The sequence below is a fragment of the Tamandua tetradactyla genome, chromosome 2 (assembly GCF_023851605.1).
Source record: "Tamandua tetradactyla isolate mTamTet1 chromosome 2, mTamTet1.pri, whole genome shotgun sequence".
NCBI lineage: Eukaryota > Metazoa > Chordata > Mammalia > Pilosa > Myrmecophagidae > Tamandua > Tamandua tetradactyla.
Window position 1 is genome coordinate 120180766 of NC_135328.1, and position 144179 is coordinate 120324944.

Here is a 144179-nt window from a genome sequence, read left to right on the forward strand (position 1 = left end):
CATTAATGGTACTTCTGGGCATTCTCCATGAGACTTGTGAGACTGCCAAATGCCCCAAATTCTCAAAGGCTCTCCAGAGAGCATGAGACATTACAGGTGTCAACATCTGTAAAAATCTTCTCTGCCCAGGAGCCGGTGGCAATATGCAACCCCATAACCAACAGCCTTTGGCCCTAAACTCCCAACGAACTGTTCCAACATCCAACTGTTCCAACATCCAGTAGGTTTGAAGGGGGAAAGAGGGAGGCCCTGGGGCTCCCATGTATAATTGCTTAAATTAAAATGAACCACCGATCAGTGTTCACTTTCTTCAAGGAAGAAAGCATAAAGACTTGTGTCCTCTCTTCCCAAGAGTGAACTGTGTTGATTTATTCCAGGCAGATGCTTCTGACAGGTCCCTGTAAAATCAAGTCATGAGTTTATTGTAGCAGTTAATTATCGGGCCTTTTCTAGCACCAACGGGCCTTTTACTTCTTCCTGGGGAGAAACTGGGCTTTTTACTTGTGACAAAGACTTAACTTTTTAGACCAAGTGTTAAAATACCAGGCAATGGAGATGATTTAAATATTTTTTTTATGGCCAAGCACAGAAGGATTGCTAACTTATCGTTTTTGTAAAGAAAGCTGATTTCATTTACAAGACCCTTGGAATACCCTTTGTTCTCTTCCCAAAGAAACAACGCTTTCAGCTTTGTTTTAACAATATGTTTACTCAACCATTCAGGTGAAGAGGCCCCACACACCAGCCTCGGAGGTACTGGCTTGATACTACAATTATCTTAGGCTCTCTAACTCTATGCATATATGAATCTTGGTTTTAGGTCCACTGAGAAGTCCTCAAAGCCTTCCCTAAAAGTTAGGCAAAGAGTAAGCTAAAAGCAAAAGAAACCTGGAAAGTAGGGTCTGAGAGCGGGTGGAGGAAGTTGGAAGGGGGTGGGGGGCAGAGCTTTGTTAATTACTTTAGGCAGCAGAGAAATCTGGTTATGTTTTCTCAGAACATGTTAGTATCAAATAAAGAGACACGAGATCTTGCTAATCTGTCGACCCCTCAGACAAAGTTTATTTGTGGTGACTTTTAAACTCCTGACTTGCCTTCCAATCACCGCGTTTAAAATGAAAAGCTTTAAATAAACACCAGGAATAGAAGATAAATAAACTTTTTTCCCCCTTGCAAGTGCCTAGCTTGGCGAGGTTCAGGCTCCAATCCCCAGAGGACAGAGCGCTCTCTTTTGTGTTAATGTTTAAAAGATTTTCCAATGCCGGAGTTTATTCCTACTGCAAACATTTCTATTTACAAGGTCAAGTGCATCAGCACTCGACACAGCTTAAGAGTGTAATTATTTATCTAAGGGCGTTTGAGTGTAGATCAGTAGCTCTGGCAGGAACCCAGCCTTCAGGCCACTGCTAAACAACTAACTCCTCACAACAATATTACAAGTTCTGGTAATTGTCCCTCTCCCCAGTATGTTTACTTGTGTCCCGCCTGAATGTTTTCTAACAAAATTTTGTACTTTTTCACCACAAGTGTGAAAATGACTTTGAAGTATTGTCTTGCAGGTTTCCTAAGACCCATTGGTAACAGATGTTATTGGCAAGTTTGTACGACCATGCTTAGGAGGAGCTGGAGAGGACAATCCTGGTGGGGGGGTCTGGAGGGAGGGTAGGGATGAGGGGTTACCAGAGTAAGGGGGGGGGGCTTACTGGGAAATGCCATGTCTGGGTTAGCCAAATTATGTAGAGGAGAGCCCCTTGTGTGAATTCTCTCAACAAAGTGAAAAAGCAGTGGAGGCCAGTCAATTATGTCTTTTTAACTGCCTCATTTACAGATGTCGAATTGTTTATTAAGTTAAAGGCAGTTATAATAGTCCTTATTTCTTGTCTTGTACTGTATTTCCATTTCAGCTGATGGTTGATAGATTCTCTGTGCCCCCTCCCCCCAACCCATTATTGGGTTAACCACAATGGAACGCAGCAAAGGAACTGCACCGTATTCATTATTTAAAACTCTTTACTGATGTACACATTTTAATAAAACAAAATACACAAAGCCATAGTTATTTAAAACATAACTTTTTTTTTAAAACGATGTCTATAAAAATACAATGTTTAAGGCAGTTTGGAAATGCATTTATACATTTCTACAATGTCCATAAATTCTTTTGAAAATAAGAATGTTAACTTCAAATCTATAAAATACACTGTACATTTAGACTAAATAGGGCACTTTTCACAATGGACTGTAGTCTCAATCCTTGGTGACAAACGGATTCTGTACATTCCAGAGGGGAAAGGTATAACATGGATGTGGATTTAAAACTTTTTAATTTCTTTTTAAAAATAAATTATTTCCGAAGCATACAATTTATAAAAATTCTATATACAAAATACAGCAACTGGTAACAAATCCCAGTTTTAAATACAATTTATATACGATTTACCAGAGTTGAGCACCCTGATAAGAGCTGAGGCAATACAGTTCCTCTTAATTGTACATACAATTTCTAGACGTAAAAAAAAACAAAATGACAACAAAACAAACATCATAAAGGGGCTTTCATAGATGACAGTACAGAACTCTTTTAAATAAAAAGTGGCATTGTCCCACACCAGGAGCAACTCTTCAGATAAGCATTAATTGACCCTTAATCCTAAGAAATGTGCTAAGTGATCAGAGTGGTAGGAATGAAACTAAGGTCAAGGGCTTAAAGTTATCCAAAACGAATTCAGGAATATTAACCTCTTCCCATTTCCAAGACACCCCCACCTCCCACTCCCGGTGCTACTGAGAATTTTGGACGCTGACACCAAGAGTAAATGAATGGATCGGTGAGACTTTAATCTGTTTACTTACGATTGCAATGTCCTCACTGGTCACCTCTTGGTCAATCAATAAAAAACCCATACCGGCACTTTTTTCACCCTCCAAGGAAAAATGCTAATCAACAGATGGCCCTATGGCAATCTAAATCCTCCTTTGAATCCCCTGCCCGGTCCCTTGAGAACTGAAACTGATAAGGCCCCACTGGTCAGCATCCTTCTCTTCAGAGTCCAGAGCCACGGTTCTGCCCCCCACGCCCATTTCATTCTGGGCGTCCAGAAATCTACAGCTAGGCCAGAAATCTACTCGCCTGCAGGGCAGGCGAGTTGGAAGATTTCGTAGCCTAGAATGGGGGTGCGGGAGGATGTCTAAGAAAGAGATGGGAGAAGAAGTGCTAGGAGTCGTGGCGGGGAGACCAACTAGGCAGAGTCATCTGCGAAAAAGTTTTGGAAGTATCCCCAACCAGCCCCTCTATGGGTCCCCAAGCCTTGCAGTAAGCTCGGAACACAGGTGCCCAGGGCGCGGGAGCGAGCCAGAGAGCGCGCGCGAGAGCCGGGCCCGCGCCCTCCCGAGGCCGGAGGCCAACGGCGGGGGGCGCGAGGACTAAAAGAGCGGGCCGAGCAGCAGCAGCAGCAAGATGGAGGCGAGCGGGGTCCAGATGCCTCCGGGCGCGGAGCGGCCACCGCCGCAACTGCGCCCGGCCCCGTAGGGCATGTCCCCGCGACCGCCCGCCGCAGCAGCGCCGCCGCCCGGGCGCGGTGGGTGCGGGACGCCGTCGTCGTCGTCCAGCGGCTGCTCGCCTCCCGCTCCCCCGGCGCGCTGCTCGTCGTCGTAGTCCTCGTCGTAGTAGTCGTCCAGGCCCCCGTCCGAGCCGCTGCTGCCCGGGCCGTTACCCAGCTCGGCGCCGAAGCACAGGCGGGCCATGTTCTCCTTGACCGACTCGCAGATGGGCCGCTCCAGGCCGTCGCACACGCAGTCGTTGAGCAGCGCCGCCTTGGGCACGGCCAGCATGTCCTTGATGACCGTGCGACACTCGTCCGTGCAGCGCAGCCCGTTGAAGAGCTTGCCGCAGTAGGTAAGATAACGGCTAAGCGCCAGATTGCAGCGGCTGTCGCGGTCGCAGCGCCGCCGGGCTTCGGTGCAGCCCATGACCCCGCCCGCGCCCGGACCGCCAGCGCCGCCGCTGCTCGTCCGGGGCAGGCACGGCTCAATGGCGCGCTTGGTGGACTTGCAGTTCTCGTCCTGCGCGCAGTCACAGTCCTCCAGGGCGGGCCCGCGGCGCGTGTGGTTGAGCTGAATCAGCGCAGAGATGCAGTGGCTCGGGCAGCGCCAGCGCGATGAGAAGGAGGCAGCCGAGGCCGGGAAGGCGGCAGCGGCAGCCGCGGCCCCGGGCGGGTCGCCCCCGCCGTGCTGCGCCAGTACCGGCGCGCACGCCTCTGCGTACTGGCTGTAGGCGTAGCTGCACTCTGGTTCTCCCTGGCACTGCAGCAGCGCCTGCCAGCAGATGAGGCGGCGGCCGTGAGCCAGCCCCGAGCCCCGCGGCGCCGAGCCCAGCAGCTGCAGCAGCGCCATCAGGCACAGCCAGGCGCCCGGCACAGTCCCCCCGCGGGCCCCGCCGCCGCCGCCCAGCAGCCCTGCCACCATCGCGGGCAGCAGCGGCCGCCGGGCGAGGAGTTCGGTAAAGGAGACGAGGCGCGGGCAGCAGCGGAGACAGAGCGGGTGAAAAAGTTTACCCAAGTCCTGCCAACTTCTTGCATGAGGGTTTTCATAAATCCATGCGCGCCGCTGGCTGCTGCCCGGCTGATGGCAGAAGGTCTGCTCTCGGCTTGGACGGCGGCTCCTTGTTCGCCAGGCACAGTCACCAGTAGCCTCCGTCCCCTCCCACCCGAGAGCCCTCCGGATCGGCCCCTAGCAGTGGCGGGAGGTGCTCACAGGCGCCCCGGGGAGCTGCGGAGCGCGGGGCCGCTGCGTTGCTGCAGGACCGCGCGGCGCCGCGGATGCATTTTGCTCGGCGCCTGCAGATCCGTTGTGTGGCCGGTGGCGCCCGGGCCGGTGCTCGTGCTGCGCCCGGCGGCAGCTCCTGGGTCCCGGGGCTCAGCGCTGCGCCGCCACCGCTAGGTCTCGCATCGCGCCGCTTCCTGGCTCGGCGTCGGAGCGCTGCTTGCCCGCCGGCGGCCGAGCCGCTCAGTTCCCCTCCCCCTCCTCCGCTCGCGGCGACCCGGGCCTCGGCCGAGCTCGGTCGGGGGAGCCCTTTCCCGGAGGCGCGTGGGAGAACAAGAGGCGCGGCGCGGCCGGAGAGTAGCTCCCGGGCTTCCCTCGGCGGCGGCCGGCGCAGCTTCTCGGGTGCCTAGGAGCTCGGGGAGCGGATCCGCTGAGCCCGGCGGCGGACTGGCTCGCGGCGAGGCTTTAAATACAAAAGTGGGCCGGGAGCCCCCGCGTGGTGCCGCGGTGCCCCCTCATTATGCATGCATGGAAAAGCAAACAAACAAAAACATTAGCAACGCTCCCCCGGCTCGCCGAGCCCCGGCCCCGCGCTCTCCAAGCCTGCCCGCTTTCTCCTTTCTCTACTCTTTGGGCGCCCTTGGCTCGGCCCCTTTTCCCGGCTTTTCGAGCTGCTATTGGCTCTGCCTGTTGTTGTTGAAACTTTTTTTTCTTTCTTTTTTTTTTTTTTACGAGCCGCTGGAGTGGGGCTGCGGAGTGGGGGGAGGGTGGGGAGGGCGGGGAGGGCGGGGAGGGCGGTGGGCAGCTCACATTCAGGCATTCAGGGCTTGAAAGAAACGGCTTAGGGAAGCTGACGGAGGCCCGGGGCTCCTCCCATTTTTAAGGAGGCTCGGGCGCGGAGCCCAGCTCGCGCCCAGAACCGGCGGGCAAGGCGCGCGAGCAGCTGTTTGCATCCGGCTGACTGGCGTTTTTTGTTTTGTCCCCCCCCCCATATTTTTTTCCTTCTTTTCTCCCTCCCCCCTTCCCCCTTTCTCTTTTGGCGATTTTATTAGTTCTCCTTGGCCTGCATCTGTGCATTCGACTGGGTTCAGAATTCGGTGTGTTTTACAAGTTTCCCATCACTTGGTTCTGATCATTACGGGGAGGGTGGGGGCAGAAATTTAACGTGGGACTTTTGGGACTTAAAAAAAAAAAGCAGCAGGTAAACAAGACACACACCGTATTAGAGAGATCTGATGAGATATTTACAAACTCTTCAATCCCCGCTAGCAGATCTGGCAGCTCCGGCTGTTGCGTGCCGGGCATCGTTTTCAACTGCAAGACAAATCCAATCAACTGAATTCATTTCTTGGGAATATAAATTGGTAACCTACGGACGGTAATGAAAAATAATAATAGCATTACATATCTTCAGGGATGTTGAGTGCTACCATCTGGCCGCAGTCACAACGTGGAGGGAGGAGATAAATGGCAATGCACAAAGTTTTATATTAAACTGTGTGTTTCAAGAACCCCAGAGGCTGTGGCTGCTTACTTTTCCTGGACAGGCAGCCTCTGCAAACCCGATGCGGGAATTTGCGAACTACCTTAACTGGGGCGCAACCCAGCCTTCGACCAGCAGAGGCGTCGGGTGTCTGCTGCCTGTCAAAAACCGGCGCTTTTTTTTCTTCCCTCCCCTATTCGTGGAGGGACTATCAACTCCATCTGTCACAAAAATTAAGGCTAAATCTCCTTTCCAGAAGCAGAGGGAGCTGGGGCTCCAGAGCGCGCAGAGTTGAGCAGTCTGCCTTTCCTCGGAGGCAAGGTAGATTTGAAATGGCGAAAGCCGCAGCAGGGACACAGCACCGGTGGTCTTCTCCGGCTGCAAAAAAGCCTCCGATTATTCTGAGCTTGCAGCTCTCTTCACACCACTGGGTCTGCCTTAAGAACGGCACCCCTGCAATCCTCAAAACAAATGCAAACAAACACATCAAAAACAAAAACAAAAAGCAAACCTTAAGAGAACCGCCATGCTCTGACTTGGGAAGGGGAAAACATACAAACAGCAATATATAACGCTATATTTAAAACAAACGAGCAAAAAGAAACAGTAGAAGAGCTGCATCTTTATGGCACATCAAAGCGACGATTTTCCACCTGTTTTTTCAACTGTGAGCATTTGAGATGTAGTGCTTGAGTTATTGGCACTGTAATCCCAGTCTTGCCGGGAGAGCTTGGAAGGACCATTTGCTTTGGTGGTCATGGGTCCCTCTCCTGCTAAGGTAGACGGCCAGATGAGATATTTGAAAAAGCCCCTTTTATCTTTAACGCTCTGTGACCAAGGTCAGCATTCATTTCCATCTTTCAGCAAAGGTCGACTGAGTTCCTTTGGAACAGTAGAGCTCAAAACACAGCGTGCTTGAGAATCTCCTAGAAGGCTTGTTGAAACCAGATAGCTGGGCCCACCTTTGGAGTTTTTTGGACTGGTGGTATCTGAGAATCTGCATTTCTAACTAGCTCTTGGGATTTGCTGCTGTTGCTTGCTGTGGACCATACTCTGAGAACCACTGCTGTAGTGCACCACAGATTTTAGATATAGAGTAAAACTTGCCCACCCTGGCCTTGATTCAGCCCTCAGTGGGATTTTAGGGAGGTCCAAGAATTCTACATGTTCCAGGGACTCCTCCAAAGTCACATCATGGACATTGCAGGCCTGTGGGGCCATGGCTGCCCTACAGACCGTGTCTGAGAAGGAGGCCGTAATGAGATGTGAGAACTAAGCACCGCACTTCCCCCTATAAACTAAGACCATGAGAACCAATCCATTCCCATCATGTCTCACATCCAGGTTTTCGTTAAGAACTTCTAGACCTCCAAGCCATCCCTCATCATCGATACACCAATCCCCATATACATTTCCTAAACTGCCTTAGTTACCATCAGCCAGCTTCTTCCCCAGATAACATTCTTCCACTATGCCCTCTGGAGCTTCCAGTCTGTTTCAGCAAAATCTCCTATCTCCTCAACCTCCTTTCTGAACTCCTCATGGCTACCACCTTAATCCAAGCTACCATCTAATCTCTCCTAACTGCGCTTGATCATATCCTGGTGACAACTCTCCAGGGACTTTACACCATCTCAGAATAAAATCCACTCTTCTGACCGTGACCTGCAAGATCTTCCTGACCTCCCCTATTACTCTTCTTCCCTCATCTCTAGCCTCACTGCTCTCTTTGCTTTTATTCAAACATGATGAGCTAACTCCAACCATACGGCGTTCATACTTGGTGTTTCCTGTCTTCAGGCTTTTCCTCCAGATCTTCCCACTGCTGCTTCCCCCATTTCATCCAGCCTTCTTCTCTGAAGACACCTCTGCAGAGAGGCCTTTCCTGACGGCCCTACTTAAAATGATACCCCCCGTAACCCTCTATCATCTTGTCCTGCTTCAGCTTCAGGACTCTGACCACTGGTTGAACTTTCAAACACATTTGTGCATATACACGCATGCAGGTGTTTATATGTGCCTTGCTTGTTATCTCTTTCTCTTTCTTGAATGGATGGTACCTGGGGGCAGGAACTTGGTTTTCTTCACCGCAGTATCCTCAGTGGCCATACAATTGACGACCTATGGTAGCCACTCAATGAAATGTTTGATCAATTGAATGAATGAATAGAATCAGATCTTATGTCTTGTCTCCTAAATCCATCACCTCTGAACTAGTCCAAATGACTCTTTTTTAGGGTGGTCGTGGTACAGGGGCTGGGAATTGAACCTGGGTCTCCTCCATGGCAGGCGAGCAAGCATTCTACCCCTGAACCACCCGTGCACCCCCAAATCACGCTTGCTATTGAAAAGAACATAAAGGCCCTGGCAGATGAAAAGAATATAACTTCTTTCAAATATAGATTTTGGAAGAGTTGTTTAAGTTTTAAATATGGAATAACGTTCCAAGAAGGGTTCAGCGGCTAAGTGAAAGACCGAAAGGTTCAATCGGTGAACACCAAGTACTTCTTGGTGGTTAGGAGTATGGCAGATGTGTAGTGTACTGGGTTGATTTCTGCCCTTTGGAGATTTAGTAGTGTGTGAGCTGTCCAATTGGGGATGCCCAGGACTCTTACCTCATAGCAGAGGGCTTAGTCTTAGGCAACCACACACTAGTTTTGCTTATTCGGTTTTTGTTTTTATAATGAGAAAATATTAATACTTTCATTTGCAATACTCAACAGAAGCCAAGTAGTATCTACCCAGCAATTCTAGATTGTATCTCATGTCCTGAATGCTTACCTCATTCTTCCCCAAAGTCTCTTCTTTGCCTCTCTCTTGCTTTCTTAGGAGGAATTAATTCTTGGGCACAAAGTAAAAGGACAAGAATCTCATGTGGAAGGAAAGAAGGAAACTCCATTCATGCCCAACAAACTTGGGTGACTCCAACAGCTGATGAACTAAGGCCTTCTCTTGAACTCAGTCTTTCCTTATTTCACCTTCAAAGGCCATCTCCGTACCCTCAAGTCCTGTTAAGTTCATCTAAGTATGTCTTTCACATCCACCCTTCTTGTCTTCTCACAGCATCTGGTATCTTCGAAGTTTTTATCATTTCTGACATTAGGTGTTTTCCAATTCTTCCTCCAAACCAGAAGTTCTTAACTAGTGATGCATCTCACAATCACTTGGAAAACTTTTTCAAAATACATATTCCTGTACCAACTCTATTACACTTGAATTATTTCCCAGGGATGTGTATTTTGGGGATGAGGGGATTCCAAGGCATCTCTGCTTAAATAATCCTGATTTAAGCCAGTGGTTCCCAGACTTTGGGGTTTCATAGATCAGTTCATTAAAAAAAAATTCGGGATATATGAAAAAATGCTGTTTTTTTTTTATTTTGTCAAGTTTTAGTTTTAAAAGAAACCTTACTATTACCTGTTAACACCGGTGTTGTATTAAATAAAAGAGATTTGAAATCCCAAAGGCTATAAGGAAATAAGATGAGAATGAAGTTTTTAAAATAGAATAAATTTAGATTTATTAAAAACTTGTTATATTCTTATTTTATCATCCTATTTTTTTCTCAATCCAACATTATTTTCACAGGGGAAAATTCTTCAGGGACATTTTGCATCCTCAGTCTGCATTTTGCAATCACTACTCTAAAGCAACCCTCCACCTGCTGCTAAACATGAGTGACCAAATCACTACTCTCCTGAAAAGTTTTCATTGACTCTTCAGGGAAATGCCCAAGGTCATTGCCATCATTACAAGATGTAACAGTTTGGAACATCAGCTTCAAACACTTATCCCCATCTTTTCCTGCTTGTGTCCCCAAACACACATGCACACACAGACATGCGCTCACACACATGTACACACCTGTACACATGCACATTGCACTTGCATGTACACATATGCACAATGCACATGCATATTCATGCACTCACACCCTCACAAACACACACACAGGCATACCTCCTCCCCTTACCCACACGCTCATAAAGCAACTGGCATTTCTCTTCTGAGCTTCCATCATGAAGCATCCCTCCTGCCCTTTATCTGGCCTTTTGCATTTAGCCCACTGTCTCAGTTTGCCAGAGCTTCTACAACAAACAATTCACAATTATTGTCTTAAACAACAGGAATTTATTGACTCACAGTTTTGGAGGCTAGAAGTTCAAAATCGAGGTCTCGATAGACCATGCTTTCCCCAGGAGTCAGTAGCTTTCTGCTGCTAACTTGCTACAACCCTTGGGGTTCCTTGGCTTGTAGCTCTGCCCATGTCACATGACCATCAGCTGGCTTCTTTCTCCTGGATTCTGTGCCCAGTTTATTTCGTTTTAAGGACTTCAACTTGTTGAATTAATGCTGGCCCTTGCTCAGTTTGGCCACACTTTAACAAACAATAACAACTTCAAAGGTCCTGTTTATAAATGGGTCTACATACACAAGACGTGGGGTTAAGACTTGAATATGTCTCTTTTGGGGACTAGATTCAATCCCCAACAGCCTCTTTATCCAAGAAATGTCTCTGGTCCTTGGCTTTAAAGGATTCTGGGTGCTGGGCTCCCTTAGACCCATGCTCCTTTGAAGATAGCTGTGAACTAAACACCTTCCACCCTGTGTGTACCCTTTGTAAGGTCAGCCAGCAGCTGAATTCTCAGCTCTCTGCTTTTCTTGCGACTGGGTCTCATGGTCAGATGAGATGATGGCTGAGTAGTTGGGTCCACTTGGGGTACTGCCACGCCAGTTTGCAGAGCTGTATAATCCTGAGATAAGTCAATGTTTCAAAATAATAATACTCTAAGACCAAGAGAGGGTTATTCCAGAGATCCAAATACAAGAACTGTAGCCATGTAAGTTTATACACTAACTAAAGGAGAAAAATATGTGATCAGATCAAACAATGCTGAAAAGACATTTGATAACAATTAGCAGCCATTCCTAATAAATGCCATCCCTGTCTGGAACAGCTAATGATGCGATTGCATGCCTGAAAACCCAAGGGATACTTAATAAAAGAATGACTAGTTCTAATGAGAAAATTTGGTAAAGTGTCTGTATACTAGGTGAATATAAAAATACCTTTATGTACTTTAGACCTAACCACCAAGAAAAGAAATCTAGAAACATGGTTTCTGTGTAATTGTGAAAAAAGCTTAAAATACTTAGAAATAATTTTACAAGGAAGACTTTGTACCCATATGAATAAAATTATAAAATATTATTATAAGAACTAAAACAAGATCTGAATACATAGAAAGGGATAAACACTATGAAATGTAAATTCTATCAATAGTATGTAAATGTAATGGAATTCCAGTTTGAATCCAAACAGGAATTTTTCTTGGGAATTGAATGAAATTATAGTAAACTTCATATGGAAAAGTTAATGACTAAAAATACCTAAGAAAACTCTGAAACATAAATGTCAGTTACCAGAACAGACTGTGCAGACTTGGTAATCAAATCAATATGGTACTGATTAAATGGTTTAATCAGTGGGGAAAGTATGGTCTCTTAAGTAAATGACCCAGGAAAACCTGGCCATTCATTTAAAAGGAAATGAAAATACAAACCCTAGATAAAAACTTAAGTGCAAAAAATAGAATAATAAAAATTAAATAAGAAAATCTAGGTTATTATGACATTTATAACCTAGAATTTGGGAAAACCCTTATAACCAAGACTAGAAAATCATGAGTTATGGAAGAAAAATATACATATTTAACTATATTAAAGGTAAGAAATTGCATATGCAAAAGATACTAGAAATAAAGTTGATAGGCAAGCCACAGATCTGGAAAAACATAATTGTAAAGTAAACGACAAAAGATTGATTTTTCTAATAAGCAAAGAGTTTGATAAACTTACACACAAAAAGGTAGTCTCAGAGAAAATGGGGGAAAATGTAAATAGTTCACAGAAGAGCAAATCCAAATAGTCAACAAACAAGTGAAAAGATGTTAAATTCACGAATAGTCAGATGAAAGCAAATTAGAGCACGATGAGATATCACATTAACCCCCACTAGACCGGCAAAAATTTGAAAGCACTGTAACAGCTAGTTCTTGTAAGGGTGCAAATGTGAAAGCGTAAGTCCTTTTTGAAAGGTGATTTAGCAATATCTTAAGAGTGTAAAATATATGTATATCCTTTGGCCCAGACCACTTCTGGAAATCTTTCTAATAATAATAACAACAATCAGATGATAAAAGGTACAATGAATATTCTAGCAAGCCCCATACAAATAGTCACTCCTTACCAACGTTTCTAACAGAAGTCCTAGAACTTCATTGGATTGATGTAGGGTGCTTGCTCAACCCTGAACCAATCACTGTAGCCTGGAGGTCGCTGTTCTTATTTACAAGCAGTGCGCCCCCAAATATCTCAGTGAGGGAGGGAGGGGACCCTCTCTAAAGCAAAGCAAAAGCTGGTATCAGAGGAATAGCTGTTCACTGCCCTGGTACGCCCCAGGGCAGGTGGTCTGGCTGGTCCATGAACTGCTTTAGTGAGATGAGTCCAGAATTTGAGAATAAGCATTTAGAAGATTTATAGCAATTTGAAAGAGTAATTTTATGTCTGTTGGACCTAATAATTAAAGATTTGGGTTGCTATTTTGTACGTCTTATTTAATTTTTCTAGTACTTTATTTTGATGTTTGTTTGCTTCTTTTCTTTTTACATAATTATCTGTCAATGATAGACGGCAAAAAAAAAAAATCTGGTCTTTCACAACATATAATCTGAAAAGTACCGTACTATATATACCCTTAAAATCATGAAAAGAATTGAGGTTATTTTCTTTGGTATTAGAAATAAATTGTTAGAGGTCGGAGCTTAAGGATCCCTCACTGCGTGAAGGTTAAGAAAGATGTTAAAAACAAGCTGCTCATTCTGCAAAGAATGTCATTAATAGCTCCAGGATGCGATTGCTCTTGCACGCTTTCACGGATGTGCAGATTGGCGCAGGCAGAGCAGCTGTTGAATGCCGTCAACCCGCGGCTCCCTAAGGAATGTGGACGCACCCCCCCCCCCCCATGCCATTGTTCTGGGACAACTTGATCTCTGGGAGATCAAGATCCTGGCTAGGTTTCAACATCTAATAACAAGAGGAAATCCCCACAAAATCAGTAGATGCCCCAATGCTCAGGAAACTTGACTTTCATACTTTCTGAGAAATGCATACACACACACACACATACGTATGTATATATATACACATACATGCACATATGTATATTTGAAGAAATGGAGATTTGAAGCCTAAAAGGGAGTTTCAATACATAACATTTGAGTCACAACACGCTTCCACCACAGTGGCTTGCAGTGAGCAGTATAATTTTCTATAAATTATTCTAAGGTGGAACCTGTTGCACGTTTGGACATTACATCTTAAGTTACTCAAGAATCAGGGCCAGTGCTACAATGACATTGCAGAATGCTTCAGATATCACATATCCAATAGACTTGCCAGACATTGTTTTAACATCTGATTTTGCACCACTGAAATCAAGGCTATTATCAAAAGAATTTTTTTCCCCATTTCATAGATCTTGTTAAACTGTTTTCTACTATTAAGAAAACTTGATTTGTAAAAGATGTTATAAATTGTCTTAAAATGTGCTTCCTCTCTTGTAGAGATGTATCTTAAGAGAATAGGATTAAAAATAACTATCAGGTGGGCCACGGTGGCTCAGCAGGTAAGAGTGCTTGCCTGCCATGCCTAAGGACCCGGGTTCGTTTCCCAGTGCCTGCCCATATAAAAAAAAAAAAAACTATCAACAACAACAAAAATCTGTCATTGAGCTAGTATAAAATTTGGCATGTCTGGTTAATGCTTCTCAAAAATTTGTGGGTGTCTGGTTAATGCTTCTCAAACACAGAATTGTTTACATTTGCATTGCTGAAAACCTTTGTCACAAAGTATTTTAGAATAAAAAATCTGTGCTCTTATTGACTGATAAAGATTACAAGCCAGGCAATTCTTATAAAGGAAATGAGTATCCCTAGACTGTATAACCATTTTATCAAACACATCACAGATGACACCACGTTCCTCATACACTTTAAATCTGCTTTCAGGCATATCTGTTCATTTTTCATTTAATTTGATTCAATTGAAACTAAGAGATATTTGCTGAGTTCCTGCTCTGTGTGCCAGGAAGCTGAAGCATTCTTTTTTAACCTAGAAGTGGTTTTAAGTCTGCTATTTTCCTTTACAGCTTGTTTCATCATTTAACTTCCGCATTTAGTATTTTTTTTTAATTTTGTGGTAGCATATATACAACACAAAATTTCCCATTTTAACCACTTTCGTATGTACAATTTAGTGATATTAATTACATTCACAATATTGTGCTATCAGCACCAACATCCATTACCAAAACCATTTCATCGCCCACAGCAGAAGCTGTGTACCCATTAAGTGACAAGTCCCCACACCAACCCCCAGCCCCTGGTGTCCTGTAATCTACTTTGTGTCTCTGTGTATTTGCTTATTATAGGTATTTTGTATACATGAGCTCATACAATATTTGTCATATCGTGTCTGGTTTGTTTCAATCAACCTGATGTTTTCAAGGTTCATCCAAGTTGTAGATTGTGTGGTTTGAAGTTTTATGTTTCCCAGAAAAACATGATCATAAATCTGATTCATTCCTGTGGGGGTGAACCCATTCATTGTAAGCAGGACCTGTTGATGAGGCTACCTCAGTTAAGGAATGACCCACATCACTCAGGATGGGTCTTATTCCTATTACTGGAATACTTTATAAATGAAATGGAGAGAGAGAGAGGAGGAGGGAGAAGAGGGAGAGATGAGCAGACACCCCCATGTACCTTGCTACATGGCAGAGGAGCCAAAGATCGCTGGCAGCCAGTCTCTGGGAATAAAACATCACCTTGATTGGGACATTTTCTCAGCTTCAAAACTCTAGTCTAATAAATTCCCATTGTTAAGCTAACCCATGTCATGGTATCTGCTTCAAGCATCCTTGGAAACATGTATTAGAATTTCATTCCTTTTTACAGATGAATAATATTTCCTCGTATGGATATACCACTTTTGTTTATCCATTCATCTTGGGTGGCTTCTGCATTTCAGCTATTGTGAATAATGCTGCTCTGAACATTGGTGTACAGATATCTATTTAGGTTTCTATTTTCAGTTTTCTTGAGTACATACCAAGAAGTGGAATTGCTTAGTCATATGTAATTTTATGTTTAAATTTCTGAGGAAATGCCAAACTGTTCTCATAGTAGCTGCACTGTTTTACATCTCCACCAAAAAATGCAGGAAGGTTCCTATTTCTTTATATCCTTGCCAATACTTGTTTTTTTCTGTCCCCCCCCCCCCCCTTTTAAATAATGGCCATCCAAGTAGATGGGAAGTGGTATCTCATTGTGATTTCGATTTTCATTTCCCTAGTGGCTAATAATATTGGACTTCTTTTCATGTGCTTTTTGTCCATTTATTTATCTTCTTTGGAGAAATGTCTATTCTAGTCCTTTGCCCTTTTTTAAAAATATATTTTTATTGAAGAATCTTCACATACATATATTTCATACATGATGTACAATCAATAGCTCACAGTCTCATCACATAGTTGTGTATTCATCACCACGATCATTTTTCAAACATTTGCATCACTCCAGAAAAAGAAATATGAAGAAAAAAAAAAAAAAGTCATACATATCATACCCCTTACCCCTCCTTCTCATTGACCTGTAGTATTTCCATTCACCCAATTTATTTTACCCTCTGTCCCCCTTATTATTTATTTATTTTTTATCCTTTTTTTTTTTTTTAGTCATCTGTCAATACCCTGGTTAAAAGGAACATGAGACACAGGGTTTTCACAGTCACATTGTAAATGTTATATCTATATGCAATCATCTTCAAGAATCTAGGCTACTGGAACACAGCTCAACAGTTTCAGGTACTTCCCCCACCATTCCAGTACACCATAAACTAAAAAGGGTTATCTATATAATGCATAAGAATAACCTCCAGGATAACCTCTCAACCCTGTCTGAAATCTCTCAGCCACTGAAACTATTTTGTCTTATTTCTCTTTTCCCCCTTTTGTCAAGAAGGTTTTCTTAATCCCTTGATGCCAGGCCCCAGTGAATCCTGGAAACTGTGTTCCGCAGTGCCAGGTAGATTTACACCCCTGGGAGTCACGTCCCATGTAAAAAGGAAGGCATTGAGCCGAGTTGGCTTAGAGAGTAGCTATATCTGAGCAACAAAAGAGGTTCTCTGCCTTTGCTCATTTTTAATTGGGTGTTTGTCTTTTTGTTGTTGAGTTGTAAGAGTTCTTTACATATTATGGACATTAAACCCTTATCAGATAAATGATTTCCAAATACTTTATCCCATTCTGTAGTTTATCTTTTCACTTTCTTGATAATATCTTTTAATTCACAAAAATGTGCATCATCTGAATTTTGGTGAAGTTCAGTTTATCAATTTTTTTATTTTATTGCTTATATAGTATCTTTTTCCATTAAAAAATTGTGAGGCCATATGTGTCATCTGAGTATGAAAGTTGGTCTCTTCATTATACATTTTTCCCCAAATGATTATTTATGTTGATATAATCATTCATATAATCCAGTATTTATTCCAGAAATATTTATTGAGTTGTCCATCCTGTGGCAAAAACTCTCTTCCATTAAGGAAGTTTGCTATATGATTTTATGCTATATACTTTTGCCTCATGCATGAATATACATTTAGTTACCACAGTTCATTTCACATTCTTCTTTGCTTTCCAGTTTTATTTTTAAAATTATTTCATTTATTTATTCTTGAATGTATGCACATAGCTTAAGATGAAAAAGGTACAAAAAAGTGTTTGGTATCCTGAAAGTCCCCACTCACGTCTACCATCCAGACACTCACTTCCTCTCAATAAAGACAACCACTGCTATCAGTTTTGTATACATGTTTCCAGAGATATCCCATGAATATACAAATATAAATATATTTTAAAAATAGTGATGCTTGTTTTGTTTTTTTCACTTAATGATATATCCTGGACATTGCTCCATATCATTTCACAAACAGCTGACTTACTACTTACCTTTCCTTTTTTATGAGTGAATAGTATTCCATTTTGGATGTTCCATAAATTATTTAACCAGTCTCTTACTGATGGACATTTAAGTTTCCATCTTTCATTATTACAGTGCAACAGTGGATATCCTTGCCTGTTTTTCATTGCATAAGTATTTTAATATAACTGGAAGATAAATTTTTAAAAGTGAAAAGATTGAGTCAGAGTGGGTACTTTTTTTTGTCTAATTTGGTATATGTTTGAAACTCTTCTTTTTTAAAATTTATTTGTTATTAAAAAATTAAGAACAAACAAAAACATTAATATATAATTCGGTTCTACATATATATTCAGTAATTCTCAATATCATCACATAGTTGCATATTCATCATTTCTTAGAACATTTGCATCAATTCAGAAAAAGAAATAAAAAGACAACAGAAAAAGAAATAAAACAATAACAGAAAAAAAGAGATTATACATACCATACCCCTTACCCCTCACTTTCATTTATCACTAGCATTTCAAACTAAATTTATTTTAACATTTTTCCCCCTATTATTTATTTTTATTCCATATGTTCTACTCGTTTCTTGAAAAGGTAGGTAAAAGGAGCATCAGACACAAGGTTTTCACAATCACACAGTCACATTGTGACCTCTATATAATTATTCAATCATCCTCGAGAAACATGGCTACAGGAACACAGCTCGACATTTTCAGGCAGTTTCCTCCCGCCTCTCCACTACATCTTGAATAACAAGGTGATATCTACTTAATGTGTAAGAATAACCTCCAGGACAACCTCTCAACTCTGTTTAGAATCTCTCAGCCATTGACACTTTGTCTCATTTTACTCTTCCCCCTTTTGGTCAAGAAGGTTTTCTCAATCCCTTGATGCTGAGTCTCAGCTCATTCTAGGGTTTTTCTCAATCCCTTGATGCTGAGTCTCAGCTCATTCTAGGATTTCTGTCCCACGTTGCCAGAAAGGTCCACACCCCTGGGAGTCATGTCCCACGTAGACAGGGGGAGGGTGGTGAGATTGCTTGTGTTGGCTGGAGAGAGAGGGCACATCTGAGCAACAAAAGAGGCTCTCTTGGGGGTGACTCTTAGGCCTAAATTTTAAGTAGACTTGACCTATCCTTTGTGGGGTTAAGTTTCATATGAACAAACCCCAAGACTGGGGGCTCAGCCTATAGCTTTGGTTGTCCACACTGCTTGTGAGAATATCAAGAATTCAACTTGGGGAAGTTGCATTTCTCCCCGTTCTCACCATTCCCTGAAGGGGGCTTTACGAATACTTTTAGAGTGGGTATGTTTTAAATTTTGAAAGATCGATTGTTTCATCTAGATATGTTAAGCTAGTTGGTCTCCATAGAGGGTTTAGCAATATATGAAAGTGCTTGTTTTCTCACATTATCACCAGCACAACGTGTTCTTAAACTTTTGGATCTTTGCCAATCTAATAGGTGAAAATTGTATCTCATTATAGCTTTAATTTTAATTTCTCTTATTATCTATGACATACATTATTATTTAATTCTTTAGAAAATTAATAAGGCAGAGATGAAGACATTTAAGTTCAGGGAGGTTAAGTGATCCAACACCACACAATGAACAAGGGAGAGCACCAGGCAAGGGAGCTTTCCAGTCCCTTGTTTTTTGCTGTCACCCATGTTGCTTTTGACAGCCCTGAGCACAATGCAGATATAATTAGTTAAATGTTTGCCTGTCCCTACAATTTTCTTCCACCTGATCAGCAACTGCCGCTAAGTTTTAATGAATTTATTTTGTTAATAAATGTGTGTGTGTTTTAACTTCAGAATTTCTAAAATTTATAAGCATTTTACCCATCAAAGTGGTATCTGCCCTTGCCCCCTCCCTCAGGCCCTGCTAATCTCCGAGCTACTTTCTGTCTCTGCAGATTTGCTGCTATTTTCGATATTTCTGGTAAGTGAAGCCTACAGTATTGTCCTTCTTTGCCTTGCTTATTTCACTCGGCATAACACTTCCAAGGTTTGTCCACCTTGTAGCGTGTATCAGAGCTGCATTCCTCTGTACAGATGGATGATATCCCACATAGGGTTATGCCACTTTTGTTTATCCATAGATTTCTCTCTCTCTTTTCCCTCATAGGTCTCGCTTGGGGGTTTTACACCAACTGACTATTGTGAATGGTGCTGCTGTGGACACTGAATGACAGTATCTGCTTGAGTCCCTACTTTGAATCCTTTGGATATCCACCTAACAGTGGAATGGCTGGGTCATACGGTGATTTTATATTTAACTTTTCTGAGGACCCGCCACACTGCTTTCCATAGGCTGTGTCATTTTACATTCCCACTGGCACCGCAAGAGGGTTCCGATTTCTCTGCATCCTCTCCAAAACAAATTTTCTGTTTTTAAAATTCAGTTTAAACAAATGATAATTTAAAGGAGACCTTTTAAGAAAGGAAACGAAACTCCTTACTAATGTGGCATGATCAATGAATTCTGAAGAGTCTTCTCAGTTGTTCTTAAAATCTTAGGGAAAACCTCCCACAGAGATACACCAGAAAAACATCTAAAAAGTTTATATCTGTGTAACTTCTAAATGATTCTAAATAATGAGTGCTCTGGATTTCGGTTAGAGATGAAATTATCCTGTTATTGCTGGGACATATTTGAGAAACAAAGGTTTGCTGTTTCCTTACCAATTCCCTTTTCAAACGCCAACCTCCTCCCTCTCTCACTTTGCATTGAGGTTTTGGGTTTCCAGGATCCTGTGGAACACTTAAAACCTGGTGATTCCCGGGCAATAGTTGAAGACTTTGCCTTCATCTATTATCTGCAAACATGTGCAATTTGTAGTTCTTGTGCTTGTCAGATGGAGGTTGTCCCAGGAACTCTCAGCTATGCTGCAGCTAGAGGGTTAATTACCCTGACGATCCTTTGTGGTGGATTTAGGGATATGGGAAGGGACAGAGCAATGGAGGAGAGGGTTTCTGTGGTTCCAGGGCAAACAGTGTGTGGCCATTTGGCAATTATTAAATGAATCAATAAGAATGATTCATTAATAAAAATGACCAACTGAAGCTACTTTCTGGAATAGAAGTTATGTCAATCCTAAATTATGAAGTTTGTTGTTATTGCCCTCTATTCACTCAACAAATATTGCGTATCTACTATGTGTCAGGCTCTGGAGGTCCAGTAATGAATAAAATGGGGAAATTACTGCACAGGGGGGTATTTTATCCAGTGGTCATCATAATTTTCCTTCCCCATTCTTGTGGCAACCTCATGAATCCATCGTTATTAGAAAAATGGATCCTATTTCTAGAAAACAACAGATGCCCTTTGGGTTAAGCCTTATCTCCACTCTACAAGCAAAAGAAGTGAACTGGATTCCTTCCTAACCAAGAAGCCTTCAGTTTAGGTCCCCAGGAAAGACAAAAAAAGGCCCTGAGATTCTCAAATTGTTGAAAAGCAGCTGGTGGAAGCTTTATGCCTTTTATTGGCAACAGGGAGAAAGCATCCCTTTCACAACTGGTCAGCTACTTTTCCTGCCAAGCGCTTGTCAAAATTATTCAAGAGGGAGAGAAAAAGGAGAGAAACAAGTGCACATATACATTTTTAAAGTAGCTAGCCACCAAGACAACACCAATTATTTAACCACAGTAAAGGAACCAGCAGCCAAACCACACTGATTATTTAACCGCTTATGCAAGTGCTGAAGCCCTGGCCGGCCATGTTAATTTAATGTAAATATCTCAAGAAACCACCCTCTAAGGAGGCACAAGCAGCAGCGAAGGACAGCTCCTCACCTTTCCTTGTCTAGGCTCCAGATGTGTGGAGCTAGAAAGCTGGCTGCAATCCAACTAATATTTTCTTTTTTTCCACATTTATGCTTCTCTGAAACCCAACTTGTTCTTTTTCTACTGAGCTACTGGTCTCATGTGATCCAGTCTACTCAAGGAGACATTGCATTTGGTGGATGCTGCTCTATTCCTTCTGATTTCCTCTTTCTCTTTTCCTTCCTTTTCATTTCAGGCCTCCTCTGCCTTTCTCCCATGCTGCCTCAGTTTCATTCCAGTGCACATGATTCCCACTTCTTTAATTTTCACTTTATGTAAAGTTTTTTCTCAAAGAGTGTTTATCAGGATAATATGAACTTTCTCCTTTACTATCTGCAGTGACACAATAGGTTGAACTATACCATCACATAGCCCCTTTTTACTGGGAAATGCCCCAGCTCATGGATCTTATTAGACTAGATGCTCATGTTTGGAAAACCTGGACTCAATCTCCCTGGCCACAGCAGACTGGTCTAGGTTTGGGCATTACTTCAAGGTCAGACAATCCACTGGTGTCTACAAACCATTCAGATTTCTCTCTTTGGGATTTAAGTTAGACACAAAGATTGGAACTGAAACATAATGTAGATTGGGGACTGGCTGGCAGAGTGGGCCACGTGCAAATGGAGAAGGCTTAGCTGGAGACAGGAGCAGAGCTGAGGACGACCATGCGGTCCATGGAAGATGGGACGTGAAGGATTAGGGAACCACACACACCCCTGATGGAAAGAGAAAGGGTCTCACTTCCTGTGAGTGGCCTGATTTTACTTCCTCTGAGGTCAGTGTCTATTCCAGTTGCTGAGTCCATGAGGCTGACACTATCTCTTCATCTTACATGTGTGTCTCTGGATTATAGAGCAAGTGAACTGTGGGTTCACTTAGCTGATCCTTTTTCATCCCCTACTCTCCTCAATGCCCACCTTGTCTCTGGACATGGAGAAAGCCAAGCAATTAGTTTCAAGACGACGCATCTGAATAAAATGTCCCTCTTACCTCTCCTACAGCAAAGGCTCCTGGACATAAGGTAACAAGATCAACTGAGAACTTGTGCTTGTGGAAGCGAGGCATGGAGGTACTCCTTAAAAATGCTCAGAGTTCCATTTATGTCTAATCAGCCTGTACCATATCTCATCAATGGCAGGGCATGATATTGGTGGATTTAAACTTCTTCCCTCTGCTGTCGCATTATAGAGTACTGGATGCTGTGTTCTGCATTATAGAGTACTGGATGCTGTGTTCTGCATTATAGAGTACTGGATGCTATGTTCTGCATTATAGAGTACTGGATGCTGTGTTCCGCATTATAGAGTACTGGATGCTGTGTTCCGCATTGTAAAGTACTGGATACTGTGTTCCGCATTATAGAGTACTGGATGCTGTGTTCCGCATTATAGAGTACTGGATGCTGTGTTCCGCATTATAGAGTACTAGATGCTGTGTTCTCCCTTCTTTTCCAAATCAAACCTGCCTGTGCTCTTGACCGCGTCTGAACTTCCAAGGAAGGCAGTACATACAGGGGTTTTGAACAGGCTGTGGGGTCAGACAGAATTTGAATCCTAGTTTTTCCACTGGTCCATTGCATTGCCTTACACAGGCTATTTAATATCCCTGAGACTCAAATTTGTTAATCCATAAAGCGTGGCTAGGAAATATTACCTACATACAGGATTTGGGGAGCATTAAATGCTAATGACTTGTAAGTGTTCAGTAATTGGTAGAAATTTAACTTACTTAAAAATAGTTCCCTCCATTTAATTTGATAGAACTGTTAAAGTGGAAAGAAGGTTGGACATGCACAAATTGCATCTTCCACACCAGCCTTCAAAACAACTGCGACCCTAGGCTCGCATCTCATGATGTGGGAACATGGTCATCCCACTGGGATGTGCACATTTGGAAATGGGGATCAGGCGAGAAAATATGAACCGAAGAGGTGGGCTTCTAGCATTACAAGCATACTGGTTAAACTAAATCAAACAGCAGAAGAGGTGATCTGTTCACCTAAGATCCACCAGCACACGCTAAGTGCCACGGGAGTTCAAAGCCAGCTCTTGAAAGGAGACTCATAGAGTTTTCTGACCCCTTTTGTCATTACTCAGCCACTGCACGCTGGCAATGTGCTGCCATAAATGAGGGAGCGCAGGCTGGGTGTGAGACGGGCTCCATCCTTCCCAAGCTCACAAGCTAAGCTAAGCCAAGAAGATTTATAGACCAGACACTTTCAGCTACAACTGCCCATCTCAAACTTGGATCAAAAATGCCCTCAACTGTTTCCTAAATAGATTCTTGGGTTTCGCCTGGTCCTGCCGAAGACAGCTCTTGTGGTGGTGCCTGGGAATCCTCACTTCCTACAGTCTCCAGAGATTTCTTGCACATGCTGAAGTGAGAAGGCCATTGCTGTGGAAACCTGGAAGGTTCTGGGCTGGTGAGTGTCAGGGAGATCAAAACAAGATGAATCTAGTGGCCGATTTTATATCAGTTGAAGAGAGGAAGGGTAGGAGTCGAGATGTAAGTGAATTTGCAGTCATCCAGGTTGGGGCTTCTGTCTTTGGCAGGGACAGTGAGTATAGAAAGAAGGGCAGGTGAGAAATTTCAAGGCAAAATTGTGAACGCTTTGTAATGATAAGACTCAGAGTTCCCAGGAGCCTCTGGTCATGTTATTTTGCCCACCGATTAATACATAACCTTGTTTTATGTTTCTTTCTGTTTAAAAGATAACTTATATCTTTTGCTTCCTCCTTAAATGTGCACAGGATGCTTCCCTAGGAAGTTTTTTGTTTTACCTGCCTTTTAGAGACTGCCCACCCTTAATAACTCCATCTAGAAATAGTATTATTGCCTTCAGAACATTTAGAACAATATTTAAACAAAGTCTCTGAACATAAATGTAAGCAAGTTTAACTCTAAATTGCATTGGAGGCCAGGTAAGTGGAGCTCATTAAATTAGGTATCGGTCATTAGGTTGCACTCATGGCCAACAGATCTATAACTCATGCCTGAACAAAATTTATCTACCGCACACATTTTTTTTTCTGTAAGGTACAGCCTTCTTGTGCTTTGGAACTCTAGACAGCACTTTAGCACTTTACTTGGGAACCATTTTAAAGAACAAAAAAAGTCACCCAAAGTAAAAAATGTGACATAATATACTGTGAAAAGGACACACACTTACAGTGTGAGAGCTGAAACGAGAAGGCAGAGAGTCCATTATCTTGTCCCATTTCAGTTTGAAACGTGTACATCTGGTGACTACAATTTTTTTGCCACTCTCTGCATGCCAGTGAAAGTGCTGCGAATACTGATTTGGGTTTACAAATAAATCATAGCAAGTAGGCAGACTTGCACATATGGAACCCGTGAATAGTATGGTTCAACTGGACCTTGGGGCTGACATGTGAGTACCCCCAGGCTACATGGACCTGCAGCAGGGGCAGACGGCCAACCTACCGCTCCAGTTGGGTCCAGCCTTAGAATCAACCCAGATCAGGCGTCAGGCATGTAGGAATAATCATCCAGAAAATTCCAGCCCCCAGTCAGTTGGTTAGGTCACCTCGCACTGTTCAACTCTTCCCAGCTGACACCTCAGTGTGGAGAAAAAAAAACTTCATCTCCATTTTATTTCCTGTGACCTGTCCGATTTCCTGATCCACAGAATTTGTGAACTTAACAAAATGGCTGTTCTTTTATGCTACCAAGTTTATACTAGTTAGTTACATAGTCATAGAAAACTAGAGCCCTATCTAATGGAAGTTACTGTATATAGAATACTTAGAACTCAGCCAGTACCAGCTGCAGAGTAAATACCCAATAAGTGTTAACTTTAATCACTGATGTGATTAGAAGTTCCACTGATAAATATAAGAAACTTGAGGGACTATTTAATAAAAATATTCTTCTCTTACCAACCTTAAAACTTAATAAGATATTTGCAGCTGAGCCAATCTATTCTTAAGTTGTATCATACTTGCCAAGATCTATTTCTTTACACCTTAGGTATACTCCTGTGCAATGATTTCTTTATTGACTGATAACTTGAAATCAGGCATGATAAATCTCTGGGAAGAGTAAAGCTCTCTAAAAAAGCAAGGCAGTGCTACAATATAAGTTTTCTGAGTGAGGGTCTCGCTCACAACTGCATTCTTTGGAGCACTCAGTAGTGCCCAAAGTAGGCACCCCACAAATGTTCAATAAGTACACTTTCGCATTTGATAAGTGTATTTTTGCATCCATATGCATTTATATGAGATTGTCTCCTATAAGTGTTTTTTGAAAACCTTATTTTATTTAGTATTTTCTCCATTTTTGCACTTCAGTTTGTAATATTTCTTGAAAAGTTGATTGGTCGTCTCATAAAAGTTAGATTGATGTTTATGGATTTGATGGCAAGTCTTGTGAGGACTGAACAGCTCAGCACAAACACGGAACTCTTGCACAATCCTTTCCTGGACTTAGGCTTTTTGAACCAGGTTCAAATCCAAATTGAGCAAGGCTAAGCGGGGCCTTAAAGCAAAGAAGTTAAGGTTGGAATGCACTGAACCCTCTCTGTTGGGGGGATAAGCATTGGAGGAGGTAATGTTTAAGGACATGCTTTTTATTTCTAGTCACCTGGCAAGGCGATCTAAGAAAACACACTGCACAAATGCGATTTTCAAGCCACACACATTGTCAAGATAGAAAAACAACTTCAAACATCACATAGTGTTTTGGAAATTATTTGCTGGATATGTCAACATACCCCCTGAAAGAAAAGCAGTTACCTTGTCTCATGTCCAGATTTCTCAAATTTTGAAATAACAAAATACTTAAAATAATTACTTGGATATGTCTCACAGTTTTAAAGATGTCCTGTTGCATGTTTGCTAAAAATAATTAAGTGTGTCTAGTTTCATGGTGAGCAATAGATGCATCTGAAAGAATACAGAGAGGAAGAAAGAAAGAAAGAAGGGCAGAGAAGCTAAAGAAAAAGAAAGAGAAAGGGGGAAAATGTTTAGATTGAAGAGAGAGAGTGTTCAATTAATAAATATTAATCTCGTTTAAAACTCACAGTCTCTAAATTTTTACTTCAGCAAATATTAGTGCTTAAATGTCATTTACAACCAGTAGAGCCCAATCTACACATTCCGAAGGGAAAATATTTAGAACTGGTTTTTCTCACCAATTCCCCCTTTCTGACTTAGCATGGAAGTTAGTGGGTGATGGTGCTCTAATGCCTTCCTAAATATTTATGGACCCAGTTTGGAATATTCCTTTGCAGGGGCTGTCACTTTATGGATAAAGAGCATCCTCTTAGAGGGTGAGAAGCACGCTCTTGAGTGTTAGCTGCCAGGTAGGTGGGGAACACTCTTGCCTCAATCAAGGATAACATGCATTGATTACATATGCATGTGCAACCGATTTTGCTATTTACACTGAAATTTTCTTGTGACCCAGTATTCCACCTTGCAAAACTATCTCCTTCATGGATTATTACTATCAATGAATGATTTATCCAGAACATCTGCACATTGGTTGAATCCATACTCCATGCCAGAATATTAGGCTTCTTTGTGCATTCTATCATTAATTCTAGCCTCATTCTTCCCACTTTACAGATGAAAGGCCTGCCATTATGTGTTATACTGCTAGTGAGCAGAACACCTAGGATTTGGACTTAGATGTGTTTGATTCCAAAGTCTTGTCTCCCTGTACATGACATGCTATCAAGTACTTAATTGGAGAAGCTGGTACTAGGGAACTAGTCTATGGACACCCTAAATAACCCTTTGGTCTTTATCCCCAGCTTAATATTGGCCAATTATTTCAACTGACAGATGAGGCAGGTTGGAGGGGGGCACTGGCTTTGACATCAGCATCTTGAGACTGGCAACACAACCCCAGCTCTGATATCATAATGGTGTAGTAAGCTTGGCATGGCCCCTGCTCATCGACTGCCTTCAGAATTGTGTGTTTAGCCACAAGCCTGACACCATAGGCTTGGAGAACTGTTAGGAAGGCAGGGCACTATGATTTGGTGGAAGATATGCATTCTGTAGGCTGCTGGATTCTCAGACTGCCAACCTTTGCTTTCAGGGAGAATGGAGATTAAGTAGTTAGCTGCTTTGGATTCAGGATGCTGCTTCCAACAATATGGTATGCATATGCACAGTGATCCCTTTTGATTATTTATGAAATGCTGGAGGGAGAAAGCCTTAAAATTATTTGATACACTTCAGATGCCCTGTATTGGTTTGCTGATGCTGCCAGAATGTGATATTCCCTTTTAAAAAGGGAATTTATTAAGTTGCAAGTTTACAGTTCCGGGGCTATAAAAATGTCCAAACTAAGGCATCCAGTGGAAGATACCTTGACTCAAGAAAGGCCGATGGGTCCAGGACCATCTCTATCAGCTACGAAGGCACATGGTTGGCATCTGCTGGGGTGTTTGGCTTTTGGTTTCAAATAGCTTCCCAGGGGCATTTTCTTTCTGCATCTCCAAACATCTGGGTCTCCTGTTGGCTCTGAACTCTCTCCAAAATGGTTCCCTTTTTAAAAGACTCTAGTAGACTAATCAAGACACATCTTAAATAGGTGGGGTCACAGCTCCATCTGATCAAAAGGTCACACCCACAGCTGGATAGATTATATCCATGGGAACAATCCAGTCAAAGTGTTCTTCCCTAAATAGTATTGAATGGGGATTAAGAGAACAATAGCTTTTCTGGGGTACATAACATTTTCAAACCAGCACATGCCCCATGTCTAATTTTTTGTATGAGCTCCTCAGTGACTTCTTTAACTAACCCTGATATGTGTATGTATATATAAATATATGTGTGACATATAAAAATGTGTTGATCACTGACATTATGATGTGTCAGAAACAACAATATATTTCTTGCTTCTGAATTTACTTAGCACTCAGTGTTACTATTAAATAAGTGGGCACACCATCATCATGCCAGACCTGCGCCATTTGCTGTCAGATCCATTCTCGCCCTCCTCCCTGCTCTGCCCTGCTCTGGATCACTGGGAGACTTTCCCCTAAAGTCGGTTTCCCAGGCTTCCTTGTCAATTGTTTTCCAGTCTTGTTTGCCTGATGGGGGGGGGGCGGGAAATGCCTGGAGATTTGAGGTGGGAGAAGGTGGGGAGGAAAGAAGGGAGAAAATGGGGTATTTTTCCCTTCTCTCTTTCCTTGGACAGTCTCTTCTGCAGGAACCATGTCCTCTATGTTTCCAGAGCCCAGTAGACTGCCGTGGTTCTCATACTTCTGTTTTGGGCTCACCTTTGGGCTCAGGCAACGTGCAACCTTCCTCTATTCTTCCAGCTGAAGTAGCAGCTTCTTACTCTTGCTAATCTCTGGGGTTCACCACTATCCACTGTTGGGATTCTCAGCTTCCATCAGTCACCTCTGTAAGGAGTCAAATCCCATTTGTTTTACATAAACAAAGTGGTTTCTGTTTTCCAGGATGGACCCGGAATACGCAATTATTTTACCTTTAATATCACACAAGAATTGTTTATATGAGTATGAATTGCCTTAGAGAGATCTTTGTAAGTTCTGACTTGGGACTCTCTTCAATTCAGCAAAGCATTCAGTGGGTGCCAGTATGCACAAAGCAGGCATAAAGGTCAAAAAAATTATCGATTGTCACACAGCTGGGTCTACAAAAGTCAGGAAGATCTGCAAAAGAAATCTTTTCAGTTCAGTGGAATGTAATTGGCTCAGTAGGTTCACTGCATGCATGTACTAAGGAGATGGCAAATTTATCAATGTGGTGAACACTGTTTGACCTGTGTTGTGTTGGGGCTTTTTATTTGGTGGTACCATCAGATCACCCTCCTGGCATGTATTCTCAGAGGGTATCAATAATTCTGCTCAAAGAAGTTGTTATTTCAGCTGATTCTTTGGGCAGGAAAAGTTAGGATCACAGAAAAGTAGGTGGGCCAACCATGTGTTTATTCCCACCCTCAATATAGGAAGATTAGTGTTGAACTTGAGTTATCAAGGACTTTTTCATAGCATCAGTCATTGATCTCAAAGGTCATTGAGGTGGATCTCTGCACCAAGATAATGAACTCAATCGTATGGATGAGGAAGCTGTAGACAAACAGAGAACAAGGTAGCATTTTCAAATTATTCATGATATAACTGATACTTCACTTAAATGAGGAAATCAGCCACTGGTTAGGGAAATCACAACATCCAATTTTTATTATAGATCATGGTATTTCGAGGAATGTCAAGAAAGAGGGCTCTTCACTGATTAAAATCCGTTAATTGTGTCTAGAGCTCTGAATAAAAAGCATCTTCCACTGGTCTTCCCTGATACACCGAGACTCTTGCTTTTCATTCAGACCTTCTCCTTGTGTTATCCTCAGAGCAGACCAGGATGCTGAATTCCAGTAGCTGGCTTGGTGGAGCAGGCTGCTGGCCTAAGACAGTATCAAAGAGCATGTAAAGGAAAGGAGTGAAAAAGAAGGAGAGGAGGATGGAAGGAACGAAAGGGTAACAGAGCAACAAAGTAATGAAGGATGATGCATCGGCTACAACCATTCCAGGTGCTTTTGCTGAAGCCAGTTCCCACTTTTGCGTTGGGGATGGGTCCTTCGCCTTTCTTCCTTGTCTCAGCTGTGTGGGGATGGGGTGCTGGACTTCCAATTTGCTCTCATCCGTTTGCTCAGATAGGAAGTGAGCTTCATTTCTTAAACTTGCCCATCCTTATCCCTTTATACTTCAACTATACCTTTCATTTTTAAAGTGGTGAATATAAAAACCAATTTCACTTCCATTTTTTTGTCTGGAGACCTAGCCAACCTTACAGGCTAATTGGCCACTATTTCCCCATTTCCCCAGCTGCATATGGCATCAGCTCCCTTTTTTGTAGTAACAACACAATTATTCCCTTAATTTTCTTCAGCAACCAAAGGAGGTTAAATACACAGTTTATTTAGCTTGCTAAAAATGTTTTCTCCCAGATATTTCATTAATTTAATTCAAGTCATGGATAACATAGAATACCTAGAAATCTTGCAAATTATATTTAAAGCTCTTTCCATTTCCCGTGTAAACTAAATATCAAAACTTCATGATGGATTGAAGTAACTATCATTTAAAATGGTAGTTATCACAGAAGGCACTTCTCTTTACCATCTCTATCCTATTTTCCTCTTCAAAGAAGTACTCAGATTTACTGAGTTTATTATAGAAGAAAACGGTAAACAATACTTTGAAAACAGTGTGGTCTACTTGGTGTTGAAAACTTTAAAGTTTTAAATGTTCTGTTTGTGAAGGAATTTGCGAATTATCTTGCAGATGTTCTTTCTTTTTATCCCTATGTGTCATAGTTTCCTTAAAATTCTCTCCCTCCCTCTCTCAGCTCTCTCTCTTTTGCTCTCTGTTTTAAAGCAGTGAAGACAGGTTCAAAGAATGTTTAAAGCTTATTTTCTTCCCTTGGAAACTAGGCTACGCCTCAGAGCCAAAATCCTGAGGCCTTGTTTTGATGAGAAGCCCTCTTGCTTTAATTTTTCCCTCTTCCAGAAGGTTCTTTCCCAAGTCAGTGACATGGGTATTCTAGATCCAATTTTATTAAGAGAACTGCAACATTAAACTGTTTGGATGGATTTCATGATTCCATCAAACTCCCTCATCTTCCACTAAAATAACAATAATCAAGGTTTGGATAATGAGTATCAGGGATTTTTTTGAGGGGAACTTAAAATTGAGAATCCCTGAACAGTTCTTGGGACAACCAGAGAAATATCAAACAATTAAACACTCTAGCTAGGAGCCAATGTTCTTGTCCTCAAAAAGAAAAGAAAATAATAAATTGGCAACCATTTTTAAGATTTACTGACTGGCACAACATTGGGCTCGTCTACTGTCTTAGTTCATTCAGTCCCTCAGTCAATGTCAACTTTTTAAGTAAAATCATATATCTTTGTTTAGTCACCATAGTTCATCGGTTTTTTACAGTATAATTGGAAATTAACTTGAACCTGTGAGCTTATCTTTGATTTCTTTTTTTAAGTGATTTTATTGAGATATATTCACATACATATAATCCACCCCAAGTATGCAATCAGTGACTCACAGCATCATTATATAGTTGTGTATTCATTAACACAATCAATTTTAGAACATTTTCATTACTGAAAAGAAGAAATAAAAATAAAAGAGAAAACCCCAAACATCCCATCTCTCTATTAATTATTTTTGTCTTTATTTTATTACTCATCTACCTCAACATTGGATAAAGGGAATACAAGTCACAGGTGTTTATAATCACAGTCACATGATAAAAGTTATGTAGTTATACAGTCATTATCAAAGATCAACCCTGCTGGATTACAGTACAACAATTTCAGGTATTTCCTTCTGGCCATCCTAATACACTAGAAATGAAAAAGGATGTATCTCTATAATGAGTCAGTAATCATAATCATTTGTTAAATCTTAATTTCTAGGTACACTTCCTCCCTCTCATTTGATTATTCTCTCAATCTTCAGGATTATCTGGGTGAGGACCATTTTAACTTCTTGCTGGTAAGGAGTGCTGATCTTATGCCGTAGAGGAATGAAACTGGTTGATGTTGGATTTCTGTTAAAGTAGAGATAACTCTCCATTTTTTCATTTAGACATAACCTCCATGATGTAATCATATGAACCTTAAAAAATGCTGCAAACATTCCCCATCACCTGGTTTAAATGTGGTAGATCACACAGTGCTTTGGGTAACCCCTACAGGTTGTGGTTGAAATGATGCCTTCAGCTGCTCATTCCGAACTTCATCTTGACGACCCTTCCTGTGACTGCTCTCTTTCAGCCTGTATTGTCATAGATATGACATATATATATACACACACAATGTAAATGTTATGAGACTTTTCAGAAGAATTGGCTCACGTGACTGTGAGGATGGGCAAGTCCAAATTCCAAAAACCGATAATGGTTTTTGATGAATTTCCCAGGAGAAGCTGGCTGGCTGAAGTAGAGATGGAAATTCTCCCTTCTGACTGCTGAAATCATCACTTCTCCTTTTTAAAGCCTTCAACTGATTAGATGAGACATCTCTTACTGTTGATGATAATCTCCTTAGTTGGTTGTAGATGTAATCACCCATGGATGCAGTCAACTTACTGATGATTTAAGTCCATGAAATGTCCTCACAGTAATAATCAGGCCTTAACCATCACAATGTATTCTGAATAATCAAGTAAATTCTTGAATCTCCCAAAACATGAAAGTTGAACTGAAAAGTTGTTGCAAATATGTTGCTAGTTTCCAGTGCCTCTAGTGTGGACTTCAGAGTAGAGTTTTGGTCTTTTCTTTCACTTATGGTTGATCTTCAAATTTTTAGTATATTCCATTTGTAATATATACCCACCAAATACATTATTTTGAGTATAAATTATTTTAGATTATTCTTATAACCACCCACCACTCATCTAAATAGATAAGCAATAACTAGCCATGTAATCTTCAATAAAATAATTTTAGGTGTCATGGTAACTTCCTCACTCCAAAAGAGACCAACTAGGCTGACCCTTGGATGAGAATTTAATTCAGTTGTTTGGCAACTTCAGAGCATCCTGTATCTGTATCTGTAAAGCTAAGGGAGTGTTTTAACCAAAGCTATGTGGTTATTCCCAGCTGATGGTATAAAGAAAGGGGAGGATGAAGGGATGGTATTTGTAATGTTCTGAATAACCCAATGACATAAGCTACATCATGAAAGAGGCAATTTTGCAAATTATGAGGGAGTCTGGTATTTCTCTTCCACCTTATAAGTTTAGATGATGCTCTCTTTGAGATTTAAAGAATACCCTTGGGTATTACATGTGAATATATGTGTTCAATAGATCAGTTGTTCCATCACTTAAGATAGCTTGTTCTACAAGACTTAAAATGCCAAAGGCAGCACCATTCCCTCCTAGTCTCCCCTTTCCTTTGGGAGAGAAATTATTCTAAATTTGTGGAAATATAGTGCTGGGTAGACAAGAGGACAGACCCCGAGGTGAGTTTGTGAGGAGGACTGGGTTTGCCCAAAAGGTTGCAGAGTTTCACATGATGGAAATCAAAAGAAATGGAAGAGTGAGGTTCAGGCCAGGAGTCAAGGTTGATAATTTGAATGTGTCCATGAAGAGAAGGCCCTTTTCCTTCCAGCTATGGGTGCTTTTCCCTAGAACTGTGAAGGAAGACAGATTTGGAGTACAGTTGTAAATATTCCTTTCCTAGGATATTGCTTTGGTTTGCTAAAGCTACTAGAATGCAATATACCAGAAATGGTTTGGCTTTTACAATAGGGATTTACTAGCTTTCGAATTTACAGTTCTAAGGCTGTGTAAATGTCCCAATTAAGGCATCAACAGGAAGATATCTTCTCTAAAGACTGGTTACTGGTGAGCTCAGGCTCCTGTCAGATAGCAAGGCACATGGTGATGTTTGCTGGTCCTTCTCTCCCAGGTTTCATTGCTTTAGCTTCTGGCTTCTCCATCTGTGGCTTTTTCTCTAATCTTCTCTGCGTGTTTCTCTGTGAGCATCTCTGAATTTTATCTCTCAGCTTCTGTATATGTTTCATCCTCTTATAAAGGACTCCACCAAAGGAATCAAGACCCAACCTGAGTGAGACAGGTCACACCTCAATTGAAATAACCTCATCGTAAGGTCCCATTCATAATAGGTCTACACCTCCAGGAATGGATTAAGAGGACATGGCCTCTTCTGGGGTACATAACAGCTTCAAGTTACCGCAGACATAATTGCCTTGAAGTTCCTCCCTACCTTCAGTCAAGTCTTGACCAGCTCTTCTGTCTTAAGTGACGCCCATGTGAATTATTCCAAAATCCTGAAATAGGATTTTGAGAGGAAATGTGGCCAGTATCCAAATCAATGTCCCATCCCACCCTGCCCCACGGTTCTGGTAGAGAGAGGAGCGTGTGTTTCAGGTATGGTCTGGTATTGGCGCATTGGCAAAGTGAGCCAAGGCTCACCCACACTGAAGGAGGAAGCCACCAAAGGAACCCCTAGAGCTAGGGGTGGGTGGGAGGGGTCTGAGAGGTTTCCAAGTGGCCATCAGGAATATGAGAAAAGGCCCTTATTTTAGGATCCCCTTTTAAAAACCTACACTAAACATGCAGCTTAAAGAGAAGAATTTAAGAAATACATTAGTATTAGCTATCCCTCCAACCTGTTATCTCCAAGCTGTCAGCTTTCCTCTACCTGAATTTATGTCTCAGACTTTCCACCCTTCTGCTTCAATTTAAAAATTAAAATTCTCCAAGGAGTTGCACAACTTCGTATGAAACCCTGGATATCTTACTCAATTTTGGACTTGAATTTCAATTATTTTAAATCCATCCAAATGCCTTTTCCCTGCTGACAGCTCCATACTGGCCTCTCATATAAAAAGACTCACCAGGAGAATAAAATATTTCTTTCCTTGCCAGTGGTAATTTGTGTTCACTAAATTACCTCCAGATCTACTTTCCTGAGTCAAAAATAACTTCATAGTTTTTTTTTTTTTCTTCCATGTCCAGCTTGGGAAGACATATAGATTTTGAAGTTAACCTCTCTCTGTTAGATACTCAAGAATAATTAAGGTCTTTTTCTTCTTAAATCAGCCAGATGTTTCATTTTAAGATGGAACAATACATGGTTTATTTGGCCAAAGTTCTCATGGAAAGGCCATAGCTTTCACTTTGATAGTCCTGTTTTGTGAGAGGTAAAAATGAAAAACATCTTTAAGAGAATTCCTTTTTTTTTTTTTTTCTGTGAACAATGCTCGGTCTCAATAGGAAACCACATTTTTTAAGAACATGAAAGTTATTACTGATGAAGACTCGGAATCTGATCAAACACTTAAACTTCAGCTCTCAGTTGGGATTTTAACCACACTGCTCTTCATTACCTTTAAAAGGGATTTAAAAGTCTTACTGTGTCAAGATTTACTTCTGGCAAGGCATCTATTTACACTATTTCTTTGTCATATTCATGTTTTCTTCTAATCAAGCTGAGGCTAATACGCTTAAGGCAGCTTTCATTTTTGTCTTAAAGATGCTAATAAATGGTTAAGAGTAGTTTTTACAACATGGTGAGTGTTATTTCACAATGTTTCATTAGCCACAAATCCTCAAGTCACTTTTAAGAAGTCCAGATGCCCTAGTGTAGGTATTTTTGCAGCTGTTTTGTGGGAAATCATGAAAGTGCAACTCTCTTTGGCAAAAAAGAATATATATCTTGTTCCTACTGGGATTGGTCCTTTTTACTGCACAAAAAGGGAGATGTAAAGACAGCTGCATACCGTGTATATTCCCTCCATATGCCTGAAGCTCAAATAGTTAAAATGTCTTTTAATTTGTAAAATATTTTGATTTTACTTTGAAGGAAGGCTTCCTCTTGACTTGGTTATGATATGCTCTGAAGTTACAGTTTTCTTGCTGGTGTTTGCCGCACAAAATTAGGCCTCAGGAAATTCTACCTTCATCTGATGATTTGGCTTTTGCAACTCATTTTATTGTCCTCTGTGGTTAGATTTATAAGTTGAATACACACATTCTTTTACCTGGTAGATGGCAATATTGAAGAAAGCTGACTCATTTTAGGATCACATATATTTCCTTCTGTGGAAAAAAATTTCAATTTTGAAAATGATATTCAGGATATCGTGAATAGTTACACACTAACATCGGCTCATACTTCAAGGATATTTTGACACATGAGCAGCCACACTTTGTAAATTTTATAAATAAATATCTAATAAAGATAAAGAAAAGGTTTTCCTTTCATTATTTCCAGTACCACATAATTTGTAGTCTTCGTTATTTGACATAATCTCATACCTGCATTTTAATGTTCCTGGTAATCCTTTCTTTCAAAGAAAATCACTTAAAATATGCTAGAACTGGAGATTTGGGACTCACTGTCTCTACTGGAATTCACATGGCAAAGATTTCAGCCACAGAGTCAAGGCTAGAAAGATTCTATTGGGAGGAACTGTGTTATAAGGAAAACTGGACTGAAATCCAGAGATCAAGGATCACTCTTTGGCTCTCACTCTCTGTAGCTGTTGGTGACATCACTAAGAGTTAATTATTTCAATGTCCACATTTTACGGATGAAGAATCTGTGCCCAGAATCACAAAGTTCCACCAGGATTCTAAAATTCCCTAGTCTGGTGAAAAATAAAGTTCCCTAAGAGCAACATATCACAATTTTGCCCCTTACTTTTACTGTTCAAACACAGTTTAATCTTAGACCTTAAGATTAAAGTGAGTTTAAAGAAGAGTCATTCATTCAGCAAACTACAGAGCGACCTAATAAAGCCATGAATATGCCACACTGAAAAGACACGTGCTTGTTCTTGGAGCTTTTGACATCTTGTGGACCAGAGATTGCAATACACTGAGACAGCTGCTGTGACGGGGCCGGTGTGGCATTAGGTAGGAGGGCAGAAACAGGAGACGTCGCCAAGGAGTACAGGAAGGTCTCCTTTATGCTGCTTGAAGTAGGAGTGGAGGTGAGCTGTTCCAACCAGGGGCTCCCCCAGGCTGATGGAATGGTACCTGGGATATGTGATGTGTTAGAGCAATGTCTAAAAGTGGAGTGGTGATGAAAGGGACTGGTCATCCAGTCAGGGAGCGATCACAAAGGGCTTGTATTTCTCTGCCATGCAGCTTAGATTATTTTACTGTGAGAGTCAGAGGACCCTTAGAGTATTTGGAACAGGGGAATGACATGAGTGATTTTGTGTGTTTTAAAGATAATTCCAGCAAAGTTATGCATTTTTCCCATTGCAACTGCATGTGACATGCCCAGCTGGTCTTACGACACTATCCCACCCCATCTCAGAAACATGCACACACACACAAACTTACAACACTATCCCACCCCATCTCAGAAACATGCACGCACACACAAACTTACAACACTATCCCACCCCATCTCAGAAACATGCACACACACACACACACACACACACTCTCTCTCTCTCTCTCTCTTAAGGGCTCATCAGAATTTAACTCTCTATGGGAGCTTTAAGAAGAGAAAAGAGAAATAACACCCTGCTGTCATCTCTGCCTGAGCCATCTCCAAAATATTCAACTTACAAGTATTTTCAGCTCCATCATCACTTGTCCTCCCAACTGTTTACTGCGGTGCTGGTCATAGTACCACTTGTCAGAGAGTTCCTTCCTTAAATTCAACAAAATATTCAATTCCACTGACATGCTTGGTGTATGAAATCTTTTCTGTTTTTCTTTTAAAGATGTTATATTTCATTGGCTGTCTTATCAGATTTCAGGGGCCAGTTTCTTTACATATACTTATATGATTTTGGGGATCCGATAGCCCTTAGCCTAAATCCGGGCTCCACTCAGTAGAAGAGGAAATTGTAGGGACAGTAGTGGTTTTGTCCTGGCGTCCTGGGAAGATGAAAGAAGGCAATGTATTTAAAGTGCTTAGCACATTGTGGCACGTGGTAGGTGGGTTGAAGTGTGTGTTCCTTCCTCTGCCTAAGAGGAACAGTGAGCCCTAGGAGAGAGAAAGGCCTCCTTTCTTGAGCGCATGCTGACCTGCACGGGGCAGGCAGCTCCCGCCAGCCGTTTGCTACTGCCAGCCTCAGCAGTCAGTCCACCAAACACAGCCCGGCTCACAGCTACGCCCGAGGGTGCAGGTGAATTCAGCCTGGACCCGGGCTGTGCTATACTTCTCAAGGAAAACAAAGGCCGACAGAAGTATTTTGGAGAGAAACGGAGGGAGCAGCCATGCAGCTTTTTACAACAGCTAAAGAAGGAGTCAAACCTCATTAAATGGGTTAAAGATTGGAAAAAAAGTTAAAACAAGCAAACAAAAAGCATAGATACATAACATATATGCTATCTATATAAGATATGTAGTTGTATTTATTTCGGGTAAATAGAATTACTTAAACTATGTTAATAAGGGGCTTCCTCGTAAGGAAGATTTAAATGCCCAGTTTAATAAAGCAGAATAATAAACTTGTGATTAGAATTTAGAACGTGAGCAATTCATGTAAAGTGATTGGGAAGAGCTTGTTATCTTAACTGGTTTTAAAAATTCTCCAAAATATTATTAATATGGTTAATTTATCCAGCAAACTTTTCCTCCCAGGGCTGCAGAACTGTAAATGTCAGGGCCTCTGCTGCTCAAATGTTCACCAGATCCCGAAGTGAAGACCATACAAATGACACTGGAGGAAACTTAGAGGTAAAAGTCGTGGGCCACATCATTTGCAAACTATTCCCAGACTTTGAAGATAGAGTCTTAATCAGTTGAGACTTTTGAAAAATAAATTCAAATGGTCTCCCTCTCTTTCTCTTGAAATGTGGAGCATTACAAAACACATGGATTTGCATCGTCTGGATATGTGAGCTAAGAATGTTTTTGAAACTTAGAAAAGTTATAGAAAGAAAAAAAATCCTCTAATTAAAAAAAAAACTCTCCACAAATATAAGAATACATAGCTGTATCTGATGTCTGACTGCCTAGAGACACAGGGTGTGATATTTGAGTAATTCATGGAAAGTCTTTGTAACTTCAGTAATTATGGAACTTTCCCGAAAGGCAAAGGGAAGGCTTGTGTTCCAGGTCCAAATCTGGCCCGTCCTGGGTATTCAGATGATTTCACTGGGAACTTCGTCTGCATCCTGGTGACATGATCACACGTTGGTCACAGTCACCCATGCAACGCTGGCGCCAGCAAGCTTTAGTTTGTTAGGAAAAAAATACTACTTTCCTGAAAGTTTAAACTGTACAGACACATAATATTAAAAAAACAGAAGCTCTGAGTGTGTAATTTGATGCTCAGCCTTTGCAAAATAGGCTGAGATCCAAATATTTCTCTCTGCTCAAAGAGTTTAAAATTTGTTTCCAGGGGTGACTTGGCTGGAGAGGCTACCACTTACGATTTGTGAGCTGAAAAGTTTGATTGGGTGGATGATATGTGTCTCTGAGAAATCCACAAGGGCTCTCAGGATTGGCTGAGATCCACAGGGAAGGGAGGTCCTAGAGTTGAAATTTTCAGGTTGAAGCCAAAGGGTGGAGGGTGTGGGGATATCTTATTTTAAAGCGTCAGATCTAGATTATGAACGGCAGCAAGTGAAACAGTGCAAGCTCTAGTCAAGCTTTGTTAGTTATAAATTTGGACTCTGGAATTCTTTGGGGGTGGGAGGAGTTAATCTCAAGAATACTAGAGATAATATTTAGGTTGGAAGCTGTACTTTGATGGGGGTCTAGTGATAGGGAGATGGTATTTCATCATTTTCATTTGCCAGTCAGGGAAAATGGATTCTCTGGACATACATATCACCACTTCTACTGGCCTTGACCTTTTAAGTAAGGCCAGCCACATCCCAGTGGGCCCAAAAGGCAAGTCTTCCACTCTAGCAGTTGTTTTAGGCCATTCCCCATCGTTCCCAATCTGCTTAGACTTGCTTTCATTTTCTGGCTCCAGAGATCTGAGTTCTTCTGGTTGCCTCTCTCTCTAAAATGCATCTACCCAATCTGCTTAGATTTGCTTTCATTTTCTGGCTCCAGAGATCTGAGTTCTTCTGGTAGCCTCTCTCTCTAAAATGCATCTACTTTAGGTGTGGCAAACAATCCATTGCCTCTCCTTGTGGGTTGGAGCTCAGCGCTTCCACCTGATTTTCAGATTTCCTACTGCAGACCCCACCCAGGCCTACTCTCTTCTCTCTCCCAAAAGGGTTTTGCACACCTCCTTGGCAGCACTAGACGGCTTCTCCTAAGCCTTAAGCTTTATACAGCAAGAGATAAAAATAACTAATACCGGGTCTCTACTTTCAAGAAACTTCCCGTCAACTTCCTGAGATAAGATAGCCCCGAGAATTATAGCTTGTATGCTACAAGTGGCAAATGAGGGAAATCAATACTGTGTTAATGGGGTCTATTTTTTGTGTGTCAATCAAGATGATCATGTGGTTTTCCCCTTTGATTTATTTATGTTGTGTGTTACATTAATTGGTTTCCTTGTGTTGAACCACCCTGGCATAATGTGTGGCTAGATTTGATTTTGCAAGTATTTTCTTGAGACTTTTTACATCTATATTTATTGGAAAAATTGCTTTGTAATTTTCTTTTCTTGTAGTGTCTTTATCTGATTTTGGTGTTAGGGTGATGTTGGATTCATAAAATGAGTTGGGTAGTGTTCCCTTCTCTTCAAATTTTTGGAAAAGTTTGAGCGGGATTGGTATTAATTCTTTTTGGAATGATTGGTAAAAGTCACCTGTGAAGCCATCTGGTCCTGGGCTTTTCTTTGTTGTGGGGTTTTTGATAATCGATTCAATCTCTTTACTTGTAGTTGGTTGGTTGAGGTCTCTTGTTTCTTCTTGAGTTAGTGTACGTTGCTTATCTGTTTCTAGGAATTGTCCATTTCATCTAAGTTGTCTAATGTGTTGGCATATGGTTGTTCATCATGTACTCTTTCAATCCTTTTTATTTCTGTGGGGTCAGTGGTAATATCCCCTGTTCTAGTTTGATAGCTTCCAGAATGCAACACACCAGAGATGGATTGGCTTTTTTTTTTTTTAAATATTTTTATTGAGAAGTTCTTCACACACATAGAGTCCATACATGGTGTGCAATCAGTGACTCACAGTATCATCACAATAGTTGTGCATTCATCACCATGATCATTTTTAGAATATTTGCATCACTCCAGAAAAAGAAATAAAAAGAAAGAACTCATGCATTCCATGCCCCTTACCCCTCCCTGTCACTGACCACTAGTATTTCAGTCTACCCAATTTTTTACTCTTTATCCCCCCCCAATTATTTTATTTTTTATCCTTATTGTTTTACTTATCTGTCCATACCCTGGATAAAAGGAGTCACATTTAAAAGCTGTATCATTATACAGTTGTCTTCAAGAATTAAGGCTGTTGGAACACAGCTCAACAATTTCAGGTACTTCCCTCCAACCACTCTAATACACCATAAACTAAAAAGGGATATCTATGTAATGCAAAAGAGTAACCTCTAGTATAACCCCTCAACTTTGTTTAAAATCTCTCAACCACTGAAACTTTATTTAGTCTCATTTCTCTCTTTCCCATTTGGTCAAGAAGTCTTTCTCAATCCCTTGATGCCAGGTCCCAGTTCATCCTGGGATTTCTGTCCTACATTGCCAGGGAGATTTACACCCCTGGGAGTCATGTCCCATGTAGCGGGGAGGGCAATGAGCTCACCTGCCAACTTGGCTTAGGGAGAGAGGCTGCATCCGAGCAACAAAAGAGGTTTTCTGGGGGGGTGACTCTTAGGCCTAATTTTAAGTAAGTTTAGCCTATCCTTTGCAGGAATAAGTTTCATAGGGACAAACCCCAAGATCGAGGGCTCAAGCTATTGATTTGGTTGTCCCTTCTGCTTGTGAGAACATCAAAATTCCCCAAGTGGAGAGGAATGGGGAGAAGTCCTCCTTTCTCCCCATTCCCCCAAGTGTACTTTGCAAATACTTCTTTATTCACTGCCAAGATTACTCTGGGATATATCGGGGCATTGCACCAACCTGGACTAATCAACAAGATCTCATGTCTTATTTAAGGTTCCTTATTCTTATGGTGTTCAACTAAACTAAACTGACCATACAAGTTAAATATAAATTTTACACCAGATAAACATCTCTCCCTTCACTGACTGATGATTTAATAAACCAACCTTCTGGTTTATTAATGAACTATAAAATATCCTTGCAGTACGGTTAGGCCAGGGCTTGTCTGACCAAACAACTGGGCGCTACCAGCTGGCCAAGTTCACACCAGAACCTAACCCATCACAGTGGTGTAGCTATTATTTTTTTTAATTTTTAAATTGTAAAATATTAACATATATACAAAGTAATGAAAGAAAAAAAGCAACTTCAACAAGTAGTTACAGAACAGATCCCAAAGTTCGTCATGGGCTACCATACCACCATATCAGATTTTTCCTTCTAGCTACTCCAAAACACTGACAACTAGAAGGAATATTAATGTAGTGATTCAGCAGTCTTACTATTTGCCAAATCCTGTTTTCTCTTTTCTATCTCTTCCTTCACCTTCTCTGCATCTGGAGGGATATTTGGCAATGTCCCTTCAGACTTTTTCATGTTGAGAAATGATATCAACATAAAGGATAGGGCATGTAATTAATTGATAATCTTTTTTTTATTAATTAAAAAATTAATAAAACTTTTAGAAATCATTCCATTCTACATGTACAATCAGTAATTCTTAATATCATCACATAGTTGCATATTCATCATTTCTTAGCACATTTGCATTGATTTAGAAAAAGAAATAAAAAAACAACAGAATAAGAATTAAAACGATAATAGAGAGAAAAAAAAAAACCTATACCTCACATGTAGCTTCTTTCAATGTTTTAACATAATTGCATTACAATTAGGTAGTATTGTGCTGTCCATTTCTGAGTTTTTATATCCAGTCCTGTTGCACAGTCTGTATCCCTTCAGCTCCAATTACCCCTTCTCTTTTTTTTTTTTAATTAACGGAAAAAAAGAAATTAACCCAACATTTAGAAATCATACCATTCTACATATGCACTCAGTAATTCTTAACATCATCACATAGATGCATGATCATGGTTTCTTAATACCTTTGCATCGGTTTAGAAGAACTAGCAACACAACCGAAAAAGATATAGAATGTTAATATAGAGAAAAAAATAAAAGTAATAATAGTAAAAACAAAACAAAACAAAACAAAAACCTATAGCTCAGATGCAGCTTCATTCAGTGTTTTAACATGATTACTTTACAATTAGGTATTATTGTGCTGTCCATTTTTGAATTTTTGTATCTAGTCCTGTTGCACAGTCTGTATCCCTTCAGCTCCAATTACCCATTATCTTACCCTGTTTCTACCTCCTGCTGGACTCTGTTACCAATGACATATTCCAAATTTATTCTCGAATGTCCGTTCGCATCAGTGGGACCATACAGTATTTGTCCTTTAGTTTTTGGCTAGACTCACTCAGCATAATGTTCTCTAGGTCCATCCATGTTATTACATGCTTCATAAGTTTATCCTGTCTTAAAGCTGCATAATATTCCATCGTATGTATATACCACAGTTTGTTTAGCCACTCTTCTGTTGATAGGGATTTTGGCTGTTTCCATCTCTTTGCAATTGTAAATAACGCTGCTATAAACATTGGTGTGCAAATGTCCGTTTGTGTCTTTGCCCTTAAGTCCTTTGAGTAGATTCCCAGCAATGGTATTGCTGGGTCGTATGGCAATTCTATATTCAGCTTTTTGAGGAACCGCCAAACTGCCTTCCACAGTGGTTGCACCCTTTGACATTCCCACCAACAGTGGATAAGTGTGCCTCTTTCACCGCATCCTCTCCAGCACTTGTCATTTTCTGTTTTGTTGATAATGGCCATTCTGGTGGGTGTGAGATGATATCTCATTGTGGTTTTGATTTGCATTTCTCTAATGGCCAGGGACATTGAGCATCTCTTCATGTGCCTTTTGGCCATTTGTATTTCCTCTTCTGATAGGTGTCTGTTCAAGTCTTTTTCCCATTTTATAATTGGGTTGGCTGTCTTTTTGTTGTTGAGTTGAACAATCTCTTTATAAATTCTGGATACTAGACCTTTATCTGATATGTCATTTCCAAATATTGTCTCCCATTGTGTAGGTTGTCTTTCTACTTTCTTGATGAAGTTCTTTGATGCACAAAAGTGTTTAATTTTGAGGAGCTCACATTTATTTATTTCCTTCTTCAGTGTTCTTGCTTTAGGTTTAAGGTCCATAAAACCGCTGCCAGTTGTAAGATTCATAAGATATCTCCCAACATTTTCCTCTAACTGTTTTATGGTCTTAGACCTAATGTTTAGATCTTTGATCCATTTTGAGTTAACTTTTGTATAGGGTGTGAGACATGGGTCTTCTTTCATTCTTTTGCATATGGATATCCAGTTCTCTAGGCACCATTTATTGAAGAGACTGTTCTGTCCCAGGTGAGTTGGCTTGGCTGCCTTATCAAAGATCAAATGTCCATAGATGAGAGGGTCTATATCTGAGCACTCTATTCGATTCCATTGGTCGATATATCTATCTTTATGCCAATACCATGCTGTTTTGACCACTGTGGCTTCATAATATGCCTTAAAGTCAGGCAGCGCGAGACCTCCAGCTTCGTTTTTTTTCCTCAAGATACTTTAAGCAATTCGGGGCACTGTGCCCTTCCAGATAAATTTGCTTATTGGTTTTTCTATTTCTGAAAAATAAGTTGTTGGGATTTTGATTGGTATTGCATTGAATCTGTAAATCAATTTAGGTAGGATTGACATCTTAACTATATTTAGTCTTCCAATCCATGAACACGGTATGCCCTTCCATCTATTTAGGTCTGCTGTGATTTCTTTTAACAGTTTTTTGTAGTTTTCTTTATATAGGTTTTTTGTCTCTTTAGTTAAATTTATTCCTAGGTATTTTATTCTTTTAGTTGCAATTGTAAATGGGATTCGTTTCTTGATTTCCCCCTCAGCTTGTTCATTACTAGTGTATAGAAATGCTACAGATTTCTGAATGTTGATCTTGTAACCTGCTACTTTGCTGTACTCATTTATTAGCTCTAGTAGTTTTGTTGTGGATTTTTCCGGGTTTTCGACGTATAGTATCATATCGTCTGCAAACAGTGATAGTTTTACTTCTTCCTTTCCAATTTTGATGCCTTGTATTTCTTTTTCTTGTCTAATTGCTCTGGCTAGAACCTCCAACACAATGTTGAATAATAGTGGTGATAGTGGACATCCTTGTCTTGTTCCTGATCTTAGGGGGAAAGTTTTCACTTTTTCCCCATTGAGGATGATATTAGCTGTGGGTTTTTCATATATTCCCTCTATCATTTTAAGGAAGTTCCCTTGTATTCCTATCTTTTGAAGTGTTTTCAACAGGAAAGGATGTTGAATCTTGTCAAATGCCTTCTCTGCATCAATTGAGATGATCATGTGATTTTTCTGCTTTGATTTGTTGAAATGGTGTATTACATTAATTGATTTTCTTATGTGGAACCATCCTTGCATACCTGGGATGAATCCTACTTGGTCATGATGTATAATTCTTTTAATGTGTTGTTGGATACGATTTGCTAGAATTTTATTGAGGATTTTTGCATCTATATTCATTAGAGAGATTGGCCTGTAGTTTTCTTTTTTTGTAATATCTTTGCCTGGTTTTGGTATGAGGGTGATGTTGGCTTCATAGAATGAATTAGGTAGTTTTCCTTCCACGTCGATTTTTTTGAAGTGGAAGGAAAGTTTGAGGAGATTTGGTACTAATTCTTTCAGGAATGTTTGGTAGAATTCACATGTGAAGCCATCTGGTCCTGGACTTTTCTTTTTAGGAAGCTTTTGAATGACTAATTCTATTTCTTTACTTGTGATTGGTTTGTTGAGGTCATCTATTTCTTCTTGAGTCAAAGTTGGTTGTTCATGTCTTTCCAGGAACCCGTCCATTTCCTCTAAATTGTTGTATTTATTAGCGTAAAGTTGTTCATAGTATCCTGTTATTACCTCCTTTATTTCTGTGAGGTCAGTAGTTATGCCTCCTCTTCCATTTCTGATCTTATTTATTTGCATCCTCTCTCTTCTTCTTTTTGTCAATCTTGCTAAGGGCCCATCAATCTTATTGATTTTCTCATAGAACCAACTTCTGGTCTTATTGATTTTCTCTACTGTTTTCATATTTTCAATTTCATTTATTTCTGCTCTGATCTTTGTTATTTCTTTCCTTTTGCTTGCTTTGGGATTAGTTTGCTGTTCTTTCTTCAGTTCTTCCAAGTGAACTGTTAATTCCTGCATTTCTGCCTTTTCTTCTTTTCTGATATAGGCACTTAGGGCAATAAATTTCCCTCTTAGCACTGCCTTTGCTGCATCCCATAAGTTTTGATATGTTGTGTTTTCATTTTCATTTGCCTCGAGGTATTTACTAATTTCTCTTGCAATTTCTTCTTTGACCCACTCGTTGTTTAAGAGTGTGTTGTTGAGCCTCCATGTATTTGTGAATTTTCTGGCACTCCACCTATTGTTGATTTCCAACTTCATTCCTTTATGATCTGAGAAAGTGTTGTGTATGATTTCAATCTTTTTAAATTTGTTAAGACTTGCTTTGTGACCCAGCATATGGTCTATCTTTGAGAATGATCCATGAGCACTTGAGAAAAAGGTGTATCCTGCTGTTGTGGGATTTAATGTCCTATAAATGTCTGTTAAGTCTAGCTCCTTTATAGTAATATTCAGATTCTCTATTTCTTTATTGATCCTCTGTCTAGATGTTCTGTCCATTGATGAGAGTGGTGAATTGAAGTCTCCAACTATTATGGTATTTGTGTCTATTTCCCTTTTCAGTGTTTGCAGTGTATTCCTCACGTATTTTGGGGCATTCTGGTTCGGTGCGTAAATATTTATGATTGTTATGTCTTCTTGTTTAATTGTTCATTTTATTAGTAGATAGTGTCCTTCTTTGTCTCTTTTAACTGTTTTACATTTGAAGTCTAACTTGTTGGATATTAGTATAGCCACTCCTGCTATTTTCTGGTTGTTATTTGCATGAAATATCTTTTCCCAACCTTTCACTTTCAACCTATGTTTATCTTTGGGTCTAAGATGTGTTTCCTGTAGACAGCATATGGAAGGATCCTGTTTTTTAGTCCATTTTGCCAGTCTATGTCTTTTGATTGGGGAATTCAGTCCATTAACATTTAGTGTTATTACTGTTTGGATAATATTTTCCTCTACCATTTTGCCTTTTGTACTATATTTATCATATCTGACTTTCCTTCTTTCTACACTCTTCTCCATCTCTCTCTCTTCTGTCTTTTCAGTTCTGACTCTAGTGCTCTCTTTAGTATTTCTTGCAGAGCTGGTCTCTTGATCACAAATTCTCTCAGTGATTTTTTGTCTGAGAATGTTTTAATTTCTCCCTCATTTTTGAAGGACAATTTTGCTGGATATAGGAGTCTTGGTTGGCAGTTTTTCTCTTTTAGTAATTTAAATATATCATCCCACTGTCTTCTAGCCTCCATGGTTTCTGCTGAGAAATCTACACATAGTCTTATTGGGTTTCCCTTGTATGTGATGGATTGTTTTTCTCTTGCTGCTTTCAAGATCCTCTCTTTCTCTTTGACCTCTGACATTCTAACTAGTAAGTGTCTTGGAGAACGCCTATTTGGGTGTAATCTCTTTGGGGTGCGCTGCACTTCTTGGATCTGTAATTTTAGGTCTTTCATAAGAGTTGGGAAATTTTCAGTGAAAATTTGTTCCATTAGGTTTTCTCCTCCTTTTCCCTTCTCTTCTCCTTCTGGGACACCCACAACACGTATATTTGTGCGGTTCATATTGTCCTTGAGTTCCCTGATACCCTGTTCAAATTTTTCCATTCTTTTCCAGATAGTTTCTGTTTGTTTTTGGAATTCAGATGTTCCATCCTCCAAATCACTAATTCTATCTTCTGTCTCTTTGAATCTATCATTGTAGGTATCCATTGTTTTTTCCATCTACTTTGTCCTTCACTTCCATAAGTTCTATGATTTGTTTTTTCAGTTTTTCTATTTCTTCTTTATGTTCAGCCCATGTCTTCTTCATGTCCTCCCTCAATTTATCGATTTCGTTTTTGAAGAGGTTTTCCATTTCTGTTCGTATATTCAGCATTAGTTGTCTCAGCTCCTGTATCTCATTTGAACTATTGGTTTGTTCCTTTGACTGAGCCATATTTTCAATTTTTTGAGCGTGATCCGTTATCTTCTGCTGGCGTCTGCGCATTTAGACAGATTTCTCTGGGTGTTGGATCCAAAAGTTTGGAAGATTTTCCTGTGAAATCTCTGGGTTCTGTTTTTCTTATCCTGCCTAGTAGGTGGCGCTCGTGGTACACGTTTGTCTGCGGGTCCCACCAGTAAAAGGTGCTGTGGGTCCTTTAACTTTGGAAAACTCTCACCGTCCGGGAGGTTCGCTAGCTAAAGCGGCTTGGAAGAGTGCCAGCCGGCCCGGGGTCTGAATGCGGGGAGGGTCCGAATTTCCTAGTCGGCCCGGCGTGCCAAGCGTGGCGGGAGGGCGCCAGCCGCAGCGGCCCGCCCGGGCCAGTGCACTGTTCCCGGGGAGTCACGGGTTTGGAAGGGCCCCCCCCCCCCATCACCGTTCTCCGCGGCCTGGGGATTTCCGATCCAATTCTCTCAGTTGGTCCAGGGGGCCGCGCGTGGTGTGGGCGCCAGCCGCCACGGTTTGAGGGGACCGCCTGTCCAATTCTCCCAGCCAGCCCGGGAAGGGGGAAGGGAGTGACTCCAGCCGCTTGCCGCCCCGCTCCATGAAGCCTGCGCCCCTCGGCGATCTCACCAGAGCGGGTTCTCTCAGCCAGCCAGCCATTCCAGGATGGGGTACGCTGTCTTTTTTATCTCTGTCGTGGCTTTGGGAGCTGTTCTGTATCATTTCTATTCCCCTAGTAGCTGTTCTGGAGGAGAAACTAAAATCCGCGCCTCTTACTAAGCCGCCATCTTCTCCGGAAGTCTGGATTGGCTTTTAATAAAAGGGGATTTATTTAGTTAACATATAGTTCTTCAGAGGAAAGGCAGCTAACTTTCAACTGAGGTTCTTTCTTACATGGGAAGGCACAGGATGGTCTCTGCTGGGCTTCTCTCCAGACCTCTGGGTTCCAACAACTTTCCCCAGGGTGATTCCTTTCTGTACCTCCAAAGGCCTGGGCTGAGCTGTGAATGCTGAGATGAGGTTTGCTGAGCTGCTTGGGCTGTGCTGCATCGAGTTCTCTCATTTAAGCACCAGCCAATTAAATCAAACATCATTCATTGCAGCAGGCATGCCTCCTAGCCGACTGCAGATGTAATGAGCAACAGATAAGTTTCAAGTACCATTAGCTCATGGCCACAGGAACAGAACTAGGCACCTTCACCTGGCCAAGTTGACACCTGAACCTAACTACCACATCCTCCCTCTCTCATTTCTGATTTTATTTATTTGCATTTTCTCTCTTATTTTCTTTGTAGGTCTAACCATGGTCTGTCAATTTTAAAGATCTCTTCAAAGAACCAACTTTTGGTTTTGTTAATTCTCTCTATTGTTTTTAGTCTCAATTTCATTTATGCCTGCTCTAATCTTTGTTATATCTTTCTTTTTGCTCGCTTAGAAATTAGTTTGCTGTACGTTTTTTAGTTCCTCAAGGTGTACAATTAGGTCTTTGATTATAGCTCATTCTTCTTTTATAATGAAGGCATTTAGGGCTATAAATTTCCCTCTCAGCACTGCATTTGCTGCTTCCCATAGGTTTTGATAAGTCATGTTTTCATTTTCATTTATTTGGAGGTATCTACTGATTTCTCAATTTCTTCTTTAACCCACTGATTCTGTTGTTTAACATTCATACATTGTGAATTTTCCAGTTCTCTGCCTATTATTTTTTTCATTAAAATTATTTTTATTAAAGAAGTTGTGGGTGCACAGAACCATCATGCATAAAATATAGGATTGCCATATACCATCCCACCACCACTTGCATTTGTGTAGAAAATTTGTTATAACTGATAACACTTTTTTTTATATTCTACTATTTTTTAACAATAGTTACATTTGTTGCAATTGATGAAAGATTATTAAAGTAGTATTATATCTATTATTCATGGTTTATGTAGGGGTATTTTCCCCCATATTCCTGACCTATTATTATTATTTTTCATGCTTATCTTTATTTTATTACTCATTTACCCATAAACTGGATAAAGAAGTGGTATAATCTAGGAATGCCTAGAGTGTATAATGATAGTGGCTAAATGTACACATTTAAAAATGTTTTTGCATGAGGAACAAATGCAAATAAAAGAAACAAATCTAAGTCCTTGGCCTTAGGGATTTTAAGTGAGTAGAGAGGAAATGGCACTTACTACATGAATCATTTGACTTTTTCATGCAAAGGATCTAAGTGAGTGGCTAAGTGGTGAGGACAATAAAAACCACAAAAGATGAGGGAAGAGATGTAGAGCTGAGGCAAAGTTGCTGTGATTCAAATGCAAAAATAACTGAATGAATGTTATGCTGAAATGTCAATGCCAGGTGAGATGGAAGTAGGAAACAGAGATTAAGGCCTTCAGACCCATTCTAGAAAGCAGTACATTTAAAATAGACATCTAGAACGCTCTGTTTCATCATCATCCTTTGCTGGTCTTCTTGCTTCATTCACAGTGGTTTACTCTCTGGTTTGGGTACTCTGAGGCAGCCCATGGTGCCCAAATTAGATTAAGTGTTGTAGGCATATATCACCAGGAATTTTGTAATTCATGGGGTGTTCCCATAGAGTCAATGGAAAAATGAATAAAGGATAAAATGGATTAAAAAATGGATAGATAAAAGCCTGTGGCCCACCGGCCCTGTTCTAGAGCTTCAACCTCAGTTTCCCCATCACATCTCAGCAGATTCTGCACGGTAGGCAGAATCATGACCCCCAAAAATGACTACTCCCCAAAACCTGTAACCTGCGAACATATTATCTTATATGGCATAGGAGAATTAAGTTGCCTATGGAATGAAGGCTGCTAATCAACTAACCTTAAAAATAGGAAATTATTTTGGATTATTCAGATGGGCTCAATGTAATCACAAGCGTCCTTGAAAGTGGGAAGAGGAAGGCGGAAGAGTGAGAATCAAGAAGCAGGTATGATGATGGAAGTGAGCTCAGAGTGATGGAATGTGAGAAGGACTCTATGAGCCATTCTTGGCTTTCAAGATGGAGGATGGGGCCACACGCCAAGGAATATGGGAAACCTCCAGAAGTTTGAAATGCCAAGGAAATGGATTCTCCTCTTGAGCCCCCAGAAAAGAACATGGACATGCTGACAACTCAGCTCAGTGAGACCTCTGTCAGAGTTCTAATCTACAGAAAAGTAAGATAATACATTTGTGTTGTTTGAAGCCATTGAGTTTATGGTAATTTGTTACAGCGGTAATAGAAAACAAATGCACTGTGTAATTCAATTGATCCCCCAGTGCAAGTTGACCTTAGTAGGAGAAACATGGGATATTTTATAGACATGCAGCTCTCGGCTTACAATACTCTCCATGCAGAAAGAGTGGGTGCAGGACTCTACAGGATGTCATGGGGAAAAGATCGCCAAAATTCTCCATTCATTGAGCTCCAAATTGTCTGATTAGATAAAATTTCCAAGTCATAGTCTGTTGCTAAGGTCAAAAATTGGTATCCTATGAGAGAAATTAAGCAGGCTGTTCTAGTTTGCTAGCTGCCAGAATGCAACACACCAGAGACGGATTGGCTTTTAATAAAAGGGGATTTATTTTGTTGGTTCTTCAGAGGAAAGGCAGCTAACTTTCCACTGAGTGTCTTTCTTACGTGGAAGGCACAGGATGTTCTCTGCTGGTCTTCCCTCCAGGCCCCTGGGTGCCAACAACTTTCCCCGGGATGACTTCTTTCTGCATCTCCAAAGGCCTGGGCTGAGCTGCTAGTGCTGAGATGAGGAATGCCGAGCTGCTTAGGCTGTGCTACGTTGTGCTCTCTCATTTAAGCACCAGCCAATTAAGTCAAACATCATTCATTGCAGCAGACCGCCTCCTAGCCGACTGCAGATGTAATTAGCAACAGATGAGGTTCACGTACCATTGACTTGTGTCCGCAGCAACAGAACTAGGTATGCTCACCTGGCCAAGTTGACAACTGATTCTAACTAACACACAGGCCCCTTGAATTAGCATAGAGGATATTTTTTAAGAATTTAAATGAAGTGTCAACATTAAAAAAACAGACTTCACCTATGAGTCAGGATTTCTGACTTCTCTTTGGAAAAATATACAAAAATCTGGCCACACCTGCATTCCCATGGGTGCGACTATCTCTTAAGATAGATTGTGCCCACTCTGGTTGTCACTATCCCCGCCATTCTGTTAGCTCTCATCCCTTCCATGTTACTCTTTCACGTGGTCTGCCCAACACTTGGGTTTGCAATCCCTAGTACACTGCTTGTATACATTGCAAATTTCAGAGCTGGCTTAATTAGGGGAAGTGTTATAGGGAGTCTTGCTAGTTTCAGTGCTTTCAGCAGGTGTGAGATCAAAGAGTACCTTCACTAATTTCAGAAAAAAAATAACTTCAGAAGTCATTCGGCCCATTTCCTCATTTCTTCCAAATTCTTAACCGAAGCGGTACCAAGAAATACTGGCAGTGGGGCCTGATAGGGAATTTCCAGGCCTACCCATGGCTGCAATTCTGATGGGCTAAGTCTTCACCCCCTCCAAATTTATCTGAAGCTGACTTTGACAGATAAGGAGATAATTTTCAAAAGGACATAAATCAAGCTGGAGCACTTTCAAGATGGCAGATGTGGTGTTTAAACAGAAAGCCCAATGATCTGGGCTACGGTTTAAGGCAATCCCTGCACACTCTTATTAGATTAACAGCACATAAGCTCTGACATCAGCTGCAATGTGATCTGGTATTGCAAAACACGCTTTGGAGTCCCGACGCGTTAATCGTCGTTTGGCTTTAGTACCAACAATATCATTTTACTCATATCTGAATACCCGTCTGTAAGGGCCAACATTTTTGGAAAAGCGATACTTCACAAGCTCGCACTTGCAGTGGCTCAGAATAGTGATGGAAGGTCACAGATATGGGAACAAGAGAGGAAACGTCAGTTCACAAAAGGGTTCGTGTCCTGAGTGGCTAGACAGGAAAGCACCTTTCCCGCAAAGGCTCTGCCTCTTCTGAACACAATGCAGTGAATAATCAGCCATAGATCGGCAAGGCGGGGGGCTGGCCAGACTCTTGACACAGCCCTCTGTGGGTGTGATGGATGTGGAGAAACCCTACTCTTCCCAAGAGGGTCAGGTGGTACCGTCAAGACAAAAGAGTGCAAACAATTCGGTTCTGGAAGAGAACCTTCCTTTTTCTTTTTGCTATTTGTGCAAAAAAGTTACAGCGTTCGACTGTTCCTTATTAAGCTTGAAATCTATGCAAAGAAGGAAAAATGAAGCTGAAGTTAAACCCAGAATAGAAATATTCACTGGGTAGGACCTATTTAAAGTGTGCAAAATTTCAGTAAAGATAAATAAGTCAATAAAATGGCATTCACTTCCAAGGGTGAGTTTAAAAACATCTGCTTTCTAGATTAGAGAGCAAGACAACAGTCTTCCCAGGTTTCTGAGAAAACAAGGGCTCCCAAATCTTTCCCCTTGGAGACTTTGAATACAAGGGGGAAAGTTCTTCAGGAATGCAGAAATTGTGCGAGTGCCTCTGTCCTGACTAGAAAAACCTTGGAACACATTTTCTTAAGCCTTTCTGTTGTCTCCTTGTGTTTCCACCCCGAGCAGTGATTCTTATTGCATCTAGATTTATTTGAACTTTTGATAAAACACACACCCACTCTCAACCTCCCCTTCCCCCCGCCCCCAACCCAGGCCCAGAGTGGTTTTTAAAAATATCTATACAGAATTTTTTTCTGTTTTCTTTTTGTTTCTTTTTCTGAATAGAGGCAAATGTTCCAAGAAATGATCATGATGATGAATATGCAACTGTGTGATGATGTTGTGAATTACTCATTATATGTGTAGAACAGAATGATCAAAAGTTACGAATGTTTGCATTTGTTTGGTGTTTTTTGATATTTAAAAAAAAATTAAAAGGTTGATAAAAAATATCTATACATATTCTTAATTGCCAGTTTTTCTACTTGTTGACATTTGGCTTCCCTTAACCATATTGTCAGGATCTGACCTACGACATCAGGGCACTGGTTTCTGATGACTCCCAAGTGTTAAAGAAGATTTCCAGTTTACTTGCTTTTCTGTGCTGTAAGCCTGGGCATTTGGGACCTGGCCAGGGGCAGGTCAGCTCTTCCACATGGGTGGAAATGTGCCAAGTCGGAAGGGAACGCAAGAGAACAACAGTGATTGTCGCAGTGCACTTACAATGTGTCAGACAATATGCTATGCTTGAGCTCACTTTATGCACAAAGCACTCAAGAAATAAACGTATCTGCCTTGTTTGCCCACGCGAGTTCAGAGGAATGAAAGTGACAATTTTAAGCCAGTAAGTGGCAAAGCTGGTGTTCCTAACAAAGGCTTCTGGCCTCTGAAGCTTTACTTGCTCATTAAAGCCTTGATACGTAGTAGACCCCCCCTCATTCTTATGTCCAGTGGAGACTTCTAGAAAGATACTTTGACACTTGCTCTTTTTTGAACTTCTTATCACTCACATTATTCCTAATCACAGAGAATTCCCACAAAGAGAATTGCATATGGCAGTAAGAAGTTTGCAGAAGGAATTATTAACACACCTCGGCTCAAATTTAATTTCCATTTTCAAACCCAGACTACATTCCAGAAGCAGGCTGTCAGGACAGAAGATGAGAGTTGCTGTATAATTTAGGTGGTTTGTATCACTTGACCAGCCCCCCCTCCCCCACAGCCACCAAGTTTTTCATGTGGCTGTAAACATATGGCTCATTTTAAATATGTAAGAATTTGGAATGTGACAGGTTTATGGGAAAATATCAGCAGCAGGGTTGATTCTGTGGGACCAGTTCAGGAGCAGCAGTACAATCAATCCAAACTGAAAACATAAGATCAGGCAATTAGAGGAATGAAGGAACACTTGGGTATCTACCTACTCTCCACCTCCCTGTACCCTGCCCCCTGCCCCACTCCCCCCCAGCAAGTCTTTGACTGGATTTTGATCTTTCCAGCTCGTGGTATAAGTTTTGATCCAGACATTCCATAAACACACAGAAGGACAGGGTGGTAACTTGCAAAGGTCATGGGCTGTGGAGTTAGAATAACTTGTTCAAATCACTGTGTGGCACTGACAAACTGTGTGACCTTGGGCCAATTACCTAACCTCTCTGGACCCTCAATAAAGCTGAAAGCCTTATTGAGATAATGTAAATAACACAGTACCTGGCTTATAGTAGACATCTAAAAAAATAGTTTTTCTTTTTTCCCTTTACCCTTCTTGCTTCCTCAGGAATGTTCTGATGCTAAGGGATTTCCCCATCTTTTTTGCAAGCCTCAGATATTTAAGAAATTCTTAACTTAGCAGTGTCTTTGGAGCTGGCAATCCTTAAGATATTGTTTAATATCTTTGAGGCTCCCTTTTCTTAGTTGTAAATGGATGACAGTTGTGATGCAGTTCATTTCTAACTAAGTCGTTTTACACCTTCTTCTCTGCAAACAGGGCCTAAAATTTAAGTCCTGGTAGCAACTGGAGACTTACCAATCTCAGAAAAGAAGATCTTTCTTGAGGCCCAGTGGCTGAATTGTGACTGATTTAAAGCGAGCCGCAGCAGTCCCGTTCTCCTTCACCAGTCAGTGCTTTAAGAGGGAGCATGAATACTAACTACTTCTGACCAAAGAAATAGAAGTAGAAGTCTCAGATAAAAAAAGACAGAGACTAAAGAGGAAAAAACCTTTTGCCCCTTGCTTCCCACTTGGGTTGCTGGTAGTGGACGTGATAACCGGAGAATTGGCAGCCATTATGAGTCCATGAGGAGACAAGCACAAGGATGTAATCCATTGGGCTAGAAAGTCAAAAGGGATGGCTGGAAAGGGCCTAGATCCTTGTTTACATTGCACAATGGAAGAATGAGCCCTTGGCTTTCCTTCTTTATATGTATTGTTATATAAGATAATTATTGCTTAAGTCGAAATATTCTGTTATATGCAGCCCAAAGCATTCCTAACTAATACTATGATGCCCACTTCTCAGACTTCTGAGAATTAGAGATAATGTCTGTTAAGGACTTAGCAGAGTCCTTAGTATTTGTTAAACATTTAACAATTTTGTCTTTCATTTGTTATAGTTGCTAATATATGGAATATCTAGGGAAACAGTGAGGTCACTGTCAAATAGAAGCTACCATTAGGGACTTCTGAGGTTATAGCTGAGGAAACTCATACATTCCACTTAACCTCGTCAAGGTCTTTAAATTAGCTCACACTGATAGTCCACAAGATTTTATCAGTAGGTACAGATAATATTGTAAAATTAATTATGATGCTGAAGATGTTGCAGCTCAGTTAAAAAGTAACGGTAGTAAAGAGTTCTCATAAAGAAGGATTAGATGATTTTACTTATGACTTTCAGGTTCTTTCTTTCTCCTCCCTTGACCGGAGCCCATTTGACTTGTATTTTTGGCTTCAGCTGACTTTCAAGTCTGTGAGTGCTGCTGATTGCTTAGGTAAACAGCTTGTAAGGGAAAGGAGGTTAGGGCTGAGTCTAAACTGCCATTTACTGATTATTTGAGGGTTACAGTTTGTTTAGAAAGTAGGAAAAACACTGAAAATGTGATGTGAGTAAAAGTGGTTCATTCATAAAGCCAGTCAACATGCTTTATGGTCCCATGCTCGTACTTTATGGTCATGCTTATGGGAAAATAAAGTCACATGTGTCAGAACCCTTTCATGCAGCGGCTTCGAGCCCACTGGGTAGAAAGATAGGTGAACAGGTATGCACAAAAAAGGTGTCGTACAGGGGAACTGGGGAGCTTATACATCGATGGTGGGATTGTACAATGATGTAGCCACTGTGGAAATCAGTTTGGCAATGCCTCAGAAAAGTTGAATGTAGAATTACCATATAATCCTGCAATCCCACTCCTAGATAAATACTCCAAAGAACTGAAAGTAGGGACTCCAGTGGATACTGTTACACCATGTTCATAGCAGCATTTTTCACAATAGCCAAAGGTGGAAGCAACTCAATCTCCATCAACCTATGAATGGATAAACAAAATATGGTGTATATATATACAATGGAATGTTAGTCAGCTATAAAGAATAAAATTCTGGTGCATGCTACGTCATGAATGAACCTTGAAGGCATCGTGTTAAGTGAAAGAAGCCAGATAAAAAAGGACAAATATTGTATGATCTCACTTACATGAAATAATTAGAGTATGCAAATTCATGGGGACAGAAAGTAGAATATATGTTATCAGGGGCTGAGTGTGGGGAGGGGTTAATAATGCTTAAGGGTTACAGAGTTTCTGTTGGAAGGGAAGAAAAAGTTTGAGCGATGGATGTCAGCAATGGTCACAAAATATTGTGAATGTAATTACTATCACTGAATTGTATGCTTGCATATGGGAAGTTTTGAGTTGTATGTATATAGTACTACAATAAAATGCTAAAAAATAAAGGTGTTGCAATTGCCAAAATAGTAGTGATAATGCTAATAATTGATCCATCAACTCCTAGAATTACTACTATGAATGGTTTCCGTGACTGGGCACCAAGCACAGTCGTAGATACTTCCCAGACACTATCCATTATGCTCTCCAGACACTATCTCTTATACTCTCCATAACAGTCCTATGTGGTGATCCCATCTGTTACTCCATTTTAGAGATCCAAATGCATGCAGATGGTTAGTGGAGGAGCTAGAATTCTGATTGCAAAGTCCACGGGCTTAACAATAAACCACACTAGAGGTTTGAACAGGGTAAAATGGGGGTTGAAAAGGAGGAAATAGCTAATTCTGCTGGTCACATTAGGATGGGGTTAGAGAAACGATTTTTTTTTAATGGTTTTAATGGGGAGGTGATCCACCCTGGAACCTCACTTTGCAGAGAATGACATCTCAGAAGAAAATGTGCAGTATGCAATTTTAGCCCACTTCCTCATCTGAAAGGAAAACAAAAGAATGGCATCTGAATTGGCCCAGTGCCCCATGAAAACTGCAAGGTCCAATGCAATTGGAACTTAGGGGACCTGGGACAATCATCAGAACTGGTTAGTCTGCCAGAGTTCTTGAAATCTCAGGAATGAAGGGTTTTCTATACTTGTAAAATATTGTGACTGTCCAAGACAGACCAGAGACATATTATATTCAAAGAGAAGGGCAAGAGTCTGAACACATGGATTTAAATTATGGAAGTGGGCATTCATACCCAAAATAATTCAATATGATAGAAACCTCTCAGAAGTGATTAACACAGCACAACATATGACACTTCTTGGTAAAATTTTTAGCACAAATTTTACAAAAATTTGTAAAGTTTTGCCCTACAAGTTCAACAATTAATTATTTTAATCCAGCTAAGGTGATACGCAAGGGGCAAAATAAGTTAAGATTTTGCTGACTTTTGAGTTCAAATGTGAAATTTTAACTTCATCAACTTTTAATAATGTAGAGACTAATTCCTTAGTGAAGGTTCTATTTCTATTAGAAGAGAACCTAAATTTCATACACTGTCATCCTTTTGTAAAGTGTATACAACAATTAATGTATGATATATGCCTGTGTAAGGACACAATAAAATGTACCTCAAATGACTTCAAACTAATTTCTCAGATAATAAAATCACCCACCTCTGGATATGTTTTTATATTATGAACTCATTTCAGCAAGTTTTAAAACTGATATTATCCTGTGCTATGTTTGGCAAACAAGTACTTGAATTGATTCTAATAGTCTTAATGGTGGCAAATTAAAGTGATCTTTTTATTAGCAGTAAAAAATAAATTTAAAACTCCCAAAAGCTCTTCACCTAGCCACTCTGGCCTTTTTTCTTTTTCACATATAAACCAAGCTGTTTTCATTCTTTGGGTACCCTAACTGTTGCTCCTTTTTTTTTTTGGTTATATCCTCGCCATAAAGATTTACTTGGTTGAGTCCTTTTTCTTTTCATAGCACAAATGTCAGATGTTTTCATTTCAGGAAATGGGTCCACTCTTCATCCAGATATTCAGGTAAAAAACCTGGGGGTTATTTATCTCTTTTCCTAATCCCTCCATATCCAATCCATCAACCTGTTCTGTTGATTACCCCTCTAAATTAACCGGAGTTTATGTCCTACCTTCTCTACTGCTGAATCTCTAGTCCTAGCCACAATGCTCTTCCATCTGGATTAATCCAACTGCCTCTTCTTATTGCACCTTCATTCATACAAGAACTGGTGTCTTGAAAGCAGGTGCTGCTACGACACAAACTTAAAAGAGGTGGCATTGCCTTGGTGAGAAATAAATAAAACAAGGTGGAAAGCTGGAGACCTGTGTTACACAGTAACAAAACGTTTGGTGAAATTGTTGCCCCTGAAACGTTGACATTTCTAAGTTCTTGAAACTCAGACCATATGCCTTCTGAGCTTCTACTGTCAAAAGACAGTAGAAATTGTGTGTTACTTACTGCTTGTTGTTTATTAAAGAGATTACAAGAAAGAGACGAGCTGAGAACTAAAATGGTTGATTTGCAATCAGCAAGTAAAGGCCTTGTGAGATTAGAGAAGCCACCTGCTTCTGGACCCTAAACAGTAGGGAATATTACCTAAAAGGCTTAAAGAAACAAAGACTCAGTAAGAATGCTTAACTAAAATAAAGGCCTCGCTGTTGCATGGGAGGTTTTATAAAGGGTGTTACTAAGTCCATTAGTTCAGAGGGCCTTACGGTGTATTGAGAGAGGAGGTTTGCAGGCAAGAAAGCATAGAAATAAAGCGCATGGAAGAGTGATATCTGAAAACTAACTTAAGATGTAAGCAAATAGATTTGAAGCCTGCTATAGACCCAAGGAATGGGTATTATTATGTTGCCAAATAAACTGTGAGCTTGGACATAAAACAACGCTTGGGCTCAGAAAAACTTGTACAATTGGAAGAAGCAATTAAAAACCTCACAGTTTTCATGTTGCGTGTACTTCTCACTTTCTGCAATTCAGAGGCGCCCACGGAGGGAAATGGACAAAGATGAACTTGTAAGAGAGCAGAACTAGCAATCATGGGGGAAAATGGACAAGAAAGGTCCTCCCAGAGGGCAGCCTCTTTGTCTAATAACTATGGGGGCAGGAGAGCTACGTTCCTAATGTTTGTCCAGCAGGATTTCATCACTGGTGTGGAGCACTGTTTTCCCCTTTTTCCTTTTCTGAGTTTTTAGAGTGGTTATCCTATCTCTGCTTCTCCATTGCATATTATATGAATGTGATGGATGGGGCAAGTGAATTTTAGTTTATAGTTTATTTTGCTTATAGACCTAAGGAAGCATGAATGAATCTGATGGAAAGAACTGAGCATTAGCCAGAGATCATGGACTTTGAGTTGGATGCTATGAATGGATGGGGCATGGTGATATCTCTATTGACGGCGACGGGCTAGTTATCAGTGTGGGAAGAGCAGAGCAAATGGATATTTGACCAGAGGGTCCAACGGCGGCAGATTCAACGAGCTGTCTCACCAATTCACCAAGCTCTTTCTTGCCTCAGGACCTTAGCACCTACTATTGGACCTTCTCCATATCTCTGCATGACTGTCCCCTTTGCATTCAGACCTCAGCTTAAATGTTGTCTCTTCAGTGAAGCCTTCCTCACCACTAAAGCTACCCCAGGCACTTTCCAACCCATTACTCTTGTTTTATTTTCTTAATAGTATTTATTTTTACATGAAATCATTTTATTTATTCTCTTGTTTCCTTGTTCATTGTAGGTCTCCCTCTATTAGAATCTAACTCCATGAAGGTCACGCCCTGTCTTCTCATTCAGTGCTGAATTCCTAGTGCCTGGCACAGTGACATGCACAGAGATAGCATTTGTTGGTTGAATGAATGAATGAATGATGCTAAACCATTAAAGAAACAAAGAACACAGACAATTTCTTATCACTTGCAAGGCAGTTTTCTGAATCAAATTTCCAAAATACCCAATTCTTTTAGTGATATCTGATTGTGCTTTATTTGCATAAACCCAGACTTGAATTGTGTCTGTAAGATTGTGCATAATATTTGTCAGGAGTTTTGATTTGGTCCATGTTTTCAGGCTTCCTATAGATATAGCATTAAAAGGCTATTTCTAATTTTTCCTGTAATTTTACATTCCTCCAAAATTGCTTATTCAGATGGTAGCTGATGGTTCCCTGGTGATTTGTCAAGTGTTCTGCAGGCCATTTGACAGGTTAAGAAAATAAAAATAATATACGATATATAGAATAAATTGAAGTAGAGTAGAAGATACTGCTTTGTTTGAAAGATATTTGTCCGTCCCTTCATTGTTAATTTTAAATCATTTTTTTAATTAACCATGTTTAAGTGTATCTTGTATATTAAAAAAAACTAGACAGGTGAATTTATAGGTTGAGTCAATCTAATTTTTTTTTGTTCTTTTTTGTTAAAATGGAGGCATTTAATTCATTTACATTTATTTTGCTAAGAGATAACTGTTGTTCTACTTCATTCTTTGTTTTTGTTTCTGTTTTATGTGCTTCACTAAATTTATTTTATTTAACCCTATGAGTTTATTATATTATTGATTTAATTTTCCTAAAAATATACCTAACGTATTTCTTGATTAAAATTGTAAAGCACAATATAGAATCTATTCATTTCCTCCCTGAAAGAAAGTAAACTTGATAAGCTTCTATTTCTTCCCCTCCTAAACTTCTTCTTCCTAATTTTTATTGACATTATATACTATTTTAGATGCAGATTGTTACTAATTTTTTTTACATTACATGTCTTCTATTTCAAGCCTTATTGTTGACATTTGCATTATGCCTCTTCTCTATATTCAGACTTACTTGAAGGTTTTTGGACTTCATTGTTCATTAACATTTGAAGAAAATACTACATCTTCCCCAGTCTTGAACCTGTTACAGTATTTCCTGGAGCAATTTTTTTTAAGGAAATTTATATGCATGAGATTCTTTCTGATGCTTTTTATTCCTTGGGTTGCCTTTCCCTTGCTCTCACTTATGTTTGTTTGGTTAGGTTTAACACTGTTAGGACATCCAGAAAGATAGAGTAAATGTACTTCGCCCTATCACTCCCACTAAGCGCTGCTGAAAACCCTGGACCTGATATATAAGACACACATAAAAAGACGTTGAAAGGTGGCGAGAATAAGACAAACCAGGTGGGGACCTCAGTACCCAAGGAGGGACACAGTGGTGAAGTCCCTGGTGTCCTCTTTGCCTCTTCAATCCCATCCTTAGAGATGAAGAACTTGTCAACCTAGACACACCAATGGGTGCCGACAAAAAAACATGCCCCAACAGAAGATAGCTGTCTCTAGCCAAAGGACCAGGAAAGGGGCAGTGGGCAGCGTAGCAAGACAGAAATCTTTTAGATGGTAACTGCTCTCCTGCGCCCAAACACCACAGAGAAAAAACTGGGCCACCACTTCACCGGCTGTCTGGAAGCCTGGACATCCCCCATCACCAGGCATGGATGAGATGTCTCAACTCTCTCGCCCTCTCCCAAATAGCTGAGTAGGGACCCTGGACTTACATCCCCACCAGGCCTTAATGAGACAGAGCTCCTCCTCCCCGCCAGGATGTCAGAGGATGCCTAGTGGAGAGTGGGAACTTCCAGAGGATGGGAGCCAGAAATACCAGTTCTGCCAGCAGTAACAGGGAGCCTTTCCTTAACGGAGAAGCTGACCCAGAGTCTCATAACATATCAAAATTTGTGAGATGCACTGAGTAGTGTTGAGTGGGTAATGTAAGGCCTGAAATGCATACATTAGCAGAGAGGGGAGGACTCAAATCAATCATTTAAACTCCCACTTCAAGAACCTAGAAAAAGAAGAGTAAATAAACCCAAAAAAAGAAGGACGAAAATAATAAATATAAGAGCAGAAATCAATGAAATTGAAAATGGAAATCAATGGAGAAAAAATCACTGGGACAAAGAGCTGTTTCTTTGACAGATCAATAAAATTGAGAAACCTCCAGCAAGATTGACAATACAAAGGACAGAGAAGATATAAATGATCAATAACAGGAATGAAACAGGGGGATATCACCCTACAGGCATCAAAAGGCTGCTAAAGAAATGCTACAAACACTCCCATACACAACTTGGATGAAATGGACTAATTCCTTGAAAAACAGAAATTCCCACAACTCACTCAATATGAAATAGGTAATTTGAAAAGCAACATAACCATTAAGGAAATTGAGTTCATAATTTAAAATCTCCACAAAAAGAAATCTTCAGGTACAGATGGTTCCATTAGAGAATTGTGTTAAATGTTTACAGAAGAATTAACATCGATTCTACACAAATCTCTTCCAGAAAAGAGAAGAACAGACAATACTTCCATTTCATAAAGCTAGTATTATCCTGATACCAAAACCAGACTCATGATAGAAAAAAAAAAAAAAACAGAAACAAAACTACAGACCAATATCCTGAATAAATAATAGATGCAAAAATATTTAACAAAATGTCAGCAAATAGAATAGAGCTATATATAAAACTTGTTATGCACCATACCTAAGTGGGGTTTAATCCAGAGATATAAGACTGGTTCAATATTTGAAAATCAACCAATGTGACCCATAGGCTAAAGAAAAAAAATAGTCACATTGGTTGATCTTATCAGTTGATGGAGTAAAAGCACTTGACAAAATTCAACACCATTCATGGTTAAAACTCTCAGAAAAACAGGAATTGAGGGGAACTTCTTCAACTTGAGAAAAAAAAATCCACAGCTAACATTATACTTAAAGTGAAAGACTGAATGGTTTCAGGAACCAGGCAAGGGTGTCTAATTCAACATACTGTTGAAAGGTCAAATCAGTGCAATAAGGCAAAAAAGGAAACAAAAGGCATACAGATTGGAAAAGAAAAAAACGAAACCACTCTTATTAGCATGTGACCTAATTGTCTGTGTAGAAAATCCCACAGCATCCAGAGAAGTCTCTTAGAACTGATATGTAAATTTATCAGGGTTACAGGATACAAGATAAATGTACAGAAATCAATTGTATTTCTATATTCTAGCAATGAATATGTGGACGCAGATATTAAACATATGCAAATTATAACAGCACAAAAAATAAAATATGTAGGTGTAATGTCACAAAGCATGTAAATGACTTGTATACTAAAAAATATGAAATGCTGATGACACATATCAAAGTGGATCTATTTAAATGGAAAGTCATATCTTGTTCATGGATTGGAAGACTCAATATAAAAAAGATGTCAATTTGTCTGAAACCAGCATGCAGGTTTAATGTAATTCTTGATAAAATCCCAGCAAGATTTTTTGTGGATATAAAAATATATTATTCAAAAATTATATAAAAGGCAAAGGAATTAGAAGAGCTAAAAGCAATTTTAAAAAAAGAATAACAAAGGGAATCCACCCACCCAATTTCAAGACGTATTTTATAGCTACAGTAATCAGGATTGTGGGCTACTGGTGAAGGGGTGACCACATGGCTAAATGGAACAGATAGGGAACCTAACATTAGATGCACACCAGTGAGCTCCACTCATTTTTGACAAGTTGTATAAAAGCAATTCAATGGAGCAAAACAGTTTTTCACCATGTTGACACTATTGAACATCCACAGGCAAACAAACAAACAAACCCTAGACCCATGTTTTGTAACTTACATGAAAATGAAGTCAAGATGGATCCCAGGTTTAAATGTAAAACTATACAATTTTTAGGTGAAAATCTCCAAGTTCTAGGATAGGACTAGGCAAAAAGTTCATATATTTGACACCAAAAGCATCACCCATGAACAGAAAATTTGATCGATTGTACTTCATCAAAAGTAAAAGTTTTGTGCTGTAAAATGCTTTGTTTAGAGGATCAGAAGACAACCTACAAACCAGGAGAAAATATTTTCAAACTCTATATCCCACAAAATGTATGTGTGTGTGTGTGTGTGTGTGTGTGTGTGTATAAACACATACAGGCTCAAAGCCCAACAGAAACTTTCAGCACATTTGCCCAGAAAGGCCAAATACTGTCCTGGCCACTTACACACAACAGAGTCCAAAAGAGCAGGGGACAAAGTCCCATCACAGCTGGTCTCCCAGGTTGGCCAACACTGCTCTGGGTGAGGGTTGGCAGATGACAGCTCTTGCACATACCACTTCATAATGGAGAAGAGAGACTAATCTTTACTGACTGTGGTTTTTATTCTTCTTGGGGCAGGGGGCTGGGGTAGGGAGCCCTGCCACTGAGAATTCCTTTTCTTATAAGCACCAGGGGCTGCTTTTTCCCAGTGTTGGGGTTTCAGGTCTGGTGGGACTGTTTTGTTAGACTTAACATCTCCCCCAGGTTGTCAAAGGGCACACAATAGAGAAAAAGAGCTGAGGGTCACAGAAGGCTGGAGGATGGCCACCTAGTGTGTACTTGTGACTTCCCCAAAGAAGGAGGTGGGGGTAGGTGAGGGATGAACGATGACTACTTAGCAGAAGTCTGTGATTCCCGAACACCCACCTAGAAGTGGGTTAGTAATAATGTACAAGGAGAAAGTCTGGGCGTCTCTGTTGACATGATGCAAGGCAGCTGCGATTTCCCCTGGATGGGGATGGTCCTGTGGCCACATTGCTAGTGGAGGATAAGGATCCGCTTAATCCAGTTTATGATTACTCATCCTACCGGCAGATCGTTAGAAAGGGAGGTCGATTTATTCGCAGTGTGCCCCTTGAGAGCTTTTGTTATTATTTATTGATTGTTTTCCTCCTTGTAAGTCCTGAAGTTAAGTTGCAACATTAAAGTGCTGTCTGGACATCTTTGAGCCTCACAAGATCCCCCCGGTGCCCTCAGCTAGGTGTCCCCTTGCCTCCACCCGTTAGCCAGACCAGCTGCACTTCACCCCGTCCTCACCCTCACAGGTTTTAGTTCTCTGCCCGTGGGCACCACACCCTCTTGTAACTGCAAAGCCTGTCTCTGCAGCCCTTGCTGGTTCAGGCTGGACCCAAGAGCAACCCCCATGTATCCTTGCATGGTGTGCAGTGTTCTGCTCCGACCAGACTGTGAATGTATGTGGCTGCTGTGAGGCCGTCCCAGGTTCGGGGTGGGAAGTTCAGCCGTCTTGTACTATTTAGGGTGGGAGAGACCTTCCTCACCAACGGGTTGTATAGTGGTGGCTGGAGCTCTCCTCCCTTCAGTGAAAAGAATTTAAACATTGTTCTCCGAGGCTTCCCCTCACCTCATCATCATTTTCAGGCTCATCACATCACTCAGTTAATTGACAAAATTTCAATTCATTTGGTTATTCATTCCTGGATTGTTTCCTGGGCACCAGAAATATTGCTAGTTGTTGGAGAGTGAAAGAAGGACCAATTTTCTTTGGAGATCCCACGGGCTTGGTCCTGAGTGTTAGAAAGGCCTTTGGATGAGAGCCCCCTGGAAATAAGAGAGCTGGGAGCATGAGAATGCATATTTCCCGGGTACCCACAACCACTTTACATCTGCAGTCTCATCTAACATTGGTGATATGCCATGGTAGCAATAATTTTTAGTTTTAAATATGTTATTTGCCCAGTTCTGTACTGTGTTCAATACACATTCTCTTCTTGGTCCTCGTGATAACTTTATAAAACATTCTCTACAAACACCCCAATTTTACAAGCGATGGAAACGAAATATGGAGATGTTGAGTAATCTGCTCACAGAGACATAGCTAGGTCTGTGGGAGTTGTATTTCAGACCATGCCACCTGATTCTAGAATCCATTCTTTCAGTTCCACCCAGCTATCCTGACTCTCCAGGCCTGGGAGAAAAGTATAATAATAAACTCCTTTTTTATAGGTGCAGGAATTGAGGCCCAGAAGGAAGAAGTAGCTTGCGTGAGATAAACAGTGAACTACTAAGTTCTTGAACTTTCATCGTTTAGAATTAGAGCGAACCTCAGAGACTGTGCTCTAGAAATCCCTCATTTTACAGATAAGGAAACTGGGGATGTCATCTGAAATCACTTATCTGAGCATTTAAGAACCGGTTCTTCTATGCAGCAACTTTACATATGAAAGGGGTGTTGTTGTTTGAAATATTATTTCTCTTAAAATAACAGCAGCTACAACATGATAAGGGAACCAGTTCTTGATAACACAGCTCTTGATAGTAAACTCAAGTGTCTCACTGTTTTTCTGCAAGGAGAACTCAACCTGGGAAAGAATCCTGTAGACACTGAGACAATTACAGGAAGCTGTGGGACTAGAGATTTTCATGAGAGCTATGATGTCCGTTGGAGATCAAACCAAATTGTCTTCAGATCGGCATCCAGTGGGACAGTTTCTAAAGAGTCCCATTGTCCAGACTCTTTCTAGGACTCTGAATTGAAGCCAGCTAGTGCTTGGAACTCACCTTGTGTTCTGCCTCCTCATCTTTGTTTGAAGACCAACTGAGTATGCTCATGGGTAATAGACACAGAGTTTGTGTTAAGCCCAGGATGTAACTTCTTGAATGAATAGCAATTGACTTGAAAATTGGACGAATGGATTGAGTTTCTTTCCTTTTTTTTTTTTTCATTTAATAGAGCAAGATCTAAATCCACTGGGCCTGATCAAATCAGTGCTTGTTGATTTTGAGAATGTTCTTGAGGGCTGCTAATGGAGAGTCCAGTGGGATGAAATTTTTACCCGGACATCTGCGTCATCTAATTGGATGTGGCTCCAAATGAGGGTAAGTTTTGGTCCTTTACATTCCCCTGGTAGGGGCCAATTAATGCAAAGTATTTTGCTTTTCCAGGACTCTTCCTGGTTCTAAAACTTGCCCACACATGGGAATCACCTGGACCACTTAGAAAAATACTGATGCCACTGGTTTTACCCAACAGATTCTAATTTAATTAGTACGGGGTGTGACCTGAGAATCCGGGTTTTCAAAAGTCCCTGAGGCAATTCTAATGTGCGGCAATGTTTTAGAAGCACTGGGAACCTCTGTTAAATCCCTCACACTGATGAGGCACCAGCTGCAAACCTGTTTTACACCAGTATGTTTGCTGAACATAAACATCCCAGTGCAAACTCTTGCACCCAAAAGTCCTAGGCTGCTTGTGGACAGTCATTGGAGAAGTTTGAATTTGTAAACTGATAATATATGTAATTCCATGGGCTCCATATGGTTCCACTTATCTTGAGGGTAACTGTACACATTTGCCTTGCCCCGAGACGGAAAGATAAATAACAGATGTGGATAATTTTGATCATACTGGCACTGAACAATAATAGGAAAAATAAGAAATGAAAGGGACAGAGAAGGAAATAAATCTCATAAAAAGAAAACTCTAATCGGTTATTCTTGGTTACATTTTGAATCTTTTAATCCAGTTTTGCGGTTGATCAGAAATATCTGACATACAGCTCTCCATTTCTAAAGGGGGAGCAATCTCTGTAATGGCAAGAACCAACATTAAAAGTTTTGGTGTTAATAGAGTACATCTAATCGAGTTGTTGGTGACAAATGAGAACTCAAATTTATATACAGCTTGGTATGTGCCAGACACTGTTCTAAGGATTGTGCATGCATTTATTACCTTGCTTAATCTCATTACAACTCTGAGATAAATACTATTATTATTCTTATTTCACAGATGAAGGAGACCTAGCGCACTTAAGTCATTTGTCCGAGTTGACCCAGCTACTATACCGTGGAGCCATGACTTGAGCCCAAACATTCTAGTAGAAGTTACCATTCAAAGGAAGACTAGAAGTGCAATAGCCCTTCCCAGAGGGAAGAGAGGGCACATCTACAGAAATGAAGCAAAGAGAGTGAAGCTGGGAGAATTCAACGGAAGTTGGTGCTCAAGAGTTAGCATGGCTGTATTAAGGTGTACCATGTGCCAGGCAGTGGGTGAAATTTGGGTTTGATTCTCACCTTCTCTAACTTTTTAGCAGTGGGGTCACTGCCCCTCAGCTTCTGTATTACTTAGTTTCTCTGTGAACTGGGCTTGCTGTATGTCTTGGTAAATAGAACCAACTTCCAGAGAGCATTCCAGGTCCAGACTGATGGTCAGGTTTCTGGAGCTTTGCACTCAGACCACATTTAAGACATGCTCACAAAGGAATAAATAAGTGGAAGTCTGAAAGAGTGAGTAAAAGAATAAGCTTTTATTCAGTTGACACTGTGGTATGATAGCTCCAGGGCGGTGCTCTGTGGCTCTGGGCCTTGGAGAGGAACAACTTTTCCTTCTGAAACTCTGCCTAAGAAGTCAACATGTTGGCCTTCAGCTAAACTTTCTTAGAGAGGTTTGGTTTTTGCTTTTAACATTATCTGGTATATTTTGAAAAGAGTTTTTACTATGAAATATATACAGAGAGTACAAAAATATACATATGTATGTATGCATGTGTGAGTGTACTCTTTAAATGATTATTGAACCCCCATAAATTCATTATTAATGCTTTAGATCAGAGGTGGGTGCTACTATTAGAAAAACACCATCTTGTATAGGTAGATCTGCCTAATGCCCCATCAAACAGAGAAACATGTCTCTTTGCTTTGGTGAGAAGGTGAGTTGATTGAAGATGCATCCACAAGGAAGTGGAGGAAAAATCTTTCCAAGACCAACGTGAGAAAGGTGATTTGGGCTTTGTATAGTCCAAACAGACAAAGGAATGGCAAGGGTCCAGAAGAAAGCAGAAAAAAGAAAGAAAAAAAAAAAACTAAGTAAAAGTCACAGGATTCATTAAAATTGAATAACGATTGCCTGCTTCACTTTGTTTGGTCAGCTTATCCTGTTATCTCATAATTTCTTTTCTCTTGCTAGCCATTCAGGTTTTGATCTTGTCCTTAGAGGAGAGAAAGGTGCTGCCTCATTGGTCCATATGATGTTTATGACTTTGTTGCATCTCGCATTGGACTGTAATCCTATCTCTGCAGCAAAAATGCTCATTAATGTAACTAGGAACAGAGAGTAAACTTGTGAGGTTGTCACAGCAAGCTATACTAGCAGGGGCTTTCAGGCTTGAAGTGAGTCAACGCTGCTTGAGTGATTTGATTATAATGAAACATTTCTAGCTACCAAAGACTACCAAGCATTTTGCAGCTAAGGGATTATATTGAGCATTTTCCCAACTATCCAGCAATCATTAGCAAATAATGGCCTGCAAGCCAAATCCAGCCCACTAATTGTTTTTTGTAAATAACGTTTTAAAGAACAGTCACCACAATTTGTTTAAAAATGGCCCATGGCTGCTTTTTTTGTTGCAATGGCAGAGTTAAATAAAGCTGAAAATGTTTACTTTCTGGCCTTTTACAGAAAACATTTGCTGACTTGTGTGTTAGATACCTCTTCCCAATTTCCTTCCCTCTTCCACCTCCAGGAGGCAACCACTGTCTTAAATTCGATGCCAATCTTTTCTTTTAAGACAATTGTGTAGTTTGTCTTTTTTGAATTTAGTATAAATAAAGTCAGAGGGATGAATTCTTTAGGAAATTATTTCTTTCTCTTAGTGTTATGTTTGTGAATTCTACCCATGCTGATGTAAGTGACTAAAATTCATGAATTTCTATTGCTATATGATAGTCTATTATAAGAGAATATCACAATTTATTTATCCACTCTACTGCTGATTGGCATTTGAGTTGTTTCCAGTTTTTACTGTTTTGAATTATGCTGCTATGACTCCTGTTGCACACATACAGTAATTTCTACAGGACATATGCTTATTGGAATAGCTGTGTCATAGGATATAGGGATATTCAATACATTAGCTAATATTGAACTATTTTTCAAAGTGGTTTAACAAACCAGCTGGGTATGAGTGTTCCTGGTGCCCTATATCCTTATCAACACTTGGTGTTATCTGACTTTTTAAATGTTCCCAGCCTGGGATAGGAGAAATGGTATCTTATTGGACTTTGATGTACATTTCCCTTATCAGTAATGACTTGGACACTTTTTGTTTATGAGCCATTCGTGCTTTCTCTTTTGTGAAATATCTATTTGTATCTTTCCCCATTTTTGAGTCCTACTGATTTAGATAAATTTATTATATATTCTGGATATTTGGCTTTTATTAGTAATATGTATGACAAATGTCTTCTCCCAGTTTTTAAAATTCCTTTTGTCATTTTCTTTATGGTTACTTTTGATTCACAGACATTCTTAATGTGGTCTCATATATCAGCTTTTTTCTGTCTGGCTTGTGAACTTCGTATTTTATTGGAGAAATAACTTTCTATCCCAAGGTTATAGAGATAGTCTCCTATATTGGCTTCTAAAATTATCATAGTTATTTTTGTCTTTCGAAATTAAGCATTAATATACCTGGAATTCATTTCCATGTATGCCTGGAGACAGAGTCTAATTGTTTTTTCCACATAGATAACTGATTGTATTAATATTGTTTATCAAAGCCCCCTCTTTACTTCATTAAATTGTAATGTTTACCTCTTTCATAAGTCAAATTTTCATATATGCATGGATTTTTCCTCTAATAATACTACCCTTCCCTCCACTGTTTCCATTATAATTTTTTAATAATCTTTAGTATCTAGTTAGTTAAATATCCACCCCCTCCCTTTATTTTCTTTTTCTCCAGGAGTGTTTTGGATATTCTTGGCCATCTGTGTTTCCATATGTATTTTGCAATTAACTTGTCATGTGTCAAAAAATGATTAGAATTGCATAGAATCCATCGATCAATTTAGGAAATTTGACATATTTTCTTGCATTAGTTCCTGTAATCCATGAATATGGCATAGTTTTTCATTAATTTACAGCTTAAGATAAAGCACCATTTTCCACATTTTTGACTAGAATGAAGAGTAAGAAATACATCTGACATCTGACTCTAGTAAACACGTGTGCACGCATACATGTGTGCACACATTCACTGTAATGGATTTGACTCTTAAAGAATAAAAATAAATTAGATGAGCATACATTTAAATTAGACATTTGAGTTTTTTGGTACGGCATATTTTGAGCCTTCTATAGTATAGGCATAGCTAATGTAGACTTTTTTTTTTTTGTATCTTTGACAACAACACACCTAGAAATAAAAGGTTCGAAGGAGGCACTTTCAGCTCTTGAGTATCTCAAACCCAGTAGCTCCTAAAAACCATCCACATCAAAACTTTGTGACGTGTGTAACTTTACAAGTTTATTTTAATTTTGTTTTTAGTGATGGAAAACTATGAACCTGAGATCTGCACTCCATGTTGACAGATATTCTTTGATTTGCTGTCAAAGTAAACACCAGCATTATTTCCTCCTCACTAGTTGGTGTTTTGTCATTCTCTTATTTCTAAGTCTTTTATTGAAAAAAAAATAAGTTTTGCAATGTGTGTATTCCTAAATCCTAAATGCTAACTGTGAGTTATGTCCTTTCTGTGTTTTATTAGTAATAGCATTCATCAGGACTTCCTCTTTTAGAAAAGTTCTATTTCTTTTTTTCTTTGATTCTGTGTGCTTTTCTTATATTTTCTGTGTATCCAGATGATTGAAAACTTAAAAGACCAGCTAAGTGTTTAATAGTAGATTGTCTACAACAGACTACATAGTTTTTACCGCCACAAATCACCTGGATGACATTAAACTATCCTATCATGCCTTTTGTTTGTTACCTCACAGGACCATTGAATATATGGATAACCACTCATCAACAAATTAGTCTTTATAGGATCAAACAAATGGTTTGAATAAGTCTACCCCCTTCCATCTGATTGAACTAAGGAGACTTTTTGCCGTCATCCAAATCCCATAGTCCCTGCTCTAGTGTTTATTTTTTTTCTTGCTGAATTGTTCTTTCCAGGGCTACCAGAATTGTTTTGACTGAATTGTCCAGTCAATTTAGTTTAAAAGAAAATTCTTTGATTTCTACTCAAAAAGTTGACTGCTTCAATATGTGAAGCCACTCAACTGACCATCTATTTTGTGTTGCAGCCCTAACAACATTTGATAGCAAAAGATCCTTTATCTAGACACGCAAAACATTGGATCATACAGACAGAAAGGACCTTACTCCAATCCCTCCTGACTACACAAATATGACTACATACATTAATAGCAGGCTTCTTAGTTCCCATTGCAGTTTTGAATGTCAACGAATCGAAAGAGAGTGGGCTGATTCCATTTCTAGGCATGTTGGATTCATGAGAACTTTTCTTCCCTACCTTCCATGAGGTACAAGCCCCACGTCTGGCTTGCATTCTGGGAATGCATACGTGGGGGTCATGTGGTTAGTCTTCACCGCCACCTCTGACAAACTCCACTTTACAAAGCAGAGGAAGAACTGTGCTAAGCTACCTCCTCATGGGAACTCTCTGACTTCATGAACAGGCCTAAACATTTGACTTCATGTTGTTTGGAGACTAAGATTCCCCCAATAGGCTGACAATTTAGAGAAAGTTTTGTGTGTCTGATGAGATGAAACCGCAGCATATACACAGAGAAAGCACACGGGTGGTCAGGGACAGCATTTGCTTTTGCAAAATCAAGGGGGATGTGTAAGGATGACAATGATCTTGGATATGCGTCTCCCAGAATCTCCTCATTGGACACTTTCTGCCCCAGCTGCTGGGAGTGTTAATTGACCTGGCAGGGATTGCTTCAGCTTTGGTGACTTACCTTAACAATGCCCGTTCCCAGTGGCCCACATCCAACAACTGATGAAGCCTGAGACATAAAGGCCTGTTCATCCTGACTGTCTCCTAGCTCCAGAGATCCCGTAGGGTCAACCCTACCTATGTTCACTCCTGTTTCCTCTCCCTTCCACAAGTTTCTCTTAGTAGACTCTCTCTTTTTGCTTTCTGGGAAATCCAACCTGTGATGGAGAGTTAAGGATTTTTTATGCTGTCGAATTTAGTATACACGTTTCAAACATTAAAAATAAAAGAGGGGTCTTCCAGGAAAGATGGTGGAGTAGGGAGCTCCAGGACTCAGTCTTTCCGCCAAAACAACTATTAAATAGAAACTGAAACAGCTATTTTGAAACCCAGAAGCCAGAAGAATATTGCGTGGCATCCAGAAAAGAGGAAGAGACTGATAAATTACAGTATGGAATTCTAAATTGCTCTCTCCCTGTGGCAGCCCCCAGCACCCATTCCCCGCTCTCACAGCAGGCCACCTTGAGGTTCAGTCCCTGGCTAGCTGCTGGTGAAAGAAAGAGACATAAGAATCCTCTTCCCCAAGAATGGGTTGGGCATGGCCAATTGCTGATCATGGGATTTGATTAGCCAATTTGGATCTCTGGATCCTGCTCTAAGGGCAGCTATTCTTTTAGTCCAGCCTGGACAAAGGCAGCACTAGTCCTTGTTTCAATCCTCTCTGGACAGAGTCGGAGGTGGTGGAGATTTAAACACATGTTCTTCCTTAGGACTGCAGGAGACAGTTATCGGAAGGGCTGCATTTGCTGAGCAAACCTGGAAAACTCAGTCTGGGGAGATGTTGGAGAAGATTTGGGTGCCCTTCCTGATCCCTGCTTGAGGGTATTTTAGAGCAGATCTGTGCTGCCTTCATGGATTCCTGGCCCTGTGTTGGCTGGGGAAGACAAATTTGGGAAAGTCTTCTCTGGAGTGAGCCTTCTCCCAGAATTTGCTCTCCAGGAAAAAGCAGTGTGAGACAGCAAAAAGAATGTAAAACATGCTAGAGGCCCATGGTCTGGGAACAAAGCCTGCCGGCTTTAAAAACCTAGGAGAGGGAGGTCTGTCTCCTGAGAAGCAGAGGGGACAATCAAAATCCTATAGACAGGGGAGCTCCAAAACAACTAACAAGCAAAACCCAAGACAAGACAGAGACCCAGGAAGACAGGGAAAGCAAAGTCCTGTACACAGCGTTCACCTTGAGCACACCTCCTGATAGGAGGGCTGAAGACGGAAGAGAATTTCTGTCTTATCACCAGCTGGTTACAATACCAAGAAACTGACATCCCAGAGGGTAAATCCCAGAGTTAACAATTTTAAAATATTAAAATGTATGGTGTACAACGAAAGAATACATGACAAACAAAGAAATAGGAATTGATGACCCAACCAAAGAAAGAGGATAAAGATACAGAAAACAAAAAAATGAGGAAGACAAGAATGTAGGCATATATCTTTGAAATGATCAAGAAGATGAAGGAAAGTACAGAGAAAGACTAAAGGATATCAGGAAAACAATGAATGAGCAATGAGAGAAACTTAGTAAAGAGACAGAAATTTTAAAGTAGAACTTCTGGAATTGAAGAGCACAATAATTGGAATGAAAAATGCCTAGCAGGGATTGAGAAAAACCCTAGAATGAACTGAGACTCAGCATCAGGGGATTGAGAAAACCTTCTTGACCAAAAGGGGGAAGAGTGAAATGAGACAAAATAAAGTGTCAATGGCTCAGAGATTCCAAACAGAGTCGAGAGGTTATCCTGGAGGTTATCCTTACCCATTAAATAGATATCACCTTGATAGTCAAGATGTAGTGGAGAGACTGGAGGGAACAGCCTGAAAATGTGGAGCTGTGTTCCAGTAGCCATGTTTCTTGAAGATGATTGTATAATGATGTAGCTTTCACAATGTAACTGTGTATTGTGAAAACCTTGTGTTTGATGCTCCTTTTATCTACCTTATCAACAGACAAGTAAAACATATGGAATAAAGATAATAGGGGGAACAAATGTTAAAATAAATTTAGATTGAAATGCTGGTGATCGGTAAGGGGAAGGGATGGGAGGTATGGTATGTATGAATTTTTTTCTGTTTTCTTTTCATTTCTTTTTCTGAATAGATGCAAATGGTCCAAGACATGACCATGATGATGAATATGCAACTATGTGACGATATTGTGATTTACTGACTATATATGTAGAATGGAATGATCAAAAGTTAGAATATTTGTGTTTGTTTGGTGTTTTTTGGTATTGAGAAAAATTTTTTTTAATTAATAAAAAAAAGAAAAATTACAAACATGCAGGGTTTCAAGAGCAGATTGGAGTTGGCAGAAAAATCAGTGAACTTGAAGACAAGACACCTGAAATGATTTAGACTGAGGGGCACAAAGAATAAAAAAATATTAAAAAAGAAAATAGCTTAAGACAGCCATGAGACACCACATAAGCACATCAATATACACATTATGGGACTCCCAGAAGGAGAAGAAAGAAAAGGACAGGAGAAATAGTCAAAGAAAAAATGTCAGAGAACTTTCCAAACTTAACAAAAAGATGTGAATATACACCTCCCCAAAATTTTAGAGGACACCAAACAGAATAAACATGAAGAAATATGCACCCTGTCATATATAGATTTCACTACCAAATGCAAAGGACAAGGAGAGAATTCTGAAAGTTGCAAGAGAAAAGCATCACATTACATACAGGGGAATCCCAGTAAGATTGAATGCCGATTTCTCATCAGAAACCATGTAGACAAGAAAACAGTGCATTGAAATAATTAATGTGCTGAAGGTAAACAACTGCCAGTAAAGAATTTTATATTTGACAAGGCCCTCTCTCTCAAAAATGAAAAAGAGATTATGACATTTTCAGATAAACAAAGCTGAAAGAGTTCATCACCTCCAGAGCAGCTCTACAAGCGGTGCTAAAGGAAGTTCTTCATATTGAAAAGAAAGAACACGATAGTGGTTTAAAAAAGCATAAAGAAATAAAGACCTGTGGTAAAAATAACCATTTGAGTAATTGTAAATGCCAGTATTATTGTATTGTATTGTTTGATATGCAACTCTACTTAATTCCTATAGGTGCTAAAATGCAAATGCATAAGAAGTATAATAAATCTAAGTTTTTGGACATACAGTGTACAAATGTATAAGAGGAAACAAGTAAAAAAAATAGTGGGAGGATAGAGATGTACAAAAAAGTATATTTGTATACTATTGAACGTAAGTTGATATCAAGCCAAATAAGATTGTTATATATTTAGGATGCTAACTTTTAACCTCATGGTAACCAAAAAGAAAAGAGATGAAAAATATATTCAGATAAAACTGAGAAGGCAGTCAATATGGTACAACACTAAAAAAGCAAATACATGTAAAAGTAGGCATTAAGGGAAGTGAGGTATAAAAAAAAAGCTGAAAATCTACAAAGGTTAAATAAGAAAATCATAGAAGAAAGTCCTGTATTAGCAGTAGTTTCTTTAAATGTAAATGGATTTAACTCTCCAGTCAAAAGACAGAGAACGGCAGAACGGATTTAAAAAAAAGCATGGCAGAACATATGCTGTCTAGAAGAGATTCACTTTAAAGTCAAAGATACAATTAGATTGAGGGTGAAAGGATGGGGGAAAATAAACCACACAAGTAATAACCAAAAGAAGGCTGGGGTGACTATACTAATGTGGGATAAAATAGACTAAGTAAAAAACAGCTATGAGGAACAAGGATGGTCATTATATACTGATAAAGGGGACATTTAATAAGAAAATGTAAAAATTATAAATATATATACATCCACCTAACATCAGAGCCCTAAAATAAATGAAGCAAATGTTTACAAATTTGAAGGGAGAAACTTATGTTCCTACATTAATACAAGGAGACTTTAACACACCGCTCTCAATGGATGGAACATCTGGTCAGAAGATCAATAAGGAAATACAGAACTTGAAAGATGCACTAACAGGCATATAAGAACACAGTACCTCATAGTCATTTGTTATATCCTATCTTCTGTGTATAACTCCACCATCACCTTTGATCTTTCCATACCTCTCATTGGGGTGATTGGGCTATGGCAATTCTTAATTTTTGATATTGGAAGGGTCTGTCACTAATATGGGGTAGGGAGATGGAACTATCTGATGTTCTGGAGAGGCTGGTCTAGGTATCAAGATTTATCTGGACCAGGGACCTCTCTGGAGGTTGTAGGTTTCTTCAAGTTACTCTAGTGCCTGGAACCCTTGTGGAATCTTATAAATTGCTCTCGGTGTTCTTTAGGATTGGTTGGAATGGTCCTGGTCGGGGGTTGGCAGGTTATGATAGGTAGCAAGGTCTACCTGAAGCTTGCATGACAGCAACCTCCAGAGTAGCCTCTCAACTCTATTTGAACTCTCTCTGCCACTGATACTTTATTAATTACACTTCTTTTCCCCCATTTAGTCAGGATGTAATTGTTGATCCCATGGTACCAGCTCTGGATTATGCTGAATCATTAAATTGATATCTCTTTTAGTCTCCAGTATTTTAGAGTAGCTAAAAACCTAAAAATGTGAAATTGTAACCCATGTCAAAGTCTGAAATATGTTCTACAACTAATTGTGGTGCTATGCTTGGAAATTTGTAGCTTTTTTTTGTATATATGTTATTGTTCACAAAAAAAGCAGGGAAAAAAGTCGACTGTGGTGATAAAAAGTATTTAAGCCCTCTAGCTTCCTATATTCTAGAGCAGCTAGAAGGAAAAATATGAGAGGATCGTATGGTAGCCCATGACAAACTCTGGGATCTGTCCTGTAACCACTCCTTAAAGGGTGCTTTGAAAACTGTTGCTTTTTTATTTCTTTGCTTTGTGTACATGTTATACTATACAATATAGAAGGTTATAAACAAAATAAAACAACACAGCACCCAATGAAAAGAGAATACACCTTCTTCTCAAGTGCACATGGCTCATTCTCTAGGATAGACCATATATTGGGTTACAAAACAATTTAAAAAATATTTAAATCATACAAAATATTGTATATTCTTGGACCACAATGGAAGGAAGCTAGAAATCAATAACTGAAAAAGAAATGAAAAAATTACAAATATGCAGAAATTAAACAGCATACTCTTAAACAATAAATGGGATACGGTAGAAATCAGAAGAGAATTTAGGAAACATCTTGAGGCTATTGAAAATGAAAATACAGTACACCAAAACTTACGGAATGCAGTGATGGCAGTGCTGAGAGAAACTTTTTTTATTAATAAAACCAATCAACATACAATATGAAAATTTTTTTCATCACATAGTTGTATATTCATCCTCATGATCATTTCTTAGAACATTTACATCAATTCAGAAAAAAGAAATAAAAAGAAAACAGAAAAAAATTCATACATACTATACCCCTTATCCCTCTCTTTCATTGATCACTAGCATTTTAATCTACTAAATTTATTGTAACATTTGCTCCCCCTTTTATTTATTTATTTTTAATCCATACGTTTTACTCATCTGTCCATAAGATAGATAAAAGAAGCATCAGACACAATGTTTTCACAATCACACAGTCACATTGCTGAAACTATATCGTTATACAATTATCTTCAAGAAACATGGCTACTGGAACACAGCTCTACATTTTCAGACAGCTGCCTCCAGCCTCTCCATTACATTTTGACTAACAAGGTAATATCTATTTAATGTGTAAGAATAACCTCCAGGATAACCTCTCAACTCTGTTTGGAATCTCTCAGCCATTGACGCTTTATTTTGTCTCATTTCTCTCTTCCCCCTTTTGGTTGAGAAGGTTTTCTCAATTCTTTCATGCTGAGTCCCAACTCATTCTAGGATTTCTGACCCCACATTGCCAGGAAGGTCCATACCCCTGGGAGTCATGCCCCATGTAGAGAGGGAGAGGGCAGTGAGTTTGCTTGTCATGTTGGCTGAGAGAGAGAGAGGCCACATCTGAGCAACAAAAGAGATTCTCTTGGGGGTGACTCTTAGGCCTAATTTTAAGTAATCTTAGCCTACCTTTGCGGGTTGTTTCATACGAAAAAAACCCAAGATTGGGGACTCAGCCTATAGCTTTGGTTGTCCCCACTGCTTGTGAGAATATCAAGAATTCTCCACTTGGGGAAGTTGAATTTTCCCTCTTTCTCACCATTCTCCCAAGGGAACTTTGCAAATACTTTTTTTTATTCACTGTTCAAATCCTTCTGGGATTTATCGAAGCATCACTCTGGACAAACCTATGAAATCTCATGCCCTACTCAAGGTTCCATGTACTTATGATGTTCAATTAGCTGTCCACATAAGTTATATTAGGAAATGCACTAGTCAAAATATAAATTTTGTACCAAATAAACATTTTTTGCTTTAGTCTCATGCATAAGTTAAAGTTTCAAAATATTAATTATCATCTATTTTCAACACCCTGTATTGTTGACATTCTTATGTTCTTCCTCATGCAAAACATTTTTAAATTTGTATATTTAGTCACTATCATTATACATTCTAGGCATTCCTAGATTATACCATCTCAGTCTTTATCGTATACCTTTCCTTCTGATTTCATTTATGCCCCCAGGCCTCCTCTCTATCATTCTCACATTTATCTTCATTCAGTGTTGTAACATTATTGTATTACAGTTAGGTAGTATTGTGCTAACCATTTCTGAATTTTTACTAGCTGAGAGAGAAATTTATAGATATAAAAGCTTACATTAAAAAAGAAGAAAACCTGCAAATCAGAGACCTAGCCTCAAAACTGGGAGACCTAACCTCAAAACTTGAGGAATTAGAGAAAGAAGTGCAAACTAAACTCAAATTGAGCAGAAGAAAGGAAATAGCAAAGATCAGAGTGGAGATAAATGAAATAAAAAGCAAAAACACAATAGAGAGAACCAACAAAACCAAAAGTTGGTTCTTTGAAAGGATCAATACTTTTAGCTAGACTGACAAAGTGAAAAAGAGAGAGGATACAAATAATAAAAATCAAAAATGAAAAGAGGCCATTATGACCCACCCTGTTGAAGTAAAAAGGACAATAAGAGGATACTATGAACACTTATATGCCAATAAATTAGATAATCCAGATGAAATGGATAAATTCTTAAAAATGCACAAACTACCTACATTGATTCAGGAAGAAAGAAAAGATCTCAATAACCCAATTACTGGTAAAGAGATTGAATCAGTAATCAAAATCCACCCACCCCCCCAAAAAAACCAACAACAACACATGACCAAATGGTTTCACAGGGGAATTCTACCCAAATATTCCAAGAATACTGAACTGCAATTCTATTCAAACTCTTTCAAAACTCATTCTACAAGGCCAGCATCACTTTTATAACAGAGGTGGATAAAGACATCACAAGAAAAGAAAACTACAGAGGACTATCTCATATTGTATAGATGCAAAAGTCCTCAACATAATATAACAAACGGAATCAAACAACATATTAAAAGAATTATACACCAGTATCAAGTGGGATTTATCCCTGGTATGCAAGTTTGGTTCCGCATAATAAAATCAATGTACCATGGCACTTTAAGAGAATAAAGGAATAAAACCATCTGATCATCTTGATGCAGAAAAGGCATTTGAAGAGATACAGTGCCCTTTATTGATAAAAATACTTAGAAAATTAAGAATAGAAGGGAATTTCCTCAATGTGATAAAGGGCATACATGAAAAGCCCACAGCTAACATCTTACTTAATGGTAAAAGACTGAAAGCTTTCCCTCTAAGACCAGGACCAAGACAAGAGTGCCTACTGTCAAAACTGTTATTCAAAATTGTGCTGGAAGTTCTTGCCAGAGAAATTAAGCAAGAAAACAAAGTAAAAGGCATCCAAATTGGAACGGGAGAAGTAAAACTTTCCCTAAATCAAATGATGGGATCTTATATACAGGAAATCCTGGAAAATCTACAACAAAGCTCCTAGAATTCAGCAAAGTGGTAGGGTACAAAATCAACCCCCAAATCAGGTCTTTTCTATATACAAGCAATTAACAATAGGAATAAGAAATTTAAAAAAAATTCCATTCACAATGGTAATTAAAAGAATTATATATCTAGGAATAAATTAACCAGGGATGTAAAGGATTTGTACACAGAACCCTACTAGGCATTGCTTTAAAAATTCAAAGAACTACATTAATGGAAGGACTAAATATTGCTAAGATGTCAATAATACCCAATGTATAGATTCAGTAGAATTCCAATCAAAATTCCAACAATGTTCTTTGCAGAAATGGGAAAGCTAATCATTTACGTAGAAGGGCAGGAGGCTCCAAATAACTAAAACCATCTTGAAAAAGAAATTTGATGTTGGAAGCCTCACAGATTCTGACCTTAAAACTTATTACAACACCACCATAATCAAAACAGCATGTCACTGGCACAAGGACAGACATATAGACCAATAGAATACAATTGAGAGCTCAAAAATCAGCTCTTACAAGGTGGCTCTTACCAACTGATTTTTGGTAAGGTGCTAAAGACCACTCCATTTGTAAATAATAGTCTCTTCAGCAAATGGTGATAGGAAAACTGAATCTCTATTTGCAAAAAAAAAAAAAGAAGTACCCTAACTCACACCATATACAAAAATTAACTGAAAATGGACCAAAGATCTTAATATAACAGTAAACTCCTAGAAGAAAATGTAGGGAACCATCTTCAGGACCTTGTGGTAGGTAATAGTTTCTTAGACTTTACACCCAAAACATAAGAAATAAAAGAAAAAATAGATAAATGGGACCTCATCAAAATTAAAAACTTTTGTTCCTCAAGGGACTTTACATTAAAGTAAAACAAGAACTTATACAATGAGAGAAAATATTTGGAAACCACATGCCAATAAAGGATTAATATCCAGAATATATAAAGAAATCCTTCAACTTAAAAACAAAAGATAAACAAGCCAATTAAAAAATAGGCAAAAGACTTACACAGACATCTCTCCAAAGAAGATGTACAAATGACCAGAAAGCAGATGAAAAGATGCTCAATGCCATTAGCCATCAAAGAATGCAAATCAGAACCAAGAGATACCATTTCACACCCATTAGAATGGCTGCTATTTTAAAAATGGAAAATAAGTGTTGGAAAGGATACATAGAAATAGGAACACTCATTCATTGCTGGTGGCAATGTAAAATGGGCAGTCACTGCAGAAGACACTTTGGTGGTTCCTCAGAAAGCTAAGTATAATATTACCTTATGACCCAGCAATCCCACTACAAGGCATATACCCAAAAGAATTGATGTCAGTGACTCAAACAGATAATTGTGCACCAATGGCCAAAGCGGCATTATTCACAATTCCCAAAAGATGGAAGCAACTCAAGTACCCATCAAGCGATAAATAAATAAATAGTGGTGTATACATACTATAGAATATAATTCACATGTAAAAAGGAGTGAAGTCCTAGATATATGCAACAACATGAATGAATCTTGAAGATATCATGTTGAGTGAAATAATACAGTCACAAAAGGATATATGTGATATGATCTCATTGATTTGAAACAATTAGAAAAAGCAAATTCATAGAGTCAGAATCTAGAATATAGGTCACCAGGTAATGATGTGGGGATAGAAAATGGGAAGTTATGGCTTAAAATGTACAAGTTTCCTCTTTGGAATAATGAAAATGTTTTGGTAATGATGGTGATGATGGTAACACAACATTGTGAGTACAATTAAACAGCACTGAAATGTACATATATGCATATGGTTAAGAGGGGAAATGTTAAATTGCATATATGGTAACAGAATAAAAATTTTTAAAAATCCAGGTAATGACATTACCCAAACAGTGAGCCCCAAGTTAACCTACGGACTTTAATTAATAGCAAAATTATAAAAATGGGCTATCATCAATTGTAACAAATAATTCATACCAATGCAGCGTATTGATGATGGGTGGTATAATGGAATCCTGTATTTTATGCATGATTTTCCTGTAAACCCACAACTTCTATAATAAAAAAAAAGAAAGAAAGAAAGCACCCGAGGAGCTTTATACCCACATAGAACGTAAACTGGAGAAATTCCAACCCATTTTAGCCCCAGGACAGACTTTGGTTCAGCAGACAGTGGCACACCAACTTGTGTAACCCGGTGGCTCTAATCTGGCATGCAGCAGAAGGAGGCTGTGCTACGGGCCGAGGGGATTCCCTGCAGAGCAATGAGGTGCCATGTGATAACATTGATCGCGCAATGTCTTCCCTGCAGAAGTCAAGAAACATGGCAACTTCAAATGTGGACTGACGCAAGCAGTGAAGGACCTACCGTGGAAGAGGTACTCACTTGGCAAAGGGCTGTGGAGGTGGCAAGGTATCAAACAAGTCACAGCGAGTCACAGGGAAACAGAATCCAGCTTTCGGAAAGCCTAGACTCTAGCTAGGAAGCTGGTTTGTGTCCACGGAAAAGATAACACCCTACAGTGTTCTGTGCTTGAGGAGGTGCTCAGATGACCATCCCTACAGGAATCTGGAAGATGGAGAATTGAACCACCAGAGGCCAGGATAATCAAGTAAGTCTTCATGATATGCAAAAGAATGACTTGGAGCTGTTGAACCGGCTGAAACCTTTTCCAACTGAGTATTTGAATTTCTTTAGGAACAATTCTTAGGAAAATAGCTGCTATGCTCACTGGGATGAGTGTCTATGATGCCGTGCACAGACGGTCTGGATTCAATCTCACAGATGTCTATAGGATAGGATTGCTAAGTTCTCTACCATGGACATCGTGTGCTAATGCAAATATTGAATCACTGCTGTTTTTATACTCAGAGTCCAACCTACTGCCTTGAAGAAAGGTTTAGGGATTGCCCTTTTGCCAGGCAGTTTAAGAAGTCTGGGCTTAATTCACTGGTCAGGGAGAGCCCCTGAAGGTTTGTAAACAGACAAAGACCACATAACTCCATGCTATTAAATCAAGGTATGCAAGTCATACTCCATGTGGTAGATTGAGTTATGCACCCCAGGAAAAATGTGTCCTTAATCTTAACCCCATTCTGCAGGTATGAACCCATTTATAAATAGGACCTTTGGAGGATGTTATTTTTAGTTAGGATGTGGCCAACTGAATCAGAGCAGGCTTTAATCCATATTACTGAGAACTTACAAAGAGAATCCAAAAGTCACAGAAGCCAGAAAGGAGAGGATATCACCATGTGACAGGAGGTAGGGATTCAAGCCATAGAACCCTAAAAATTGCCAACAGCCAACACCAGAATGTTTACACCCTGGGAGAAAACAAGGCTGGCTGCTTCAATACCATGAGCCAAATTTCTATTGCTAAACTAAACCCAGTTTGCGTGCTAAGCCTTGTGATAGCAGCTGAGACAAACGAAGACACCCGTGCCATGTAACCTGCATCCAATCATAGGGGGCACTCTTTATGGCATCCCAGTTCATGGCAAAAGGTCTAGTGAAGCCAAGCTGCAGGAGGTGCTATGACAAGTAGGGCCATCTTTAAGGAGCCTGGGGCCTAGCACAGAAGCTGTTTGTACTCACACTGTTTCTCTCACTCAATAGCCAGGAGCCCCAGAGCAGGACAGATAGTTTCCAAGAAAAGCTTTATGAAGTCTCACTGTTTAAACTGACAGAGAGATTTCAGGTTAGTGCCATCAGTTTAGTTAAAAGATAGCAAGTTAGAGAAATGTTTGGCTTGTAGAACTGTGTGTCAGGATCAGAGTGTGATTTGCATATTTAATTGTAGAGGAGATTGCAGGATTTGAGGGTGGAAGAAGAATATGTGTCCGGCCTCTAATCCTCTGACTCTGTGCCCCTTCTACCTTCCCATTTTCATCAAATTCTGCTTTTAGGGCTAAGTTCAAATATCAGTCAAACTCACTTTAGCATGAATTTGAGAACTTACTTCTTTCAAGACCATTTATATTAGAAGTTTGAACTCTAGCTTTGGAATGAAAGATTCTTTTTCTTTCTAAGGGAATAACAAGTATCAGTGAATGGTAGACTGCATGGATGGGAGAGGATCTATTCTCCTGGAAGTCTTCAAATCCCACACGTGGACAGTTGAAATCCACATATGTATTAGGTAAATCTTAGTTCAGTCAACCTCTGAGATTTGAGCAAAAGTTTTAGGACATTCATAAATTTTGTTCAGTCATATTTACTCTTTGTATATTACAAAGTCACTGTTTGAAGCACAGGGAAGAAAAGGATTACCAAATTTCACTAAGGTACCATTATGGAATGCATGTGTACTTTGGCATTACTCAGGAACTTTCCAGAGAGAGGCATTAGTTTACTGAGGCAGCAACTTGTTTAGTTATGCATCTTTACCAATGGCTGTGGGCTGAATGGGGTACAATGCTAAGCTTGACATTAAAAGGTTAAAGATTCAGGATAAAGCACTTAAAACAGTGAGTGAAACAGACAAGAAGCACTTCTTGGGGAAGAGATGGAGAATATGCTTCTCCTTGAATATACTAGTGATAGAATTTGTAACAGAACAAAAACTGTGGAGTCGGTATCAGATAATTCTTGGGTCTGCTCCAATCCACCTCTCCTAGTATTTGTTTTCTTCTTTGAGTCCTGGAGATTAATTGCCTTGGCGATATTAAGGTAGCTTAACAGCTATCTTCAAGCACCCTCTTTGTACTTACAACTGAGTTGGAAATTTTCCTGTTGCCAAGTTAATTGTTAAAGTAACTGCTTTATACCTTTGGAGGAAGGAATGAAAAGAGGGAGGGAAGTGAGAGAGAGAGAGAGAGAGAGAGAAAACATTTTTAAAACCGTATGTTACCTAATCTTTAATAATAGAATATCACTCAACTGATGATGACTGCCAACAAGCATCTCTCCCCCAAAAAAGTCAGAGGCTTGAATGCTAATTCCACAATAAGAACACGACTTAATTGCATCCATCCCCAAGTCAGTTGCGTGGACCTTATTTTTCATCTTTTAAAAACCATCCTCATCATTGGCTGGTTAGCAGAGTACTGGTGGAGTAGGGGATTTCTTTAATAATCTTGTCCCCGGTTACAGAAACAAAGACCAGAAGAGGACAATGTTCCAAGTAGCCCAATAAGATTTATCAACCTTAAGGAATAAGAAAGGGCCCCAGGAAAGGGAAGACCTTCTGGAGAATGGGCTGGTCCTCAGGTCTTCCTAACTTTTGGGTACATAGTGCTAGTTTTGAGCTCATTTAATTTATTTGATGTTTAATATTATTTAATTTCTCTGATAGAGTGTGATTTTTTTTAGGGTAGGGGTGGCTCTTAATTTATGTCTTTTTTTCTGCTACTGAAAAAAAGAATTGTTGCACGAATAAATGAATGAGTAATTAGTAGCAGTAAAGGGAATTTTGCAGCCAGAAACAGGATTCTTTGTTCTTGTGGTTTCATTGTGGGGCAGGACATTTAAAATATGTGCACAAATAATTTCATTTTGCAAAGTAAACCAAAACATCCCCAATGACCTGTTTTCTTGGAATTTACATCAATGCCCCATTAATATATGAATTATAGGGTCCCGCCTGTAATGAGGCTCAGACAGAAGTGCTGTGGATAACAGGACCCTGGAGATACCTATCCCCATTGATGCTAAACCTTTCTTAATATGCCGCAGCAACTGGGAATGGCCACGTCGTTCAGTCTTTACAAATCTCCCTGTTCTTAAATGAATATGGTTAGAATCACAGCAGAGCCAGGAATAAAATCAGTACTAGAAGTAGGAAAGATGAAGTTTGGCCTATTGTTTTCTCTACATTATTATAAAAATTTAATCATATTTTCAGATTAGTGAAATACAAAAAAAACCAATTCTAAGAAAAACCCACAATTCTATTGTCTAAGTCCCATGCTATGTGTACAAGTGTTTGTTCTGCTTATATAGAGCAATAGACAACATTTATTGAATGCTTACTTTGTGCCAAGGAATGAAGACGTGTAACAGCCTTGTGACATGGGTATGATCTTTATCCTTTATAAAGAAAGAAACTAATGACTCAAGTACTTTCAGGATCATGCACCATGGACGTGGGAGAGGCAGGATTTGAGCAAAGGAACTGGGACTCCGACCACAGTTTTTACCTGGGCCCCACCGTGCGACCTTCACAATGAATCATAGATGTAAATGCTGCCACTCAGAAAGAGCTGGTGATTTCAGCCATGCTGTTCAAAGGTAAAGCAGATCACCTTTGTGGCAGTAGCGCTTGAAAAAAATCATTAATATAAAGTCAACCATTTCCGTCATCAAATATAGCCATAGGCACTGGAAAATTATATGCCTTTTCTCTATAAAAAAGATAAAAACTTGACAGTAATGGCCTATCTATATATCTGTCATCCCCATACATTGTCTTAGCAATTTTTTCTCATAAATTTATCACCGCACTTTAACAATTCAAGTGACACCATTTTAAAGATTGTATTGAAAACAACACTATATATTACGCATGCACGTGTGTCTGTGTTTGTGTTTGTGTGTGCGTATCCCAGTTAATTTACACATCTGGAAAGTGAAAGGAGAATTCCACTTTCTGTTGTTCCTTGTCAAAGTGCCTTTGTAAGTTCAGCTCAGAAAAGCTGTCCTCTATGAATCCTTCCTTCCCCACTTCCCTGAACAAAACCAATGCCGAAACACAACTGTTTTAGAGACATGTTGCTTGTATCTCTAAGCACATCTTCTTACCTGCTGTCTAGAATGAGCCAGCTGTGCACACCTCTTTCTCTCCCTTACTAGAGCTGAAAAAAGCCAGTGAGATCTTTCTTTGGAGTTCCATTGCTTCCTAAACTTATTATGTGCTCAACAGATGCCTCAATTCATGTTTGAATTTTATTTCAACAGTGAACCCTCTTCTGGTAAATATGATGCAACTTTTACCCAATAGAGTATTTAGTTTTTAAATGGTATTTAATTAACATTTCTCCATCTTTTGAGAATGAGGGATAAACGCGCAAATGAATACATTCACTCCTTACCTTTATTTATTGCAAGTTGTAATTCATTTCTAGGCAAGTTGGGTTCAATATATGACTTTCCCCAGGGTGAGAGGCAAGCAGAGCGGGAGGAATGTAATTTTTCAGTCGACAGAAATAGAGGCAAATCAGTCTGGTGCCCACATGCTCTGTGAATGCTGGCGGCCAGCCAGAGTTCAGGTCTCAATTAAGCAGATTAGGCCAAAGAAAGCACAAATGCAAACGCAGGCAAATTACAAAAAAAAAAAGCTGCTATTCCAGCATTCCACCACACTGTCTTTCTGTATTTAAACTATCCCCAAAATATTACAGGTAAGACTGAGAGTAGTCAATCTCCAGCCAGTTCCAAGTGAATCTACGTGGGTTTGAGACCCTATCTATGGACCAGGCAGGAGGGCATCTGGGACTGTGTATGGGTGTGCGTGTGTGTGTGTGCATGTGTGCACACGCATGTGTGTGCATATGGGGGGTGTGCAAGTGTGCGCGCGGGTGTGCGTGTGTGCATGTTGCAGATTCATCATGTCAATGGCAGCACTGCTCTGTTAGACCTCGTTAGAATAACCACATCATACAATGGTTTCTTTCTAAATAAACAGATGAGGCAAGCTGGCTGATAAGGCACTTTTTACAATACACCAAATCAAATTGAATCAGTGGCTCCCGAATGCAGACAGGCAGCCTTCCATGCTGTCCGGTTTGGGAGAAGATATAATCTGTCCCATGCACAGGCCCCATAATTGCATTTTATTCCTGATTCCTGCAAAATAATGACCCCGTCCTCCCATTGCTTGCAGAACACATGGGGAGGAAATAGCAGATCTGAGCTAACTGGTCCCAAAATTCTAACCAGATGATAGAAAAATGTTTTGTCAAAGTAAGAGTTCTTTGAATTTTTAAGAGCCCTTCATAATCTAATAATAGCCTTTTCAAGAAAGTGCCCAATATGGGGCCAGCAAGTCCGTTTGCCATTATTTCAATAGCATTTTGCAATTCTTTCATTTCAACATATAGAGGAAAGAATCCAAAAATATAACATTCCTTCTTAGTCCTCCCCCTACATCCTTTTTTGGCAAGAGAATAAAAGAATTTCTCCCCTTAAGCAAAGTAGTAAATGACACAATTGAAACGGAAAAAAAATCTCATAAAATGGCGTTGTGTTTTCAACTTTTTTAAACGAACCAAAACCAAAAAAAGAGGATATTTTAAGATGTCTATTAAACTACATTGGTTTGTGGAAGTGTTGGTTAGTTGTCTAATTCCCTGAGTAATCGGCTTTTTAAAATTTATTTTTACGTTGTTTGTCTTCAGCTTTTGTCCACAGTAGGTAGTCACGTCAGACCGGGAGGTCTCTGAAAGCGTGGAGACTCTCCACAGGTGGATAGGTTTGGCGAAGACCATGGAGGAACAGAAGAGAAGTTTTTTACAGGGACAGTCCTTTTGGTTTCTCGGAATCAGCACAGTGATTTGTTTTCTTGCCTCCTGAAGAGTATAGCCTATGGAGGCAAAGGCACAAGACTTCGAGCACCATTTTTGGCAAATCCTTCCTCCTGACCCACCAGGCATCTGGTACCATTATATGGCCCCACTGTCCATCCATATTCTCTACCAGGACAAGCCTGCTGGGGATAGAGTTCCATACTTCATCATTACCTACTTCTTTTCATTAAAAAAAATATCTGATATCTGTTCCCTATCCAGCTAGTTGAAAGTAGGGAAGTGATTTTATAATAAGACTAATTTTACCAAAAGTTAGAATGTTTGGTGCCATTTTAGAGGAAGTCACTTTGAATGGTCTAGTCACACTACATGAATGGGGATATTAGTTTCTTTGAGCATTACGTTTTCCTTGAGTATTACACACTTTGTCCCTGCATCCCAATTTTATATTCAGAATGTGTTATCATTATAACCTTAACTCAAAGAGAGAAATCTTTTTCATATGCTAGGGACTGTGACCAATAAAGACTTCCAGAAACCATCAAATCATACCAGATTGGAAAATCATTATTCAGACGGCTCTTTAGCTATTCCTATGCCTGAATCAGAACCTAGGGACAAAAGCAAAGGATGCTTCCTTTGCATGGTGGATGGGTCAGAGAGGTTCAACATAGGAGGACACAGTCCACAGTGTGAAATGAACAAGTGCTTAATTCATTTCCACATAATCTGTTCTCTTCTCTGCTTGGTCTCTGGTCAAAATCTCTGCTGTTCATTGCTCTCTCTGAAAAGTGAATAGAGAAGAGGTATGTTGAAGCAACTATTAAGAGGAAGGGGGCTTCAGGGGGGGCACTTGTAGCCTCAGGTGGCTGTGCAACTGCAGAAGACAAAGGTCGAGGTCAGGGTAAAGTGAGCACCTGGAAACCAAAAGGCAATGGATGAGCTAACATGAATTAATGCTCAAAACCTCAGCAATCCATATGGCTTTCTTGGTGGAAAGCCCATTTATCTTGACTTAAAACAGGAAGCAAGAAGGAGGCAGCAGCCACCAAGACAAAAGAAAACCTAAACTTTTGAAGAGGGAAAGTCAATTGTGGTCCAGGCACCTGGAGTGTAAACATTAAAAAAAAAAAGTCCTAGAAATATGATGGAGCGCGTGTGTTTTGGTGGAAACTTGCCCTGTGTCCACATCTGTTTAGTTAAACCCAGTGTAGGTCATCACCATACTGGTTGGGCTTTGGTAGGGAAGGAAGGAGAGGAAAGGTAGAACCAAGAAGAAGAGATTCCTCCAAGAATAATTTTCAAGAACATTTCAGGATGGTTTGATGGACATCTTCAGTGGAGAACAAAGCTGAAGAGCACATAGCATTGAAAAGAAGGATTTATAAAATATTGGGTAGAGAAGTTTGAGTTGGAATTCCAAATCTTGTTCCCAAGTATCAAAAGACATCTTCTGATATTGTCTGTCAACATTTTGCGAATCCACAATTCCCTGCAAAGTCATGTAGGTATTATACACCATGAAATCTGGGCTCTCTACCTTCCAAGATAATTATCCCCTTCAAAGCAGGAGATCTTTTTTAATTTTATTGGATAGCAAACTTGGATTTATTACTGCTGGAAGAATACGTTGCAAGTAATATTACTTGAAGGAACTCTATAAAGACCAAATGTAGATTGAAACTTGAATTTTTCTCAATAATGTAGAGAGATGATGGGTCGTAAATGTCCTGCAAATGTCCTGTCTCTTCCAAGGACCTACTGAAATCACTATCCCCTCCCTGCCCCCTAGGCCATCTGGCTTTCACATTACATTTTCATATGGTTTTTCATTCACAAGCTTATGTCTTTACCCACACTCTTTCATCCCAGGAATTTCATCCCATCAATGCTTTCTCCAGCACTTCCTCTCCTTCCTTCACATATTTCTTGAAGCACCATGATTTCCCTGTACAAAGAAAAGCTTTTTTCTCTATGTCCTTTTTCTTACATACAGACTCTAGGTGTAATATCAAATATTGTACCTAAGTTGTGTGCATATTTTGTTTAGTTATTCATGGGTACTGGTTGCTGTTTGCATGGCTAGTTTAGATGTTCTTTGTAGAAGTATTCTTTCTTCTATTTGTGTCAATCATACCTACTTATAGTTGTAACCTATTTAAAGGCAGTGAGTATATTCTTCAACCAGTAATTTTCAGAAATGGGTATGTATGATATCCTTTGGGTTGCAAAAGAAAATATTAGAGCTAACTAATTAAATACATGTACAAAAATGTATCTATATTTATATACATGCAAAGTTATGTATACATATATATAAATGTATACTGGTACATGGTTATGAATATATTTATATATACACATAGTTGTATATACATATATATTTTAACATCATGTTTTGTTTTTAATTTTTGTATCTATTTCAAAACATTCAAGATATTTGTACATGAAATATAATTTATGGTCAAAATGTTTTTCTGCTAGGGGCATATGGTTAGACAGTGCAAACACTGTCTACATCGTCGTGAATAAGCCTGGCTTAGTACCCTTTGATAATGATACTTATTTACTCATTGTCCACTTTTAGGTGCATTTTTAAATTGCCATTTAATTATAATATACATATATAGTATAGGGAGGCTGTTTTTTAGTAAATAAAAAAAACAATTGCAATGACTCCTTTTCAGCAACACCTACTTTGAATCACTTCAGAGAGATAAACACAGAAGACCAAGCCAAACTGCTTAACATGACAATGCACTAAAAACCAGATGGCAGCGGTATTTATAACAAATAGGTGAAACACCCCCATTATTTCCAGGGATGGAATTACTCATTGCTTGATCAGAGTGTCAGGGATGTGGTGGGGCAACCTCTGCACTATTTCCACAGCAGAGCTCCACTGATGGTCTCCTTGGATATAACAAGGTGGTGTGGAGATGGTTGATGGCTGGTGTTGAGCCTAATACTGTGGCTGACATTGTCATAGGGAAAGACCCATGGCTGTTGTTAGCGCCCTCTTGTGGTTTGGACCATGTTCCCCCCCAAAGACAGTTCAACAGTTTAGCCTGGGTCCTGTGCATGTGAACTCATTTGTAAAGGGGATCTTTGAAACCAGAAATCACAAAAGGTGAATTCATCCAAATTCAAAATGTAAGCTACTACTATCTCATTTTCAGATATTTACAAAATAAAATAACAAAATAAAGGACTGGATTGTGTTTGTGGACACGGGCAATTAACTTTTGCTTTTGTTTTCTCTCTGTCCGTTGGTTTTCCTTTCTTTAACCAAGATTGCATTTCCAGAATATCCACTTCTCCGTTTCTCCTGCCTTTTATTTTTCCATGGTTGGAATTTCCTGTAATTATGGGGAAAAGCTTTTCCTGGAGCAACAGCTCTGAGATTAGCCAGTTTGGAGCCAACCTGAGTATTCCCAATTGATGTTAATAATCTTCTCTGTTGGAACCCAAGTTTTCAGGACCAATTCAGCTCTGCTGTGAGACCTAAAACAGCTGGAAAATGCAAGAGTTGAGCCTTTACGTTTGACAGCATTCAAATCCACTGTTAAATAATACTTAATATCTGTCTAAATTTTTTGCATTTTATTTTCTGTGTTTCGACAATTGCCACAAAAATCAAAAGCATCTCAGAATTACTGAAGTGTAATTCGAAATATGTACTTCTAATGAGTCAGTCGATTGCTTGGAAAAACAAATGCCAAAGTTCAGGAAAGGGTCAGAAAGTTAGATGTTGTCTTTGGTCTTGAAGAGTGCTTTCTTTATATTGCACATATTTGTTCTTAAACTGAATGACTTTAACCTTAAAGGATAATGTGTTCCTCAATCCAACTAGGTCTTCTTGCACTTTGGGAATTCATATTTATTTAAGAAAACACGAGATTGTTAATTTGTTAATTTTTTAAACATTAATCTATGCTTCTTGCTGACATTTAACAAACATAGTCTTTGTTAGTGTCTATTTAATCATTCATTCACTCTGGTCCTCTGGATTACACTAGGGAACAAAACAGGCAAAACATCTCTGCTTTTGCGGAGTTTAAATCTAGTGAGTAGAGAATAAATGTAATAAAATATATATTGTATTAAGCACAATGGAAAAAATATAGTGGATAGAGGAAACTGGGAAAGAGCAGACTACAATTTTAAATAGCAAAGCATTGGGGATTGAGTTACGTCCTCCACAAAAGACATGTTCAAATCTTAACCCCTTGTCCTGTGGGTGTGAACTCATTTGTAAACTGGACCTTGAAAGATGTTATCAATAAGGCTGTGGCCAAACTGAATTAGGGTGAACTTTAATCCAATATGGCCAGAGTCCCTATAAACAAAAGAAATTCGGCTGCAGTCCGTTAGGAGAAACCAGAGAAGAAGAGAGAAGTCACCATGCGATGGGGAGAGCAGTGCATGTACAAGCCAAAGAACCCCAGGAATTGTGGCAAATCAGTGCCGTGGTCTTTTGATATGTTGAAGCTGGACTTCCAACATCCAAATTCTGAGGCAGTTGTTAAAGCCAATCCATTGCGTGGCAAACTAAGACAGAAGGTCTGGGTATGTCTTACCAAGAGGGTGACTTCTGGGCAATGACTTGCAGGAGGAAAGTGGGTTGACCAAGAGAAAGGAGTTCTCAGGCAGATAGCTGGGGCATGAGTCCTAAGGAGGGAGTGATAGTCAAGCGGGATGGTCATGAAACAGCCGTGCAGCTGGAGAGAGAGTTAAAGGGGGCTCGTGTGCACAGGGAGTTCAGAGAGATAATGCAAAGGAGGGGTGGTGGTGAATGGGCGCAGGTTATGAAGAGTCTCCTAGGATATGGTGAAGATTTTTACTTTGACTAAGTAAAAGACGGAGCCATTGCAAAATTTTATAAAGAGAACTGGTGAGAGCTGACTTAGAAAAGACTAGCTCCATTTGCCATGTTGAAACTACACTACAGCCAGGTGAGAGGAGGAACAGGAAGACCAGTTAGGAAGCTATTGAGGTCGTTCTGAGGTATATACATCCACCAAAGTGGGAGCAGAGAAAGTGGTGAGAAGTGGTTGGTTTCTGGGTGTATGCTGAAGGTGGAGCTAACAGAATTTGCTGATGAGTTGGAGGTGGGGATGTGAGAGAAAAAAAAAGGAGGCAAGGATGAGATGAGTCCATGGAGTTTTGGCCTGAGCAAATGGAAGTCTGGCATCTCTTGCAACTCAGTTTGTGTTTCATTGTATCTGGGATTCAAAGGAAAAACTTCTAGAAGACTAGGACCAATGTCCTGGGTTCTGTAAGTATAAAGTTTAAAATGCCTCTTGTTTGCCTGCAACCCATATGATAATTGTAGCCTTTTCTCACAGGACTGGCCACTTGATATCAGGGGCCATTGATCACTAAGCCATCTGTGTCAGCACCTTGGGTGCTCCTGGGTGCCCACTTATTTCCCAGGGGATCGAAGGGGTGACTTCGGATGGCCACAGGATGGGTTAGTTCCTCTTTATTCTGGATATTATTTTCCCCTTTGGAGTACAAATGGGTTCAGGCACTTTCCCAAAAACATGTACAAAGTCCAGGAAGAGGCCCTCACTGACTTGTTTCCTTGTGTGCAAAAGATGTGGGTTTATTACTTCTAGGCCATGGGGAAATATTTGTGAATTTTTGCAAGGGCCAGGACAGTATAAGCAATGCAAATCAAGGTAAACCACAGGAAATGGGTGGTGAGGACAGTGGCAAACCTTAGAGAGCAGCTCCTTCTAAAGGGGGTACTTGCTGGGCAATGTCAGGCATTTGCTGCTATGGCCCAACAAACAAAACTCGCGTGGATGCTGATTGCAGCCTTTTGGGATGCTTCTAACCATTTGAAGGCCTCTCATTTTCCTAAGCCTCCTAAGTCAGCCCTCTCTGTATCTCATCCTCTTCCTGGCCCTAGCCTGCTTCCTAACTCTCTTCACCCCTCCCTAAGAAAGTAATTCTGCCCTAGATGCTTTCATCCCTCCCAACTCTGTTGCTTCTGATGCAAATGCTCCAGATGTGTGTCTTCTGATATAAAGTAATTCACATGTTTTGCATTTCAATATTCACTTACAAAAATTTACCAATGTCCACTCTTCAACAATCTTCAAAGAAGTCTTTTGTGTCCCAATAACAGTCGAGGTCATGAAGTGCTCCAGTGTTTGCCAATAGGTAGGCAGACACTGTCTCTCATTTTTCCTTTAATCTCTGCTTTCCTAATCTCTCATGAGGTTGGGTATCCTTTCAAGTGTAATTGGCCTTTTGTAATCTACTGCATATTAACTTCTCCCATGCCTTGACATTTTTCTATTGGGTAGTTTGCCCTTCTTTTCTTTAACACTTATTTATTTTGCAAATACTTTTTCCTCAGAGTGTTGTTTGATTTTAATATTCTTTATGCTTTTTTCATTCTGCAGAAAGCTTTCCTTTTAAAATCATCAAAACTGATCTTTCCTTAATGAGAAATGAAAAAATGAAGTTTTATGTCTTCCTTGAATCTTCCTTAGACCTTATATTGTCCCCATATCAAACTTCTAAAAGAATTCTCCTATAATTTTTTCTAATATTTTTATAAACTTAGCTTTTACATTCAGCCCCTTCATCCATCAGAAAAATTATTTTTCTATACAGTGTGAAGTATAAATTTAGCTTTATTTTTTTTCAAATGAATGGTCCATTGACCCAACATTATTTTCCAGAAAAAAGGAATCCATCGTTTCCCACTGATTTAAAACGCGGCCTTCACTTATATTAAATTCCTGACATTTAGTTCCAGAGCAAACATTTATTCAGCTCTGCTGCACACAGAGTTCTGTGATAGCCTAGGCTGACAAATGAAATCCATGCCCTCCTGGACTCTATCTCTCTTAGCCATAGGTACATGTCACTGTTAGATCTTAACTTTTCCAAATCTAATGGGTCATTTGCTTTCTAAGAATCTTTAACACCTACTAAAGGTAGTTCCAACTGGATAAATTATGTAAAATCTTAACATATATTTTATCACAAAATAGGAACAAAGAAGGATCATCTTTAAGAAGCTCTGAGGCTTTAGCATGCCCTCATTACAGACCAGTCTCAGTTTTCTTTTTACTACTGGCAAAGCCCTGGTACATCGTTTAGCAGTATGAGCAAGAACACAAGTCAGGAATCACATGCCCACAAAGGAAACATATCAGTCCCCTTCCACCCCCACCTCTCCCCTCCCCCCGTTCTAGTTTGCTAGCAGCCAGAATGCAATATACCAGAAACAGAACAGTTTTTTAAAAAGCAAATTTAATAAGTTGCTAGTTTACAGTTCTAAGGCCAAGATAATGTCCCAGTTAAAACAAATCTATAGAAATGCCCAATCTAAGGCATCCAGGGAAAGATACCTTGGTTCAAGAAGGTAGATGACGTTCAAGGTTTTGCTCTCTGCTGGAAGGACTCATGCAACATCTGCTAGCTTTCTCTTCCGGCCTCTGATTTCATGAAGCTTCCTGGAAGGCATTTTCCTTCTTCATCTCCAAAAGTGGCTGGCTGGTGGACTCTCTGCTTCGTGGTCCTGTGGCGTTCTGTCATCCTTCTCTGCTCTCTCAGACTCTCCCAAGGTTCCTAGCTGGTAGCCTCTGTGGTTCTCTCAGCCTCGTGACTCTGCTCGGCTCTGCTGTGGCTCTCTCATTGTTCTGAAAAGGCATCCTGTCCAAAAAATGTTTCCTCTTTCTAGGATCCCAGTCAACTAATCAAAACCCACCGGGAATGGGTGGAGATGTATCTCCACCTAATCAAATTTAATACCCACTTGATTGAGTCACATCTCCATGGAGATAAGCTAATAAAAGTTTCCAACATACAGTACTGAACAGGGATTAGAAGCAGCAGCTGCTCTCACAAGATTGTTTAAGATTAAACCATTACTTTTTTTAGGGTACATAATTTCTTTCAAACCGGCACACCCCCCTACACTTTCACGGTGTATTGGGGGAACAGAGAGAGGAAGTTGCTGTATGGTTACATGAAGTCACAACCAAGGACCCTTCCCTGCTTGCCCCTTAAATTCCCTCCTGGTGGCATCAAGTGAAATGGGCTGATCTCATGTCAGACCCAGGAAAAACACGAAGGATTTTTGCACTAACTTAAGAAAAATTCCTGACGAGAATACCTTTATTCTTTTAACATATATGGAAATAGCAAATGTATCTAGCTAAAAACATTTTTAACATTTTTATTTGAACTTGAAATTTAGCAGTCTACACCCCGTTTGTTCTGCAGGTAGAAGGGGACCCACAGGCAGATTCTGTTATGCCAACAGTGCTTTTTGTTTAGGGGTATTCCTTGTAAATAATTGACATCTCTAAGGGTCCAAAGTAACTACCCTAAATTAAATTATTCATATAAAAACTTTCACAACTCCATTGGAAAGCGAATCTTTATTTCAGGTATTGATTTTTTTTAACTTTTTTATTGTATAATATAACAGATATACAAAGCAAAGAAAGGAAAAAATAACAGTTTTTAAAATACTCTCCAAAAAGTAGTCATAGGACAGATCCCAGAGTTTGTCATGGGCTACCATACCATCCTCTCACATATTTCCTTCTAGCTGTTCCAGAATATAGGAGGCTAGAAGGAATAAAATTTTTTTTATTATCACAATTGACTTTGCTTTTTCTTTTTTGTGAAAAATAACATATATACAAAAAAGCAATACATTTCAATACAATGCAACAATTAGTTGTAGAACAGATTTCAGAGTTTGGTATGGGTTACAATTCCACAATTTTAGGTTTTTACTTCTATCTACTCTAAAATACTGGAGACTAAAAGAAATATCAATTTAAAGAGTCAGCAGTCATATTTGTTTGTTAAACCCTCTCGTCTCTGTATAACTCCACCATCACCTTTGACCTTTCTATCCCACTCTTTAGGGGTATTTGGGCTATGGCCATTTTAACTTTTTCATGTTGGAAGGAGCTGTCAGTAATATGGCATAGGGAGATAAGTACTGATTTTTTTCTTTTCCATTATCCCTTCCTGAAATCTTTCTACCTAAGCCAAGGTGACAGAATGGAGGCTTTGCATATACCTGAAGACTTAAAAGGAGACACGCTCTTGGAGTGATGTCTTCCAATGTTTATGATCTTGAGAGGCACCATTTTCAGTTTTTGGAAGGTCTTGTCAACTTTGAATGCTACACCCTGTGGCTACTCTACCAAGTGCTCTGACTCTCCCCTCCTTCTCCTTCTCTCCCTCTCCCACTCCCACTATTCTGATTCATCAGTAGACTCGAACTGAACAGAGAAGGACTAAGGAAACCCACAGCAGAGGCCAGACACAGAGAGGACACAACTTTGTGGAAGCAAAAGCATAAGAGAAAGGGCCAAGTGTCTGGACTGGAGGGACTGCCCACCAAAGATTGGGAATGGCAGGAGCCAAGAGACAAAGACTAAGGTCCTTTGCCCCAAGATTTTTAAAAACATATTTTTATTGTGAAATCTTCACACGTATACAGTTGATTCATGGTATATAGTTGATGGCTCACAATATCATCACAGTTGTGTATTCATCACCATGATCATTTCTAGAACATTTGCATGACTCCAGAAAAAGAAATAAAAAGAAAAAAGAAAACTCTCATACATCCCATACCCCTTATGCCTCCCTCTCATTGACCACTAGTATTTACATCTACTACCCTTTATCCCTGCTATTTTTTATTTATTTTTACTTATTTTTTATTCATCTGTCCATACCATGGATAAAAGAAGCATCAGACACAAGGTTTTCACAATCACACAGTCACATTGTAAAAGCTATATACAATCATCTTCAAGAATCAAGGCTACTGGAACACAGTTCAACAGTTTCAGGTACTTCCCTCTAGCCACTCCAATACACCATAAACTAAAAAGGGATATCTATATAATGCGTAAGAATAACCTCCAGGATAACATCTCGACCCTGAAATCTCTCAGCCACTGAAACTTTACTTTGTCTCATTTCTCTCTTCCCCCTTTTGGTCAAGAAGGCTTTCTCATTCCGATGATGCCAGGTCCTGGCTCATCCCTGAGAGTCATGTCACACATTGCCAGGGAGATTTATACCCTTGGGAGTCATGCCCCATGTAGAGGGGGAGGGCAGTGAGTTCACCTGATGAGTAGTCTTAGAAAGAAAGGCCACATCTGAGCAACAAAAGAGGTTCTCTGGGGGGTGACTCTTAGGCATAATTATAAGAAAGCTTAGTTTCTTCTTTGCAGTAATAACTTTCATAAGGTTGAACCACAAGATTGAGGAGTTGGCTTATTGAATTGGTTGTCCCCAATGCTTCTGAGAATATCAGGAAATCCTCAGGTAGAGCAATTTAATATTTCTTCCTTTCTCCCCAGTTCCCCAAGGGGACTTTGCAAATATGTTTTTATTCTTTGTCCAAATTACTCTGGATATCAGAGCATCACACTAACTTGTAAAAACCAATAAGATCTCACTCCTTATTCAAGTTTCCATGTAATTATGGTGCTCAAGTAAACTGACCATACATTTAAATTAGATCATGTGCTACCCAAAATATAAATTTTGCACCAAATTAACATGTCTCTTTGATCTCAAACAGAAGTTGAAGTTTTAAAATATAGACTCTATCATCTTTTACCCTGTATTCTGATTTACCTTAGTCCTGTCCAGATCAGCGTCATTCATATCTCTAGTTGAAGTCTGATCAGTTTTTCAACTTTTTGTTGAAAAAAAACATACCCACGGCCAGAATCAGAGTATGGACAGCAAGCAGAGTAGATAAGAAGGAGATGCCCAGGCCTCTTCTCTGTGCCTTGTGTGATGCGAACACTTGATTCTGAAATAATAACTGACCACACATTCTCTAAGGATCTATGTGCGGGCTTTGTCAGCTAAGACCGAGACCATATCTGTAGGCGCCTGCCTCCCATGAAAAGAGCTGGGGTTAGAGTAGTAATGGTCAAGAAGAAGATTCTGGAATTCTGATCCAAACTGTGTAATTCTGAACATTTCTAGAGTCCAGTTCTAATATACCTCCCTACGTGCATCCCCCAAATAACTCTGCTATCAGCTCCTGTTCGGATAGTACTTTAATTTTTTTTTTTTCACATAGGCAGGCACCGGGGATCGAACCCGGGCCCTCTGGCATGGCAGACAAGCATTCTTGCCTGCTGAGCCACCGTGGCCCGCCCAGTACTTTAAATTTATTGCGGTATCTGCAAAGGACATTTAAAATTTTTGTTCCTCACAACAATATTGTAAGGTAATAACTATTATGCCGAGGTTGTAGGTAAACAAATTGATGTTACTGCAGTGACATACCCAATAAAAATATGATTTGAAACTAAATCCTAAACCCCCAACTATGCTCTTTTAACATGATGCCAAATTGTCTCCTGAAATTTTTGTCAGAAATTATCTAAGATTTTAAAATCTGAGAACATTTTTTGAAGTTATTTTAACAGTAAGGGCAACTATAAATGATTCCGGAAAAACCGTCTTCCTTTGTACTGAAGAATTCTTCATATCCACTGCTTCTGCCAGAACTGGAAACCCACGGAACTGAAAAAGGGAAGGGGGCTGATACAGATGTCAGCTTGCGTCTTTTAAGAAGTCTTTTTTAGAAGGACTAAGATTAGAGAAATATCACACATGGTTCCAAACTTAAGCCTCAGAAAATGATGCTATCACAGAAATTTACAGACGATCTGTGATGAGCAATTAACATTTTTTAAAGTATATTCAACAAATACATTTTCTCTGGAATGTGTCTACCCTTGTTATTTATTTCTGTATTTCAATAGCTTTCTTCCTTTAGGGGTGCCTTTTGTAAGTTATTGACACTTCTAAGGGTCCAAAATAAATTAGTTACACAAAACTTTCATAATTCCACAGAAAAGCAAATCTTTAGTTTAAATATAAATTTTCTCACTCAAAAATAGCACATGCTTGTTGATAAAAGTTTAAATATTTGGAAAGACGTATTAATAACTGGGTTGTTTGAGAAAAAATTAAAGGGAAATTGAGGAGAAAACGCAATTGTTGACTCTGTTTTTTCTCTCCCCCCGCCCCGCCATGTGGGGACCTCCTCCAAGAGGCAGGATTATTTATTACTAATCTTGTTCATTTTTTCTTTTTCACTAGAAGAAAATATTTCTAATGCGTTTGAGAGGTTTAAATTCTAGTGAAATTTTCAGTGTTTACAAAGTCATTTCATGTCCTTCAGAGATAAATGAAACAATTCCCTAATTTGTATTATTTCTATTATTTTGTTCTGCAGGGGTGGGTTTGACTGTTCCTTACACAGAATAAAACCTGCACAATAATTTTCTTGAAAAATTCGTGGGCACAGATGGTGCTATTTTGTCACCTGTTTCATTGTCCCTGTTTGGATGGTGACTTAATTTTGTAGATTGAGATGCTTCTGCTTCGCCCCTTTGCTGTGCCCTTGAGAGATCCCCAGGGATAAAGTGAAGAAATGAACTTGCAAATTTTTCTTCTGTGACTGTACACAACATCCTCTAGCACGTGGACATATGCTCTGCAAGCCTTAACAGCTTGGTGTTTTGCATCCTGCAGAGACAAAAGAATCATCTCAAACCCTCTTAGAGCCAAGGGACCCAGAATAGAGAGAAAGATATTTAACTGGGAGAGAGAGAGAAAAGGACAGAAAGGAAACATTTGGCATGTCTCCAAAACTTTGGTTTTAAAGCCCGGATCGTTTCTTGAAAGGCACCTTTGGGTAAGAGGGCCCGTGATTTTTCATGTCTTTGGTTTCCTTCCAAGGCCTATTTTGGCGGTTGCTGCTTGGCTCATCCACTCCCCGGCAGCACAAAAAGAAGACACCAAAGTTTCCAGTGCCCTTTCAGAGAACAAAAGGGGGCCTGTCTCCCACTGATAAATGACTTGCTTTAGCACCTGTAAGTCTGTTTTGTGTTTCATGTTAATCTTTATTCACTGCTGATAACAGCAAAGGAAAATGAATCGTGACAGCATGATGTGATTTTACAGTGTCCAGTGGTAGAGCTGCCCTAATTGTGAGCATATGATTTCTCAAGAGCCAAATTTTATATTTAGTCCATCGCCTCTGACAAGCCTACTTATTCAGCAGTTGCTGATCACTGAAGCATTAGTTGCTTTTCTTCTAGGATTTGAGCGAGATGGAGTTTATTTTCTAGAAAGCAACTTCTGCTAAGCCGGGGAGTCACCATCTCTTGGGCTCCAGAAAAGAAAAGAGAAAACAAAAAAACAAAAAAACCTGTTGCGATAGCAAACAAAGGCCCTTGCGCTGGAGTCTTGCAGGAAGGCAATTCCAGTGGTGTTTAGTTTCAGACTAGAACTCTAAGGTCATAATTTCTGGCCAACACTGGCTCTCCCAGATGTCTTTGGTCAAGTTAATCACAGTTTGCCTGGAGGTTGCGTTTTCAGGTAATCCATCATAGAGTAATGGTAAATCAAGAGCTCCTTCTAGCTGAAAGCTGGGAGTTTTTAGCTCAGCCTGAGGCTCAGGACAGTTTAACCCAAGCCCCCCCAACCTCTATCATTTTAGTTTTGCAACTGAGGCCGATTAATGACTCTTTCACAAATGCTGAAGAAAGCTCAAGAAGTTGCTTTTCAAATGAGCATGTGGATTTATAGCCATTTGCATCAACGGGAACAGGTTTGCTGTTTTAGAATCAGTGAAACCTGATCTTGTGACAGAAGATTTTCATCTTAAATGGGAAGGACCTGACATCAGGCTGCTGCGTCCTTAGCCAGACCCCAGGGAGGCCTGAAGTGCCTGGTTGGTGCTCTCAGCGCTAAGAAAGAAGAAAGCATGTTATTCCTCTCTCCTGGTGGATTTTCTCAGCTCCCTCAATCCCCCTTTAGTCTGGGTCACTTTTCTCCAGCCTGAAGTTCATCTTTTTCCGGATTCACATGTAATTTTACAATTATTTTCCTGATCCACTTTTCTAACCATTAGGTTAGAAAACCTGGTATTGAAAGAATAAGTGAATTCCCATCTATAGTATAGGGGTTTTAGAGCCTTCTGCCCAAAATGTTATGTACACAAAATCTGGTAAAATACATATTAAAATGTTTATATTTGCATATACATATAAAAATATATATATATACACATATGTACACACTACTATTGTAGTGTGTTGATTACATGTATGGTTTCATTTATTTTTCACACTAGCATTGTGAGTCGGATACTCTTATTATCCCTTTTTAATAGATGAGGAAACACTGAAGCGAAGTAACACAGGGTCCTAGGCCCTCTGCATTGCATGTGCATAGCCAGGATCTGAACCCCTGTCCAACCAGCTCTAGAAAGCACACTTTCCATTTCAACTTCCATGTGCAGGTTATGAGAATAACCTGGGATTTTCTTCCCATACCCCATTCTGACCTCTTTCCATGGCACACTGGCCAGGAAGTGCTACTGTAGGGTCCACAAAAACCTTGCTCATGGCACTGGTGTAACTGCCTGGTTTCTGTCCCAACTGAGCTTCCCAACGGTATCTCCTGCAGCTGGGCAAAGTGGAATGGTCAGGGAGACAAATAAGAGCCAGGCTTTTCTTTTATGTCATAGTATCCCAGAGATACGAAATAACTCTATGTGTGAAAGAGACTCAGAAACCTTCGTTCTTTGAGGCCACAAAACTATGTCCTTATTTGTTCAACAGGAAATAACAATGATCTTCATAAAAGAAAAGGATAGGGGAATTAAGACAGTCATTTCTATATGTTCCTCAAATTATGAAAAGCAAATATATTTTTCTTGCATTTTACCCAAGAGTACTTGTAGCCAAAGAACTCCTTCCAGCTAAACCTCAAAGTCAATTCTCAATCCCAGGTACTCTCTGTTGCTCATTTCTTTTTTTCTTTTTTTTTTTTTGCATGGGCAGGCACCAGGAATCAAACCCAGGTCTCTGGCATGGCAGGTGAGAACTCTGCCTGCTGAGCCACCATGGCCCGCCTTGTTACTCATTTCTTGCTGTTTACCTTCTCTCCCCCCAATCTCCTCCATGAAACAAAAAGCTCACAGTTTTGAGGCAAGTCCAAGGTTGAAGTATCAGCAAAGCACTGCTTTCTCCCTGAAGACCCTGGCCTTCTGAGGCCGCACACCAGCCATCCTTGGTCCTTAGTTTTCCATCACATGGCAAGGCACATTGTGGCATCATCTCCTTTTTTTCTTTTTTGCAGATTCTGCTGACTTCCAGCTGCCAACTAGTCCCTGCAGCTTCTCCTGCTGCATTCAGTCTCCTTTGCTTTGAAGGACTTGAGCTGTGTTGGAGTAAGGCCCACCCTCATTCACGCGTTAACGGATAACATCTTAAAAGGTCCTGTTTACAAATAGGTTCATACCCAGGACCAGGGATTAAGACCTGAATATTCCTTTTGTGGAGGACATGATTCAATCCCCAACACCAGGCATCATTAATTCATCATAACATGGAGCTCGTGATACAGCCGCCCAATTGCCAATGCAATTGATTAGACTTGAGGCAAAAGTAAAACAATAATAGCATGATCAAAGAGTTAAGTTCTGATCATCGATGTCTCTTGCACAGCTTCTCTCTCTGAATGTCCTTTTAAAATCCTTCCCTCAGGCAGCTGGGGTCTGACGACCAGGGAAGGCCATTCATGCTCATGAGAATCTAAGGGTGGGATGGACAATCAGCCACCTACCTCTGCATGGCTCCTATTCTCAGTTCCATGTCCTTCCTTGGGTTAGGCACTTTCTGTTTGAGAAAAGGACAGTTGAAGAGAGGGTGCTAGTTAGAGAAAACTTGTATTACATTAGTAAGCAGGAGCTTTTTCTGAACAATAAACGTATTTTCCTGAAATAGTTATTTCTGATTCAGGGCCCCTGATTCTCATAAAGTTAGAAATCAGGAACCCTCACTTAATATTTTATTGGTTGGATGATTTGAATGCATGTTAATCGGGGAAAAAAATCTCCTAAACTTTCTTGTACAAAGTTGAGGATAGTCTAGTTGGAGATATTAATATAGTTATCCTTTCCCCATCAGGGGTCAACCTGAGAAATTAATTGGGAATTTGGGGGGAGTCTTGCAGATGACCAGATGACACGCCAAGGCCAGTGGACAATACACAAAGGCTAGAAATGTGCAGGACTATTATTTGAAAACAGCATTCTGGTAGACTCTGGCATTATATGAGAAAAGGCTGACTCCTTATATGATTCCTTAAAAGGAAATGAAGGTGAAAGGTCTACCCATATGGATTTTCAGGCTAGCCAAGGCTGAATGGTGTGTGTGTGTGTGTGTGTGTGTGTGTGTGTGTGTGTGTGTGTGTGTGTAGTGTGTGGTGGCTTGGATTTGTGTACTCCAGACAAACATGTTCTTAATCTTAATCCATTCTTGTGTTTGTGAACACATTGTAAATACGATCTCTTCAAGATGTTCCTTCAATTAAGGTGTGGCCCTGCTGAATCAGTTCCTTATAAGTAGGACGAAATTCAGAGAGAGAGAGAGAAAGAGAGAGAGAGAGAACCATGTCAGAACCTAAACATCAATGATACCCAGAAGAAAAAGGAGAAGATGCTACCATATGCGTTGACATGTGACAAAAAAGCCAAAGAACCCCAACGATTGCCAGCTAGCCGGAAGATACCAGCCCCAGGAGGAAGCAATCCTAACCTCTGAAAGTATAAACCAGTAAAGTCCTGTTGTTAAACCAGTGCATTTGTTTTAGCAACAAGGTATTTCTTTCAGCAGCTTGGAAGCTAAAACAGTGTGTGTTTAATTGCCAGCAAAGTTGTTAAGGGAGCAGGCAGAGAAATAGGATGGACAGAGGGGCGTAACCTGCTCTCCATAAGAGTATAACTCTTCCCATAACTCTTTCCCCAAATATTTTCAGAACAACTTCACAGCCCACAGGAAACTGAAGATTGTAATTCTTCACTGGTGGCAGGAAAAATATCCTTGCTCCAAGATGGCCTCTGACTGTGATTCGGGGGTTCTTTCTGCATGCTCACAAATGGAGAATAAGGAAGTAGCTAAATGGAAGGGCATCGCATGTTTGTTGTTTTGAGAGGGTGCCTTATTCATCGCCTCTTCTTGGCTTTTCAAAAAACAATAATTATCTTCTCATGATAAAAACACTCAACAAACTAGGAATGCAAGGGAATGTCTTCAACCTGATAAAAGCCATCCGTGAAAACCACAGCTAACATCCTACTTAATGCTTTCTTCCTAAGAACCTGAACAAGGTAAGGGTGCCCACTCTTGCTACTTCTATTCCACATTATACTGGAAGCGCTAGCCAGGATAGTTAGGCAATAAAAAGAAATAAGGGGGGTAGTGGGCAAGGGTAGTTCAGTGGTAGAATTCTTGCCTGCCATACGGGAGAACTGGATTTGATTCCCAGTCCATGTACTTCCTAAAAAAACAAACAAGCAAAACAAACAAACAAGCAAAACCCAAACAAACAAAAATTTAACAAATGGTGCTACAATAATGGGATACTCATATGGAAAATAATGAAATGTAACCCTACCACACAGCATTCAAAGAAAGAAAAAAAATCAAAATTAGAAAGGAAGAAGCAAAACAACCTTTACTCACAGATGAAATGATCTTATATACAGAAAATCCTAAGAAATCCACTAAAAATTTGTTAGAGCCAATAAACAAGTTCATAGAGACTACAGGATATAAGCTCAATATACAAAACTTAATTGAATTTGTATACATTAACAATGAATAATCCAAGAATGAAATTAAGAAAATAATTTCATTTACAATAGCACCACAAAATTTAAAATATTTAGGATTAAGTTAACAAAACAATTTCAAGGCTTGTACACTGAAAACTACAAAATACAGTTGAAAAAAATTTAAGGACTTAAACTAAATATAAGGACATTCTTTGTTCATGTATCAGAAGACTTAATTTTGTTAAGATGTCACCGATTCACAAATTGATTTACAGGTTTAATGCAATCCCTGTCAAAATTTCAGTTGCCTTTTTTTTTTTTTCCAGAAATTGACAGATGGTCCTAAAATTCATATGGAAATGCAAAGGATCAAGGATAACCAAAACAATCCTGAAAAGAAAGAGCCAAGTTAGAGAATTCACACTTACTGATTTCAAAACTCACTTCAAAGTTTATAGTAATCAAGACAAGTGGTTCTGGCATAAGGAAGGACACGGAGATCAATGGTACACAACTGAGAAGCCAGAGATAAACTCTTGCATTTATGATGAATTGCTTTTCTACAAAGTACCGAGATAATTCAATGCCAAAGAACAGTCTTTTCAGCAAACGATGTTGGAACATTTGGATATCCACATGTAAAAGAATGAAATAACCCCTAATGCACACCATAAACAAAAGTTAACTCAAAATAGATCAAAGATCTAAATGTAAGAGCTAAAACTATAAAGCTCTTAGAAGAAAACCTAGGCATAAATCTTCATGACTTTAGATTCGGCAATGGTTTCTTAGATACGACATCTAAAACATAAGTGAGGAAAGAAAAAATGGACAAATTGGATTTAATCAAAAAAAAAAAAAAACTTTTGTGCTTCAAACAACAGCATCAAAAAAGTGAAAATACAACCCTCAGAACAGGTGGAAATACATGAAATCATTTATCTCAGAGGAGACTTGAACACGTAACATGTAAAGAACTCTAAACCTAACAGCAAAATGACAAATTTTAAAATAGACAAAGAATTTGAATAGACATTACTTCAACAAGGATCTACAAATGTCCAATAAGCACATGAAAAGATGCTTAATATCATTAGTCATTAAGGAAGGGCAAATCAAAACCGCCATGACTATTACTTCATACCATGAGGTAATGGGATGGCCAAAATAAAAAAGACAAACAATAACAAATATTGATGAGGATGCAGATAAGTTGGAAGCTTCACACATTGCCGGTGGAATCATAAAATGGTGTAGCCACTTTGGAAAACAGTTTGAAAGTTCTTCCAAATAATAAGCATAGAGTTACCACCTGACCCAACAATCCCACTCTGAGATATATTCCCAAAAGAATTGAGAACATATGTCCACACAAGAACTTATAGATAAATTTCATTGCAGCATTGTCCAAAAAGTGGAGACTATACAAATGACCATCAACTGAATGGAGAAACAAAATCTGATCTATCCGTGGAATGGAATATCATTCAGCTATAAAAAGTAATAAACTACTGATACATGCTACAATGTAGATAAACCTTGAAAACATTATACTAAGTGAAATAAACCAAAAGGAAAGGCTACATATTGAATAATTATATTTAGTGTGACATATTCAGAACAGGCAAGTTAATAGGCAAATACATTAAAAGCACTGACTTGTACATTTTAAAACGGTAAATTTTATGGTATATGAATTATGGTTCGATAAAATTGACATTAAAAAAACAATTACTTCCTAAGCAATTGTAGGTCTTGATTTGTCATTTTACTTTCATTTCGTTTTTTTAAAGATTAATGACAAAAATGAGAACTTTGTTATTTCTGTAGTTTATGCATATATCTCTAACTTCTGCCCTGTAGTTTCTTCTAATTTGAGAGTTGATTTGATTTCAAAATAAGAAGCCCAGTACATGGAAAATCATAGCATATTACACACCATTTCACACTCACTAGTGTTTTTATAAAGACAGAATTTGTCCAACCCTCATTTTTTCGACCTACTACCCTGTGCCAGGTACCACATGAGTCTTCCAAAAATTACCTAAGCGCTAGAACATCCTTGTTCTCAAGAAGCTCATAATTTAGGAAAAGCAATAAATTACACAGATGATTACAATACAGTGTGGCGTGTACAATGATAATGAGCTGTATGGAGTACTAAAGTAAGGGCCCTCTCATGCTGAAGTTCTCAGATGAAGCAAGGCCTGAACTAAACCTTATTAGAAACAGGAGTTAAAATGACGAAGGCAGAGCAGGAAGGAGTGAATTTATTTTGCAGTTGATAAAGAGTCGTTAAAAGTTATTCATCAGGAAAGTATGGTGTTCAGATATCCCATTAGATACTCTGGTTTCTGGTGGAAAATGGCATTGAGAGGGTCAATTCCAGCAGGCCAGGTGAGACGTCACGAAGGCCTGAGTCGTATATGGGGAGCAGGATGGAAAGGAGAATTTGAGAAACAAAGTGGAAGGCAGGATTAGGGAATGGGCAGATCATAGTTCTGTTAGATGTTCATGGTTTCAACTTGGTGGTCTCACTGAGCAGGGGAGCCTGAAATGGGGTCAGCCAGAGAGAGGAGGATGCTGGTTTAGGAAGGAAGAAGACGATTTTAGTTGTTGGTTAGAGATATGATAAATCAGTGCATCCTATTTCAAATACAAATAAACAGATATCACAAGGTTGAAATAAAAGGTAAAGAAAATAACTCCTGTGATATTTCTTATGCTCATTCTTAGAATTATTCTTGCCTTCCAACTGCTTTATATTTGTGTTAATTCTCAGCTGATAAGAATGAATCATTGGGTCTCAGGAACTGGTTATTGAGTGTTATCAGGCAGAAGAATCCACGGCCTCTGTCTGGTAACAATTTGGTGACCCTCCCAGGTGATTACTTAAATCTCTGGAGCCCTAGCAGGACAGCATTTTGCCATCCTCCTCTGATTGCATCACTCTTCAAAGTAATCTTTAAGGTTGAATATTATCACTTAAACTTAGGAGATGGTGGAATAAGGCCAGCTGAGATATGGAAAAGTTGTCTGGAAAATACTTTCTCTTTTAGGTTTCCAGCCTGAGAAAGACAGTTCTTTCCAACACTGAGTTTGTGTTCTAGTTTGCTAACTGCCAGAATGCAAAATACCAGAAACAGAACGACTTTTAAAAAGGGGACTTTAATAAGTCATTAGTTTACAGTTCTAAGGCCAAGAAAATGTCCCAATTAAAACAGGTCTATAGAAATGTCCAATCTAAGGCATCCAGGGAAAGATACTTGGATTCAAGAGGGCCAATGAAGTTCATGGTTTCTTTCTCAAGTGGAAGGGCACATGGTGAACACAGCGTCATCTGCTAGCTTCTTCTCCTGACTTTCTGTTTCATAAAGCTCCCAGGAAGCATTTTCCTTCTTCATCTCCAAAGGTCATTGGCTGCTGGACTCTACTTCTTGTGACTATGTCATTCTGCTCTGCTCTCTCTGAATCTCTTTCATTCTCCAAAATGTTTCCTCTTTTGCAGGACTCCAGAAACTTATCAAGACCCAGCCAAATGGGTGGAGACATGTCGTCACCTAATCCACCTTAACAACCACTCATGATTAAATCATATCTCCAGGGAGATGATCTGATTACAGTTACAAACATACAGTATTGAATAGGGATTATTCTGCCTTTATGAAATGGGATTTAGATGAAAACATGGCTTTTCTAGGGGGCATACATCTTTTCAAACCAGCACAGTTTGTTTAAAAACATTGGCTCGAAGCTAAATAACAGGTATCAAAATGAGGCTGTTACTTTCTTTTATTTAGTAAATCGTGATTTCTAAAACTTATGATTACAAATGGAAAATTACTGCCTAGAGAGTGAACCTTGTAGCATAGTGATACAGAGAATGATTAGGAAACGTAATGCAAAGCATTAAGAGCAGTGCTGCTCTTATCGTGGGAGGTGAAGGACAGCAGATAGTGAGAAGCCTCAGAGGGGAGCTCCATGTGTGAGAAGACAGCAAGGGAGTGAGAATGCAGACAGATTTGAGCTACTGCAGGCGTACATCCAAGAAATATCTACAGTGAAAAGGAGTTCCACTGGCTCATAATTGGCAAAGCATTGTGCATGAATACAGGTATTTGCTGATGGCATAGAATACAAAGTCTAGAAGAAGACTCAACTTCAAATGATAACTTATCATTGTGCTGATTTGAAAATATTATATACCCCAGAAATCCATGTTTTAATCTTGATTCAATCTTGTTGAGGAAGCCATTTTTTTTTAATCCTAATTCAATACTGTAGGGAAGAAACTTTTGATTAGATGATCTCGAAGGAGATGTGGCACACCCCTAATTGTGGGTGTGACCTTTTGATTAGATGGAGATGCAGCCCCACTCATTCCAGGTGGGTCTTGATTAGTTTACTAGGATCTTTAAGATGGGAAACATTTTAGAGACATCTCAGAATGGACAGGAGCCTTAGAGCCTACAGAGAGAGAGCTGATAGAAACTTCAGAGCAAAGCTGATGCAGATCAAACACTTGGAGAGCAGAGATGCAGATATTTGGAGATGCTTGGAGCCCAGCAGATGTCACCATAAGATGTTAAACAAGCCAGAACCTGGAGAGAGCCAAGGGAAACCAAGAGATAAAAGAAAGCCTCAGAGAAGCAAAGTGAGTAACTCCAACAGGAACAGAGGCTGAAAGCAATGGAATCAGGAGTAAGGGACCAGCAGGTGTTAGCCACATAGCTACCCAGCAGACTGAGGATTTCTTGACCCATCAACTTTCCTTGAATTATGCCATCTTTCCCTGATCCCTTAGTTTGGGCATTTTGATAGGCTTAAAACTGTAAACTTGTAACTTACTAAATCTCCCTTTGTAAAAGCTGTTCCAGTTCTGGTATATTACATTCTGGCAGTTGCAGACTAATACAGTCATATAATAAAGATAGGATAGCAGGTCAGAGAGATACAGTCTTTAAAATAAATGGTAGGTGATAACTGAGCAGGCTTTGGGGAAATTTTTGAATGAGTACTTGATAATACAGAAAGAAGCTCTCCAAATTGTATGCATGTTAGATATTTAGAAAATGAGAAAATAAAATTTCTATGAAAATGTTTTTTTTATAATTTTGTGTAAGGAGGATTTTCTAACTATGACTGAAAATTTAAAATGTAGGGCATAGGGTGGGCCATGGTGGCTCAGTGGTAGAGTTCTCATCTGCCATGCTGGAGACCTGGGTTCGATTCCTGGTACCTACCCATGCAAAAAAAAAAAAAAAAAAAAAGTAGGACACAAAAATAGAAAAATTGTTATGTAAAAATAAATAATTCTACATGGTAAAAGAGAAAAACACTAAATATAAAGTCAACAGAGAAACAATAAAATGGGAAAAATTAAAAAAAAGATTGAATTATTGGATTTAAAAAACAGACAATAAAAATACAAGGTTGTTTTACTCCTCAGTGGCAGTCAGATATCTTGATCATGCTTTGTGATATGTCTGATCAAATCTCATTTCTCCACGTGGCCACTTACTGTGACTTTTATCTTATTCTCTGAGTTACTTGTCCTTTCCTCACTCTTTTACCCTCTGTAAGTACCAGCTCCCTCTTTCTACTTATTTTTTCTCCCATTTAAAGTGGGCACATATGAAGAATGTTAGTTAAAATTAGATCATCATATACAGATAAAGGTTAAAATAATATAGACACTATATTTAGTAGCGGGTCTCTGATCATTACAACTCCACATGAAATGATCTCCCGAGTACTTTAGAAAATGCTCAGTTCTTTAGATAAAGAGAAGCCACACATTCTATATATGTTACAGCTATTTCTACAGGTAAAGTGACATATAGCTTGTGTGGGTGACAAATATGCTTGGTTCATTACCAGTGAAAGGCAAGTTCCCCAGAATAGAACACGGGTACTTATTCCAACACTGCTTTGTGGTTCTTCCAAATGTTTACAAGACAAAAGCAATATCCAGTTGCACTTAGCTTCCTACCAGAGAAGAAAGTTTGGGAAAGTAAACATAATTAGGCAAGTGGACACCTTAGGACACTGGCTTAATTCAAGTGAGCTGGGAGGGTCTTGTGATTTATGACATCAGGTGTGATGTAATGAAAGGAGCCCAGACTGGGGAGTTGGAAACTCCAGTCTGTCTCCCACTAGTTGGGGTTTATCATTCAAACTTTCAGGATCTGCTTCCTTAAAAATCCCTGCAAAAAGAGAGGATTATATCAGATAATTCCGGCATCCTTTTCCCCTTAAAGTCCGTTCATCTGATTCATGAAATATGGGTTAAGCGTTTACTCTGTGTTACTGTGGAACTCAGTGCAGGGAGTGCAGTCATGGGCTGCAGCTTGTGGCATCCTCATATAAACACACGCGCGCGCGCGCACATCTAACCAGCCTGGCTCTGGGAACTACTAGGGCATTGTGGTAACGCATCTTTCCATGAAATGATGCTCATTTCAGTTTCTACCATGATCCACGAGCAAGTAGGTTTTGCAACAATTGTGGCCAAACACCTTTTAGATCAGTTAAATGTCATAGCTTTCTCATGTACTATAGCGGTGAATGCAACCCAATGTACTTAAAAGTTACACTGTTGTTTTTCTGGGATGTCATGATGCTGCGAAGCACTTGGAAATGGAAGGGGGGCCTGGTCAGTGGGGGATAAGTGTGATATCTTTGGGGATATTGCGATAGAGGGCCCTCCTCCAGGTTTCCCACAATGATTGAGATATAGCTTTCTGGCCTTGGTAGGCCTGCAAGCTTTGAAACATTTTAAAGCTCAATGCTCTTTACAAAATTACATACTATTTCAGACATACAAAAAAAGTAAAAAGGAAATGTAAAGGCTACCCTTGTATTAACCATCCACCTTAAGGAAAACATTACAAATACAGTGAGTTGCCTATGGCATTGGCCCAGTTATATATATTCCTCTCCCTCTGAGGAGACTGCCACCTGGCATGAATTTTTTTTTCTCAAATTAAATCCTACATGTAACTCCTTTTTCAAAAAAATTATAATCTGGAATTGTGGATGATGACAGGTATCTTATAATTTTTTCTGTGTGATTTTTTTTTAATGGGATATCCTGCAAGGATGTGCCATCATTTTGTCACCATTTTTTCAGCCCTTCCCCGATGGCTAGCTACTCGGACAATTTCTAGCTCTTGATTTGATAAATGGTAAACAAATAAGTATATACTTATTTATTTGTGTTTTTATTTAAACTCTTAGTTTGCCAAGGCTGCTATCATAAATACCACAAATGGTCTTAGCTTAATGACAGGAATCTATTGGCTCATGGTTTTGAGGCTAGAGGAGATTGAAAATCTAGTTATCAGCAAGACTTGTTTTCCCCCTAAGGAGAAAAACAAGGATTACTGGCTGCCAGCAATCCTTGGGATTCCTTGACTTGTATCTCTGCCTCCCATCACATGACCAGATCCCCTCTTTTCATCTATTCTTCCGGGTTCCGCTGACTTTGGCTTCTCCCTCTGGCCTTCTCCAGCTTTCAGTTTCTTGATTTTTCTCTTTATAAGGCCTCTAGTAATGATGGGATACATAATTCTACCTACTGCAATATTCTAGTATGCCATAGCTTTTATTTTCAAAAGGAAAGATTTCAACAAGGTGCAGGGGCTGGGTCAAAAGGTGCGTGTATTCTTTTAACAGCTATTGCCAAATAGTTTTCCAAAAGATATTTAATTTGAATTTAAGATTCTACTCCCAAAACTTTGTTAGCAAATCTTTGAATTGCCTGGAACATTTTGAAGACCACTGCTACGAACTTCGAGCCACTCTGTTTCTGAGGTGACTGCGGATACATTTGAAACTCTGTAAAACATCTTGTATCCCAGGATTCGAAGTAGAGGCAAAAAGAAAAATGGCTGCCAGATAGTAGGAAATGAGACACAGGTCTGACATGGTTCTCCCGACTCTGTCATTGCTCTGTCCACAATGTTTCCTCTTTTAAAGGACTCCAGCAAACTAATCAAAGCACACCTGGAATGGGTGGAGTCACATCTCCATCTAATCAAAATTGGTTGTGTCACATCTTCACGGATATAATCTAATCAAAAGATTCTAATCTACATTATTGCATAGGGATTAAAAGAAACCTTGCTCCCACAAGATTGGATCAGGATTTAAACATGGCTTTTCTAGGACACATGATCCTAGGACACCTTTGGGTGCTCATTTTGAACTCTACCCCCCATATATTGTCCCTGCATTTATTCAAAAACTCATGAACTCTCAGGGAGTTGGGGTTCGGGGATGGACTAATGGCCTCTTAAAAATGCACCTGAGTTCCCCTTCGCTGTCCCCATAAATAAATGCAGTACATCACTAACAAATCTCCAGACCGTCCCAGAGAAATTAAATCTTAAAAAAAAAAAAAGAAGAGAGGAAGGCAGGCACAGAGAAAGGGTAGCAAAGACAGAGATGGAGAACCATCACCTAAGAGAAATTTCAAATGTTCAAGAGTTGGACGCTTCATGACTCTGTGTCATTGGGGAAACTTTTGGAAAAATGGCTCTAACTTGTGCCAAAACTCAAAGTGCTGAGATTAAAAAGAAAAAAAAAAAGCAGTTAAAATAAACAACTAAGCCAACAAACAAGTAACTCTACAGGGTCAAGAAAGGCCAACGTTGAGATGCACTCAAGAAATCTCTTTTGGATCAATCGGTGCCATTGTTTATTTAATCTCCAGATTCCATCACATGTGGCAGGCAGGAGAGCACGGCTTTTCTTTTCCACTGCAACAGTGCAAAACATAGGCTGGATCCAAGGAAATCATGCCAAAATCCCTGGCAATGTATCACTTTTTTGTAAGCCCTGTTTTGCTTTTGCACTTCATGGTAACGTTCACAGCTGTCGAACGTGGCTTCAGGCTGTCTGACTCCCTCGAGAGAATTTATGTGTTTTTCTACTTCCTTTCCTTATTAGGAGGCAGGAATCTGCAACACCTATTAGAACAAGTATGCATAAAGGGTAATGACCATACAATTTATGAGTGGTCTGCTCTTCCTCAAATGGACCATCAGACTCCAGAGCAGAGGCCTGCACCCATGTTTGAAAGGGCCTCTGCTTTCCAGCAGCAGGTGGGCCAAGGCTATCAGGCTGGTGAAAGAAGACACTGGCTCTTGCTTTCTGCTGCAATGGGGCATGGAAAAAGGACCGGCATACAGATTATGATTTGAGTTGAATCGATATTAAATATTAACTGACCAAGGTGAACAGGATTCCAATAAAGAGAAAACATAAGCCACAAACAATGCCATAATAGCTCTGTAGCAGGAGGGAAAAAGACACACACACACACACACACACACACACACACACACACACACAATATGGGCAGGCCATGGTGGCTCAGCAGGCAAAAATGCTCGCCTGCCATGCCAGAGGACCCAGGTTCAATTCCCGGTGCCTGCCTATGTAAAAAAAATATATATGTTATATCTCCGAATATATTTGTTTTCTTTGAAATGGAAGGGTGTGGGGGTAATTGTTTTTCTTCAAGTCCTGTGTTCGGAAAATTAGCCTTTTCCTTTGAAAGTACGGGAAGTGATTGTTTCTTCAGAGTTTCCAGGAATAAAAATGTAGCCATTACAGAGAAGCTAAGAATGAGTTACCACACTCATTTGGGCCTGATCCCTTATCAAAATTCTTAAACAAGGGGGCAGGAAAAAGTTGCGGTTTCTAATAAAATTCATGTCACCAGCCCAAAGAGGTCAGGCTGGAGAAATCCACACCCACCCCTTCCAGATATCATGCTAAGGTTTGGGATCCAGACAGAAAGCTCAGAAGAAGAAAATATTTGGGGGCAAATTAATTTTCTGTTAAAATCACATGTATAGTCAAGAAAATGTAATCCGTATGTTTGTTTGTATGCTATATAGTGGGGTCACATTACATTGTTTTTCCATGTGAGTATCCCGTTATTGCAGCACCATTTGTTGAATTTTTGTTTGTTTGCTTGTTTGATTTTTGGAACATGCACAGACCAGGAATTGAACCTGAGTCTCCCACATTGCAGGCAGGAATTCTACCACTGAATTACCCTTGTGCCCCCTAGTCCATGTATTTTTTATTCATTTCACATTGAGCTCATCAACATGTCTTGTGTGAGCCATTTGATGTCCACCAAGCTCGCTGAGTCATTCTTCTTCAAGACAGAAAATCATTTTTGGCCATAGAAGGTGGATTCTAACCTTAGATGGGTTAGATTCAACTTGAAACTCAACGTCTCAAGGTGCGAGTGGGCTCTAGCTCAAAAGAAACATAATTGACTTTATTGAGAAAGAACAGGACAAAGGCCACATGGATTTTATTTGTGCAGTTTTTAAGGTGAGGGTAATTTTTGGGAGAGGCAAATGACCAATGTCCTCTTGAATTTTTGAGCACCTTTTATACTGTATAATGATGAATGTCGTTTAAATATGTTCTAGCTAGTATATTAAGTTATACTTCTCCATAATCAGTTCAGCTTTTTCTTATGAACTCTTAAAGGTTCTTCTTCTTCTCTAATGTCATATATGATCTTCCACCCCATGGATTATTCATTTTAAATCCCATTCATTTCCAGCACAGTACCTGGAACCTTCTACTAGGTGCCCAATGAATGTTGAGCTGAACTGAAATTACATGTATTTTCAGTGTGCTGACCATTTACATAGCAATATGCCTCCAGCTTACATGCCCTTAGGTCGAATATCATGCGCTTTTAAAATCAGAAAATAAGCATTCTATGTTGAGAAAATAGAAGAAAAACCCCAAAGTACAAATTAGTTGGCAGGAATTCAAACCTAAAAAGTTGGTATATATGCTGATTAGTTCCTCTCTTCTACCTACTGTCATATGGCTTTATTTAATTTGAACATAACCCTGGCAGGGAAAAGGAACCTGTTTTCAGGTTTGTTCAGAGCAGTGGCAGAAGGAGAACATTTCGTTGTGATGTGTCAAGTAACTAAATCAGGTCCCCCTGACATGTTCACCTCAAACTGCATAAATCTCTCACTGAGCAGCAAATGAGCCCTGTGTCTGCATTTCTGACTAAACTCCTGGCTTATTTTCACATTTTGCTCACTCATTGCAAGTAGACTAGCCAAAACTGCTAATTAAAGAGGGAATGATTTATTTCATAACTTTTCTTTTCCCTTCAGGAAACATAAGTCAACTCCAGGCACATCAAGTTTACCTGTCTTTATTCAATAAATTACACCCACCTCATTAATAGTTAATTAGGAAAACTGAAAAGTCCGTGACAGAACCTGTGGGAAGGAAGGGGTCACAGTACACAACGGTCTTAATCTGATGTTATTTACGGCTTTTCTGAGACCCAGGTGCCTAGTTCAGAGTTTGAGCCTTGGCTCAGCTCTGATAGACTCACAAAGCAAATTCTCTCCTGTCCTACTCTGTTGCAGTGACTCCTACATTACTTTCTTCCTTGTGAGGTGAGAGGATGGGGAAACCTGTCTTCAAACTTCCTACAGAACTGTTTTAAAATTAAAACACTATGGGAACCAAAAATCTGGAAATTAATAGTCCTTCAGTGTATATGTCTCTCCATCAACAAACATCCCTCAGGTTTAACCTTCATGGATAGGATACTCTTTTTTTTCTCTTTTAATGATAGAGAGGGGCCCCAAAGCATATACACAGTTCTCTTAGCCTTTCCATATATAAATATTAACTGGAGGAGATCCAGATCATGCCAGCTCGCCTGCTTCTCTATATATGGCAAATCAGTTCATTGGTGCAATGCAAAAAGCAAATATATGAACGATTAGAGAGCTAAAACTAATATCCACTTATGGGTCTTTGGCATTTCATGCAATTCACTAATATCAGACCCAGGAGTGATACAGGCTAGACTGAAACTTCTCAAACTTTAATATTCACACAGATCTCCTGAAGATTTTGTGAAAATATAGACTCTGATAAGACTGGGGGTGGGACCCGACAATCTGTAGTTCTAACAGGCTCTCAGGTGCTGCTGGTTCTGCTGGTCCATGGAACACATCTGAGTGGGAAGGGACCAGGAAATATCACCCGCCTACCTGAGCTGGATAGTGGGTCTGATAGCATTAGCGTGAAAAGGTATAAATACAAGGCTGCACTGTACAGTAGACTCCTCCATCCGTGAAAACTATCTTCTAGAACAGGGTTCGGCAAACTTTTCCTGTACGAAGTCAGTTAGCAAATGTTCTCACTGCTGCAACAATTCCACTCTATTGTTGTCTCACAAAGGCAGTGTTGAATGTATGTAGACAAATGGGAGTGGCAGTGTTCCAGTCCAACTTTATAAAAATATAAGTGGTCGGCCAGCTTTGGCTAACAGGCTGTGATTGCCAACTCCTATTCTAGAGCAATGGCTTCCCAAACTTCGAGTCTATATACCCAGAGCAGTATAACCCCTGATATATGTACATTATAAATTTATAAATTCTGTACGTGCCCTACCACATTCATGCAAAAATGGAAAACAAAAGAAAAAATGTTATCTAGAAACTGTAATCATTTTTGTGCATCCAATTGGAAGAGTGTCTTTCCTTCTCTTGGGTGGGCAGTCACCCAGTGATGGCAAGAATTTAAAAATACTAGTTTCTCAACAAAAATTATTGCATCAGTAAGAGTAGTCTGAGCAGTTCAGATGTTTTTTGGAGATATTAGAACTTAGAGCAAACATTGTATATAAGTGAAAGAAAAAACCTGAAAATAACTATTCAAATTAATGTGGTGACGTCATCACAACTCCCAGCTATTTGGAAAGTCTTACGTGCCAGCAATTGAACTAAGTACTCTACATGTTATCTTCTCATTTCATGCTCACACAGACCTACGAGGCAGGGACTATTCTTATTTCCATTTTACAGGGGATAGAACTGAGGCTCAGCAAGCCTGGTACAAGGGAAAACATTTCCTTATGTAGTTAGCTGGTTAGTTGCAATATAAAATCATGTCTGCCTGATTACAAACCCTGTTCTTCACTCCTGCTTTTCATTGCGCCATCATTTTCCAAATTTTTAATATTTATTATACTGATGGAAAAATCCCACCAGTTATAACAAATGGGGTTAGGCTACGCCCACCTGTACCCCTTCCTCCTGCCAGATAGTCACAATTGGAAGTGGTGATGATACAAAGTCTCTGCACTAAGGGAGAGTGACAACAAATTTCAACAGTATTGCTGGTTTCTTTGAAGAACTTGCTGACTAGCTATGTAGTGAGAATTCTCACTCATTTAATATTGGCTTCCAAACAGTCATGGGCTGAAAACACATTTCCAATGCATGGCCTGTTGAACCACATGCCTATGGCTATTTCCATGCAAGGAAGAGTTGATTTGCAGGGTTAACAGCTTTATTCACTCTGCAATGTATTCTTCAAGATCTAAATCAGTAACATAGAGCCTATCCGTTTATAAATATGGGTATTTTTGTGAAAGGAAGGCCTAAGGATTATAAATCATGGCACTTCAGTTTAAGAGAACAAACTGTTGGCATATTGGAAACCTGTTATTTCAAAATAAGTGATGCATCCTGGTAAGTGTGTGGCAGTTATATGATGTGAGGCACTGATATACAGACTGAAGAGTCTGTCAATAAGCCTGGGCCAGTTAATCATGAGCTACAAATCCAGGGCGAGAAAATATTTTCAACAAGGATGCTGGGAATAGGAGTAGAGATAAAACTGGAAATAAAGAAACGAAGGTGATGAGACCTATATCTTGAATACAAAATCAGAATTTATTATCTGAAACATACTCTGACACATAGTCCTGTTTTCAAACATTCCATTGTCCTGGAAAACCTTGGGTGTATGATTTCCGTAGTTTTAGTAATTGATAATGCTCCTCAAAATATGGGAAATTTCGGGAGATGCGAGGTTGGCTCAGAGGCAGAATTCTTGCCTGCCGTGAAAAAAAAAAAGTGGGATATTTCAACACTTTTATAGAAATAAAAATTTCGTTTTTAGGTCAACATTCTTCCTATTATTGAATAGCCTTTTTTTTAAACTGTTTTACATTTGAAGTCTAATTTGTTGGATATTAGTATAGCCACTCCTGCTCTTTTCTGGTTGTTATTTGCATGAAATATCTTTTCCCAACCTTTCACTTTCAACCTATATTTATCTTTGGGTCTAAGATGTGTTTCCTGTAGACAGCATATAGAAGGATCCTGTTTTTTAATCCATTCTGCCAGTCTATGTCTTTTGATTGGGGAATTCAGTCCATTAACATTTAGAGTTATTACTGTTTGGATAATATTTTCCTCTACCATTTTGCCTTTTGTATTATATATATCATATCTGACTTTCCTTCTTTCTACACTTTTCTCCATGCCTCTCTCTTCTGTCTTTTTGTATCTGACTCTAGTGCTTCCTTTAGTATTTCTTGCAGAGCTGGTCTCTTGGTCACAAATTCTCTCAGTGATTTTTTGTCTGAGAATGTTTTAATTTCTCCCTCATTTTTGAAGGACAATTTTGCTGGATATAGGAGTCTTGGCTGGCAGTTTTTCTCTTTTAGTAACTTAAATATATGAATAGCCTTTTTAAATATAAAATTCAAGCTATACATGACCTTTTTATATGATTATCTCAATTATAAAATTTACAGATTTGCTTTTCCAAAATGTTTTAGTATAGTCAGTGACACCTCAAAAATGCTATCTGAGCTATAAAAGCAAGTTAGAAGAAAATAAGCACTTTCATACAAAATGGCAATATTGAGAAAAAGATATTCTTAATTATTAAAAGCATGATTGCCAATGTCAATAGATTTTGCATTTTAAATTAACCGTCTTCATAGAATATTTGAGAATCAAAAAATAGGCAATTTCCTCATAAGTTGCATGGAAAAAATCACTCACAAGGAACATGAGAACACTTATCTGACATGATGTTTTGCCTAATAATTTAACATATAAATATATATGTACAATACACCCCCAACAAACAAACATACAAAATCTCCACCCTTAATATTTTCATACCACACTGTCCTAAGCTTAGTTTCTTGAGACACAATTTGTGCTTTTTCTTTATTATACCTTTAGGAGCAGAATGTACTTAGAAAAGTTTGGGTATACACATTATTCATAATTTCATAGTCTCCATAAAATAATTACTGATATTTCAAAGTAGACCCTGAGCAGATTTTTGTCTTCTGGTATGTACATGGCAATTGATAGCACACTGACCCTGTGGTGGATGGTCAGTGTTGACATTTTGTGTCCGTTGCACATTCATCAGCATTTTAGAGAAATGAAAATTTAGTACTTAATTTTTCCTATTTTTTTTTTAGCTTATTGCCACTGAAAGTTTGTACTGAAAAGTAAAAAGAGGATTGTAAAACAGTATAATACATGCATAGCAGTAGACTGACATCAAACAATAAATGATAAAAACTTTAGGGCTCTTACATACTCTATAGGAGGACTGCTTAGGTTCTATTTCTATTTCTTGCCCATTGCCATGCTCACTTAGGTATAATTTTTACCCTGATGACTAGAGGCCTGGCAGCTTTGTGCATCTCACAGACCATGGCACAACTGGCTGTTGCATTCGAGTTTTGGGCAGAGACTTCTTCCAGGACCACCCAATAATCGGAAGGAGTTAGTTGCCTGAGCGCAGTTTGTTCTCAGCAAGCTCCCCCTGCACCCGTGCTGGAACTGGAGGTGTTAGGTGGGTTGCCTCTGCAAAGGGTCAGCAATAGGGAGTGATCTCAGGCCGTCTTTCAGGTTTAACCAGGTGTTAAAGTGAGAACTCTGTTCACTGCACTTGTGAATGATGACACAGAGGTTTAGGAGAGGGAGGAAGGTCTCTTCCTCACTGCGATCGTTTGTGCTTGAGCATGCTTTCTGCTCACGGGAGAGTCTGGGCGCTTGATTCATAGATGGACTTGTTTTTAGATCACCCCACCAAAGTCCACATCTCAGTCCCATGAGCGCTAACCTTGCCTGATCTTGAGAATCATCTGGGGCCCTCGTTAAAAGCCCAGATTTCTAAGCTCTTCCCTGGAAATTCTGATTCACTGATGCCTGGATCTGTGTGTGTGTGTAATAAGTTGTCTCCAGGTGAGTCTCATGACCCGGCAAGGTTGGGAAACATTGCTTTAGTCAAAGTACTTTTTCTCATCATACGTGAAAATCTAGGAGCAGATTAGAAGCAAAGGGCAAACAGACCCCCAGCTGAAGAAGCAAAATAATTCCCAAAGTCTTCCAGATGTTTCCTTGTTTGGGAAGCCAATTTTGGTTTCATTAACTGCCTTGTTAGGCACTTATGTAATAAGTTACCATGCAGAGATAATGCTGAGACTTATCGTTTAGCTGATCAGGAAAACAATAAAAGAAGAACATAAGAGAGGTGGAGGGAAGAAGGAAAGAAAAAAATCAGATATAATTATATTTAAAAAGTAATTAGGGGGCGGGCAATGGTGGCTCAGTGGCAGAGTTCTTGACTGCCATGCCAGAGACCTGGGTTCGGTTCCAGGTGCCTACCCATACCAAAAAAAAAAAAAAAAGAAAGTAATTAGAAGAGATATTTATGAAATCAATGTAATATCAAAAGTTTCTCTGCTGTATATCCCTATAGAGTTCCTTTCTTGTTCCCACTTCTTGAGTCAATTCTCAGCCTTATTAATAAGTTATGATCTTTTCACTACTTTATAATTCATTGCCTAATTACAGTTAAAGAAGGAGATCAATTATGCGTTCTCAGATTCACACTGTCATGCTCTGCTCCGACATACCTTCTTTCCCATGAAATAGCTGATTTATTAAAGTTTCCATCTCTAACCGATCTACTTAGTTCCTGGTTCAGATATCAAATGTTCAACTAGCAAGTTTGGACAGCATTATCTGAATCGATTTGGTTCCCCATTTTTGGAGTGTGAACAGTGATCTCTTTATTAGTAAGGAATTTATCCAAAGATGGTAGAAGTTTAAAGAGCAAAAGTTCACAGCGTGAGCGATTACCATGATTTCATTATCAGAGAAGGCCATAGCAACATATTGTCTGCATAAAATAAGTATTTGTTACCCAAATAGAATTTGCCAGGTGTCAAATTTTTGTGAAATACTCCAAATATTATCACCACTGAAATATCCTATTTTTCCCCCCTAGATGCAGCTTTTAAAACCAATCGTAGGATTGTTTTACAGTGGATGAACAGAGATGGAACACATAGATTTTGGCACCTTCTCTGTGGCACCTGTTCAAACCACAACACAGAAGTCCTGCAGTCTTGAATTTCAGTTGTATTTGAAGGCTGCATCAATGGGTCTTCTACCCCACGTAATCTTAGATGTGGAATTCCCATGACATTTTATCTTGATCTTCTCTTTATTAATACTCTTATCAATACTCCTTGTCTCTCTTACACATACAGTACTATTCACACATAGAAAGACAAAGAGTGAATACAAAGAACACTTTGCTATTTTTAAAAAAATTCTCCACTTTTTGTTGACATCTACCTGGCACCTTAGAATTCCACTGTCAGTATCACCTGACCTTTCATCCTCCCTTCCTGGACTGTTGTTTGTAGCGCATTTGATGAATTACTGCCCATAACAGTGTGTTAGGCATTCCTCCTGTTGTTTGATAGTGAGAATCCACTAGAAAGATTGGATAGCTGCCACTTCAAAGGGCAAAGAACAGAAGCCTGTAGAAATGGCACACAGGACTGATACACTTTGATTATCATGATCTCCAAGGAAGAAGTTCGGTAGCAGAGACAGCGAAAGAGGAATTAATTTGGAGAGTGGTGGGGATGGGTGGTTTCGGGTAACCAGGAGGTGGAAAGGAATTTGTCAGAAACAACACACATCTGAGGTTAGATGTTGAGTGGTTGGGGACATTAAGGTGGTGACAAAAGACCATTGAAGGCAAAACTCGCTTGCTTCATAATTTTCTCCTGGTACCAAGTTCCTCTTTTAATTAATAACACTTTCAAGGCACAGCCCAAAATGCACAGAATTGAGCAAGAGATGATTAATACCATGAGGTTTGGAAGTGAGTTCTGAGTTCAGCATTACTGGTTATATGACATCTGTCAAGTCACCCAATTTCTCTCAGTCCTAGTTCCCTTATGCGTGAAATAGAGATAGAGCTTCCTGTTACATAGGATCACTGCTACAATGAAATACGGTGATGTCTATAAAACACTGGGCAAAGCTGCCCATCGAAAACACTAAAGAAGTGGGACGATTCTTATTTCTGTTATTATTGTTTTTAGGCAGTGAATGGGCTTGTGAACCACCACACCGCCCTTTTGCTAATTTAAAGGCATCCAAGTTTCTAACCAGCCCAGTACAGAGTGTTTTCCTGCAGTGTGTGTTCCTGCACTGTGAATAAACTCATGCACCATCAGTAAATAGGGAAATGCTGCCAGCATATTGAGACAGCCATGTTAGTTCATACATAAATTTTCTTGGACAAAGGAAGGTGGAAAAACAGGAATGGAATTATAACCTTCTGCAGGAAAGAAAAAAAAACTCTTTTCTTGGCCACTCCATTGGTAGAAGATACCCTGATTTTCTTATGTTTTAAGAAATCAGGAACAAGTCCTTGCATTTAGGGTTGTTTCCTCCCTGCAAGATGTGGACTCACTGCTCTGTACAACTTGGGGTTCGGAATGGGTTGTGCTGTCTCCCAACCCCACCTTCCCAGCAGCCAGCCTCCTCCTGAACCCAGCTCCTGCAAGCTCTGATCCAGCGCAAGTGTTCCTGCCATTTTCACTATATTGCTTTTAGACACTTTTAACATCAGCCACCTGGAAAATGCATGATAACTTCCCCAGGTTCAAAAATTGCTTTTGTTAGTGGTCTAATTACAAAGCATTGACTGTTTTGCTTCCACCCTGCCTTTTATTTGTAAGCCCTGTTATTTTTTTTCATAAGCCCTGCACAGTTTTACAGAATGTGGGTTTTTTTTCAGGCCCGCATATAGGTTTTGTTTGAAAAATGCCTCAAGTGTGGTAGGACCTAACAGGAGAAATTGAGGAATTAATTTATCAAACACTCATAACAAACTAATCCAAGAGTGATCCTGCATACCCCAGTTGAAGATATTCTCTCCAGATCATTTGTTAATATCAATGTTTGAGGTGGGGGTAGAAAGCAGTTAGAAGAAGTGGGAAGAGATTGCAGAGAATCATCAGCAAAAATGGAAAGTGCATCACCTACTGCCTTTCTAAAAAGCAACCATAAATCCTGAAAACATTTTATTCTCTTTTGCAATAGCATACCTCCCCCCCCCCCCCACAGAAATTCTTTCCAGTTGACTTTTTGATTTGAAGGTTTATGGGTCATTCACAAAGTACAGCTAGTGTGTGTGGGGGTGTGTTTCTATTATAACTTGGCTCAACTAAAAATAAAGAGGGGTTGGCGTCTACAAATTCCCTGGGTAGCTGAGGGGCTGGACATGGAGCATGTGATTTAGTGGCCGCCCCTGCTATTAAGAGTGCCCTGCCAAGGGTCAGTGTCCTCAAGAATACAGCAGTTTCAATGAAGATGACATATAGGGCCTTCCACAGCCTTTGGTATTTCTACTTTGTTGGACTTTTATTTTTGATCCAAAAGACATTCAGAAGTTACAGATACGACTGTCGACAACTTCCAAAAGAGGACCTTTTAAAGAGTTAGCAAAGTGAAGTATAAAATAATGTCCTCAGCATGTTCCTTCTTCAGGATTTTGGTCCTTGCTTTCTCTCTGCCTAGAGTCTACTTTCCACAGATATCTCTGAGGGTTACTGGTGAGACACTCTTTGACCGCTGTTGGGGTTGAACCATGTGGCTCATAATGACATATTCACATCCTAATCCCGAGATCCTATTCAGATGAGGTCAAATTGAAATAGGGTAGGACTTAATTCATATGGCTGAAGTCCTTATAAACAAAGGAAACTGGACACGGAAGTAGAAGGCAGGAGAGAGAGAGAGAGTGAAGGCAGGGATGCATCTCCAAGCCAAGAAATCCCAAGCCTTGTGGCAAGTCAGCTCCAGAATGCTACAGACTCTGGGAGAAAGCACAGACTGCCAAGATGTCAATTTTGGATTTTCAACCTCTAAAACCATGAGATGAGGAATTCCTGTTCCTTAAGTGTGTCCTGTGTGTGTGCTGGTTTGAAGCTACCATGTATCCCAGAAGAGCCCTATTGTTTAATCCTCATTCAATCTTGCTGGGTGGGATCTTCTGATTAAGTTGTTTGCATGGAGATGTGACCCACCCAATTGTGGGAGGGAATTTTAGATTAGATCGTTTGCATGGAGATGCATCTCCATCCATTCAAGGTGGTGTTGCTTACTGAAGCCCTTTCAGAAAGAACCATTTTGAAAAAAATTTGAGAGCCCACACAGCCAGAGACCTTTAGAGATGAAGAAGGAAAATGCCTCCCAGAGAGCTTCATGAAACAGGAAGCCGGGAGAAAAAGCTAGCAGACATTGCCATGAGCCCTCCCAGCTGAGAGAGATACCTTGAACTTCATCGGCCTTTCTTGAGTGAAGTTAACTTCTTATTGGTGCCTTAATTTGGACATTTTCATAGCCTTAGAACTGTAAACTTGCAACTTAATAAATTCCCCTTTTAAAAAGCCGTTCTGCTTCTGGTATATCGCATATACCAGAAACTTTCAAAGCTAGAACAGTGTGGTATTTGTCATAGCATCTCTGGAAAACTAAGATAGTTCTGTCTTCCCTTGGGGACTTCCCATCTTCTTTCCTGATTTATTTCTCTTCAGAACATTACCGACAAATAACCTGCTCTGTGTTTAGCTTGTTTATTGCCAGCAATTGGTTCTAACAGAAAAGCTTGAAGGATCTGAACACACGTAAATTAAAAAGTTCGTATTGGGTGAAAAAGACACTTATTACCAGGAGAAAGAAAGGGACAGATAGAAAAGACCTGAGAGACGAAAAGAAGCAGAGACAAAAAGAGATAGAAAAGAGAAATAGGGCGGGCCATGGTGGCTCAGCAGGCAAGAACGCTTGCCTGCCATGCCAGAGGACCCGGGTTCGTTTCCTGGTGCCTGCCCATGTGAAGAAAAAAAAAAAAAAAAAGAAAAGAGAAATAATTGAAGAAAATAGTTTTATTTGCAAGCCTTGTTCAGGACCTTCTCTATTGCAATCCAGGGCCATACCAGGACCAGGATTCATTCATGAGAAGGCGGCAGAAGGTGAGCATAAAGTAAAAGCCAGTCTTTGCTTCCTAGGTATTTAAAAAGCTACACTCTTTCCCGCTCTAGGGACACTGCAAAATACAGTTTAACATAATTTAACATGTAGGATGTCCTGACTTTAGAGCATGCATGAAATCAGAGAACTTCACAAATCAGCTAAGGACAAGTTGGGCTACGAAAAAATTTAAAGAGTTGCACTTGAAAAATGTATTAACTCATAAAAACGTATTAGCATAACACCATGGATGAATCTCCAGTGCATTATGCTAGGTGAAAGAAGCCAGACTCAAAAGGCTATGTACTATATGCTTCCATTTACATGACTGTTGGAACCAGGTTCGACTTTGTGGACAGAAAACAGACCAGTGGTTAATACGACTCTGGGAGCTGTGGTTATTGGTCACCAAGACTGGAAAGGAGCATGGGGGGTTTGTATGCATTTGTCAAGACTCATAGGACTAGACACTACAAAGGGTGCATTTTATTCTCTATATATTATAGCTCCATAATTTCAAACTACAACTACAACCAAAAACAAACATTTTTTAAATGATACCAACTAAATCAGAATGTTTGCTTAACACACGAATTTATTAGGGGTCCTATTGGGTCATCCTTGTGAGGTGAACCTACAGGCTTGGCACAGGGTGATGGGAAGTCCTACTTTGAAATCTATATCCTTCTATACTTCTTGGATATTGTGCCATACATTTGGTCTTCTCATTCAAACATGCTAAAATAACAACAACAAAAGATTGTATGTGTGTGTGTGTGTTCTATGTTTCATTGATTCTAAATACAAATGTGAAAACATTTTAACATTTCTGAACTCAGAATTCCTCTTAGAATTGGTGCTATGTCACAGTTTCTTCTTTCTTAATGGGACATAAAACACTGATGTGTCTTATAATAAATGGTGACCTAGGCTTTTTAAAAATGAAGTGTTTCCTAGAATTAGTTGGGAGTTCTCTTTTTGAAAATGTGTTAAAACTCTAAGAAAAGTTTTAGAAAGACTGAACGATCACCCGAAACACTTCAACACAAAACACCCCTTAAGCAAATATTCACATAAAATAACAAAGTAAATAGCAAATCAAAGAGTAGAGAAGTGCTCTTCTCTTCAGTCTGGACAGAAAATATCTGAGAGTCCAATAATACAAGAAAACCAGATTGTCTGCCTAACACAGCTCAAGTGGTAGGAATCAGATTTTTCCTGTCAGAAGGAAAGAAATGTCGAGGCAGAATCCTTCATAGGTCAGAAGGGTGGTTTACAAACAAGGATATGTAGAGGGATAAAAAAAGAGCAATGAGGGTGGGCCATGGTGGCTCAGCAGGCAAGAGTGCTTGCCTGCTATGCCTGAGGGCCTGGGTTTGATTCGTGCCTACCCATGTTAAAAAAAAAAAAAAAGAAAAGAAAAAAAAAGAGCAATGATTCTGGAAAGCTACAGAGAATTTATACCTAAGTATATACTTTTAACTCACCAATGACAAAAGACTGGAATAAAGGCAAGTTTTCAAGAGGCTTGGATGCACCAAATTCAGAATTAAAAGACGATCATGAATTTTACACACAGCTGCAGATCGAGACAAGTTTCAGAGGAAGTTACCATCCAGTGGTTCTTAACCTTGAAAGACTGAGCAGAATGAGGATTAATCACTGAATAGAAGACATGAAGTAAGAAGGCTTCCAAATTCATATGGGCATTTGTGTTACTTTATATTTTAATTTATCCCAGAGCCTTCTTTTATCATGTATGATAGGCCTAGAAATTTTAATATATGTATGGTCCCATTCTTTCCTACCTTATTGCTTGCTAAAATATTTCTGGCTTTGCTTGTCCCTATTATATTCCTAACTGGCCCTCTGCCATTTCCATATGGATTTGGGGAGGTTCTGAGATTTGGAGGCAGGATGAAAGATTATGGGGAGGAAAGATAAGAGGTGCTTAAGGTATAGGGAATCTCATAGGAGATTTAAAAAAAGGGATGCTATTGCAGTGTGGGCTCTGCATATTCTTCACATTAAAATAAAGAATTTAGATAATTTAAACATTTCCGTGAGGTTGGTGGAATACATTTTTCTGACCTCCCCATTACTCTGAGTGTGCATCACACATTTTATGGATTCCCAACAGATTATACTGGTGCTTACTTTCTCAACTCTGGATTAAAGTGACCACCCTAGACCTAGGCCAAGAATGGTTTTCATCGTGGTAAGCAGGCTGCTGGAATGGCTTTGCCAAAAGTTAAGGTCAATTAAACCCAGCCTCTGATGGTTTTTGGAATAATCCTGTAGAGTTAAAGAGATATCCTGAGGACAAATAATAGTTGTTGTTGCAATTAATGGTAGAATGTACTGTTCAGGTTTGGGGGAATAAGTCAGAAAAGTGAACTATGAGTAGGCTATTTGAGTTTCATATGATGAAGCTAATTTAAATCCTCATTTGAGAACAGCTGAATTGAAAATTAGTTTTCACACAACATCTTCCAACACTCAGGTTCTTAAAATATTGAAGTCCTTTGAGGCCAAGAGAAGGTGGATGCTCTGCTCCCAAGACTGGTTGAAAGCTACTGTCTTGGTGTACCAGATAACAGAACTGTGGTTGTGGAACCTAAAGTTTTCCAGAAACCTACAACCTCCAGATGGGTCCCTGGACCAGATAAGTCCTGAAATGCAGAGAGGCCCAGCCCTTCCAGGACACCAGCTAGTTCCATCCCCTATACCATATTATCAAAAGCCCCTTCCAACTTGAAAAAGTTGGAATGGCCATAGCACAAATATCCCTAAAGAGTGGAAGAAAGATGGTGATGGTGGAGTTATACAGAGAAGGTCAGGTTTAACAAATGTGTATGAGTGCTGAATCATTATATTGATTTTTCTTTTAATCCCCAGTGTCTGGGAGCAGCCAGTAGTAAAAACCTATGTCGAACTGTAAACTCTGTAATCTGTTCTATAACAAGCTGTTGCCATATGCTTTGAAATTTATTGGTTTTTTTGTATATATGTTATTTTTCACAAAAAGAAAAGTGATGATGATTTAAAGAACAGTAATAAATACAATAAAATGGTTGGTAGATCTTTGTACAAATGACTGGAGAACAAGAAGAAATATGGCTAGAATATGCCCCCTTGCCCCAACCAGAGTTGGTATGAGGATGGGAAGGCTTGGGAGCAACCAGTTAACCAGGTGCTACCATTCATTTGAGGGTTTGTTGGACCTGATCTTAAGGATCACACGTAGACCTTAAATTGTGGCTTAAATTTGAAAAGGCCAATCAAGAGAGAATGAAACATAACCAATTCTTGAATATTAAGGGATGAATTATAGATACACAAATTAGTTGGGTGAGGGTGACTCCAATCAAAGCAGTTCTGCCACTGCTAATGAAGGAGATCCCTACTGCCCCGTAACCACTGCTGGATAATGGGATTTTGGCTGTGTTTTATATCTTAACCACAATTTAGAGATGTCAGTGACCACCAGGTCATCCTTCCCATTACCCTAGAGAGCAGGAAGTCTATGAGTAGAGAAGAAGAGAATTAGCGGAGGTTAGAAGAGGTTTTACCAAGATGGGGCCTTTGAGTTGAAACTTAAAGAATGAGCAGCAGAGGTAGAAAATGTGGAGAGAAGTGTTCCAGGTGTAGGAAACTGCATTTCCTAGGACATCAATTGGTAACTGTGTGTGTTAGAGTACATGGAGCTATCGTGTGTGTGTGTGTGTGTGTGTGTGTGTAGGTGTGTGGACTGTCATTTTCTATTTTAGAGCATAAAAGTGATGGAGGAATAGGGATAGTGAGGGTAGTTCAGGGAGACTCTGGAAGTTGTAAAAAGGAATGAAGTTCTGATACATGCGGCAATGTGGATGAACCTTGAAGATCTCCATGCATCTGCAAAAGGACAGATTTTATATGATCTCACAGATATGAAATAACTAGAATAAGCAAATTCATAGAGTCAGGACCTAGCATATTGGTTACCAGGGGTTGGGGTGGAGATAAAGAATAAATGCACAGAGTTGATATTTGGGACAATGAAAAATTTTCATAGTAATGGTGATGGTAGCACAACATTGCAAACCTGTTTAACAGCACTGAATTATATATATGAAGGTGAGTCAAAGCGAAATGCTAGGTTGCATATATATTAATAGAATAAAATTTTTTTAAAAATCTGTGGAACTGCACACAACTCAAACAGTGAACCCCAACTAAACCAGAGACAATAATTAATAGTACAATTATAAAAATGTGCTTTCATCAGTTGTAACAAATGTACCACACCAATGCAAGATGTTATTTTATGGTGGTATATGGTAATCCTGTAGTTCATGCATGATTGTTCCATAAGTCCACAACTCATCTAATTAAAAAAAAATTTTGTTAATGGTGGAGGAATAGAGAGAGTAGTTTAGGGAAATTATGGAAGTCTTTGAATACCATCCAAAGGATCCACATTTTTTTTTATCCCTTCTCTGACACACCTCTCCTGAAAGAAAAGTACATAGTCAATATATTGCTTATGTAGAATGAGATAGAACAGTCAAGGGTGATTGAACCCCTAAGATAACGCAGAGCAATAAAACTTATTTGTGTCTATGACTGTAATGCCAGAGACTAAGATGCACAGGATAAAAACAACACCTGTCGTAGGCCAATTCCTAACTGTGGCCACTTTCTAGACTCCCCTGTATTTTTCCCTGGAGATAATTGAAATTAACAGTGACTCATCAACCATCAAAGGGATTCACAGGCTTCACCATGATGAACCATTAATGAAAGCTTCTCTGTTTAGGCTTCAAGTTGATTTTTTAAATTGTACTTGACTCTCAGGTATTCTAATATCAAGCAAAAAATCCTCATTTTCCCTAAAAGAGAAATCCCACCATCTGACTGGTTTAATTCCAATATAATTTTGGAAAATTTATGAAGAGTTAGAAATAAAGAAGAAGCATCCGTTTCTAGTGGATCAGAGTATGAAAAAGTAAACAGTTTGATTTTATTTGGGGCTAAATGGTTTTGTTTCTCCAAATTGGTTTATTTGAATCTTCTATTCCAACAAAGACAATGAGTCCATGTGAAATCAGGTCCTTAGTACAAAATTGTTCCATTTGATGCCACTTCCAATTTTGTGGGGTGGTTCTATGAGATTTAGATGAGATGTTGACTATTAAATCATTTGGCATATTTCCTTGATACTAAACAGCAATTTCAATAAACATTCATGCTATCAAAATTTGAACTCCAAACTAAATACTTTGAATAGATGGGTTCATCAGAGCTACAACACTGGCCTGTAAGTAGAATCATTCCCATTTCACTGAATTTCACAAAAGTGGGGCTGCCAACACAACCACCACAGATTCAGAGCAACAGTGGAATTTTGCTGGGTTTACTTTAAAAGCTTCAGGTGGTGAAAAAGGCCCTACATTTGGGTTCAAGAAATCTATATTCTGATTCTAACCCTGTTACTTAACTCCTCTGAGCCTCAGTTCTTTCAGGTATAAATGGGGTTATAACATGTGTTCTGCTTCTTTTCCCCAGATGACTGCGAGGAGGGAAAATGTAGCAAGAGCAAACATCAAAGCTCCAGATAAATGTATTTCCTCACTCATCCATTCACTCAACAATCGTGTGAAGGCACTGTGCTAGGCCCCAGAGCTACAAATTCATAACCACCAGGAAAGAAGTTTCTGGATTGAAATTCAGTTTGCCTTGTTGAGTGGGCAATACCATCAACTCTGTTGGATTTCTTTTCAGGACTCAGCGTTTGTAAACAAAATAGAATATTTTGGAAAGTTCTGGTTCTGTCATCTCTGACTACAGAATGCATGCAGGAGACAAAACAAGCAAAAATGAGTTAGTAGAACACAGCCTGGTTGGAAGAAATCCTGGTTGTCAAGAGGGTGAAAGACAGCAGGCATTGCTTCTCTATAACAGAAAGAAAACATGCCCTCCACGAGCTAAGTCCTACAAAACCCATGCCAATTCTTTCTCTCTATGTATTGTGTATTTGGACGTGTGATTAGCCAATCGGGCATCATGTCCTGTATTTACTGGATGGTGGAGGGGTACCTGCAAGCTCTGGGGTGCTCTCTGCAGAGGTTAGCCTTTGTGGTCCGTGGCCCCTCTTGAACCCTTCCCTTTCCTCTCATTCAGAATACATGCTTTTCCATGTACAGGATCAGTTTTCTGATTTTTGCGCTGGCCTTAGAGGGAGAAAAATCACCATTGCAGTGAGCATGGCTATGGCTACCTTAACAGGGAACAGAATCTTTGTTTGGAGGGCATGTGAACAGTCACCCTGAGCTTGGAGTTCCATGTTCTGTGGTTGCCACTTGAAATTCTTAATAATTTTATCATAGAATTTGTGTTTTGTAAATGAAGTCTGAAGGGACAATGGAGTATGTGCCGGGGCTGGGAGCCTCGACTCACCCATGGTCCCACCTCCCACTGCATGTCTGAGACAGGTTCTTGGCCTCCTGTTGAAGTGAGACCACAGTGCTATCGGTCTCTGTCTCAGGCATGGCCCCAAAGCAGAGAGCAGGCAGGCTGTAGGTCAAGGAGCTCACAGTAATTGTGATAGATGGGCCATTAGAGACCATTCTCACTCCCCACCTCTGAATCCCAAACACAAGCCCCTCAAATTTTTAGGCAAAACTAGGGAGAAAGAAAAAGTCACAGTGGTGGCTGAAAATGATTTCCTAGCCTGCCCAGGGGAATGAGGAGGGAGCTGGTCAGTTTTAAGTGGTTTCAAAGGTATTTCTTGGCTGCTTGAATTGGTAGACTCTTTCATACTCAACACAGGATAATAACTAGCATTTAATGAATGCTTTCAGTGTGCCACGCAAGGTGAAGTACTTTGCATGAATATCTCACTTAATCCTCACTACTGTGGGATCCAAACTCTGTGTGTTTGGTAGTTTTATTTTCCTCATTCTGCAGATGAAGAAAACGAGGCCTATAGAGTTTGCATCTTTGCTCAGGTTAGATCTGAGCCCCAGTCAGTCAACTCCAAAGCATTTCTCTAAGTCTAGTGGGTGAAATAATTAGAGAACCACACATAAAAGTATATACATAAGATTTAAATTAAATTCAGTGTGGGCGGTACGACGGTGGCTCATCAGGCAGAATTCTCACCTTCCATGCCAGACAGCTGGGTTCATTTTCCGGAGCCTGCCCACATAAAAATAAGTAAATAAAATATATAAATAAATAAATTCAGTGTCAGCCTATTAATTAATACTGAGTACTTCAGAAGTAAGAGAGATCAACGGAAGTTCCATGGTGGAACATAAGTACAATAAGGGAATTGTGGTAGTTAGATTCAGTTGTCAACTTGGCCAGGTGAACGTCCCTAGTTTTGTTGCTGCGGCCATGAGTCAATGTTACGTGAACCTCATCTGTTGCTAATTACATCTGCAGTTGGTTAGGAGGTGTGCCTGCTGCAATGAATGACGTTTGACTTAATTGGCTGGTGCTTAAATGAGAGAGCACAACGTAGCACAGCCTAAGCAGCTCAGCAGCACTTGCAGCTTAGCCCAGGCCTTTGGAGATACAGAGAGAAGTAACCCTGGGGAAAGTTGTTGGAAATCAGGGGCCTGGAGAGAAGGTCACCAGAGACCATCCTGTGCCTTCCCACGTAAGAAAGAACCTCAGTGGAAAGTTAGCTGCCTTTCCTCTGAAGAACTAACAAAATAAATCCCCTTTTATTAAAAGCCAATCCGTTTCTGGTGTGTTGCATTCCAGCAGCTAACAAACTAGAACAGGAATCTTTGTTGATTTTGTTCAACAATCTACCATAATTGCCTAGAACAGAGGCTCTTAACACATAGGAGAGCTTACTAAATATTTGATGAATGAATGAATGAATGATCAACAGGGGCTTTGAATTCTGCCTTATATTATAGGAGGACTTTGGAGAATTAGAAGGGAAAAGGAAAACTATTCTAAATTGGTGTAAAGACCACTTTTCCAAGTCCCCTTGGGAAATGATCAGGGATCTGCATGAATGAATATTATTTGATACCATTCCAAAATGTGCTCTGGAGATCCTGATTCGTCCTCCTTGTCCAAGCCCTGATCTCTTCATTGAAGGAGCAGGAATTCTTTTTCTCTGTTGCTAGATTGCAGATGGACATTAATGGTCAGGTTCATTGTGTCAGCTTGGCCAGGTGGTGGTGCCCAGTTGTCTGGTCAAGCAAGCACTGGCTTAGTTGTTGCTGTGAGGACACTTCACGGATTTAAATCATGAGCACACTGACTGCATGCATGGCTGATTACATCTGCAGTTAGCTAAGAAGAGTGTATCCTGCAGTAAGTGATGCTTACTCCATTTATCTGAAGGCTTTTAAGGAGAGTTCAGAAGAGAGAATCTCTCTTTCCTCTTCATCCAGCCAGCTTTTCCTGGAGAGTTCATTGAGAACTTTCACTGAAGCTGCGAGTTCGCAGCCTGCTCTACAGATTTTGAACTCTTACATCCCCATGGTTGCATGAGACACTTTTATAAATCTTATATTTACAGATGTCTTCCGTTAGTTTTTGTTTCTCTAGAGACCCCCGATTAATGCAAACACCATTAGCACAAGTCGTATTTTGGGAAAAATAAAGAAGAGATAAGCTGAGGGAAATACCTGGATTAAAGAAGACAAATCCATATATTTAGCATAGACATATTCTGGTATCCTTAAGCATCTAATTGCTTGTTATGTCTTCATTAAAGACTTTCAAGGCATTCCAAGGTGAATTATAATGATTAAAAATGGTGCCAAGCAAAAAGTTTTTGAATGTAACTCTCTGAGGAAAAAGAAAAGACTTCTAACATTCTCATGAAGCAGTCTAAGATAACAGAAAATCTATTATAGGGATTTTATAGGGTAGATAAATATATGACAGTCTGAAGTCAAGAGTCTGCACCTTTAAATAAAACTATATAACAATGTAATAATTTATTTCACACATCCTGACAAAGAAGTGGCCTTATTTCTGTTTCATAGCTGGGGCAAGTGAGACACGGAGCATTTACTGGATAGTGGCCATAATTTCACACCTCCTAATGTTTGTTCCCAGGTCTGTGGAGAGGTTATCTGGGGAACAGAAAAAATTGCAGGTGAAATCACCTATTTAAGGCCTACTACAATTTGCATCCGAAATTAATGTTGAAATGAGAAACCAAACCAAACAAAATATTGCTCATCTCCTATGTGAACTGAGTGACCTTGCTTCTTTAACTGGGAAACCTGACATTTTCCCTGCACTATTGCTGGGGAGATAAGATAAATTGGAATTCCTAAGATGGTCTGGGATACTTATCAGTAGGAGCAGCTTCCAGGAAAACGTCTGCTTCATGTCACTTGGAAATTAAGAAGCTATTGAGAGGAGGAAATTTCACTATTTGGCAATAAAAAGATAGCATGTATCATAATATTCTGAGGCATAATATTCAAAGGCGTGTTCAGTGTAAAAGGCATGTTTATCTCCCTAGCAACCTGAGAATCATTAAAATACCATTCCCTGACCCCTTTTCTCCTTAACCACTTTTTGACTGGCCAGTCTGTCTTCCACTGAACGATAGTTAAAAGGTCCACTGTCCTATTTGAGTCCATTGTAATCATTGTTGCTTTTTGGTCCCTTCTTGAAATGTGCATAAACCCCAAGCATTTTGTAGGGCTTTAAGGAACAGGAATGCTATAGTGACAAATCAATGTCTAGGAAATACTTGACATTGACAGTGGATTCTATTCCAATACATAGACCTCAGGGTATCCTCCACCACTGCCCCAGTGGGGCCACCTATTGGAGAAACATTGGCAGTGCCCCAAATAAATACTCAACTTTTGAATTCTTTCCCAACATCAAACTCAGTCCCTAAAGGCAAAGACTCATTTCACTTACTCACTTTCTTAGGACTAAGTACTAAAATTCCAACACATTTTCTTGCAAGATTTCACATTTTTATTGGTCCTGGAGGGGCCAGAAAAGCTACGGAAAGGCCCTTGCTTGTACTACCAGCTTCAAAACCTTTGAGCTGAAATCAGGAAATTTGGAAACGTCAAGTACAGTCATATCAAGGCTATTTTGATATAGAGAGAAATCTTTTGAGTTTGCATTCAGATGTGAATTCTGATGGCCAGATTGAAAGCATTATTTATCTGGAGGAAAATCTACATGGAGGTGAGGGGACATTGCCTATCTTCAGTGAGAATGTGTGGGATGTGTTGCGGATTGATCCTCTAACTCCACTGGACTCACCGCAATGCACATGTAACCATGCCACTCTTCCACTTAAAACCCTTCATTGGTTGGCTATGGCACAAGAGCATATTCATCAAGATTTTGTTAATTGCAAGGAACAAAAACCTAACTTGAAAGGGTTTAGTGAAAGTATATATTTATTGGCTCACATGGCTGAAAATTCCAGGGCATGGGACTGATTCCAGATGGATCCAGAAGTTCAACTAATACTGCCAAGAATGTGTCTATCTCAGGGCGAGGTTTTTAGTGAAGCAAGCCAGGTGCTCAGGGAGCAAAATTTGAGGAGGCTAGGTTGCAGAGTGCTGATCCCGCACTTGTAGGATCCTGAGAGTGAGAGCCTCCTTGCACAACCTTGCCTCCTTCAATTTGCATCGTAGGCACCTTGCTTGTCCCACCCTACTCCAGGCTCAGAAGCCTACCAGCACCTCTGAGTATAGAGCTTCCAGTATAGTAAACTCTCCTCTTCCTAGCAACTCCTCTTGTAAAAAATATAAACAAACAAACAAACAAATAAATAAATAAATACCTTTCCCTAGTAATTCCAGGGGGAAGGAAAAAAAGTCCCAGGACTTGTGCTTATTGACTTTGATGAGCCCAGCCAGAGTGTAGCAGAGTCAGTCACTGTTATGTGCCCCTCAGACTATTTCCATTTTCTCCTGGGCATTTAGCCACACCATGTTTCCCAGGTCCCTTGATCTCAGTGGGGCTGCGTGATCAGTTCTGGTTAGTGAAAGGTAACTGGAAGTGAAGCACATCTCTTCAGGGTCTGTATGTTCAGACTTCTCTAGTGAGCTCCATGTTCCCTCCCTCTCAACACTGACTGGCTAGGTTCAAAGGATTCAACAGGAGACCCCAACATCCCAGAGGACTCTGAGTCCCATATAATCTGACAGAGCCATTAGACATACACAGCCTGGAGTGCTGAGTCACCGCTTGGAGGAAACTGCCCAGAAAACACATTTATATGTGCACTGGATTTTCCTTGAGAACAAAAGCGACCACTGAGATTTTGGGGGTTGTTACTTAAACAGCTAGTGTTACTTGTCCTGAATAATCTGCTGGCCACATACTTATTCCTGAACACATTATGGTTGCCGGAAAAAATGGAATGTTCTGATTTGCTAGGCAAGGTCCATGTGCTCAGATTTGGAGCCCTGAATTAGGTAGAGCCTTATCCCAAACCACAAAGATATAGAGCGGTGAAAGAGCAATTCCTTAAAGGAAAATGATGATGTTTTTACCAGAATAAGATAGACAAACAAAGCCAGATGTCCACTATAACCTGCACAGACCTCTCCAGGCTTATCTCCATGATGTCGTGCTTTACAAATGCCCAACATTTTGAAGTTTCCTCAACATTCTATGCTATTCTTATGTGTGCTCTTGCTACCTGCCAATTTTCTTTTCTTTCACTTGTTTTCTCTGCCTCTCTTCCTCTTATGCTTCTTTTACCTTCCTCTGGAAATTCCTAATTCATCCTTTAAAACTTAGTTCAAATATTCCCTTCTACAGGAAGTTTCTTCATATCTGAGGCCGGTTCTGTGCCCTCCTCTTTAGCTCATGGGACCCTCCACATTTCTCTTTCATTTCCTTCCCTCATTTTTTTATGAATTATTCAACTGTGAAATCCTCAAAGTAGAGGTGAGGCAGGTATTCATTTTGATCCCAATACCTAACACAAAGCTCACACACGGTTTAACTGTTCGGATGAATGAAGAAATAAATTAGTTCAATTATCCAACCCTTGACTAAACTCAACTCTCATATCATTAAGGAAGTAAGATGTTTAGTAATCAGAAAGAATCAGAAACTTGGATGTTTTTTGAACCCTTTGTCTATTTTACACATCTTATTGGGTTAATGAATCTAAAAGACTAATATTTTAATGTGATAAGGCACTTATAACTTATAATGTGATAAGGCACTTATACACAAAAACTACTTTGTGGAAGAAGAATTTACTTTTCTCTTAAACTTTTCCTTTCCTTTTCTATTGCTCGGGATCTTTGGAAAACTAGTATCCAATGTGTGGCTGATATGAGGACAAAACTATAAGCAATAGCTAGGATTTTGCTGTGATTTTGTCTCTCTTTTAATAAAGATAATGTCCTCATTGTTTGATAGAGAAACTCCTAAATCTCCCTGTAAAAAAAAAAAAAATCCCTGACCAGGAGGGTTCTGAGGCCTCCATTGATCACATACAATGGCCTGTTCTCATGACATTTCATGGCCCTTAAGTAAGGCATTATTAGATAATAGGATGAAAGAGTGAAAAATGGGAAATGAGAACCTGAGAGTTCCTCAGCCAAACACAGGCCTGGCAGGGGATTTTGGGTATAAGCAAGAATCCATAAATAGCAGGCTGGGCTAAGAGATATCAAATTTGTATCTTAACAATAAGAAAAAGACAAATCTTGAAAGTAAATATTTCGCATCATCTTTTAGCTGACGGAGGAAGGAAAGGCAAGGAAGATGGATGAGCCAACATCCATGCATGAGTTGACTTGTTGCCATCTCTTGTGGGTTTTCTGATATCAGTCCTTCCTGCCCTTGGCCAGAGCAGAGCCTATTACACCATAGCCTATGGGTGAAGTGTCCTATGAAGGTGTGTTATGCAGAGTTTTCTTTGCTCAACTTCTTCCCTAGGAAAAGAAGACTGCCACTTCTTGTTAGCTTGACCCATGCTTATCTACCATGGCAGACAAAATAATGGTCCTCAAGAAATATCCACATTCTAATCCCTGGAACCTGTGAATGTGCTACACAAAATGGCAAAAGGGACTTTGTGGATAAGATTAGAACTACACATCTTAAGTTGAGGAGATTACCCTTCATTATCCAGGTAGGCCCACTCTCATCATTGAGAACCTTTCCCAGCTATGGTCAGAGAGAGAAGCAAAGACTTAAAAAAAGGTCAGAGAGATACAACATTGTTGGGTTTGAAGATAGAGGAAGGGACCACAAGCCAAGGAATGCAGGAGGCCTCTAGGAGCTGGAAAGAGCAAGGAACTGAATTCTTCCCTAGAACCTCCAGAAAGAATGCCCAGTTGACACCTTGATTTTAGCCAGGTGAAGCCATGTCAGAGTTTTGACCCACAAAACTGTAAGATAATCCATTTCTGTTTCTAAAGCCACTATATTTATAGCCACTGGTTATGGCAGCATAGGAAATAATTACATCTGTTAACAGATCCTTGAATATAACTAGTGGCCAGAGACCAAAATGACTTCATAATTGATTGACAGCTAATAACAGGAAACAAAGCATTAAATTACGTGTCTTATGCTCCTGTTTTCTAGTCCCATTTTGTCTATCTAAAAAAAATACATCTGAAAGGAGAGAGATGGGAAAGAAAAATGTTGAGCATTTACTCAGTAACATGGAGATAAAGAAAATGACAAAGGTCAGCATGGGTGGGGGGCTGGCAACTACATAGATCAAGCAAAAGGCTGATGAGCCACAGAGTTGTGAAAATTTAGAATCAAAATTGATATGGGGGGAATCAGTTAGATTACCTTTTTCAAATTCCAGGGTTGTAAATTTGTGAAGAGGATCAAATGAGACAGTGCATGTGAAATTGCTTTGAAAGTTATACATAAATGATTATAAAGGAAACTGCAAACTATATGTATTAGTAGAAATTATAGCATATTCATTTATCAACACTAGTAATCGCATTAGTGCTTTTTAGCTGTCCAGCATCATTCCCATATCACTACATGATTATGTGATTAGCATGTGGGCTCCAAGTCTGATTTAAAATTCATGGTTAAGTTGTGAGGTCCGTGAAGACTGCCACTGAGTCCTATTATCTCATGGTATGCCACACCCCACCTCCTAACTCCTCATAATGCCCAGTGCCATATAGGTGCCCAATAAATATTTTCTGAATTACATCACAGAACAGGAAGCAATTTAGTCCATGAAGAATTCCTGGTGATTGAGGATAAATGGGACTGTCTAGACCTGGGATGTGACACTGGGGATCTCAGCCCCCTTTTCTTTTGATGTCAACTGCATTCTCAAGAAAGGCCCAACCAGATCAGGCAATTTCAGAAGCATTTGTGACATTCAGCAAAGCTGAAACAAACCAGGAAATGAATTCTCCCTTAGAACCTCCAGAAGAATGCCCACTTGGCACCTTGATTTTAGCTCTGTGAGTCCCATGTCAGAGCTCTGACCTACAAAACTATAAGACGGTCCATTTCTGTTGTTTTAAGCCACTATATTTCTGGTCATTGGTTATGGAAGTAATAGGAAACTATTACATCTATTAACTGGATTGAAGAGCAAAGCCAAATTGGCCAGACAATGAATGGGATCAAGTTTCAAAGGGTTATGGGGATCTTCAACTAACCTATATCAGAGTATACTAGGTCGTATTCCCATTGACCTCTACCCAAATATGAGTCCTACCATATCTTTCCTCCTGTCACAACACCTTCCTTCCAATCAGCATGACAAACATCTGGCTTTGAGGCTGAGAGGCCAAAACAAATATGATTAGCACTGCTATCTCAAAATGCTTTCAGCACCCTTGCTGTTAGATAAGCAGCGCAGGGTTTCTGAATTGTCCACCAGCCAAGTGCAACCAACCCAAGCTCAGTTCCCAAGGGACTTCGCAGAAACTGCAAAATGAGTGAAGAAGCTAAGTACATTTTGTATGAGAAATACACTTCCTTTAGCATCCCAACTCAACCATTCAGGAAGCCATTAAGTCTACATTTCTTTTATTATGTGTTTGGTAGTTGTTCGTTTATCACTGTAGAGTCTCATTCCACCCCAATACGCCTAGGAGTCAAACTTACAAATCTCTTTTCTCAATCAGAAATGAAATTAGCCATTTGCCCAATTGAAATGGGTAAATGCTCCAGATCCTAATGTCTTTTTCAAGAGAATGGTTCTATTGTTATTCCTACTCAAATTGAAGCCACTGCTACGTTACATCCCACTATAGCTACTTTCATGTTTTCTGAATTTGTAGGTCAGGAAGTCTGTCAATTGTTTTGACGGTACCTCTTTCTTTTGCTACAACATTTAATAAAATAGTCTGACTGTGTTGTCAGGATTGTTGTGATCAGCTCTTGTTATGGTAATTAGATTGTACTCTTCTATTCTATTTAAAATGGGGAAGTTTTCTGTTTAGGTGAGAAAGTGGAAATTCCTGCTGCCTCAAGCTCAGCTTTTTATAGGACAAATATGATTTTCAGAGATTCTAATTTTCTGAGCTGGAGTTGGGAGGAACTTTAGAAATTATCTGGCCCAACATCCATTTTC

At 39.6% G+C, this 144179-nt stretch overlaps 1 protein-coding gene and 2 long non-coding RNA genes across 5 annotated transcripts; 1 reads left to right on the plus strand and 2 right to left on the minus strand.

Annotated features, from left to right (window-relative positions):
* Positions 1 to 1989: 1989 nt before the first annotated feature.
* Positions 1990 to 4837, minus strand: GAS1 (growth arrest specific 1). Its single transcript, XM_077148663.1, has one exon. It carries the CDS (start codon positions 4459 to 4461, stop codon positions 3421 to 3423), a length of 1041 nt encoding a protein of 346 aa, XP_077004778.1. The 5' UTR covers positions 4462 to 4837; the 3' UTR covers positions 1990 to 3420.
* A 21936-nt stretch (positions 4838 to 26773) lies between these two features.
* LOC143673754 (uncharacterized) lies at positions 26774 to 70810 on the plus strand. 2 transcript variants are annotated; one of them, XR_013170588.1, is made up of 4 exons: positions 26774 to 27247; positions 55313 to 55442; positions 67347 to 67492; positions 68403 to 70810. It is a non-coding gene; the product is annotated as an uncharacterized LOC143673754 (long non-coding RNA). The 2 variants fall into 2 exon arrangements; XR_013170589.1 differs by lacking the exon at positions 55313 to 55442 and having other exon boundaries at positions 26786 to 27247.
* Positions 70811 to 101903: 31093 nt separating this feature from the next.
* On the minus strand, positions 101904 to 119660 carry LOC143661905 (uncharacterized). Of its 2 annotated transcripts, XR_013164955.1 has the most exons (4): positions 119531 to 119660; positions 113502 to 113668; positions 105470 to 105522; positions 101904 to 102361 (listed from the first exon to the last, which is right to left on the minus strand). It is a non-coding gene; the product is annotated as an uncharacterized LOC143661905 (long non-coding RNA). The 2 variants fall into 2 exon arrangements; XR_013164954.1 differs by lacking the exons at positions 113502 to 113668; positions 119531 to 119660 and adding an exon at positions 113340 to 113495.
* Between the last annotated feature and the right edge of the window lie 24519 nt (positions 119661 to 144179).

What these genes read in the sequence shown, in the direction of transcription:
- GAS1 (XM_077148663.1), bottom strand. Translation starts at nt 4,461, where the DNA reads ATGGTGGCAGGGCTGCTGGGCGGCGGCGGCGGGGCCCGCGGGGGGACT.